The sequence below is a fragment of the Trichoplusia ni genome, chromosome 22 (assembly GCF_003590095.1).
Source record: "Trichoplusia ni isolate ovarian cell line Hi5 chromosome 22, tn1, whole genome shotgun sequence".
NCBI lineage: Eukaryota > Metazoa > Arthropoda > Insecta > Lepidoptera > Noctuidae > Trichoplusia > Trichoplusia ni.
Genome location: NC_039499.1, coordinates 4,168,520 through 4,300,841, shown reverse-complemented (window position 1 = coordinate 4,300,841; position 132,322 = coordinate 4,168,520). Strand labels below are relative to the sequence as shown.

The following is a 132,322-nucleotide window of genomic DNA, read 5'->3' as shown; positions in this document are numbered from 1 at the left end:
TACTAACTAATATCCTCATGATTATAGACCTCATGGTTCAAGCTTGGTTCTGGGGAATCCTACATTTATTTACTAAAAACAAATATTGCGCTCAAGCATATTGCATTTCAGGATATTTACATTTTAAGTAGTTGTTCGTGCTTATCTAGCCCCATTTAATGAATACAGCGGAATTTTAACAGGTCTAATCCCATAATGGCTGTTCCGATTGTAATGGGACTTTTACCGGCCGTTGGCAGTGATTATGGTGCGTAAAATATCTACGTACGTAACATGCTAGGGACAGCTAATGTACAATAAAGTTATCAAGACGTGAACTGTGACGATGTAGGGAATTCTTTATCAATTGAAAGTTTATTTATTTGCCAGTGTTACCTATAAGATGTATATATATTTAACTTAAAAAACGTGTATGCTAAGTATTATATACCTAAGCTTGTAGTACATGTACGTAGACGGTGTTACCTGGTGAGTTATATTTAAGTAAGATTACTACTCCGCCGGTCGACCTTTGCAGTTTGCGTAATCGATCAGAGGGGTGCAGCCGAGTTCTTGAGTGCCTTGAAATTAGTTTATCTTACAGTGAAAGATTGAATGGAGCTTCGAGTCTTGCTCTTATAGTAACTACTTTTAAATCGTTTCATGTTTTTTTTTATTGTATGGGTTATTAAAAACGTTCGACTTTTCGAGTCGCGACTGCACCACGTCAGCTCATGATGAAGGACTCCGGTTGGTTCTGATCCCGATAAATACGCGTGAGAAAAACCGTTGCATCGTTTAATATTAGATAAAGGATCTTGGAGGAGACATATGTCCAGTAATGAACCTCGATAAGCTAAATTAATTTAGTATTAGGTAACATCATACTTCATTCAAACTGGAGACCCAAATTTATAAGTTAGTGTACTTCCCTCAGATTAGCCTAACTTTCACTCTGTCTTTGTCCCTTGGGTAGTCATTAGTTATGAGTTTGTGTCACTACCCCTCTACTCTACATAGAAAATAAAATAGTATGCACCAATCTACACACAGTAAAGTTGAGTGTAATAGTAAGTTGTAGGGTGTTGTAAGTATATTCTGATTGAACTACGACTCATGCTTACTTATTTAATTAAAAACAAAAAGTTTTTACTTCAAGTAGACCTTTTTCAGGCACTCTTCGTTAATATTCATGACTCTGTTGGATGACATGTCTGGATTCAAAAAGCCTTATGCAGAAGAACGAAAAAAGAACTCCAGATTTTAACTAAGAAGCAAGTAAGCGAAAACTAGAAGTGGCCATATAATGTAGATAAATCAAAGAGGATTATTTTATTACCTGTCAAAAACAATTAAATGGTAGTTATAAAGAAGTCATTGAAAATTGAAATCATTACAATCAATGAACACTATTCCCGTATGCCAGGTTTTACACCGTAATGTTAACCCAAGTTAACCTACCGACGTTTTTCTTTGTGCAAAGTTATTAATGTAACAATCGTAAGTACTACCTACATAGTCATTACAGTTGTCATGAGCGTATCATCTAGATATTTCTTAGTCTGAGTCACCGCACACTCTAACATAGTCACTCTATTTCCTAACTCTCGCAATTAATTGAGTGGTAATGATAAAATTTTGCTAAACACGGTTTGTATCACATACACACATAATAATCACACTCCGTGAGCAACGTAACGTAGACATAGTTACACGTCTTCATTTACTTCATGCTGATGTATCTATATTTATGAACTTTGTTTTATTATAATGGTTAATTAACGTAAAAGAACTTATTTCTGTAAAGGCACGTGCACGCATCTCTCCGACTTTGCAACATATTTCATTACTGATCGGCTGCCATTAATCATAAGGTGATTGTATATATCCAACAGCTTTTCTCAATAACTGGACTAAATAAAAAACAAAGAGATGGCTTTAATGAACGTGTGGAGCTTAATGATAATTTTATTAATTGTTCAATTTAACATTTCAATTACTGTAGCAAAGAAATTACTGGCTTTTCTCAACGCTCTGGGCCGATAGGATGGGACTAGGATCAAATTAGTTTTTTAGACGAATTCTTTTTCGATAGTCTCATAGGCAGTATTAACAAGATACCTGTACACTTTGTTTATATATTAGCACGCTTTCAGCATAGACAATATTTTGATGTTATTTTCCTCCTGAATTATCTAGAACTTGATAAGGAATACACTGGTTCAAGTGGTGACGCATAAATTAAATTAATAATAATCGGTAAAAGTGACTTTGTTTAAAGCCTATTGCCAGTCATTGTATACGTGTTCTCTGTGGGTAAACTATACGCGGATGACGTATAACGCCCTGCGTGTACAATACAACAATACATTTAGGACGCTGCTCAGGTTGCCGCGGTTCTGCAGTGCCTCGGGCATGTTTGCTGACGCGCACACTGATGTTTTATGCCATCATCAGAAAACGCAGTGCTTCACTTCTTCACCGAGTGCGGACTAGCACCAATAGCGTCCTAAACGTATTGACTGATAGGTGGGACTCTCAGTTGCTAAGACACTGGTTAAGCCTTCACACTGTGTTGTAATTTGTATTTTATTTTATTTCTTTGATGTTTTGTGTTACTCTTTTTATATGGACCTGGTCTGAAATAAGATTTATTATTATTATTATTATTATTATTATAAAGGACTGACTCACTGAACGTATCCTCGATACTTTGTTTACACTGACATACTATACACCCACAAAACACCGTACAGTCGGTATATCTGTGCATGTGCGCATACTAAACTTTAATAACCTCTGAAGTGCGAGTCCGACTCGTGAAACCATGACTTACATACAATTATGGTACAGAAAAACAAACACGTTGGGTGATACCACGAATTTATTTGGCGCCCAACAAATATATGGTTGCAACAAGCATTGCTTAATTTAGATCTTCAGTAGGGGCAACAGAACAGACATTATACGTGAAAATTTTAACTGGTGCTTGTCTGGTGACTAAAGGAAAGAACAAACAGCGGTGCCTGAGTATTAATGTCCTATTTCATCTTTTGGGTGTGGAATTTTGTCTGTATATTTCAGGAAGCCTACCAGCACCTTTAAACAAAAGCCTTTTGTGAAAACGCAGCTTTACCACGTCAGAGTAAACTGTCTGGCTTCAACAACTGAAAAAAAATTGTCTGATCTCATAACACCTCATCAAGATTATATCAGACTACTATCACCCAATAGGTATTTTATGTCAGTGTAAATAACAAATAACATTTGTTTTTATTTCATTAAAGCATGTCTATCTATCGGTCATTGGCCGTATTGCAAAAAGAATGTAGCGATAAATGGAATCCTTTCACGTTAAGGATGGTGGGGCGCCTCGTGTAACGCATACAATGTATATTACTTACGTATTACGTAATAGACAAGAAATTTATCCGATAAAAGAGTAATCTATGGAGTATTTCGCCTGTTTTGATTTTATTTAGCGATATTTAAATGTCGTTTTGAAATCGCACAACTAGTCACTGGATTTGAACGATTCAAATCGTTTTATTTGGTAGGAACATCAGAGTCGAGTTTTATATATTGACTGTAGTCTTGTCAAACAATAAGGTCCTCATTTACATCAAGTATGCAGCTTATCTTTTGTTTCCTACGGTGAATCTTTTCTACTACTTAAAAATAATTTATGAATAAAGAAATAATCCAAATTTCTTAGGTCAGTTACACACTTACGTGTTTCTAGTTGTAGTGTTTATAATATTAAGTATATCTTCATACATATGGGTACGTTTAACAAAAGGGGTAAGGGACTTTGCTTTCTGAAGCATGAAGTATTTATTGAGCAACAAACAACCCTCGCAACCTTGGACATGAGACCAGGTAAAGCAGATTAAAGCTTCTGCCTAATTAAGTTGCCATTTTAAAAGCTCTCTAAACCTAAAATTAATATATGTATAATGTTAACTGTCAATTTATAGTAAAATTGTATTAAGCTCCTCCTTAAGATAAAAAAAAACATCCGATTTAAAAGATGACCGAATTAAATATATCGGTTACCTATCGATGAAACGATTACTTACTTCTTTTGATAACTTAATTCATTTTATCGAAGTAGGTTTTCAGTATTACAAATAAAGGAAAAAATATCAAATATTTCCTAGCAATTCACCTGAAAGACACTTGCGTCCGAAACTAGTCGGGCAATCCCGTTAACTAATAAACCTTTACATCTTTGAAATACATTTAAGCTAAATAATAGGTCGTCTCCTTAGTACAACAGACAAAGTAAATACAAACAAGCAGTTTGTTCCACGTGTAATATTACGTAACTAGACTAATCAGTGAAGCGTGCACGGTGCAGCCAGTTTGCTTTCGTACTTCGTTGCCAAGTTTTCTGTTTGTGACATCGAGACAGTTCAAAGGAGTAAGGAGTGTCAGATAATATGGTTTATTAGTAGATTAATATTTTATTTAGGTACTTGCTGACCCGTGTAGAATTTGTCGAGTACTTTTGTGTTTAATCTAAAGCCATACACTATTTTGTTACTAGTCTATGGCATATAATAGACACAAATAACATGGTTTTCTATTGATAAAAGGAATTTCTAAAATGGGTTGAGTCGATAATAAGATTGTGTCACAAACCATAATATGTATTACTAAATCACTTATTAAAATGAATATAAAAGTATAAACGGAGATAATTATGATGAGTAAAAATTAACAGTTTCTTTGTACAAGTTAGCTATTATATCATTAAAATTAGCAAAACTTATTACATGTTCGCTCCATATTTCAGTACTGTAATAGTTAGATTTTGTAACGTTTGTAAACAGTTTTACGTTATTATTATGTTAATTACTCAATTTGTTTCTAGTCTATTCAACACATTATAAATATTAATAAGTTTCGTTCAAAAGTTTAATATTTAATAGTTATTTGTAAAACTAAACAGTTTACTTAAAAAATACTTTTTGATATTTTTATTCGAATTATTTTTCAGGTTATTCCTTATTTAGTCTCGACTCGCACAGAATAATATAAAAAAAAATATTTATTTTTATCACTTGAAAGTAAAATCTGAAGCATTAGTCATAGTATATTAAATAGATAGCACTGATATAAAAGTAGAAATGATTTCTTTGTAATTGCACTAACAATGCGACAGGAAATATTAACTGGGCTCTGTAACAGCGGTGAACAGTAATTACTTTATCTGGATATCACGTCCGTAATATTAAATTGGTTTAATTGGACAATGTGACATTCATACGTTTCTCTGCACTGAGGTTATAAATAGCTTTAACACAGGTTACTTTCGATTTTTATTTGTTTGTTGTGAAATAAAACAACATTAAAGCCTTCTATTTATATGCATTTCAGTTCAGTCAAGTTCTCTTTAGTAATTGATCTCTTATGAGTTACGAAGTCTCTTTTTCTCTCTTGAACCAGCAACGTGATTTTACAAAGTAACCGTTTAATTTTAGGATAACGAGTCGAAACAGCAGGTCAAGAAGACGCGCAAAATATCTATTACTCAGTACATATTGAAATTAAAACAATGTGTAATCAGTTATACAAAAAATCTAAAAACAAACAATGAGTTTTGACCACTTACTTTTGAATTTTAATATATATACTTAATAACCAAGGAGTTTTACATAGTCAGCCACAGCCTGACCGTAGCAAATCATCAAGCTATTAAAATACCTTTCCACGCATGTCTGCATTATTTACCGTATACGTAATATTATAGAAACACGACACTTCTAGATACAACCTTTCAAAACAGTGTCTAAAAGTCATTAGTATTTTGCCACAGGATAAATACTTGTGTTACTCGAGGCAACACATAAGGCAGGTCGGGTAATAGGATCAACTAGATAAACTCGGGCATTGTGGATCGTCGGCCGTTCCTTTAGACCACTTAGTTGGTACTTGTAATGCCTTTGTGGTTTTGTTGTTGTTGCTCGCTCGATAGGAGAATAACGCAGTAGTAACATAGGTCAGGAATGTATTTAAATGTCTGATAAGCTTGTATTTTTAAGGGCACATGTTTTATTCATGCAATTATCATTGTCATTATACCAATTCGTTCTAAATATTCTATACTAGCCATCGCTTGAGACTTGGCTCGCGTAGATTTTAATAATAATAAGTACTTATGTCACTTCCTAGGATTACACGTAATTATCTGATAAGTTTCATTAAAAGCAATTAAGCTTATTTAGACAATATTGTTTAAAATGTTTATCTTCCACAGTTATAATATTGTATCATTTGCCATTTCTTGTGTGCAAAAATTGTTACAAAATAAATTCGTTTTTCTCGTTATAAGACAACCATAACTAATAATTATTAGTAGGACATTGCATCGGTCAATTGCACGAGATGAAGTCAACCTGCGACCTTTGGCTCGTAACGTCTCATGCAGTTAAATGGGCACATCCTTTCCTACTTAACACCGGCCATTATAGCCGTGCTCCTAATAGAAGATTTTCAACAACTGCTAAAGTTGACAGCACCGTGTTTATAATTTGTATAAAAGCAGTCGTGACCGAAAAGATGACCGAGTTTTGAGTCGCAGCGACTTCGCAACTATTTACGACAAATATTGATCATACTTAACAGAACTAGGTGTATAGACTAAAATAAACTTAAAAAAAAACCTATTAATTTATTATATTAGAATGTAATTATAGTTTAATGAGAAAGGAACTTCCGCCTATCTATGAAAAAACAAGACTAATTTTAATCACATTTGCTGTAAAATAACCTTGGACTCTAAGAAAGGATATAACTACCAATTCTAGTTTTTAAATATGTGCATTTTAAGCGTGAGAAAAAATATAAAGATAATTCTATTTTTCAAGACCAATGTGTGATCCGCTGATCAGCCATGCACAGCTGAACCGATTTTGCTTTTCAGATAGCTTCAACCCTACAAAAGAGGTAAAAGAACGTAATATTCGCGCCGACGATTTTTCGCGCAAAAGTTGTTATCAAAGAACTAAAGTATGATGAATCATAATTTATTATTCTAATACAAATACGTAAATTAAAATTGATTTATCGCTTATTAGTCCAGTGTAATAAATATTTGTCTTGCATGATAAAATCGCAAAAAGTAATTGATATTAAGATAGTATGACTCAACTCGTGTTATCAATTCGAGGGCTACCTTTGTTGTCTGTCTTCCTCTGTCTAAGCGAGACAGTGTTATCGACAGCGTAGTGTCGTCTTGCTCCTACAACGGTAGTGTTAAACGATCGTAGAACAAGTAATTTTAACTGTCAGGAACTTGTTGTCATTGTCGCGAGCCAGACTCGCATTTAACGGTTTTTTTTTTCTAAATATAGTATGTAATTATTCGAGCTGATGAGGTTTTGAGGAGCTCGTGGCTAAGCTATAACCGCATAAGTGAATCGATCACAGGTTAAGCTATGCTTGACGCGGTTGGTCCGTAGATGGGTGACCATCTTTGTCATAACAAGTTGCTCCGTGTTTCGGAAGGCACGTTAAATTGTGGATCCCGGCTGTTATTCCAACATCTTTGACAGTCGTTACAGGTAGTCAGAAGCTTGAAAAAGTCTGAAAACCAGTCTAACCAAGGGGTATCGTGTTGCCCAGGTAACTGGGTTGAGGAGGTCAGATAGGCAGTCTCTCCTTGTAAAACACTGGTACTTAGCTGAAAACTGTTAGACTGGTAGCCGACCCCAACATAGTTGGGAAAAGGCTAGGCCAATGATGAGTACGTAATTATTCGACAAACGACAAAGACAAGAATAAAATAATGAGTATGTCGACAACGCAAGCAAATGGTTCTGACTAAAGTATAAAGCACTTTCCTTTACTTGCTTATGTTATATCGTAATTTTAAGATACGTTAGTAATGTAGGTAGGTATCTACATTAATTAATTTTGCTGGAGAAGGTACAACTTGAACGCAGTAGCCTCATCTATCTCTCTCAACTCCGAACGAGGTGTAGACCATTTATCTTCTTAAAGAAATGATATTATACCGCAAGTGTCAAGTTTCTACACCTCCAAGTAGGCTGAGTTTAACTGTACAATAATTATGGACACAACATTGTACGTATTTACTTTCAGATATGTTCTTAACTTTCTCTGTTGACATGGGCACTAAAACGAATGCTAAAATTTACTCAGACCTACATTAGTTTACATGATTTTCCTTTTCTGCAAGATAACTGACCGCATTGATGTTAAAAAAATGGACCGTCCAACCTCTACATGTCATTCACCTGATTTTTTGAACAGGAATAAAAGGCCCCAAAGCGATTCATAAGTCAGAGTGTTTTTATTATTTCCTAATTAATTCCCTACGACTAACGATGACCAGTTTTGATTGGTCAATGAATCGCAATGCATTCGTTGAATAGTTAATTACTCATTGCATGTACTCAATTTAAACTAATAGATATTGGCAATTGCGACCTGTATTTTAATAGGCTTGTATGTTACTAAGTACATAACCAATTGCGAAGATTTGAAAGTTTTTTCATCGAAGCATATTATTATTTGATGTTAATAAAAGATAGACATGGTTGTAATATAATTAGTTCTTATATAACTTAACATGTATCCTAGCATTGGAACGGAAAAACAAACTTCTTTTTACACTTATACATTATGTCTGCGGGTTTTCCCTCAAAAAAGACGGTAATTACTGCAAAAAGACTGCCTATACTTAATAAAAGATTTCGGGTATGTACATGCCAAATTATTGTCAAGGTTTATGCATTTATGCGTTAAGAAGTAACAAAGACACGCACAGAAATTTCTCAGGTATACATACAGGGTTATTCTTTATTTGTTTAATGTAAGTGTGAATAAAAGAATGTGTTGAGTAAGGCTTCCTGTGACAAACGTTGCAAGTCTAAAAGACTGGGCGTTGTATCAAACAATGTTCCGTTGTGCTAATGTATTCAGCAAAGAAATGCGGGCTTAGGCGCAAGTAAATAGCTTGATTAATATACAGGGAACGAACACGAATCGTGAAGAAACTGTTAAAGAGGCTACAGTAATTTAAGACTCTTTGAAACACTGGCCAAGTTAGTTAGGATAAAACATTATGGTACATTTTCACAATGTTCATCTTTATTTCAGTAAGTTACCGAGTATGTACTTATTAATAGTTTGCAATAACATTTAGACACGTTAAACGGTGTAAGAAATAATATAGCTATGAGGAAAAACCTAAACGTAACATATTTAATGCCTGGTAAAAGTTTTGTATGGATAGAAAAGTGGATTGAAGCAAAAAAACTTGATAATCGTAAGCAACATTTTTACACTTACTACATAAATACTAACAAGCTTAAAAGCTATAAAAAAGGAAACCTTCTTTTAAATGCCAATTGAAATCGTTTTAATCGCTGGCCGGTGCTAAACGTACGAATTAATGCAAGTACGTGGAGTAATCTCAGGTTTAAATGCCGCGAGGGCTGCGATGCAACGCCTGACGCCGATAATTAAAGTCCGTCTTGTTCGTACGTATACTGTAGGACAAGATAGCATGACCTCGCAACAAGGCAAATGCAACGAGTGAGCGGTACCAGGGAGTACAAGTATCAACTTCACCAGTTGAGTAAGCGAGACGCCGCTCTATAGCATATTGTATGCCGTCTTGCTTCCACAACTGCAAGTCTAAAAGTGAGAGGCGACGGTATTCTTACAGGTACTGGCAAACATCTGACATTTTGATTCTTGGAATCGGACGAAAAATGACGGACGACGGACGCGATTATACTTTGTTTTGAATAGGCAGATAACGATAACACTGATTTGCATAATTGGATGGGATGTCTGAAGAGGAAAATAGCATCCGAATTGAGTGTTATAAATATGTATAACAGCGTTGCACAGACTTGTACGGGTTTTTTCTTGACTTGTCATATTATGACCAACATACTTATTGATTCAGCGTTCAGCTGCTCAAAAAGGTTAATGACACATAATCCGGTTTAAGTAGGAAGTTCCTAAGTCTCGTCACTTTTGGCCCTTTATTGGAGATTCTCTTCAAGATACAGGTAGGGCATCAGTTGAATGGTGCATTGTATTAAAGGGACACACAAGTGGTCAACTTCCGGAATTAGTATTCGCGTCAGCACTTTGTCAAGCATTCGTCACGACACCATCGATCGATGACAAAAATTGTTTATTATGGCAATATGATCTAAGTACATATTAAAATGAATTACCTCTGTATTTTGAATGCAAAAATTCCAAAACTACCTTTAAAAGATTGTAAAAACGTCAGTTTTTTTTTAAGATCTTAGTGTCAAATACAGACAAAACTCACACATTCAAGTAAGATTGGCTACTTTATAGAAAAAAAAAACATAATTCATTTATTCAAATAAGGCTATTAAATAGCATATTTTGAACGTCAAATTACAATAGACAGTCTTCCAAAGTGCTTATTCTGTCGCGCTTCTTAAGACTATGTTAAAAGACTAGCTTTGGCTAAAAACGTGCTACTTCAGCTCATCGTCTACTTATGCATAAGTTTAACTTCAATAACCACTGGCATTTCGCCATAAAAATGCTTAGCTATCTATAAAACGGTCTAATCGATACATCTATGTAATTTATGCTTAACTAAAGGTCATCGAAAACATTCAGGAAATAGATTACCACCTACATGTAAATTTTGAACTAATGTGTCGTGAGATAAAAGATCGTATCACAAAAAAAAATAGTTATCTTTAGGGACTAAAATTATTGATATTTAAAAAAGCCGGTTATTTAGATTTTACACTGTTTATTGTATTCGTGACGTCAATTCTTTGTTCTATAGTTAGTGTTAGATTCATTTGTGACGATGTGCCGATTACCTACATTGATAGGTAGGTATGTAGATTCGTTATGATAGTAATATTTACATATCTGTATAAATATAAAGCATGCGTGTGTAGTAGAATAAATAAATTTTGCTAACATATGCATAAATAAATCATGTCAATTTTCGTGAGTTTGTTAAGGGCATTCAAAGACTAACTTCATGATTATTTATCAATATTTTAAGAAATAGCTTTTAAAACAATTGTGTACTGAACATGAGTTTTCAGCAATTGATTAATTAAATTTATTGTAGTTATCTGACTAATGCTGTTTTTGAAAACCCTCAACCCTCTATTCTGTTCTCAGTCATTGTTTTCATTACTGAAAGTTGTACCCAGTAGAAGTACCTAACCCATTAAACTTTTCATCCAGAATAACTGTACTAAACATTGTCTCATTATTGTATATTTCTACTACAGGTTCAAATGTATGTTAAATTGAATTGCACAGTTTTCTTAGTACAACTTAACTGAAAAAAGAAACTGACCCCAACATAGTTGGGGAAAGGCTAGGCCGCTGATGGGTCATCAGCTAAATAAATTATTAAACTAGTTGAATAAATAAAAAAGCAGACTCACAGTGACAATCATGCAGTGGTTCTCTCTAACAGCTCCGCAGCAACCGAAGAAGGCAACTATGAACACAATGACTCCAACAATGATCAGGACAATAGGTCCTGAAGTGTAGAAGTTCTCATCAGTCAGGTCAATGTATGGTGAAGAGTTGATCTCAGCTTTGATACCCACAATCAGGATTATCAACCCAGTGATCTGAAACAGTAATGCATTGTAAGTATAAGGAGGATCTAAGCAGTGGCTGAATGAAGCAATGTTGTTGCATATACATTGAAAAAAAAAACAATATTTAAGTTGAACAACATAAGAAACAAGAAAGGGTAATAAGGGTAATAATAAAATAAGATTGTGTATGAAGGACATTTGATTACTAAAATTTATTTTTTTACAATATAACTATTTTATACAATGCACCTATGTATACAAGTATGGTTAAGTTCAAGAGGCCTTCTTTACTTTTTGTTGCCCATTGGGGTCATTTAGAGTTAAGAAAATAAGTATATTATTATTTTTAAAATAGAAGGTAGTCTGATCTTTTACAGTAGTAATAAGAGATATGAACAAATCTAAATGCCCCAAACTATTCTGTTCAGTTTATTAAAAAGGAAAAAGTCAGAAATAGGTCAATTTAATAGTTAAGTATCAATATTGTATTGTTTCACAAAAAAAAATCGGCTTGTTAGCATATTTACAATTTTGACATCACCGAAAACGTGTTCAATATCAATATCGTCAAATGTCGATTGATATAAAATTTATGTATAATTCATTAGCATTACTAAATGTTAAAAACTCTTATAAAGCTATTACTTTACTAAACAAATACTGGAATTGTGCAATCGCTCCCTAATGAGTCATATTAATTCATATCAACTGAGAAGTTTAGTTAGCGATTCATGTGTAGGTAACGGTATACACAATTAATTACTTCATCTGAGAAATATCCTTTAAAATCTTATAAATATTTCAACAGACCTCCTATTACAAAATAGTCAACTTTGGAAATATATAGGGGATTTCAAGTGCCCCAGCTTGTAAAAAAATCGAAGGTGAACAACAAACAGTGCAAGCTTCTCAGAAAAAAAAAATGCTTACCGCGAACAATAGATTGAAGCAAAACAGCAGATATTTCACACAAGACATTCCTGCACCGATAGCCATTTTTAAATCTTGTCTTCTGATCTAATTATTGAAACTTAGATCTGGAACAAAAACACCGATATTTTATAAAAACCTTTCACCACATTATGCGCGCGAGGTAAACATCGATTGGTGTTGTTTCTTGTTGACACGGACAGGTGGACACGCACTCTTTGTTTAAATTTTCGGTTCTTATTTTTAGTAATCGTGACGCATAATTACATTTGATTATTTTTAAACCATCTACAAAACAGCTTACCGCCAAAATTTATAATATGCGATAAAACACTAAGCGTGAACAACGTCCAATACGCGCTCGATGCAGTGAAAATAGCAGACGTCTGTGTTGCTATTCGCATAATTTCTTTTCGTACCGTTGACGTTGCTTTGGGTTGCTATTATTATTTCAATGCATTTCAAATAGGTAGTTTTCTGTTGTCTTAAGAGTAACAAGAAAATAACAGAATTATTTTGGTTATAACGAATTAAAGACCATAAATGTAATATGTACATACGATGCATTTTTCATGCATGTTATTTGGTGAGCACGATCGTGATCAAATTGTGAATAATTTTAAGAATAAGATAATATTTTTTAGAAGAATGTAGAAATAAGCACATGGATTTCATAATTAGTTAGTCGTATAAATGAATTAAAGGGCAAATTTAGGTACAGAAGAAAAGACGCCTTTTACTTTTAAATATCATACATAGTTTATTTACCACAATATTATGAAACGGGGTGTGGAATCCGTACAAACAGAATCACCAGTACATCTCTTAAAGATTTATTTTTAATAATTTTTATTTTTAATTCATTAGATTAATTTATTAAATATCTATTTCGATTTGAAATACCTATGCATTTGCGCTGTATTTTTATCTGCTTAAATAAGTACCTACAGTTAAATTACTTTTAACTGTTAGCAATGATTTGTCCTTCGTGTAATCTGCTCTACAATTTATATTGAACCTCAAATGTTAAGTGTTTCGGGTTCTATATTCGGAGATTAGATGGATATGTCGAGATAATAAAGATATTGACTCATGTACCTGCGATTGATAAGAATTCATCTTATTTTTCAGTAAAGTTATCATATTCGGTGGGTGCATATATCATTTATGTTTTATATTTAGTTTAGTAAAATGGCTTTTAATTTTAAGTGCAAAGTTCCTAAGGTTCTTAAATCTGTGAGGTATTCATTGGCGGCTGTGAATGGAGCATTTTTGGTAAGTTTTAAACGGTAGTTTATTTATTATTTCGCTACAACAGTTTTCAACCAGATTATCGATATCTGCCATTTACGGAACTGGTTTTTTCAGTCTCGTGATTAAAATTCGCCTTCAGACCCACTTTATACTAATTTCAAAATAACTACTTACTTCCCTTCCCTTTTTGCCAATGAGGATGACATCGAATGAGGTAACCAAAGGCAGTGTTTGACTTGATAATAAGATTATGTCATGGATAAACAAAGTTATCATATTTTAGTGGCTCTTTGGGACTTTAATATTAAAATATGCGGTAACTTATACCGCAACCAATACTATCTATAAATATGAGATTTACAAGGGTTTTTAGGGGGTTTGAGGGTTTTCCCAAAAAGAAAACCGCATTTTAGCATCCATAGACCGATCCTCAGGTTGAGCTGAAGCTACATAGTTAGATGCCGACTGAATTATGTTTTAGTTGTCCTTTTGCACTGTGTATACATTGTTCTATAGTATTTTTATTATTTTAATAATTAGGTATATAGGTTTATGTAAAATCCTACTAATATAATAAAAGCGAAAGTTTGTGTGTATGGATGTTTGACCCTCTCCGTTCCTACACCTACCCTACACAGATAGTTAATAACCAGGATTAACGCAGGTGTCTTTATCTCGATTATATGTTCCGTGGGTTTATATTTGTAGCGGGCGGGCCTGCGGGCAACGGCTAGTATTGGTATAAAACTAAGTTGCACAGGTGTTTATGCCTAATACTACCTACAGATAGAAGCTGTGACGATGACTGTGTGACTCACAACTTTGATGATACGCTATTGATTAAAGATAGAAAGGATTTCGAAAGCTTATTTGGATTACGTGGACTAATGTACATATAATATTTATTGTTGCCTTGATGTATCCAAGTTGGCAAAGAGTCTCATTGTTTTTATTGGTTTTTTTATTCTGGTCCCCTAAAAAGTCTTAAAGTTGACTTTCGCAGTTTTGGAACGATTTGGCACTCTGTACGGATAAGTGCCTCATCTTGGGCCCACAACTGCAATTACTCTTAATTGTGACATTAAAATAATGAATTGTGAGTAACATAGTGACAATTGGACCAGATGATTCGTGATAAACTTTAAATTACTAGTAGCAAATTTGGCATTCATTGTTTTACCCAAGAAATAAGTATTTCGAGAGTCCTTTCCGTCTCGTCACTGCAGTAGTTACAATTGTTTCTTCCCTTGTGTAATGGGCCAGGCACTCCTATGGTTTCAGTCCATAATTTGGGGTATGGACGAGTAGATATTATTAACATAAAATAAAATCCTTCAAAAGAATTTAGAACTAGGACGTCACTTAATATAATAGTGTCTACACTTCATCTCTACATCTCATCTATCTATCCTTTACAGTTGTGTACAATTTCAGTTGCTTTAAAAAAGGTTTTACTTCCAGCTAACAGGACTTCTATTATTCTTCGTCGGCATCGCCGTGCTGGTGGAGTACAAGAACTGGGAGGTGCTGATCACCGGGCGGTTCTTCGCTCTGTCTAAATTCGTAGTGGCGACCGGAGCTATCATATTGTTTGGTTCCGTGCTCGGGTTCTACGCAGCTATATCACAACACTTCTATTTTGTTGCTGGGGTGAGTGTTTTTGCTAGTATTTCTATTTAGTCTTAACCCTTTTTCTAATTATTTCGGTGGAACTCTGTGCACTCTGAGAAGTGAGAACTCTGTGAACTCTCTGATTAGGTTTGTACAGGTTTGAAAATCTAGGTGTCCGGTCAAGACCGGGCTAACCGGTCTTCATTCATAATGTACTTTCTATTAAATATAAATTGGAACTCTATGTACTGACAACATTTAAGTTTACGTCTTATACGCATTTAGCCTTTTCACAAGTATAGGAATCTGGATTTGAAATCGGAATAACTTGTAACGGAGTAAAAGCCCTCAAAAAATTATAAGTCCAGTCAATATTTCAGTATGTGGTGCTGCTTCTGGTGACGTTGGTCTTCGAGATCGCGATAGCCATAGCCGCCTTCTCGCTGAGCAACGATGCTGTCAAGGAGATCAGGCCATCGATGGTGGCCAGCCTCAACCTGTACAACGAGAGGCTCGATATCACGAAACTGTGGGACGATATGCAGATGGAAGTAAGCCTTAATGACCTTTCAAAATAGATTCTACCAAAATGGTAGCTTTTTTATTCAATTAGTTTTAGGAAATTCAACCTCGTAAACTGTACATTCAGTAAACTCTCTTAAATTGCCTCAATTTTTTTTTCAACTGGTTCCTTACAATTTAAACCACAATTCTTTACTTGCTTTTAATAATTTTAGGGCTATTGTGAGTATGGTAAATAAATTATTTAGTACCAGCCCCAAGTAAGCAAGGAGATCAATGCCCAGGCCTTTCCCACATGGAAAAAGGTCGGTGCCCAGCCCAGTGGGGCGTAAAAAGGGTCGTTTCTATTTTCCAAAGTTACATTTTGACTTCTTAAAAACCGTAACGTATTTTTTTACGTCAATTCGTCCAGTACGAATGCTGCGGCGTGGTGGGCCGTCCTGACTGGGTCATGGATAAGCTACCAGTGAGCTGCTGCCACATGGACTACGGGACTTTATCCCCCTTCACCTGTGAGATCGGCAACGCTTACGTCACAGGCTGCGCTAGCGTACTAGGCGAGTGGCTCGCATACAACGCCCATGTTCTAGGTGTCGTCGCCATTGTCGCCACTTGTGTGCAGGTCAGTTATGTTAGTACCTCTGCTGTTTTAAGATGCGTCACTTACCATGATGTTGTCATCATGGTAAGCAATGACAAGAAAAAATAGTCTTCACTGTCGTTGAAGGGAAGAACTGACATTAGTACGAAGGAGTTCAGGACTATCCATCGATCATGAGTCAGTATCAATGATAAATTTGATAAAATTAAAATTAGATAATAACACTTCATACAGTTTATACTACCGAATTTTTAGAAATATACAGGCCAAAAAGCAATCAGGCAGTGAAAAAGCTAAGATTGATAATTTATCCCAGTAATACACGCGTAGTCCGAGTACCACTTCCTTCCATTTATTTATTTATTTATTTTATTTATTTAATAATCACACTAATCTACCATTACAGGTTACTTAACCTAATGCGGTAGCTAGGACTTAACAAAGGTTTTTATTAAAGGGTATTTATGTGAACTAGGGTTTCAAAGATTGAATTATTATGCACATAGTTGCAGGTCTAGATTCCAGCGACTGTTTTAATATGTAATCTTCTGATAATTCTGATATGCATAGGCAATAAGTTAGCCTGATACACATGTAATGTAACATATAAGGGTTCATCTTTTGCGGGTGCCAAAGCGGCAAGCGCTTTTGCTGATTTTTTCGCGTCTGTTTTTCTGTCTGATGATCCGCAACTTAATGCTGATCATGTTGGTATATCTGACCGTTCCTCTAACAGCAATTACATTAACATACCCCCATTGTGCCCTGCAGACATTATTAAAGGCATAAACAAGCTTAAATCCAACAGTTCTACTGGCCCGGACAACATCCCTCCCTTTATAGTTAAAGACCTAAAATATATTTTGAGTGATCCTCTTTGCCACATTTTTAATTTAGCCTTACAGACTGGTACATATCCCTCTGAATGGAAAGTCTCTAGAGTAACACCTATCCCTAAAACCAAAAACAAAAGTTGCGTCGAAGAATACCGCCCAATCGCTATTTTATCCTCCCCAGCCAAGGTCTTCGAAAACATCCTCCACAATGGCATATACGAACAAATGAATAAGTATCTTTGTAACGAGCAGCATGGTTTCAGAAGTAAAAGGTCTGTTGACACAAATCTTCTGACACTTGTTGACTATATCTCGTCTAGTTTAGATCGCGGACGTCAAGTAGACGTACTGTACTTCGACTTCCGGAAGGCATTTGATAGGGTTAACAATGACGCGCTACTAAGGAAGCTTAGCAAAATAGGTTTTTCACCATCTCTCCTCCGCCTGTTTGCAGATTATTTACGTGATCGACAACAGTTTGTTAGGCTAGGTGCGTACGTGTCAGACACCTATAACACACGTTCCGGTGTGAGTCAAGGTTCCATCCTGGGGCCTCTTTTATTTCTTATTATGATCAACGATCTGCCCCAAGTCCTGGTTCATGCAAGATGCCTCTTATACGCTGATGACTTGAAACTGTACTTGGAAATTAAATCAGAACGCGATAGTTTCGCACTACAGCAAGATATCGATGCAATTTACAAGTGGAGCGTTGACAACGAGATGGAGTTTAATCCTTCCAAATGCTTCGCTATGACATTCGGGCGAATAAGGCACCCAGTTAACTTTGAATATCATTTAAACAATACTGCTATCACGAAGTCTACAGCCATGAAAGACCTGGGAGTCACATTTGATCGAAAGCTTACCTTCCACGATCATATGGTCTCGGTAGCTAAACAATCCTACCAAAGGTTAGGCTTTGTTCTTCGCAACTGCCGTGATTTTCGTACTGATCATTCTAAGAAAATAGTTTTCAATGCACTCGTACGCAGTAAGCTGGAAACCAGCTCGTGTGTGTGGAATCCACATGAAAGTACCTATGCACTTTTATTAGAAAAAGTCCAAAAGGCCTTCCTTAGGCACCTATATAAGCAAGAATACGGGTACTATCCATATCTCTATCCGACTAAATTCCTACTGGGCTGCCTCGGTTATAACTCGCTGAACGTAAGGCGAGCACGAGATCAGCTTGCAATAGCTTGTAAGACACTCCGTGGTACTATCGATGCTCCTGATCTGCTAAAGGAGCTGGCGCGCTTTTATGTCCCAGATAAATACTGCAGGGGCAAAAAGCACAGACTCTTTGCCGTGCCTGCATGTCGTACGGTGGCACGTGCTAAGTCGCCAATCCCACGCACTCTAGCTGTGCTTAATAATCTCTTGGATCTTAATCCAACAGCTGATCTGTTTGCGGATGTATGGCCGAAGATTTTGTCGGTATGCCTGAAGTACTGTGAGATAAATTTATGAAAGTGTTTTGTTTTTATGTTTTTTTTATTTATATTCTAATTTGTTTAATGTTTAAATTTGTATAATGTATATTTTTTAATTGCTGTAATTGGTTTTTCACCGTTGTAATTGATTAAAATAAATAAATAAATAAATGCCCATCATTGCTCCTCCTGGAATTGCTTGTTGCTTCATCCACTTTTCTCCTAGATATGAAATCCTTACTATTTACGATTCCCATGTTTAAAATTTCTGTCATTCCGCGAGTTCTTGGAGTTCTCTGAATAAATTGTGTCTTTATGTAAAGAATGAATGATACGAAGATTGTTACTAAGTCGCTTTAATCATGAATAGTTCGCCGTTTAGTAGACCAAGACCCAAGAGCTGACAGTGGCCAAACCTAACTACTTATTCCTTACATTAGAACACAAGGAATTTTAAAATTTGTTGGTCAAAGTGTGCATTGACTAGTCTTAAAACCAGGATCAAATAAATGAAAGGAATTAAATAAGGATTGGAGTATTTAGTGTTTGAAATTTGTTTTTCGACATAAGATTCTTTGTATTGCACGCGTCATATAGCGTCAATATAAAATTGAGTTAATTGGCGTCGCGACACCTGACCATTGGCCGTGACCCTTCATACATTGTGTCGTCACGTCTACTGACAAAAATAAACATAAAGAAACTCCATGTTTTGTGTTTGCAATTCACTTGGGCTGTATTTAAACTTTGCCGACTGTCTGGCTAAAACTCTGAGAACTTAGCTCTAGCTTCCAAAAAAATGGTGTCGCGTGAAAGCAGCCCTTTAGCATTAACACGATCTTATATATAACAAGGATAGTTCCAACACGTTTTCAAAATATGATTGTAGTTAGTTAAGCGGAGCAGCACACTTCTTCTCTGCAACTCTTCCATAACTGCAATCATTCCACACTACTTCAACTGACTGACTGATCTAAGTCACTCAAATATACATGTTTAATCATTGATATATTAAAAACCCCTAATATATCAATGTGTTTAATGTAAGTGCGCAAGATTGGATGCGAGCAGCCGAAGATAGCTCTCGATGGCGTGCAATTGGGGACGCCCATGTCTAGCAGTGGATGAATATGGGCTAATAATGTTGACGAATACAACGTTTTACTTATTTTTTCAGATACTCTTGACGTCAATGGGAGGATACTTGGCGTATCGCGCCAAGTTCTCAGAAGTGGAGCTGGAGTCCTAAATAACCCACCGATATCATACATTGTTGTTTAATTTGTTGTTAATTGTTAGCAATCGTACTATAAGTAAAGTGTTGTGAACAATTGTTTGTTTATTTTTCTCCAATTGTGTTGGTTGTCTTAACCTTTAACATCTGCTTTGATATGAAAGTAAAATGATATAGTTTTGCAATACTAAGAATTGGTCCTATTCACTGTTTAAGTATATAGTTAAAAAATAAAAACAAAACTTTATTTTCAAGGCATTAGTGGAATTAACGTATTAGCAATAAATGAATGTCTTCATCCAAAGGTTAGGTCACCAGAAGAAATTTACAGCCCCTTCAGTTTAACTACGTCATCGTTTAAACCTCGCAGAACTCACGTCACAACAATTTTCCACTGACTGAGTTCAACATAACAGTACAACCTCCTACCGCCATCTACAGACACTTTCATGAATAACATTCAGATTATAATGGAAATTAAATTGTAAAATGCTGCATGTGTTTTCTTATCACCACCTGTAAGTACCAACTTTGCAGTTTCAAGTATAACTACGAACGCAGGTTAAAATTAACACATTTTGTCATATCGCCTCTATATTCCACGCGAAGCTATTGTGTCCGCTCTGTTCCAAAAAAATATATCAAAATATAGAGTGTAAAATTAGGTGTATTAAAAAGTGAATGACGGAGATTTAAATAAGAGTATATTATTATCGTGCATGAGAGCAAACGTTCGCCTTCGATGAGATAAATGCGCTTGTTTTCCTTATCAAGATTAATACCTACCTACAGTGATAAAAATATCTGTTGCCAGTTAAATCTACAACGGTGGAAGTTGTCACGCGAGCGCCCGTGGAGCGTCACGAATATATTATAGCAAAATGTGGTCCAAACTGTTTACAACTGTGAAATATATATTAGTGACAGTCAATTTTCTTTTTCTGGTAAGTAGTGTGTAATATGTAGTGTGTATCTTTACTTCTTGCCTGTCACAGTATCATGCTCAGTTGTGTAATGTTTACAGATCACTGGTATTATAATTCTGTCGGTCGGTGGGTCAGTCCAGTCCGCTTACAATGGATACCACCCGTTCCTATCGGACAGATTTTTCTCTCTGCCAGCCTTCTGCATCGCGACTGGTGTTATTATATTCCTGATATCATTCTTCGGGTTCTATGGAGCCTTCATGGAGAATTACATGATGAACATGGTGGTAAGTAGCCCTTTATATAAGTTATTATGTATTGTGACCCTGAGTCTGTTATCATTGATCTTGTGCGCGTATTGTTCTGATGTAATGAGTTCCGATTCACTGATGTTAATTGGAGCCATTAATTAATAACTCATGTAGGAAGATTGTAAGTTCTATCAATATCAAGGCAATGACTAATAACCATTTGATAAAGTATAATATAACTATATTGTTTACTTTAGTTTCATGCAAGTGAAGTAAGTGCATACTTAATAATTTATTAGTCCTTTTATGGAACGTAAATGGTCTAATATACGACGATATTTATTTTCTCCATATACTTATAAAAATAAAATTCCCGAGTCAAACAAAACTAACAAGTTACAGCTATTAATTAGTTTATTTATTCCTTTCTACATAACAAAACGAATACTTGTCTTCTATTCTTTATCACTGTAGTGCTAATATCTAACATGCAAAGACGTCACTAGAATGTAAACAATTATCATGGCGTCGCTTCTTGAGGCAAATTACATCACTGTTCGACGTTACAAGTCGTTATAAGACCATTTTAGACGTTAAATATCCGTCGCAGGCCTGGACGAACAGAATTAGATCACATAGTTTTGTCAGTACCGGGTTACGTAGTAACCGTTTAGTAATCTGTGCCGGTGCCCTGAATACGAGCTAAGAAACTATAATGCCAGAATGTCAGTCAGTTATAGATTACAGCTCTTCATCTTCAGAGATAGCGAATGTTTATAGTCTGATTAGTTTTGTAATTTGAGGTTTCATTAATTGCTTTAAGAGAATTTGGTTTTTGGTATGAGGAAGTAAATTACAAGGTTGGTCTTCGATGTTATTATCTCATTCATTTCCGAGACCGATCAGCGTTGTTTTTTTAATGTTGGGATGCAATTTAACTTGCTTAGTTAAAAAGCTGTGTAAAAATGTAATGAAAAAACACATATCTTGACTCAAGTATTTCTTTTCGTTTCTAACATAAAAATAATCGAAACTTAAACCTATTGATACAACTATAAACTGCATATTGCTATTTTGTGATAGACCAATAATTTTTCATTCCAGTTGGATAGTTAAAACCAAAACATGTAGGGACTTTTTACAAAAAACGAGGTTTGTAATCTCTTATCAGGTCTTGAATCATCAGCATATTTATCTAGATTATCTTTGTTTACTTACAATCGCAGGGCATGTCTGACAGTTGTAGATATAGTGACCTATTCTACGATACCTTAACGTAGAATAGGTCACTATACCGCTCCGAGAATTTTGTAAAGACAGGATTAGAATAGGTGGCTTATACTACTTTTTTGATAGTATAAATATATATATATATATACTTAACTAGCGGACTCCACAAACGATGGTCTGCGTAATATTTCAATTAATTAAATGTAAAACACACTTAATAAGAAAAACAAATAATGTAATAATCTTATTTAAACGCCAAAACGACTTTTGCACAGTCATATTAAAGATCTTTTGGGTGACAAGTTTAAATAGTCATTATACGTAAAAAAATGGCTACTGTCACGTTAATTAAATCTAAAGACAATATTGTTGTAATTATTTTTGGTAAATCATCAGTCTTAGCCATCTTTGATTCGACTAGTATCTTAACTGTTGTGCCTGAGAGGAATACCCAGACTTTCATTATCAGTATTCACACATGCTGTATATTCAAGTCATATATGAGTCGTCCAATGTCAAATATAATCCATTTACGATTGATTGATAGATGATTCAGAGATAACACTAAAAGTTACATGTGTTACTTATGAGATATTTCAAGTAGATTCCACAATTTATTATATTATATGAGACGCAGTACTTAAACTAAAACTTCCATTTACGAGTACTTGGTATTTGCTAACGACGCATATTGTAATGTAGCTCGTAGGAGTCTTGCCATAAATATCCTCCTCGGAGGGCGTGGATGTCAATGAGGACCCCGCGTCTTACCAAAAAAAAAAGAAAAAAGAGGAGTCTTGTTATAAACAAGTCAGAAAGCTCTGTGGAGCCAATTAAAGCTGATGGCTGCCGGGCCAGCAGGATTGTCCAAGAGTGCTATCGCGGCCCGGTGGAACATGCGTAGGATCTGGTCAGTAATAATCAGCCAGTACAACAGTAGCCTGACACTCCCTTCTGCATAAATTAAACTGGGAGGAATCAATCATTTAATTTGCCGTGTATGTTTCTGTCAATTGGAAATATTCAAATAGACATTATTGTACGTAAAATACAAGTAGCTGAGCGTCATTCATACAGATTGTAGTTGGCATTACAGATTTATTTCACAATTTTCTCTTATCATCCTTTCTGTCATTGTCAAAAGGAAATAGACAAATACATTTAACTACGTCACTTAGTTAAGTATTTCCCACTTCTGTTAAATAAGTTCTTAACAGGTTTGTTTCACAATTTTTCGCAAGAGAGAGAAGTATCATTCTGTTTGTGTAGTCTTATCTTTTCATTAAACCTTACACAGAACCTTCATCTTAAGCAAAACGTTTTCAGCTGTTTACACTGGTGACGTTGTAGTGTATCATAGTGACAGAACATTAAACGTCTGCTATTATTAGTTCAGTTGTTTCAAACATTTAAATTCAACGTTATCATCTGATATTGTCGTATCACTCAAGGGCGCAGTTTCTCATATTTGTCTGCACGCGTTTATTAAAATAATTATGAGACTATAAGAAGTCGGAGGATGGTTATTTAGATACGTAAGAATTTAAATAGAAATAAGTATAGTATAACGGATTATATCGAATTAACCGGGATATGACTGAATGTCGGTACAGTAATGGGTGAATAATATCTCATCTATGTGGTTGCAAATCTGAAGCAGTTAGAGCCTCATGAGTTTGAAAGGGCAGTCGAAGAATAACTCTGCAATAGTTTCTACATTTATCCTCAAGAAATATATGAACTTTAAAAGACAAAGGGAAAGGAATGTCGACTCTAGCGTTTTCAAAATTCTCATGTCAAATATTATATCCTACTTTCAGGAAAAAAAATTTCTTTTTATCGAAAGATCTCAATGTGTAAGGAATGGTGGACCAAAATTAACGGGAAAAGAGGGCCTGTAACGTGCACTTTAACACATAGCAATCATACATAGTTATTATTAACTTCTAACAAACGTATGCAAATTTTCTATTGAGTTGTCCAACGGTTTTTATATTGATAATGTTACTGGTTGCAAAGAGCAATAGTGAACTGAAAAGGCGTTTCTGTAACAAGCGCGAACACCTTGTTATAATATATTCACGGTCACCGCATTGAATTTATTTGCAATGCTTCAACGGTACTTTGATAAATAATTGTATAAATATTTGTAGTGTCATATTTGTGTAAGAAAGCAAGTGTATTTGTGGATGAGTAATCAAAAAGTTTTGATTTAAAACTCTACTAAGTATTATAAGAGAATAACTCACTTCACAAGTACAAGTATCTCCAAGTATAATTGCCGGCTAACAACAAATTATAAAGTCTAACCCAGAATAAATGAACATCGGAACTCATCTTGTAGAATAAAATCCTTGTTCCCGTAAAATATTTTATAATTATCTACCGCGGCTTTACTCACATGAATGTCTGTTGGTTATAGCTGCATAAATATAACCCTGCTTAAAGCAGTCGGGTAAGAAGTGGCCTTTGTGTCAATCAACGGTGAACTCAGCACACAATGTCATTAAAATTGATCTAGCCGTTTGTTTGTGAAGCGGTAACATGCACTTTACAGCTGACCTTCACCTTCGCCTATGGTTTAGTTTTTGCACACGTATGGGATTTAGATGTATTCAACATGGTAGCAAATAATAGTAAAGTTGTTTCTTCTATTTTCTTATCGCAAGAATTAAAAGCATCTTTCGCTTTTCGAAAAATGTCGGCTTCGCCCGCGTCGATGTCGGTTATATCGCGTTTCCAAGAGAACTCTTCAAAAGTCCGGGATAAATACTATCAAGGTGTGTTCTTTCTCAAGGTCAACTCTATATCTGTACCAAAATTTCATTAAAATCAGTTCAGTGATTTAGACGTGATAACAGACAGACAGAGTTACTTTCGCATTTATAATATTAGTAGGGATATATCACTGTGGTTATATTTTAACACAAAGAAAAGTGATGATATCCAAGCAAATATTATTGATGAATAAAACCTGGTCATGCAATACAAGAGAGCCCCCTTTATTCTTCTGTCACAAACTAAAGAAAAACATCAAATAACATGCTATCATGTTGTATCGTTTAATTAACTCGTCTATTGCACGTTGTTAGATTGTTATCTTTGTCATGTCGTAAACTGCTGTCCTATATTGCATGAGTTGCCTAAAATAGGAATTGTTATTTAACGTTTAGTCATCGTTAAGTGATATTTATAAATGCTTTTAACATTTTACTGAAAACTATGTGGTATGTTGAAATTACGAATGTATGCGTTTGGAGAGCATCAAATCTTCCAACACCTTTAAGAGATACTAAACCTGATTATTATTCATTACAAAAGAACTACGCACTGTTGAATCACTTTTTTAATTATTCCTAAATATCTAAAATACCAAAATTCAATTTGAAAAGAATCCAAAAACTTCATTTAATTTAATTAGTTACGTTTCAAACCTTTTTCTTCTACTTATAATATAAATTTCTATTTTCCAGTTTGCCGGAGCTATGGTCCTGATCTTCATCTTCCAGCTGTCCGCCTGTATAGCTGGGTATGCTCTAAGGGGTAACACCGTGGCGTTGGTTCAGAAACAGCTGACCTCCACCATGGTGCTGTACGGACCTGACAAGAGCATCGAAATCACCAAGCTTTGGGATCAAGTGCAAGAAGATGTAAGTGTTTTGGGCTTTAAAGTGGTAACATAGCATGTTACTGTACTCTTTGTTGCATGTAGACCACACAGGTGTAGGGTAACGTTTGAAACGGGAATTCGATGATAGAAGAGGCAGTATAGGTAGGATAAGTGCAGGTTTGGAATAACATGGAAGAAGGTATAATGAAAGACTTAGGACATCTTCTACCAACAGGAGCATTGAATTTGGCTTAGGCAAAAGGCTTCTGTAATTTCTTGCCCTGTTATTATAATAAGAGCACTCTTAAAACGACTTCCTCAACATTCCTGGACGATACTAAAATGTCCGATATATTGAGACGATTGACTTTTTGAAGGCTCGTCATTTTAAAAGTTTGGAAGTTTCTTAATGACAATTAACTTACAATAAATGAAGACTTAGTTAATGTTGCACAAGAATTAAATTACTAAACAAACATTATCATCAAAAGAATTTCTGCTAATTGAAACTTGACAATCTAAAAATAGCCTATTTGTTTAGACAGTTTAGCTAACTTTACTAGATGAGACCATTTGAAGATAAAGGTCGTGACAAGAGACAATTGCAGTCCATTCGTGATAACTTCCATGATTAGTTACTGGGGAACTACCTATTACCGAATGGATCCAATTGTGACTGTTTATCTTGTATGGCTCATATTTGTTATCTGAAGTATGAATATTTTTATGGGCATATGAGTAATAAAATTTTCCTGTTGCCATGCTTAGGACTTTGAAGAAGGTTTTTGTAAACTGATTTATTAGATTGAAGAGTACCTACTCCCTCATTAATGTTATATCAATCCTTGTGTCAAGTCAAATACACCTAGACTCAGAACAAGCGTTCGTGGATCACACGTGCTGGTGCTCAATGCAAATGCCTGTCCTACATTGGGATTGAACCCGCGACACGTTGCGCACAGTGGGTTTGGGGTGGTGATTATACCACTCGGCTATCGGACTTTCTCTACGTCTATATATCCAATTTTTTATTTTCTGTTTCCCTCTTAAAATTCTCACAACATCGGGGTTCTAGCTAATCTGTCATGTTTTAACGATCGAGGCTGAAAAGGGCGTGTTTGTCTTCAAATAAGATAACCATAGTTAGCAGTGGAACACTCAATGTGTCTACAGCCAAGCCTTCACTTAGTAAACTCTAATAACTACATGGCTAAGTGCTATCTCATCACTCATGACCCTCAAAGCACGCAACATGAGTTATTTCATTGCCATTTATCTACGCACGCAATTTTATTTTAATGACATGGTTTACTTAATATTGTTTTTCGGATTACGTTATACCTAACTCATTTTTTAGGACCTAAAATGTTAAAATCACTTTATACTTTTTTTCTATCTTCTAATGTATCATTTTGAAATGTCACAAAGTTTTTTTTCTAAAGCTGGATGAAACCCGATAGACCTTTGATTTTATTTTTTGATTACCAGTCGTTGACTTTATGATTTTTAGGGTGCGATTATTGTGTCCAGAGAATTCATATGTTTTGCTCAGCCATTCTCTTCTCTGACACATTGAGGTCGACGCCCAGTCTTAACGGACACACCTGAATCGTATGTTGCGCAAAACGTCGGCTTTTTGATACTGAATACACTACATATTTAATCTACGTAAAACTCCCATCCCTTTTCCAGTTTGAATGTTGTGGTGTGGTGAATGCCAGCGAATGGCTGCAACCCCTCAACACGGAGACTTCCAAGGGTTTGCCTGTCAGCTGCTGCAGCCACGTGTACGGAACCGTGACTACCTTCAACTGCACCGTGACTACAGCTTACCCCACTGGCTGTGCAGAGTCCTTCGGCAACTGGGTTAGGAAACACGCTTCTGGGATCGGCGTCGCTGGTATCTTCTTAGTTTTAATGCAGGTGAGAAAACAGTACAATTGAATGTTAGTATCTTTATAATCATATATTGGCTTGGAGTCATTCGTTGTAGAAGTGTTTAGATTCCTCTTTTCTCCACCACTAATTCTCTACATGTTTAAAACAAACCCTACCTATTTTATCCACACCGCTTTTGTGCTTTAAGGTAACTTCCCGATTATACCCATAGTTTACATGTATTTACAAAATTATCATAAGCGAGAACGTTTCTTAGTTTTTAACTCTTATTATAACATTATAATATTCCACAAGTTTCGCACAGCGCCATCTAGTCTCAAACTAAGCAAAGCTAAGATTATGACTGATAGATAAAGGATAAACATAAGTACTTATATATTTCGACTTTTACAGCAGTGTGAACCACTAATCACTAGACCAACAGGCCAGTCAAATAGAGATAGGTTTTTTTGGATACAATAACCGCGTGCCTCGAAATTATTATCAATAAGTTAATGCGTATAACAATTAAAATTCATTATATAAGTGAGCTGTGCCTATTCAGGAGCAATAAAATGTTACATTGATATCATTGTAATTACAAATGTACTTATAGAGCTTGATTGCTCGAGTCATTAAAGCAAAACACGTGACCAAGGTTAATTAGGAAGTTACTTTTTACAAAGATAAAAGGTTCGTATTTTTTTAGGTTTCCTAGGCAAAGGGTAAAACCGGAAACCTATTACCTGTCCGTCACCAGGCTATATCGCATCAGCCATGATTCCAGGGCCTCAATTCTGCTATTTTCAATGAATGGTAATTGGATTAAATTGCCACTATTCGTATTTAAAATGAATTTAATTAAATAAAATGAATTTCCATTTATTGTGTTGGCAAATTCTTAAAAGAATATTAAAAGTTTCAAATTTAATCAAATTGCCATTCATTCATCGGCCATTGTAAATAGCAAAATTAGAGATTACAAGAGCCCTGGACTTTTGTTTTTTTCACAGATTATAGACATTTCTGTTGCCGCTATAACAACGAAATCTAAAAAATACAAGACATGCCAAAGTTATTCCGATTACAAATCAGTTAGTAAAATTCAGTGTTGCGTGCCCGACTAGCACTTGACAGTTTAAAAAAAATTGTGCTTACTTTATTATACATCCATGTTCTTTTTTTCAGGGTTTGGCGGTGGCCGGAGCCTTATGGATGGCAAAAATATCCAGAGACGAGCGTGGTGCTTATCCTTAAGACACAATTTATTCCTAATTTAAAATAATTCTTGTAAGCTGTGGTATGTGCAATATACGAGATTTTGAGAGAACAAAATAAGATATTAAAATCGTATTTATTATTTTATTCTTTAAACTTTTATGTACGCATTTATAGAAATTGAAGTGTGTTTTATTTTCTTTCGTTTTATTATAGCAGACATTTTTTTAAAATTATATATAGAGATTCGTTTATAATTGGATACAATGAATTTGGCCCTGTTATAGACAAAATTAAATTGCAAATAAAAATTAGAATAATAATCTATATTCTAAAATATTCAAAATCCTAAACACTTTTACTTCCTTACATTATTGCTGTTTGCCAAAAAAATATGTTGCCATTAGTATTAGTTGATAATATAGTAAATTATTATTCAATATTGCTTTGTTAAATCTTAATACTTATTCCTGTGTTGTCTCGTCACTAAAGTATGAATGTTTATTACTAGAAACCTTATTTCCACTTAATTATTAATATGAGTTATTGTAAATACAAATAAGTCATTAATATAAATAAGTAGGTATTTTTACTACTTTAAGTAGTACTGTATTTTAAAGCATTTGTTTTTTTTTTCTGATAGCTCAAAGAACGTCAACGAGATATCTGCATTTTTTAACTTAATATTATATTGCCTATTATAGTAACATTGAGTAACTATATTACAGGGCCCCAATTCTGCTGTTTACAGGGCCGATGAATGAATGAAATTTGGCTTAAAATGACAATTTTCGTATTCTATTGAGCTTTTTTCTACACAATAATTGTAAATTCAGTGCGGGACGGTACACTCAAGGTCAATACAATTAACTTTTAATTATTGTTTTGGCAAAATTCTTAAGAGAATAGGAATAATTTCAAATTTAATCCAATTGTCATTCATTCATCGGACATTGTAAAATAGCAGAATCGGGGCCCTGGATGATTATCATCGCTGTTTTTTTTACAACCGAGAAAGCCAAGACACAAGCTTTTGCATCTTGTTTATTAAAATATGAATTATGACTTTATTTACGACCATATTGGAGAATTCTTTGTAAAGTGACTTTTTTGTCTCTACATTCTATTTAACAGTGCTAGAGAAACTTTATACTCAGTGTCATAATGTCGCGAAAATTTTTATTTGAATTTGGAATATTGTTGTTGTTCTTTGCTACTCATTTAATTTTGTTAAATCCCCTGTTGTCACCTATTTATTTTATTTAGTTAAGCTTCTTGTTTGTGGTAATAAATAAACATTTTAAAGTAATTAACGTGAAGTGTTTTCAGTTTCAAAGGTTTGGAGCCTAGTCCTAAGATTAAGGTTTCTTCTGAAGTGGAAAAATAAATAACGAATAAGATATTGAAATGAAACTACTTTTACCCGTTTGCCCGTGACCATGACACCTTTGCAGGTATCATGGTCACGGGCAGACTGAGATGGTGTTCGTCTTGACAGGAGATGTTGCTCGTTCTACCTTCATATTTTAATTAATTATTTGTGGTCCGGCCTACGCACTATGAGCTCACTGTGTCGTGATGTCTTGCAGCGCTGCTCTTGGGTTTAGCTTTGAGTTTTTGTATTATTGGGTCCCAAGTAGGTGATATCTTCCAGCCATCTTCTCTATTGAAATTAGGGTGTTTTTTAATCTCAATAGCCTCGCGAAACATCCTAGGTAGGAATTTGGATTCTTTAGCGAGGATCTGTGGTTGATCAAATCTAATATAATGGTTGGAGCCTTCAGCATGTTCGGCGACTGCAGACTTCGTTGAGCGGCGGTGTTTGACGTCAGCTATGTGTTCTTTTACGCGGGTCCCTATGCTTCGTTTAGTTTGACCGATATAAGAGAGGCCGCAGTCACAATCTAGTTTGTATACTCCTGCATCTTGTAGAGGTATGTGACACTTGACAGTTGGTAAGGACTTAGAAGGACGAAGATTTAGTCAAATTCTCTCTCTCAAATCTTGAAGAGGTTCAGTTTTTAAAATTGTGAATTTGTAGCATGAAACAAGAGAGATTTTTCTATGGTGCTTTTGGTTCTAGATACCACTATATTTGAATCTAAAGTTTGCCGGGATCTAAAAGGCAGACGAAAATTTAAATCTTATCACTCTTGCTTAGACCGATTAAAACTACAAAATCAAAACTTAAAATAATGCGTAGGAATATTACTAGATGGCGCTAGTAGTTCACTGAAAGCAAATCTTTTAGAGCGCTTAATATAAAAGTCACTCAGTTATTGTTGTTTTTATTTCAACTCATAATAGTAAAATATCCAAGGCATATTTAAATCGTAACAATAAAAAGATTTATAAAGAAGGCGTAAGTTCCATCTAAATGAAAATTAACATCAAAACTAAGAGTATTTCCAAAATTCCAAAAGCCACTACTGCCTACTGGATTGTTAACTTTACTTTTGCCTCTTATTTTTTTCTTATGAAAATATATTCTATTGACCTGCTACCTTGTGGTGTTAAGAGGAGAGAAGTAAAGCCGATTAAAATATAAATAATAATATCATTAACTATTAGAAGACACCTTCTAAACAAATTCGAACAAAACATAACAAGCTTACATCGTAAACATTAGTATCATAAGAATATTCCTAATCCTATAAAGTCTTAAAAGCCACATTACGTGACCTTGAGAATTAACAAGAAGGACACATTATAAAACAGTATTCCTCGCCTTCCGAACATAGTTTAAACTAACTTCAAACCACAAACAGTACCATATTACCCACTATGACGTTATATTTGCCACAACGAAGCAGAGGAGTGTAGATGGAAGTGCTACTCAGGGTACTCGGGAGTGTTATAGTTATGCGATAACGATCAACTTAACCGTAAATTTTGAAACAAGATATACTTTATAGCTTTTTCTAGCCAAATCAAATCCAGCAAATTTTTTGAAGCAATTTTTTAAACTTTACGGAACCAAAAATTAAAATATTAGTCAGTGTTTTTTTTTAAATCCTACTAAACAACTGATATTTGTTTTCATGACAATTGTTTGTGTTGCGATACAGGCGGCAATGTGTGAAAATTATTCTTAATTTAACTATCTACAATTTTATTTGATTAAATTTTGTAACGGCTCACTCTTGTGACTAGTTACTTACATAATTTCGAAGAATGACAAAAAGCGACGAGTAAGGCAAATAAGTTTGGCAATTATAATGCTAGATCCAGTACCAACACAATATAGTACCACTTCCTTTATTTCCCATGTTCCACGACCATGACATTACCTTTTATACAGCGTAAGCTAATTGGCTGAAAGAAAAACGTCGCATTACCGCCGGCTTCCAACAGTCAGTCTCGCGCGGACCGCACGCCGCTTATCAATTGATAACAAGTGAAAATTTTCAGTCCTATACCGATAGTCGTATAGCGAACACCGAGGAGTAAACAGTGTTTCGAAAATGACACGGAACAATCTAGAAGTCGGAATGAAGTGTATAAAATATATGCTGTTGTGCATAACAGCTATATTTGTGGTGAGTAGAATATTAACAGTGATATACTTTGTTTTATTGATTTTAGTACGTTTTTATTGCGACATATTTGCGTAGGTCTTATCTCTCTATTGGCCCATCGAATGTTAGATAGATATAAAACTTTGTTGTTGGTTTTATTAAAAACGTAGTAAACGTAGAATATGAAATATTTTTTGCAATCAGAAATGTGATTAAAGTTTTGTCTCTACAATAGATTTATTTGGTCCCTGGTAGAGATGATAACGTTGTTTTTGTTAATTGATTTTTTTGCTAAAATTGATTTTTAGTTGATAAAGCGAAATGTTCAATATCTTATAGAAATAATTAATTTTAAAAAATTGCACAGAAACCATAGCTCTTTAATTAGGTAAAGTCATAAGGAGATTGAGCAGAAAGAACATCTATAAATAAATGTATGTATATATACATGGTAATAGGAAACATTGTCTGTATATTCGAACGTCCTAATTCATGATATCACACGAAAGTCGAGTAATTAACAGCCAAATGATAACAACGAAGGCTAATTAACATTTGTACCTGTAAACGTTGCGAACGTTAGTCACAGCGATAACGTTCCTATCTAAAAAATACATACACTTATAAATAAGCGGCTTATCTGTTTGAAGGCTGGCAACATTTATATGGTATCCGTTGTTTTAAGTTTGAATTTTATATATCGATTTTGTGTTTGCTTTGATACCTGAAGGCATATGTATGTATAGTTTCATTCATAATTGATTGGCAACACATGCCATAAACATATAAGTACAAGGCTTACATGACAGCATTAATAACATAGATAGGTGGGTGTATTTACCTAAATGGGCCTCCTGGGGAATACCAACTCTGTTTAATGTATCAGTGTAGTCGTTGTGCGAAAGAGACGTGTATGCGACGTGTAGAACGTTGTCTCATTTTCGACATTGCCAAATTTTTGCTTTTAGAAGAAGTGGTAGGGATATTGAATGAAATCGTTGTTTTTTCATTTACGAGAACCTTAAATTTGTTGGAATATAGATAGTTAATTATTGTATAGTTTGAGTACTTTGGTTCTATTCTATCAATGTTATTACTATCACTTTATTAGGTATATAATGCTGTATCACACTGTATAATACTATAAAGTATGCGAGTATGCCTGGTAAAACGATGCCTCAAATTTGGTATGAAGGTAGCTGGCGCCTTGCATTAATTAACACACAATACTTTACAGCAGCAATATTTTTTGCAGCTTTAATAGACATCTGAGCGGGCAAAGTCGTGAGCGACACCTAGTACACATATACATTTTTTTTATTACTTATTTCAAATTAAGAATTCCGTTTCAATTTGGTCTATTCTCTATTACACAGTGTATTGTTTTTAGTCACGCGTACAGCTGAACTTATTACAGTTGGGCCATAATACGCGGGACTAAAATATCATATGTATTTAGTTAAATGTTATTTATATTTTTGACAATAAACATTTAAGTATCCTTCATCTTCATTTGCTCAAAATCAAAGCAAGGAAGAGCGTAGTAAAACCTCTTTGTACTTATTGTTCCTATTTTAAAAACGTATAAAACATCGCGATCGGTAGGTAAGCAACAATATCAGAAAAGTAATAATTTAAGTAAATTTGCTTTGACAACAGTATGTTTTAGGTAAATACAGACGTTGTAGGTAGCCTACAGGCTTGATAACGTAATGTTTTACGGGCTACTCGTTTGACCCAACAGTTGATCTTTTGATAGGTAAAACTAAACGCGAAACAATGGAAAAAAGAAGTTTCTAATCAAATAAAAAAATAAACAAAAGAAGTAGGTACCTATATTTCGAATGCTATCTTTATAATTATAATGGTAGTGATAAGTTGCCACTAGAGAGACAAGGAAATTTGTGGAGCGAATGTGAAATAAATGTGAATGGTATTAGTGTAATTGAAATGAAACTACTTTTACGGATTTTATCGCGGTTTAATGTTTGATTTTAGTTCCCGACGTTTCGACACCTTTGCAGGTATCATGGTCACGTGCAGACTGTAAGAGTAGTTTCATTTCAATGTCTAACATTCGCGTAAACCTAAGAAACCACTAGGTATTAGTGTAATTTTTACAAAAACCATTTATTCTATTTAGAAATAGATTCTCAATTTGTCTGTTTATGTTTGTTACCTCAAAAGTTTAGACTGGATGAACCGATTACGTAGGTAGATATAAAAGAAAATAGCAGAGCTACATAGCTACATAATACTCGTGAAACTCGATAAAAGACTTAAAAGTAAAAAGAAAATAGGGATGACGACATAAAAAGAAAAAAATCTCATTAGCCCCTCAGTTAGAGAATTGAAAAGTATTAGACACGTATTTTTTCCTTACTAAGATTTACTGTTTTAAAGTTTAGGAGAGGGGGCTTGTGACGTAACGATATGGTAAAATTTATACACAATCGTGACGTCACGCGTAAGTTTTATTCACTGTAATTTGGTCAATTTATGTTTGCGTGACAAACTAAAAAATACGTATCCATTATTATACAAAAAAAATGATCATCCCTATTTTAAGAAGTACTTTTTCAACATTACTCCGAAATTAGCTCGCTAGTCGCTAATTAAAATTAGCGTAATTTTAACATTACAAGGACGTCGATTGGACCAAAAAATGATGTAGTTTTGTTCTGATTAATTGACCGTTAAAACAACATATCAAAAAGTTATGTAAGTTGTATCACTTTTCACTGAACGTACAGAAATTTGGGTGTTATTGTTTACACACACATTAATGTTATTGCGAGAGGTTAAAGTTAAATGTATGCGGTTGCCTCAAGCCCCAAGGTCATTGTCTGACCCTGGTAAACAGACGGTTTGATAAAGGCATTTTAGAGCCTATCAATTTCAGTAAACCTCTTGTTGAGTAGTTTCCTTAATATAGAGTATACTAACTGTAATAATTTGTAAGTAAGTATTTCGGTAAATTGAATATTAACTCTAGCCAAATGATATTTAAAGATAATATTCAGCGTTGATAGTTGATAGGTGATGACAGGTCACAGTCACGTGACTTATCGATAGGAAAATGTCCTATATAAGCCTCGTAAGGAAAAATCGATTAATTATGTTTTTGGAAAGGAAATCATGGAGTCATTTTGATAAGGTTAAGTTTACATATAATAAACACTATCTTTGAATTGATTTGCGGATTATGAAGACCTGAGTCTGTTGTGAAACAAACAATGTTCTGCCCGTAGTAGACCGTATATTAATTTTCCTCAAAAAAAATTGTGCTATGTACTTAACATAGCTTCTAGAATAGGGCATAAGTATAATAATTATAATATGTGTAAATAAATATGTTCTTTTTTAAAGACTATGCCCAAAATGTAATATTCCAGGTATTTCTTATTAAAAAAAAACAGAACTTCTAACGAATCGCTATTAAATTGGAATTAAAAAAACCACACCCATTTCCATAAAATTTCATCATTCGAAACTCGATTCATGAAACTCTTGGTTAGTCATAATAAGCTTTGTAGAAAATCCTTATCAATCAATCCGTTTGATTACTCAAATAATCGTGTAGGTACATAAAAATGTTCTAACGTACTTTGAATTTTATGTCTCTGTCGCTACATTATCAACTGTAGAATACACGTCACAATAATCAAAATACAGTTTGTGCTTATTATCAATATAAGTAGGTACCTACCTACTAAAGTTGCTATTAAAATTGATAGGTTTATTTTTTTATTTGACATTTGAGAAAATAAGAAAATCTCAAAACGAGTCAACGGAAAACGGAAATAAAAAGTTTCGTTTTTAGACATTTGTTGTATCTATGCCTTTATCTTGGCTCATTGACTGACGTTTTATTATTCAGCCCTCTACCGTGAACTAAAGGCTGCTAAAGCAAGATGTGGAAAAGAGATAGGGCTCTACGCAGTGATGTGCTTTGTCTTGCTTGCACAGATCCCTCTTCTAATTTTAGAAGGTGACAGGTCAAAGACGGCAATAAAAGAAACTGCAAAGTTGCAGACATATTAGCTTGTGTCGAAACAATAAATAGTAATAAGTCTGTCTCAAACTGATAAATTACTGCATTAACTATAATTATTTTAATGCAAGTGGGAAGTTATTGTGAACAAAACAATAATATTTACAATTTGAGATAATTTTAACAACAAATATTTTTTTCCTGATAGTTATTAGTAATCATACATACTTACATATAATTTATTATTTTAATAGCCAATTTAACCTATAAAACAACAAGGTACTTTATATACTAACATCAAATCATCTCTTTGTACTACTAGTTGGCTGAATAGAGGTTTACCTTTGCCTGACCACATCAGATAAGAATTATGACGTCAACGTTTCCAAAACACAACAAAATTATTTCTGCCGGTGATTAAAATCGGAACTAAAATTTCTCCGAACAAATTTGTTGGTATTCAAAGTTTTAAATGCGATACTAGCGCCACTTTTCCCGGCATACATAAAATTGTAATGTTATACACCATCCATTTGTAGGATTAAGCGGATTCACATTATCTATGACTGTCTAACATCCGATAGTATAGACGACTAACTAGAGTATTAATCTATACTTTATTTAGAACGATTATCTATCCATCAAAGTTAATAGGCTATTCGCTAAAAGTATTACTATTTGATTGCTCATGTCAGGGTTAGCAAATATACTTTTGTAAGGGAAATTGAGTTAAAATGGATATTTGCTTAGTTGATTGAGTATAATGTGGTATTTGACTTAAAAATGAAAAAAAAAACTAAATGCGGAGTATATTAACAACGCTGGTTTCGTTTTCAATCCAGTGACGCCTTGGCTAAGTGCATAGAATTGTAAAAATTACAGATCATGGAATAGGATCACAACGATTTGATACTATTATTCTTTGAGCGTTGATCAATACAGTTCTAAAAACAATATATCTATTTACCATAACTACAAAAGCAAACACCACTAACAGCCGCGAAGTAAGTTAATTACATATTCAAGTACCAAGGGCATTCGGTCGCACTACGCTAATATCGAGAGGAGTTATATAAGCAATACCCCGCCATTATACCTCTGAGACCATGTTTACATTGCAATCGACGTGCAATAGGAACAATGAATCGTGTGGATATTTGTAAATCTTTTCCTCGTGACTGCAGTTTTTATTAGGGTTGCGTACTCAAAGGGTCAAATGGAAACCCTATTATTGAGGCGCCGCACGCCGCCGGCGCCGCGCGCCGTCCGTGCGTAGGTATATTCATCCGCGAGTCCGTCACTGGACTGTATTTCAAGAAATGTGATAGCTAGAAAGTTGATATTTTCGAATATAATGTATTTCTGTTGCCGCTTTACTTACTTAACAATAAATACTAAAAATAGAGATCAAGTTTAAGCAACGATTCTTACTGCCATAAACCCACAAAGTTATTTGCAACCACCCTAAGCTATAAAAAATAATAATCATACAATTTAATTGTTTTTCTTTAGCCTATTTGTACGGAACCCTCAAAGTCTCGAGTCTCACTCGCACTTTACTAGTTTTCTATACCTGCACTGTGTACTATGAACTCTGAAAGTTAAATTGTTATTGTTGTGGGTGCGAGCTCTTGGTCTCGTAGTGTTAGTCTCTTTGTGTGTAGAGTCGTCTCTTTCACAGCGGTAACATTATTTCTGTACGAGGTTGTAATGAGCGCACTATTTAGTAGGTACTTCTGTTGATTAGATCATGTAGTTGAGTTGAATTTGATTTTATAAATGTTATCATTTCTTTTTAAATCCTTCCTTCTTCCCTCCTTCTTTATTGTTAACTGGTAATATTATAATGTCGTTAATAATGTAACGAAAAGTAGAATACTCTAAACTACTCTAAACTTTATTCAGGATTTTTTTTTATTAAAAACGTGTATTTGTCAAACGCATTGGCCAGTGCAGTAAATAATTGTTCGAAATCCTTAATAAACCTATTTTAACCTAAGCGCCTACAACTGCCTCAAAAGGAAATACTCGTATTATTTGTACGCCCCCACAACTAGGTTTTCGGCCTTAATTAATACACTCTTTCATCGCGTTAACAAAAAACTTAGATGATACAATATTTTAAAATCTCGTGTGACATCACTTATCACTTTTTACCGACAAGTGACGTTATGAGCCAACTTTGATACGATTTACCATCTTTTTATTTTATTGATTTAATATAAAAAAACGTTAACTACCTTTAGGACTTATTATAATATTATAGTTAAATTATGTCATCATATCATGCCAGTCAAGTCAAAACTCAACAGCAAATCGCACTATGAGTTTCAGTGGTAGGTCCCATGATTGTGGTGTAGTCAAATGAGTGTGCGTCAAAGCCAATTTTGTTCCCAAGACAAGACAGTCAATTCACACTAATACTAATGATAATAGTCATACCGACATTACTGGCTAACTCTACGTCACCAACGTTCTGATAACAAACGGCTACATGCGTCATATTCACTTGTTTTTTTTTTTATTTTCTTTGTTTTTAATGATAAGTGATGTGTGTGTGAGAACGATTGGTAGACGGACGGCTAGTACTGATTGTAGTCACACTTTTTTTGTTATTTTCTGTACGTGGCACTCAGATAAGAAATCGTTTGAGTTGATTTTCTGTTTTATTGATTGATTGATTTGAATAATCTGTATCCAGAAAGAAGCTTGTGCTTGAAAGCCTTTGTGTAATTATTTAAAGGCTGGTAATATACATCAGAATACGTTACACGTTCTGAAGAATAGTGAGAAAGTAGAGTTATTAATTTTTTCGTCAGCTAAGACTATTTTTTTGTATTTATTTTATCTACAGTCAACAAAATATAGTGAAACGTTCACAAGCGAATATTACTACACTTAGAACAGTATAATTTAAATTTTTCTGTTAAGTATTTATTTTTAATTTTTGTATTTTTACAAAGTTTTATATTGGTGTTGACTGAAAATGCAACTTAATATTACTAGGCAAAAAAAAATTACCTACTCTGGAAGTGCTACGAGAAATTTTTAAAAGCTGAAACTCTATTAATGTAATTAAAAGCAAAAGACTCAAGTATCCATATGACTACGAGATTCTATTCGAGCATTTATCACTATTATTGATTTAAAGATACGGAAAATATACCAACTGATGAATACTCGGATTACGTACACACTAATATGGACTTCGCGCCGTTACAATTAAGTTGAAAATTAATTGGACGCTGTAATTACACGCTCGTCTTGTGGACCGCACAATGGTTGAGTAGTTAAAGTCGTTTAAGGTGTATAATGAGTTTCGAGTTCACTTGTTTTGTCACGTTTTAAGACTATTCGAGTAGAACAAGATTTAGTTAAGAGTTTTTTCATGTACACTTATTGTTTATTTCACGTAATTCGGGAAGTTTTTTTTTGGTTGGGTAGCCACAAACTTATTTAATACCAAATTGATTTATTTTCCTTTGGCCTATTTGTACTGAACTCTCAGTAGGCTGACTCTCAATTTACTGGTTTTATAAACTACGGTAGGTTTCGTAATATCATTTAACAACCTATCTACTCCATAAGAGTCTGTCGTTGCGTTTTCACCAGAGATGTGCGAGGATGCGTAGCGAGGAATATGTTTGTAAAGAAGTAATAGAATCGCTTCTTTAACTTTGCCTCGGTCAGCACAGCTCTGGTGGAAACGGCACAGCGGACATCCGCACACGACCCATTTTCATCGCAATTCATCATCGGCCTTGCCTTTTCCCAACTATGTTTGGGTCGGCTTCCAGTCCAACCGGATCCAGAGTTTTACAATGAGCGACTGCCTGTCTGACCTCCCCAACCCAGTTAAATGGGCAACACGCACATTTTCATAGCAATTCTCTGAAGGAAACCTAGCCTAAACTTCCTTTACCAACATCTTTTTCTAATTCAAACCTTAGCTGGTACATAGTTGTACGTTTCAACCATCTGAAAAGCAAATAAAACTTGGTCAGCGCTATCGATCTTAAACCAACAGAAGTCAAGGTCGTGGTCACTTGCCCGGCTGGCGCGATGGCGTGCTCGCCGTACAATTAAATCGATATACACACCTCTTATTATGCCGTTATAAGGATGTTTTGTAAACATTACTGTGAGAAGGCCTCACATGATAATTATGATGTTAGTTTCAATAATATAGGAATAACCTACTGTTCTACAATACTCTGAAAATTGATAAAGAAAATGGATGTAAACCATCTGATATGATGATATTCGTTCTGCCGCCACCAAAAAATATTGAAATCTGTCCAGCTGTTTAGGAGGAATTTTATGGCGCACGAATATACCTTACCATATATATTTTAACTATAAAAATATATAAAAGCCAATTATCAAATTATTTTTTTAAAGTTGCCAGTACAGCCGTACCTAACGGCAGATTAGTTATCTACTATGAACCTTTACAATAGCAAATGTTTAAAAGTGCCTGAATCTTAACCTGCATTTAGGTGCATTCTCAGTAAAAGTGAAAAAACTATACATGCAAGTCTATATCAGAACGTAATATAATTAATTTAGACAGAATAAGGTAGTACAATTGGTTAGGCAGTCGGATGAAGCCTGTGCTAAGGTTAACTTGAGAGCTAAAGTGGTCAATAAGTTTATGTCTACAACGAAATTCAAACAAACTCACTACTTGAAACTGTACTTTTGAAACAGTCTCGACATACATATCTTTATCACTGATATCTGCTTTAGATACTACCAGTCCATTACATCCATCCAATGTGATAAATCATATCAAGTCACTTGGTCAAACTAAATCTAAACTCTATATTCGAATTCATGTGTTTAGCATCCATTGCTATTGCTTAAAACCCGTTAAAAAGTATCTGGAGAAAACAACTCTTTAAGCCAAGTGATATTACAAGAAAGGTCTCAAATGTAGGTATAGAGATGGCAGATATTAGTCTCGTGGCCAAGACCGAGACGAGCTCGACGATCTGTGCATTCGTTCTTATGAGGAGCGAAAGGTGGGCTCTTTAAACCCATCGATCAAATAGGAATCTTAAGGAATAGGGTCACTTGGCAAACTTTTCTTAGCTATGTTCTTTAATCTCGTCTGACAGGTGAATCAGGTCGTAAATATAGCGCAGAATAAGAAGAAGGAGATATAAGAGAGTTATAGGTCACATACTTGTGGCTTTGATAGCCTAGTAATAAGACCGCAGGACTGCCAAGTCAAAGGTCTCGGAGTTTGATCCCAAGAACGCACATAGACTTATATACTCGAATGTTGTGTGCGTTTTAGAAATAGACATCATAGCTTCCGTGTTTGGGGAAACACGTAAAAATTTGGTTCGCTTGATTTCTCTCCAGCCGTGTCGGATTGCCGACCCATTGTACTATGAGAGTAAGGGAACGGAGAGTGCACCTGCGTACCTAACACACTGGCACAAACGCTTGTAAATTAAAATATATCCCGCCCACTGTCGCCTACACTTACCGCCATGATCGACGTATCGATCAAGACATAATTATATACTTAGTGTTTGTTCGTTTGTTCCAGCTCACCTCCGCGTTAATAATCTCAGTGGGTACAACGATCTACGCCATCTACCACGATGTCTCCTTCTTCCTGGAGGACCACTTCTTCTCGCCGGCCACCTTCGTCATCGTCATTGGTGTCATCATGCTGTTCGTCTCTCTATTTGGATGCATCGGAGCCCTGAAGGAGAGCACCTGCTTGGTCAACATTGTAAGTGTGATTACGTTGTTGAGTAATAGAATTAAGTTTCAAGAATTGGGACAAATAAGGAAGAAGAAAATTTGGGGCAATCTACGTTATACTACCGTTTGTACGCAGTTGAAACTCTACATCTGGCCCATTTTATATTCGATATTTTTGTGGATTCTCTGATAAAACTATCAGGTTTGATAGTTCCAATTGCACAGCAAAAACCAATTCTTATGCATCGCCAGGCAAAGAAAACTACCTCATTTTCCTTCAATCCTGATGATTCCAGGATCATATTGTAGTTGTTGTTTTTACTTAAATGCATTTTTATCATGCTTTAATTATTGCGATATTACAAAAAAATATGAAGAGTAGTTTTTTATGTAGCGTTTGTTTAAACTTTTTAGCATTTTAGCAGTAATCAAGAACATATTAAAAGTCTGTCTACCTAGTAGCAATTTTATGAGACAGAATCCTTGGTGCAAATGATTTTATCATTCGATTACTTAAATTTAATTTCTTTAAAAGTACTAAAATTATTATCACATGCAGACAACATGTCAGTTACGTATAAGGTACATTGCTAAAAAACTTGTTTGTTATCAGTAAGACATTGACACGATTAGCTAAATTTTCATAGTAATTTCACACATTCTAATTGGTACAAACTCTCAAAATTAAGAACTAAGAATTTAATTTAAACCCAACGAAATCTAACAATATTGCACAGATAGCACAAACATTCCATTGTTGCTACCACAATCCTTTAGCCCAAGTCCGTATAGTAATTGTATATGATTTTTACCATTATTATCATGTCAGCATAGAATAAGGGCCTATTTAGACGATGCGAGAAATGTCGTACAAGTTGTAATAGACTGCTCCCGATCATCTATCACGTTTGGTATCCGAGCTGCGCGGCAACACAATAAATCCTAAGAACATTTCTCTCCCAGTTTGCAGTCATCCTCAGTCTGGTGTTCGTCCTGGAGATAGCAGCCGCCATCGCAGCGTACAGCCTCCGCGGTCAGGTTACAGACATGCTGGACGAGAAGCTGAGGGTCACACTGCCCTTCTACTACGAGAACGACGAGGTCCACGACGCCTTCGACTTCATCCAGAGCAGGGTAAGCAGAAATTTTATATAAGATTACGTTACGAAGGCGTTATTCCAAATAAATAAAATAAGAATAAAGAATACTGCTGTTAGTAAGTTTCGCTATAAGTTCGCTTGGGCAAATTTGGCTGATTTTGGTGTCGAAACTTATGTGGCAGCCGAAAGAGCTTTACGAGAAATGGAGGAAATAGCTGGTATTTTTTATGAAAATTTGGTAAGTGCATTATAGCCTGAAGCCACAAAGTACTTGTACCAAAGTGAATTTGTATTGATAATGATAATTATTACTTGCTCCCATAAACAAACACGATTGAAACAAGTTATCTATGAATCTCAACTATATTGTAGCTGTTATTTATTTATCACCCATATTTTATTGTAACAGTCCTTATTATTGTAATCAGTCAACCGTGTTAAATAAAGCAGGAAAATGCAACAAAATCTGATTAACTATTGTTTTTGTTTTTTTATTCGGTTTAAATCGCTACGCAGTAACATTTTCCTGTATCGTGACGAGATTTAAAATGGCTATACACTTGGAACATTTGTTTTTATGAGTTATACAATATTACAACAAAATAAATGTTTATTTTGCTTAGAAGCCCTTGGCCTTCAATTTAAGCGATCATAATTCTCGATTTTCTTCCATTGTTTGACTAAAAATACAAAGAAATATATAAGATAATATGCATAGGTACCTACTTGACCTTCCTCTAAAAGTTTTCCTTAAAATACAACTACGCCTTCACAGATTCGGATTTTCCTTAACAATTATGAATTACATTTAAGTCAATCGGTAATTTAAGTAAACCGGTGTGATGGTATGTTTTAAGGGTTTTGTAGCCAAAGGGTAAAAATGGAATACTATTACTGATACAGCGATATTTATCTGTCTGTATCTCAGAATACCTACTTAACATAAAAAACGAAGTAAAAGAAAAGGTGGATGACTCTTCATTGAACCGTCAGAGTCGCGAGTTCTTCCGCGCTTGACCAGTATTTATATATTTTTAAGTTAGTAGAAGTTATCATGTTTCTTTTTCGCATCTTCAGCTGAACTGCTGTGGCGTGGACAGTTACATGGACTGGAGCGTGGTGCCCCCTCCCCCTGGCGTCTCCGGCATCTCCATCAGCAACATCACCGTCCCCAACTCCTGCTGCGCTGAATCCCGTTACAACACCATCGGCGATGTCGAGATCGATGAATGTACTAAGTTGTACGCTAACGGCTGTCTCCCAAGAGTCTACTACTTGGTGTACCAGAGTGCTGGTCTCCTCGGCGCTGGAGCCATGACCATTGCTTTCATTCAGGTTAGTAGATGGAGGATTTAGATTGGATACTTTTATTTTAAAGTGGTTTTGAGACAGGAGAATGTGTAGTAAAGGTTCTGTCCAGAGTGATGCAAAATGGACTCAAACATTCAGATAATAAGAGATAAAAATTAAAGGCTAAAAAAATACTTACATACATTTAATGTTTAGAGTGCAGAAATAGCGACAATCTAGACAACCCAGACATCCTGTAAATATATTAACGAGCATTTGTCATGTACGTATGTACTTCGAGTACTATTCAATTTGGATGATGTCACCCTTGATTACTTTGTTTGTTCAACGTATTTAATATAACGACAAAGACGTTTATTTAACTAAAATATATAACATTAATAGAACGTTCAGTATTAATTAGTTTTTATTAAAGAATAAATAATGATTATTTTAATGGCAACTTGGCTTGTAATATCGAGGCAAAACATTTTTACCATCGCGTCGACTAAAATGGAACAGCACTTATCAGATAACATAAATATTCAAAATAATCTTATCTTTTTTCAGATAATTGGCATTGTGTTTTCATTCTCGCTGGCCAGTTCAATCCGTAAGGCCAAGTCTGAGCGCGAACGCAGGCGGTGGGAGATCCAGGAACGCATGATCAATGCCTACACGTCCCTCAACCCGAACCAAGAGAAACAAGCCCCAGTTGTCTATGTCCCCTTCCACGGACAAACCACAGCATAGGGCTGAATGGCCAATGCCTTGGCCCTGCAAATGTCAAACGAAATTTTTCTACATGTAATGACAGGTTATAAACAATTTCAATAACATATCAATTTTAGACAGAAATACGTTACATTTGCAGGATCAGGATTAAATTTCGTTGTTTCTAGGAATTTATCGTAAGAATTTTAACCAAAAACTCTTTTGGGATAACAATGCCTTCATGAGCGCCATTTTTATTTTTAGCGCCAAAAATATCGATTTATGATTAAGGATAGATAGTGTCAACCGATTATAAAATAAGTTTTCTTAAAGAATAATTGATTGCCTTTGTAATATATATTTTTACTTGCGTCCTTTCACTTGTTCGGCGAATTTCCTTGTTACCTGTCCAAAAGTTGTTAATGTTTTTTTCCTTCTTTTTTATCAAGCATAAGTCTAGCGTACTTAAATATTACGAAATTAATGAAATCTTTAAAATTACTTCATGTATTTGTTATAATTTTAAACGATAAGTATTATAATGAGTATTTTAAAGAAATATTTTTATTTATACAATATTTTGTCATTTTATTTTTACCTATCCGTTCCTAGTATTAGCTTGTGAATCTAGTGATACACTTGCTCTAATGTACATAAACTTATAATAAACACTACTACTAATTTAGCTTAGAGAATGTTCACCCTGCATTCGAGATAGTGTTTTAAAGAAAAACATGGAGAGGAACCCAGCATAGTGATTTTTTCAAGGGCGATTTAAAACCACGTCAGAGGCTTGCATAAGGCTGTATAACAACCATACGAAATAAGAAGCTCATGAAAATATGAAACAAACTCTGGTAGGTTTCGTTCTTCAGCGTCCGTTAAATGATCAGTGTATTTAACCCTTTGCCAGTTCTGTTATTAAATAATTTGTGTATGTCTCTTTCTGCTCAAAGAATTAGCATTAGCACATAGTATTAACATGCAAAATTAGATTTAGTTTTCAGTGAATATTTTTTTCGAAATGTTCTTCGAGTCTAATGGTCTGAGCCCGTGGTAGTTAGTACCGTTTACCTGCCAAAGCCACCATGACCCAAATCTCCACTACGACCATTGCTCTTACCAAAGTTGGGAGACACAGTTTCAGCCTTTATAAAATAACGTAGGCCTGGAGTCCACGGGCTCTTACTCTATAAAATAGAGTACAAGTAAGCATTTAGCCAATTTAGCATATTGATTATATTTTTCGTAAAGCGCATTTAGAATTATTCTTAAGGGTTGGCGTTAGATCATGGTTTATAGTCTTACAATTGACATAAACGAGGAATTTTAAATAAGACCTGCAGTAAAACTGGTTCATACTAAGCTCTAATAGGATAAAGCTGAAGACAGTGCTGGTTGAATGCCTTTGGGGAAGTTCTACATTCAGCTATGGACGAGGCTAATTATGTAGAATAAAGTTCTAAAGGCAGAACGAAATATATTGAGGAACGTGTTTGAGCATCTTCCATCGTTTCCTGGAGCATCACCGGCTCTACGAAGCGGGTTCCGTACCCACAGGGTAAAAAAGGAACCCGATAACTAAAGCTCCTGTAGCAAAAATATAAATAATACTCAACTGTAAGTAAACGCTCGCGAAGGAAGCAGGCTAAGGAGACGGTGGATTGTCGACATCTTACAAATACAAATATTCTTTAGTGTTGTGTTAAAAGTCTTCAAAAATCTTCATCCTTGTTATCCAAAGGCGAAAAGGTGCCCAGAAGCTTTCAACAATGCTCTGTTTCTTGGCAGATCTAATTATTGCTAGAGTTACAAACCAGCATTCTTAGCAAGGTTGGAATCGACCAAGCTGTGCAAGTTCTTTAGCTTCCAATGAGCATATTATTTTTATCCTTTTAAGGGTTTCCCCAGCTTTAGCTTTAGCGCCGGGCGAGACTACCGAACTTGGGCATGGGATGGCGTAAAGGTAAAATATTATACAGATTAAGAGCATTGCACCAATGTTTCTTGGAGGTGGAATATTAACCCTTTATGTGGCGAACAGTCGAGATGAATTGTTCCGTTTGTGACCAATTGGGTCGCCTCATGAAGGACCTGACGCCTTGTGAAGGGCTTATGATGTTAGAGTGTTAGTTATACTTCCTTTTTTGTACCATGTTTAGCTTTTCAAAAGTAAAGTTTTAAACACAAGTTTATTTCATTAAGAATTTGAACAGTAAGAATATAATACGCGAAGTAAATCACAGTCTGTCAGAACACTGTGCTAGAGAATTACTTAAAGTGAAGCAATCTTTTTTGCGTTTCAATAATAAAATTAGGTGAGTTTATAATCGATAGTTCCTTGAGACAGTTCTAGAGAAGTAAATTGCTGATAAAGAAAAGATAAGCAATGATAATAAAGATTACATAGAAAGGTTTTGTCAATAACAATAATTTACATTATTTATAATTACTTAGAGTGTATTTATTGTAGTTTGTAGCACTTTTCAACGTGAAGTTGAACACGACTCACGAGTGACGAGCTGTCGAGGTTTTGTATGTGATAAGTGCCCGTGTAATATATATCGTTGGAAACCGTTGAGTTGTGTGTAAAACAATCGTTATCAGATTCCCCAGTTATCAACGAGATATCCGCGGCTAAACGTTGACAAAGGCACTGTTGAGTCGCATGTGTTATTTTTAAATATGGCTGGCGACGCTGCTGTTGTGAATGTACCGAAAATGACGTTTATGAAGACGGAATCCGAATACAACATGAAATCTATTAGATTTCTGTTGCTGACCATCACTACGATGTTTATTGTGAGTACATTTTATCGTATAGAAAGAAGGTTGCATATAACGTACCTACTTAACTTGTAAGATCATTATGTTTTGTCTTTGACACCGTTGCGCAATGATCTTTCTAGACAGATACACGTAGGAGCTCATTAGTATTATGACTAACGGTAAAAATAGTGAATAGGACTGGTAGTATAAATCGAAATGGATTTTGTAACAGTTTTAAAAAATTTCCCGAATAAACGAATAGATTATGATAACTGTCGCTTGACTGGATAATAAATTCGGCAAGACGGAAGTTAGTATGTAATTCCTTTACAAAATCCGTCTTTACTTATCCCGCTAGTCCAAATAACCCCATTTCACCGTTCTTAAGATTTGCCAGCGATGGAATTTGTTAACTATTTATCAAAATTATTGATAAATAGTTAACAGGCCACTGCCAACCGCTCTTGTATTGAAAACTGCTAGACTATGCATTTTTTTTTCTCTAGCCCACTGTGTCCCACTTCCCATCAAATCCTTCCACGAATCTCTATTCTGACTATGTATATTCGATTAAAAATATATTGGTAATTTAAAGACAAAGCGAGGAGCAACATTAACATTAACGCCTTTTTCTGGAACTCTGAACTCTTGTGTCATTTTAATTGTTTTTGTAGATAGAAATAAACAATAATGTAATCACAAACAAACATACTCTGTTTACAAACGTTAAAGTACTATTGACGTCACCAAATTAAGACTTTAAAAAAATGAAGACCATACCTAATCATATGGTACTTAATGTTTTTTTTTTAATAATTACCCATTTTCCGTGTCAAAAAACAAAATGCTAAAATAAACAGCTTTGTTATGAAGTTAACATAACAATTAGATCGACTGCACGGATAGTCGAGTGGTTGAGGTCACCACACTAAGCCCACTCTGCGCGACGGGTCGCGGGTTCGATCCCCGCGTAGGACAAGAATTTCTTCTGAGTCTGGGTATCTTTCTGCATGTGAGTTGTATGTTTGTAAAACCCCCCGCGACACAAGGATTAAATTCCTTAATGCGGGATTACTTTAAAATAATAACTTTTATGAGGCGGATTTATAATTTTATTATTCGGCTCGCGACCTAGCCGCGGCAGCACATGATTAAGGACTCCGGTTGGGTCCGAAACTAGTCGTGCAATCCCCATAAAGTAGAGAGTGAATAAATAAATAATAACATAGTTTTTTTATCATTCTTTATATATGTAATGTCCTCATTACATATTTGCTTTGCTTATAAAAAATGTAAATATTTGTGGATTTGCAATATTATGTTTATTCAAAAAAATGCACGTTAATGTAGGATAACCAAACAAAGGATTCGCATGAAATAGTCTCGTTGTAAAATCATTGACAGTATCTTGAGATAAACAAACAAGATTTAATTTAATGTCTAAAGCCTTAGGTAACTATAATAAGAAACACGTGTCCTAGAGAAACGGAAAGTAATGGTTACAGATAGATATATAACAGACGCAAATACAATACAATATAGTCGTTTTGAAATGTTGGTTAGAAATGTTGGTTTTGAAATATTATTATCCCTACATTTCACGACACAATTTACTGCGTTTTAATGCATACAGACAATTATAGACAGACACTGTAACATAGCCTATTTATATTATACTACTGTATGTGTGTTTGTCACCAAACTCCTCGTAAACTTCTGGACTGATTTGAATGAATTCGTATTGTATGAATGAAAACGAGGCCTATCGAATCAGTATTTTATGATGTTTTATAATTGATTGTTACTTAATTAAATTATTACCGATTTAAATCGACGTCAATATCAGTAAGAAAGCCAATTTTAGGATGAATTAAGGTCTGAAAAAACATTCAGTCTGATAGGGATAACTGATGTCTAACTCAATAACCATAATGTTTTTTTAATAGGACTTGTGATGTCATTTCTTATGCTATGGTACCATCCTAAGGCCACAATGATGCCTTTTTAAACGTTTCAGGAATCTTACAAAGTATAATTTACTCGTATGAACTTGTTTTGTGGTTCGATAACTTCTACGTATCACTCAAAGTTGATAAAATTATGTTTTATCATAATGGTTTTAGTCACTCATCACAATATCACGCTAAAATTATGATGTCACTTCACACGGATGTCCTTTAAAGGCTTAAAGTGTTCTTTGTACATTTGTTACCGCTTTACGATTAAACGGCTGTAACAATTATGGTGATCTTTTAGAAATTACTTATATGGAACGAGGCCTGGGCACTGTTTTTGCTCTTTACAATGGCCGATGAATGAATGACAATTGGATAAAATTTGAAATTATTCCTATTCTCTTAAGCATTTTGCCAATGCAAAAATTTAAAGTCGATTGTATTGACCTTGAAAATAACAGTAACCCGTCCTGCACTGAATTTCCCATTTATTGTTTAGAAAAATGCTTAAGAAAATACGAAAATTTACACTTAAAGCCAAATTTCATTCATTTATCGGCCATTGTAAATAGCAGAATATGGGCCCTTTGCTCTGCAGTGGGACATTCTAGGCTATAACTTAGTTATAGGTAAATGTTTCTGCACCTATAAACCAGATCCATGCGAGTGCAGCCGTGGGAGGAGGCTAGTTGATTCAGTAATATTTTTTTTTGAACAAAAAGTACTAAGACACTGAGATTTTAAAAATAATAGTTATATTACAATGGCCTTGTATAGTTACATGTTTTAAGTCAATTTATTTTTTTGCGATTTTTATCATTATTTTGATCTTATGAACTTTTTGAAATGGAAAGATTTGGATTTTTTTGCATGAATACAAAACATGCTAAATTCATGCCAAGAAATGTATAATTTAGGTACCTATTACATTGGATCAAAAAAAGTTTATATAATTTGATCATTAGAGGCATGATGAAAACCGTGACAAATATAAAATTTATTTTTCCTCAACTACTTCTAGATTTAAAAAATGTAAATAGTTATGTTAAAACTTGAGAAACAGACACCTTATTGTCATATACGCATGCACTGTAAAATATAGTCTGCCCGTGACCATGATACCTCCAAGGGTTTCGAAACGTCGGGAACTAAAATCTAAAAATAAACCGCGATAAAATCCGTAAAAGTAGTTTCATTTCAATGTCTTACATTCGCGTAAACCTAAGAAACCACTATGTAAAATTTATTTTTAGGGCAAAGCATCAAGCACAAGCAAGCAATGTGTAAACAATGGAACTGTAATGATATCCGCAAATAATTCATTTTCGGAGTGCGCAGATTTTTAGGGTTACCGTAGCCAAAGGGTAAAACGGTATTACTAAAAGCTATCTCATGAACTTTGTTAGCACGACAGTTAGGTGATAAAAGATAAATGTTTGCTCTCGTAACTGACATAGATTTTCAATTTTTAGCAATTAACAAATAGTACGCTATCAACGAATAAACAGGAAAGTTCTTTGAGTATACCAATGTAAACAATTTATCATTATGATAAATGATACTTTCGCTGTCACAGATAAAAAGTAGGTAATCTTAACAGTGAATTTGGGAAAAGTTGATTTTGGGATTACGTGCTGTAAGCCTGCGATAATATTTTTGGATCGAATGTATGAATGAATGATTTGATATTTGCAAATGCAAATTGCACGTATCTTTACACAGCTTGTTTTTGTTCCCTCTGCTGGGTAAAGGCCTCCCCCTTTCTCTTCCTGAACTCTCTATCTTTTGCCACTTTAGATCATGGTCAGGCGGCATTCGCGCGACGTGACTAGCCCACTCCCACTTAATTTGGCTTTTTTTTCTCCGACACCGATTAAAGCTCCCACACCGACAATTTTTGGATTGTTAAAATTACACTTTACCAGGGAGGCTGGCTTTCTCACTATGTTTTCTAAACCTGTTAAATTCCTTCCAGGTCATAGCAGGGCTCATGATAGTGCTGGGCAACTCAGTGTACTGCCACTACCATGACTTCACGTTCTTCTACGAGAGCGCCAAGGTGGGCCGCTTCATGACCCCCTCCATTTTGTGCGTCTTCCTCGGCTTGGCGCTCATGCTGATCTCCATCTTCGGATTCTTCGGCAGTCTGAAGCAGAGCACCTGCATGGTCAATATGGTAAGAAGTGTAGTGTACCATCTATTTGAGTACCTACTATTGAGAGATGGGTGGAGGCGAACGGCCTAGACCGCTATGCACATCGATTTTTCGTTAATGTACCTACCAAAAACTCCTTTAAAATACTGGTAACAGTCCAAAGCACCGTTTAATCGATGACTAAATATGATCAGTATTTTTATAGAATGGAATATTTCTACCGACATTCAGTGCGACAAATAAAGACATGCATTGCAAATTTAAAAAATAAAACTATTTTTATCTAAAAGCATTGTTCTTATCCTCGTGCTTTTAGCTCCTTAATACTTACTTATTAGACTAATTATTATTCTTCCAGTATGCAGCTATTTTGATATTGGTGTTCATCTTCAAACTGGTGATAGTGATTCTGGCCTTCACGATGGACACTGACAAAATACTGAGATACGTTGATGTACCTGTCTGGAACTATAACGACCCAGAAATTCAAGCTGAAGTCGACTTTCTGCAAGGTTCTGTAAGTACTCACACTCATAATATTTTAGTTTATTGAAAAAGCTGAAAATGTTTACTGCATGTTATGCACAAACATACAAAAAGTAAACACAATGGATACAAAGGTACAGTTGTTTAAGGACAGGAATATTTAAGTGTCATCAGTAATAACTACTTATTCATTTACTTTAGTATCCTTATTTAACATACCAGTACCACAAAAGGGAATGAAAAGGAGAAGCCACCCTTCCTCTCTACTGTAGGATTAAGCTGTCTTAGCTAGGAAGAATGCCACTAGAGAATAAAGAGCTAAGTTCAAACGTACTATTTAAAGTTACATGCCGCGTATCCCCAGTCGGGGACGTTCAATGCGACTTATAGCCCCTTTTTGTATGCACCCCAATACACTCCACATCCCTAATAAGTATGAGAAGAATATTAACCGACGTCAGTGTATTGATTTTGAATAGCAAAGTTATACCAAAATAATTGCAATAACCAAGAGCCAAGAGCAATTTTCCAAAATTCTTAGGAAATAAAGATCGAAAACGCCGGAAGCATTTTCATGTTCCGTAAGTCTTACACCTTGGCTGATCTGTTAAATTTATACTACAAGGAACACTAGAAAAAGACAATGCCCTACTCGCGGATAACTTTTAACTGACAACAATTACTTAACCAAAAGAATGTATTTACCTAGACCACAGACTATAAGGTGTTGCGCTGCAACTTGGGCGAAACCTATGTCCAGCAGTTGATTGATTAAGAGACATGACTCATTGAACTTTTTGTCTTCTAGCTTGGCTGCTGTGGAAGCGACTCCTACTTGGACTACATCGGCATGGAATACAAAAACAACCAATCGACTGTTGTCGTCACAAAACAATTGGACAACGACATCGTGTCCATCGTGTTGCCCGCGACGTGTTGCGTGAACACTGCTGAGGAGTTCTGCTCGAGGATGTGGTCGGCTGGTTGTAAAAACGCATTGGTTAACGCGATAGTCCAAAATGCCACTGTCATTGGAGTTCTCGGAGTCTCAGTGATGTTTATTAACGTAAGTTTTAAGTTTTTAAGTGTTGAAGCTCTGATCACTTTCTAGATCTTGCTGAATACTGTTATCGAGCAGTTAGTTTTCTGGATTAACGGTAATGATACGCCTGTATCATACGTCACAAAGAACAAGCCATAACCCTAAATTTGAATAACTTATTAAGAAATATTACAAAAAAATACTTCTATATGAAGGTGACCGATATTAATGATATTTGCACCTAATCTGTTGAAAAGAACCCCGATAATAAAGCATTATTTACACGACACGACACAATTAGCTTTATCTAACACCAAATTCGTGTTGCGATTCTTATCTTGCTCTAGATTTTAGATTTATATTGTTGTGATACAAATGAGGTTCCGTTACCTAGTTGGTATATCTCTATTTCTGTTTATTTTATATTTAAAAGATTTAATGTCCCTGAGGACCACAGCCCACAAAGACGTATTTGGTTTGAGTCTATTAAATACTAGGCTATTCCCAATTTTGCCGGGTCTCAGCCAAATGCCTCAAGTAGGTATTAAGTTCGCCATAAAAATAATATGCTGCGAACACAAAGGAAGACAAACGGAGTCACTTATTGTCAAGTACCTACCTAGTTTTGTTACCATTCCTTTTGTTTCAATTTTGTGTTGATCTCGAGGAAGTTCCTGGACCCATTTTAAATGCCAGCATATCAACACATGAAAAATTAATTCCATTATCAGTTAATCGCGTCTTGATATCAATCTGTACTTTCGTAGATTCAAAATATCGCTTCATTTTACTGTTGCAGTTACTCGGCATAATCTTCGCTCTTCTTTTGGCTCGATGCATCAGAAAGATGAAGAGTGTTAAGGCTCTTATGCTGTGGAAGATCAAAGAGAACATGATCATGGAACGCCAAGCCGAGGAAATGCACAAAAAGGAACAGGAAACCGTTTATATCGAACCCCAAGTCTCTAGCACAGCTTAATGGAGTAAAATGTTAGGTTGTAGAAGAGATTAACTCCTGGATTCTGAAAGACTGTGGACCTTCTATCTCCTCATGAAAGAAGACTCGCAGGTGTGAAAAAGAGATAGCGTTCTACACAGTTCCTATAGGGCGGCATCTCTTTTTTACAACTGTAACGTCACTGCTTTAATTGGTGACCAACACAAAATTTAAAAAAAAAACAACGTTTATTGATCACCTGTCAAACGTCACGGCACGCGCTGCGATTGATTGTTTGTCTTTTGATCAACTTAATTACCTTCATTTATTTGAATAGTTTTTCAGAAGCCGGTGGTTAGGATTCGATTTAAGTAATTATATTATGTAGACTACAGGAAGCAAGCTATTTCGGGTTACCATAGATTTATAGCCGAATTAAACTTAGCCGTGGCGTACATAAATATTTTAATTATCACTTTCTTTGTTTTTTGTCAATTTTAATTGACTTTGTACCAGTTAAAATGCAATTTTCACTATAAGATAATTGAAATTAATATCCTTGTGCTTTTACAGTATGGTCATATGGCATGCATGAAATAAATATGGCACCTTGTCAATGTATAGAAAGGCCACAAGTAGGTGCCTATTGTATAATATTGCTTTAACTTTTAAGTAATTATTAATAAGAGAAAACTAATTTTTGAAATAGTATCTTTTTTAGATTGTTTTTACTTTACTGTTTGACCTATACATCGTCATATACTACAAGTGTACTTACATTATAATATACAATGTAAATAATATTTTGTAAATAAAAAATACCTATATCACTTAATTTTTTTTATCTTCATCCAACGTATAAATATCCGTTTAAAGTACAGTGTGTTTTGCGGATTTACAGCAAAATTATTTAGGTATCTTATCAAATTATTATCAGGTTGAGTCATTAAGTATTACCTATAACACAGTCATATCTACTTATTCATAAAAACATGTTACATTGAATAAAAAAGGTATTCATTGAATTAGAAATACCTTCGTCATGAAGTTATAAACCTATTTTATTTTCTTAATGAGTTTATTATTGACCTTGTAAGATGTGCCAAAATATCTAACTACTTATAGATAATCTGATATTATAACTAATCCTCTTATTTACAACGAAATCAAAGCATTCTGTCTCCTTCTTTAATACGACAGGAGAAAGAGTCCGCGAAACTTACTATAGTAATAAGAAATAAAACGAAAATAGAGGGCGACTCGCGACACCGCCCGGTGTCAATATTAAGGACTCTGGTCCTTCCAGCCGAATCCAGCTTTGGAGTTTTGGTGTCTGGAATATTGGTATTGCCTGACTTGTTCCAGGAACTATCCAGGAAGAGTATAGAATCCCAATAAAAAAGCATAAGAAAGTTGTTCTGCATCTTTTAGAAATAAATACAAAGGTATTCAGTTTTACGCTTAGATAACAATGATGAAATGGTTTTAGTATACAACCTGTCCGACGATCAGATCAGCCCTCATATCAGGTCCAGTTAGACTTATTGTAGTGGATGATTTAAAATTAAATCTAGAAGTGGAACATTAAACGCACGTGACGTGGCTTAAAACACGGTTGAAAAGTTGTCAGGTGTGCTGGTTTTCTCACGATGTTTTTCTTTACCATATTCAGTACTAATAATGCCTTGTACACATGATATCAAAAAGGAATTCAAGCGTGTCGAACTTCTACAAGTACAAACAATAGACCAAAATTGAATGATAATAATTTATTTCCTCATAAACCATCCCTATTACAATAGAAGAAAATTGGTATTTGGTTTTATAAATGTACAGCTAAAGAATTCTGTCAGAAAATTACATAAGTCACCAGCTCATGTATGGACAAAACATTTTAAAGTCACCTTATTTATAAGTAAAATAATACATTGAAATAATTACAAGCAATGTGCATTATAAATTAGAAATAAAACGAAAAAATTGTAAATAACACAAAATGAAATAATGCACGCATTAGGCGTATCTATTATTATTAAATATTTTAAACGATGGAGGAGAGATCGCGAACGTCTTGATCGGCGCCGGCGTTAGGGCAAGTTACGTTCTTGATAAGAGTAGCGTGGCGCCCTCTGGAGGAAATGAGTATTATGAAATAATGCGGCTCATCAGATATATCATCCAGCAGTTACCATAAGTAATGACGTGGACAAGGAAAAGCTTGGTTTTTCCTGAAGTAAAATCCCGAGCTAACGAAGTGGAAGTACAAAAATTACCACTTTTTTTTCTTAACTTTACATTGTAGCTGTACAGCTATATAATTGTAGACCTAGAGTGATCGAGGATCGCAATATACATAAATTTACTTATGACATAAGTACTTATACATACTTTCTTAACACGAAAGACAGAAAACGCCTAGCTATGAGCTACCCAAAGCCACCCTGGACCACCTCTAACACCGGCACCGAGTATAATCCTCAATTGCATTATTTACAATCACATCAGTCTTAAATTTAAAACATTAATAAATATAAATAGCCATAAAATTGTAATACTACATGTAATCAAAATCTTATAATTTAGTACCGTATGTATTTAGTGGCTTGACTAAGCAATCAACACTGATTTATCTTAATAAGTACTTAATACAACTAAATATGATATATTATAAGGGAGTTTTTATGATAGGTTCACGTTTTTTCTAATTTTTTTGGTAGTCTTTTTAGTTTGGTCTGTACTTCTGCCAGGGATGCGTAACAGAGGATATGATTAAAGAACCAATAGAATTATTTCATCAACAAGGCTAGAAAAATCAATTAATATTTATATATTAACTTTCGTGAGGTTTTACTACGCGTATTTATCAGAATTTTCGGCGGGCACGCCGCCTCCGCGTCATTTCATGATTGAGGACTCGTTTGGATCCGAAACGAGTCCGGCACCAATATCGATACAAGTAAATAAACCATTGCATCTTTTGAGCATAAACGAAGTCATGATGTTGGTTCTTAAAAATACATATAGTACGACACATCCTAACAGGAAACGCAACCGAATTAAAAAAAGTACTCTACAAAAGGAGAATATTTGTAATACAATGTTTGTACCTTAAAAAAATAACACCAGTAGTGTTAAAATTATTCGAGTCGAGCTTTTTTTTTAATTAAAACACTGGGCTAGTATTGGTATAAACAGTGGGCTATGGACTAATGAACTGTTACAGAGGGCTTACCACATCGACCTTTAGTAACATTTTATTAGATGTGGAAAACATTACTATAGACTATTGCAGTTGGCCCCGATGACTGATTAAAAATAAAACTTTGTTTCTACGTCAAAACATTACTACAGATAATTTAAATAATTATTCACAGCTATTGGGACATGTACTATCCTGGTTACAACCTTAATAAACTAATAGGTAACTGACTACTCTCGGTGATTTTTTTTAATTATCTTAATAGCCTTCTATGGTATTATAGTTCTTAGCTCTATGGTCCCAGAATACTTTGGCAATGTTCCTGATGGTGTTGCCTATGTCTTGATGGTCGCCGTGCAAGTATGGCGGCGTGAATTCTCTGTACGCTATGCAGACTCTTCTTGAAGTAATGTCTTCTCGTAGTACACAATGCTCCCAGTGGTATCTTGGCTCTCCGTATATCACCAGCAGAGATCTCCTGGAATTATTACAGGAAATGGTTACTTATGTGTTTATTTTTGGCATTTACAAGTTTCCTATCAGTTACAGTCATCATTTACAGTCTGGTAAGTGAATAAATTTAATAAAACCTATTCACACAGTATCAAGGAAATCTGTTTTTATCTTTTTGAATAAATTGAGATAAAACTGTATGTATTTGCAACTTGATGTGATTGTTTTAACATTAACTTTATAGTTGCCACTTTAATTGGATGTTTCAAAAAAATTTAAATAAATAATAATAGCAAGTCATTTATTTAGGTCTGAAGGTCAGAGGTTCAATACATGTATAATTGATGTCTATTTTTATCTCTATTGCTATCTGCAAATTAGTATGACCTTTAACTCACCTGATGTTAACAAACGGTCAAAGATAAGGACAATAAAAATAAAATAACGAATTTTTTGGTTGATAGTATTTAAAAATAATTTTACTTTAGATATAATTATTGTAATCAATAATTTGCATTTATGGATTCGGTGTAACCCATAGAATGTTGGCTTTATTCCCAGCAAGGTGAATATCACCTCAGTCATCTAGTCATGACACATTTAAAATAGGGATTTATAAAAAATATTGGATAAACAAAAATTTAAGGGGATACAGGGAAATAAAATCTTATGTGACTTTCTCACTTACCAGTACGCTTCTTACTAGCAAGTGATGTTACTAGCCCCCGCTGCGATACATTTCATCATAATAAGTGCTTTTGATCTTCCTAACTTTTTAATAATGGGATAAAATAAAAAGTATGTATTTGATATCTTTGGGAAACCGGTCTGATGAACTACTTACTTTTTTTTTCAAATACCCTATTGAGAAATATGCTGCAATAGAAACTATTTTGAAATATTTTAATTTCAATGTCACATTAAGTAGACTTCAGCAAATATACTACAATCTATTTACTACTTGTTGATAAAGAATTTATCAGATATGTTATTATAATACTTTACTATGTATATCACTATCTCATGAAACAGATATTTACATAGTAAGAAAATGTTGAAACAATTGTCTACAAGATTTTTAATTATTGTGCAATCATTATTGCACAACCATTATATTACTGTAATATAAATAAACTAATTACACTTATGAAGATATCGAAAATTAATCTAGCAAGTACTAATTAAAACCTTATTGGTTGAGTAAAAACTTCTAACACATGTGCGAAACACTTGTGCCTACAACTTTTGTCAGAGACTATAAGAAAATGTATAAAGTTTGTACATCAATTTACCTTGGCATTGGTATCCTTATAATCAAATCATCACTCAGTACCGATTTGGAGGCGTCATAGGCTGTTTGTTCAACACCTTTGCCTAATGTCACTTTCGACTCAGGACTGACAGCAGGACCATACTCTTGGGCACAGAAAAGGTTATATTTCTTAATATCATCTTTGAATGAGGTCATAGTAAGGACGGAGTCAGACAAACAATTGACTGTGACTATTCTCTCTCCCCAGACCCAACAATCGTCTATATGAGGGTCGATAGACGCTCCTTTACTCGGATCGTATTCTAAAGAGCATTGTTCGATGACATCGTAACTTTTCAACAAGTCTATAGTATCAAACCTCTCTTGTAGATATTTCGAAAACTCAGGAAAACCGTCGAATTTACCCACAGCAATTTTTTTCTTCTTGAAATTTGTCTTTGGGCCAAAATTCTGCTTTCTTCTGCCACTTTGTGATATATCCCATGGCATTTCATCGATGTTCTTCATTAAGTCCCGTTCTTCTTCCTCCGATATGAAATCTGGTTGTATAAATATACCAGGGTAATCTATAGGGTCTCCTTCATGGTTTGGATGCTGTTTGTATGAGTCTGCATCCCAGCCTGGCCAGGCTTTGTTGCAAAACGGACAATAAACATAACCTTTACTTTTGTCGAATTTCAGCTGTAGTTTTAAGTTTTCAGCGCCATATTGAGTCTCGCAAACTAAACATGTTCTACAACCTTTGCAGCCACATGGTCGGGGCTTAGTCATTGTTTCACAATAGTATTATGTTTGTTGAATCATCCAAAGATGATATTTTGTACAACGCCGCCGCACCGGTAAGTGTGATAAGCGAAACTGTAACTTGACAGAATTGTGACGGACAATAGACATACGTCATGTTGAAGCGTAATTTGACCGCTGTCATTCAACTTTTTAAAAGTTTGAAAACGGTAATATTGGCCCTTACATTTTAAGTTAACATTTTTGTTAAATAAAACAATGTTTAATCAACCAAGATTAATTTATTGACCTATCAATTATCATGTATATAAAACCGACAAGAGTATATAGCGAAACATTGTGACACCAAAAGTATTGGAAAAACAATAATTAGTTCATATTTACACACATAGACATATTATTATATTTTAATTTCGTAATGTTTTGCAACGTATAGATAAACTTTTAACAAAAATATAATATTGGGATACGTAATGGTAAAATTATGCTACGCATACAACTTAAATTAAAATGGCAAAAAATACAATTAAAAACAATCATATGAATAGACTTTACGTCTTTTAAATATTATGTCAATAATTTATTGAAAGCTATAACTATGTATAGTGATTGTGAATGACGGCATTGTTTGTGAAATGTGAATTTATTTGTAAGAGCTTAATTGACTAGATATTTCATTTTTATAGTCTATGAATAGATAAAGATTCGTGATTTTCTATCGATAGAGTCGCACAATTTACAAAATGTTTAACCGATAGACCGGTGTTCAAAAAAGTACGGTTCCGGTGTCATTTTAAAAAAGTTCTATTGTACACTGCGGGTAAATCAGCCTATCGCGGTCCAAGATCACGAAAGATTAACACGATAAAGAAACACATCATCATTTTACAAAATTGAAGAACATTATAAAGATATCAGATGTATGTTCGTTATTTAAACGAAAATCGTGTAACTCTATCAGGATCAGAGATATTCTTACAAAAAAGTTTTTGTTTTGTATACATAATACTGCATAAAGTCTGAGTTTTTTTTAGTAACTTCAAATATTTTCTCAAGTCATAACACAATGGCCCACGGCCCAAGATTTGTTTTGGATAATTTGTGTAAAAATGAGTAGTATACAAATTTATGAGTGTGGCCTGCCACATTTTGGAAGTCCTCAAATTATCTACTATTATAATATAAGTTTTTATGTTTTTTTTTTTAATTTTCCATATTATAATTATTTTCTAAAATGTGCTCTCGACAACTAGGTATATTAAACACTTAAGCTACTGTTTCTTGATTAATATACGGTGTTAAAATAAGCTTTAATTATTTGATAAAATTCAGTGAATTTCCGATTCAGTAACTTGGGAACATTGATGAAATTACTTTAATACTTCTCTAATCTATCAGCACCAACCGGTAACCAATGTGAAACGCTTGCAAAGATTTCAATAAAATGTTTCACATTTCATTCAAAGGTGCAAAATTGTATAATACCTAGTTTCCAATACGACAACTTATCTCAGCGTGATTATTACTACGCGTCTATAATAATAATTGTATGCAACTTGAAATGGCAGTGTCATGTATAATCTACTTAACTAAATAATAAAAGATAAATTCTCGTTCAACAGTTGATATGTAAAGTGATAGAAAGTGTTCGTGTCGTGTCTTGTAATGCATGTCATTTCAATTTCTGGAATATTTGGTTCGTCTATGTATTGCTTAGATACAATAACCTGTCACTACCTTGTAAGGATATGTTGGATAAATGTTGTCAACGATTCATCCATATAATTCAGTTAAGAGCCCACAATGTTCAACAATTTTTCAATCAAGTTCATCAAAATCCAGCACTTTGAAAGTGGGATGGGATATGAGCGCGTGGGGCGGCGGCGAGGGCGTAGGTGGTGCTACCACTACCGCAGGCGGCCGCAGTCCCGGCGCTACTTGATGCTATTCATCCACCAGGTCCCACAGCATGAGAGCGGCGTCGGTTCCACCGGCGCTGATCATGCAACGGTCGTTGAACAAGAAACGAGCGCTGTATATTGCACCACTGTATACTTTCATTTCATTGTATTCTGCTTTAGGACTTGCGCATGGATACCTATGGAAGAAATATATTATATTGGTTATCCATTCAGTCAGTAAGTAAAAAAAGAAGGGCTAAGATGAAGACGTACCTAAACAGGCGCACATAGCCGTCCAAGTCACCACTCACGAGAAGATCGTGAGCTGCTGATCGACTTGCGGTTGATATGAGGGTAGTCATCGGATAGAACCGATTATTCCACATTCCTAAAAATATAAATGTTTAAGTCTTGGAACAATCAAGTCGAATAATGTTTTTTTTTATTTCAACAAGAATTTCACACAAACCTGATACAAGGAATCCAACTGTTGAGTTGTATGTAGACCATTTCACGTCTTTCATCGCTATCGGACTCTTTTCAGGCGACAAAGACTTAATATCCCCTAAAAAAACAGAAAATACGAAATATTAAGTAATCAATTTAAAATAAAAATATATTTGCCGCTGAAAATTCTTACAGAAGGCTAGATCGTAGTCGGCAGTGACGGTCTGTAGGTAGTTCCCATCGAGACTCCAATCAAGTTGCATCAGAGGTTGCGCACCTCTGATTTTGTTAGACTTCTTGTACGAAAACCCATCACGGGATACCCGGAATAGATAAATACTGCCGTTCTGTGACCCGATGGCCAGAGTATCACCAGCTGTAATGCAAATAAAGTTAGCTTAGGTTACTGTTTTAATTAAAAAAACGTTTTCAGATACCGAAGAAATGAACAAACTAAAGTTCACGCTAATTTTATATAAAAATTAAGTAAGTACGTAAGTTTTTACCAGAATTATACGCTAAACAGCTTAGTGGTGAGCCACAAACTCTAAGAGTGGCGACATGGGCACCAGCATCAGCATTGAGTACCACGAGATGGCCCTCAGTGCTGCCAGCGGCTAACGCACCACCACTCGGGTGCCACGCAAGAGATACACACTCGTATCCAACCTGGAAAGAAATTCCAATGAAATTTCTAATTGAGAACCTACTTATATTAAGCCTGATGAAATAATATTCAAGAAAAGTAGCATTTCTAAAAAGTTCAACTCATAGCCAAAGGGTTCGAAACAAAGCAGATCGAGCTTCAGATTAGTAACAGTTGTTTGGTTCTAGATTTTCAGAGTCCAGTTTTTTTTTACTTTGAAAGTATACTTTACCTGTGTAGCAAATACGAGTTTATGTCCTTTCCAAAGAGCAATATTTTTATCATGTCCCGCTGTGGCGAACATTTCGTCATCAGGATGTACAGCCAAACCCATGAGTTGCTTGTGATGGCCAAATACAACCTGAGAGGGTTAATTAAATAGTTTTAATGAAAATAGGAAAAGAGTTGGCGGATTGTCCACCTGTGCGATATTAAAGACCGGTGGCAGTTTTTTAATTTTCAATTTATTTCTTTAGTTTAAAGTACCTGATTAAATCTCCTTTGAAGGGACCCTTCCATAATATTGTTCCGAGTAGTACCGACGTAAATGTTACCATCGTTCCTGCCTGGCCTCTGAGGGTAAATACTACGAACCCCGCCAGCGGACTCTGGTAGCTGAAGTAGTACAATAATAATGAGATCATTTTTAATATTACCTAGATTCATTTGAATTTTAAAGAAATACGATACTGAACCTTGGTTTCGGTGATCCTCTTATAATTCTGTAAGGAATCCCACGCGGCAATTTTCCTATCCTTCTCGCCTCCCGATATCAATGTTCCTTCAGAAAGCATTATTAAGGAACTGATGCCTTTAATATGAGCCTAAAAAAGAGAAATGAGATTTTTTCATATATGTTATACATAATGAACCTTATCTTGGCATTGGTCTTACCTCAAACTCCATTCGTACGAAATAAGCTCCATCGCTATCGACGCTGTATATTGTAATAAAACCGTCACTATCGGCTGTCACTACGTCACCATCTTGCTCAAATTGCAAAGCTGTCACGTGTGTGCGAGAAGGCTGGAGAAAAAAAATAATTATTTAAAAAGTTACGGTTTTTGAAGAGTTAATCTTCCTCTATGACAGAAACATGCGCGGGAAACTAAGTGTCAAATTAAAATCATTTTTCTAACGTTTACCTACGTTGAAGATTCTAATTTTTTCTATAGGTACGCAATAATATTTTGTATCGAATTTCATGTTTATTAAAATTATTAATAATGTTACCGGCTTAATAATGTCAGTTCGTTCAAAGAATCCATCTTTTCTGCGGTTCCAGAACGCGAGATGCCCTTTTCCATGTGTGATGAGAAGGTTGTCGTCAAGTGGGTGGAATGCGGCGCCGGTAAGTTCTTCTTGCAAGGTCTAGAAAATTTAAAGAATTTAGACCACGAAATTAAAATATTTGGGTAGGTAAGGTCAGTAACGAAAGTCGTCGAACAAAACAGAAACGAAAACTTAAAACGTGTATTATATCTGTACGTATTTAACAAAATTTAAGTGAAAATTCGCTATTAGAGTTTTTTTTCCCTAATCCTAAACTTAAAATATCAGAAGCCTTATAGGCGTAAGTACTTGTTCACGGTAGATTTTTGTTTTTATAAATGTGCGAAAAGTTAACCTTAGATATATTACGTATTATAGTTTTAAGTACGGGCTATATTGTACACACTACGTAATGAGAAAGTACGTCATACCTAAAGTAGTGTCCTGGAGTGGCCAGAGTGGGCCATTGGGACTGTGAGGTAAAAGGAGGCCCCACAACGGATTCTTTCTATTTAACAGTTTAGAAATGTGCCAAAGTTGACACTTATTTCATTGATACCTATTACCTAACTAATAGGTATCAAACGTTGTACCTACATAATATAATCTGTTATAATATAGGTCTTAGTCCAACACGCGCTGGATTTTTTTCTTCTTGCTCGTAAGCAAGTAATATTAAACAACGCAAAGGAGGTCGCGTGACGCGATTAGATGTAACTTGACAATATTATGAAGAATTACTCCTTGGCTACCGAGAAAAATGTTTCCTTGCTATAAAATAGGTGTTAGTTAGGATCAATAAAGGTACTTTAAAATGATTGAGTGTGATTTAGCATGGTTTTATGTACTTAAGAATTACTTAAATAAAAGTGCGTTAAAACTTCGTATATTAAATAGTATGAATAATGTAATAAAATATATTCATATTTATAGTAACGATTCCAGCACTAAGGAATTTAATCCTTGTGTCTCGGGAAGCTTCACAAACATTTAAATCATATGCACAAAGACCCCACACTCAGAGCAAGCATTAGTGAACCGCATACGGCGCTCAAATGGGTTTGACATGATGACCTATACTACTCCGCTATCCGTCCTTTTTATTACAATGACATTATTGTAATAAAATATTATATTATATAATTAGTGAAGTTTAATTAGGCATATTATTGTTATCAATTGTGGACAAAGGTCAGGGAATCTTACACGCGTATAAAATTGGCAATAAAAATCGAAGCGTGATTTACGTCTTGTCAAAGCATTGTTGCGTGTAACAAATAATGAGATAGGTAGATACTGTCGTTTATTCTAATTCAAATGGTAAAACAATCTTGGAAACGTACAATTTACAAAGAGTGAATGAGCGAATGATTACCTAATTAATTTTTCTTACTGAACTTTTTTCGAACATAAGTCGAATGTAGGTAATTCTAAAACCTAGGTAGGTAATTCGTATTTCAGTATTTGTATCGGGGCGTGCCTACCATCAAGAGTGTTGAACTTGCGACCAACGAACGCCGCGAACTGATTTATGTTTTCGTAGCCTGCATTTGTAAAGCTTATCGTAATCTATGGAGCTTTCGGTTTTATGCACAAAAATTCTAGCGAGCGTTTCTTTTTTGCTTGAAGATTATTCAATGAATGTAGAGAATAAAAGCCATTTCGTAGTAGTACTAAAGATTACCTACGTAGTGTGATAGATATTAAAAAAGGTTTTGAAACAAATCTGCATAAATTAAGGGATAATTTAAATGTAATGCATTCTTTACAGTAAATATATTAAGGATCATATTATTATCACCGTAACACGCGATGATGCCATGCAAACATTTTTAACGCCATAAAAGCCAAACTACCTAATAACAAAACACAATGCATTCCATTTTCAAACATATCAGTCTACGGTATCTAACACCGTATCTTTTTAAATTAAAAAGCAAGAGACATTCTAAGTTGTGAACGCGTCACGAACCGTGGGTTGGGTCGCGTTCCAGCGATGTTAGGTGACAAACTTTATGGTCAGTTATCGGTGCAAAAATCTCGACTACCATCTTAATGTGTGGCCCACAACCTTGGTTAACACAAGGTTGCAGACGGTACGTCATACTTTATGCATATTGTACACTGTTGAAGTTTATCTTGATTTTATTAAATTTATCGTAATGTTAAGTTTTCAAATAACTGAATGTGCCTACATTCCGTTTATTTATACGGCATATCTTAAATGTGAGGGTTAAATTTAGGAATTTGTAATTCGGCATTCATGCAGGTGTCTCGCGGTTTGCGCATAGCAGTTTTTTCGATTCAATGCTGAACTATAGGACCGCGCGCTTTTAAATAAGGTCTTAGAACGTGTTGACACTTGCCAGAGGTTTTACTTTTGTGACAATAAAATAAAAGTAGTTTGTACTTACAGCAACTTTTCCTAATAGATGGCCCCACTGCCATTGCCAGACAGAGAGAATGCTTTCCCGACCTGCATCCACAGCCAATACGTAGCTACCACCATTCTAATGAACAAAACGGACAAATGACTGGAACATTCAAATAAACATGCAACTTACTACATACTATTCGGTATTCATTTTTCAGTCGGGGTACTTTGCTCTAGTTAGCCTAGGAATAGGATTATGATTGTATAAATGACGTTTGTATTTAAAAGAGTAATGTAAAAATAATATACTCCCTTACAAAGGTTTTTCAAACAGAAACAAATTCTTTAGGTAGGTATATGGGTTTAGAGAATACTTACTAGTTGAGAGAAAGCAACAGCTGAGACTCCCGCCTCGAACTCTGCCATGCCAAACACATGTAGAGTCTGTAACGTATCCGTGCTCCATATACGGACATGCGCCTGCGCACGTCGCCCGCGTCCAGCGCGCTGACCACTCGCGACCAGCTCCCGGGATGGATGTAGCTCCATGCTGATAAAATAGGTCAGGTTTTGTACGGGCTTGTGAATGCCCCAATGTTGAATAAAGGCATAGAAGAAACAGTAATTCAAAACAAATTCTGCACATTTGATTGCTAGAACTAATAATTTGAAGCTTCTTCTATGGTGCTTCGTTCTATTTTGTTCGAACAAAATACTTAGTATTTTTTCGCATTTCGCAAAAACTGTTCTTAAAACTGTGTCTATCAAGTATCATGTTGAAATTGCAATGAGCCATTTACAAAGCTTGATCACCATTCAATGACCAAAAAACTTAAAAAAATATAAATACATTCTATGTTTTTCTTCCAGATCAGCATAATATTATTACTTATCACGTAACAGGTATCAAAACCATAGCTCGATCAAATTCGACGCCAACGCCATCTAGGTAACAAAACAGTAAACTCACCACTGAATGTCTTCAGTATGGCCAGTGTAATGTCGTTGGGACTCTTCATCTCTGTCATACATGATAGCGACTGCAGCCACATAATATAATAGCTCTCCTGTCGGTAATACCCATAAGTTGCGGCGAGTATCAGAGCCGCGGTAGCCGTAACTGTAAATTTTAGGAAAATGTTAGGTGTCTTGCATTCTAGACGTTCAAGAACGTTGTTAGATTTAAGATAAGTTCCTACGATGTTTTATTGAATTCTGAAGTTATAAGTCCACACTTCTCTTATCACACGAAGCTAAACAAAATGGCTCTACCTTTAACGAAAGATCTTGCTTGTTTGTACAGCTGTTAGAATATTGACATTTGTTTTTTTCGACAGGTTTCTTTTTTGGTACCGTAATTAAGTTACTATTTCATAACTGTTAATGCTTTTATTTTATTGATTTAAAAAAGAGTATTATGTACAAAATTTGACTTCACGGATAGCTGAGTGGTTAACGTCACCACGCCAAAACCACTGGACGCGTCGTATCGCGGGTTCAACTCCTCCGTGTAGGACAAGCATTTGTGTAAACTTCGAATGCTTTTCTGAGTATGTTTGTGAAAACCCTCACGATAAAAGGATTAAATTACGGCGGGAGTCGTTTTCCTAAAAAAAGTTATTTTAACTTACACCCAGTCCAGCTGCAGTTTCTTGTCAGGCGGTGTGTTGTCGATGGGCGCGTGATGTATAGGGGGATAAAATGTGCGCCTGAGGCCCCTTATCGTGACACGGATAGGTTCTTCTTTGAGCACTTCCAGCAATGTGTAATCTAAAGAAAATTATAAAATAATTATTATTTTAAACGATTATAATAATATTATTATATAGATTTCTTGAGAGATGATCCGCGAGCCGAAGACATAAAGGCACATCCATATTATTTGGGAACTGCATGCTAAAGTCTGTTTTAGCTGCTGCTTTAGTTTGGTCTGCTTACGACCACGTTGTTAATTATTACCTGAATTACGCACGATCTCTCCTTCTGGAGCATAAAGCACGCGAGGCCTGCTCTTGCTCCGAGCGCGTCTCCCGCGCATATCCTCAGATATGGGTGCAGCTGCCACGTTACCTCTTGATCGAGATCTAAAACTCAAAGCACTTTTAGTATCATATAATTCAATTCTGTATTTAAAGATATACTACAAAAAACAACTCAACTTCATACGAAACTATTTTTTGAATCACTTAAATGTGTTTTTACGAGTTATATTATTTTTCAGTAAGTAGTTTCTTTTGGGGAAATATTAATTTAAAAATAATTTAATGAGTGAGCTAGATCCCTTGGGATTATTAAATTTTGTTCTAATTAAAACAGGCAGTATACTAACCTTCTGATCGGCGACTCAATTGGTAAAGGAGCACTAACTCCTGGACTCAAGGCAGGCGCGACCATCAATGAGCCCAAATAAAAGGTCTCTACATCAGCAAACTCGTTCCGTAGCTGTGAGAAACTTCTCACCTAAAATATTTACTTATTTAAATACCATGTTACATCCAAATGAATCCTAAAGCAGCTTACCAAAATGTAAATTTAAGGAAAGATTATAAGCGTTTTTGAAACTTCGAGGATTTAAAACATAGATGTAATGGGCTATGGAATCAAGTGTTTATTTACTAGTTAGGGAATAATTGGCAAAAAAACACTATTTCTTAAAACTCTGTCCAGCTATCAAGAGTTTTGTATGACAGCTAAACGCGCAGAATCATAATGCAAAATTATATACAGCTTGGATCTGTGTTAAAACTATAACGGTCAATGTTTACCTCTTGTCCAGTTATCGTGTACATTCTTTTAGCTCCACTCATCTTTAAAACTTGTCCTAAGTCTTCTAAAACTTCTTCAAACGGTTGTGTTGTTCTCAAGTTTAATAAGACACGACACTGCGAACAATCAGCTCTAGTTAGTAACATTCATTGGTTAACAAAATAAATTTGCACCGTTACTGTCATGCTTACAGTTGAAGTGAATATCATCAAAATATGCTAGCCTCCATACGAGTAAATATTCAAATATATAATTCAAACATATGCTAAGCTATGATTGCACTGCCGTAAATTGAGCTATCTAGAAAATTCATATTATGGACGTAATTGGCTAGTAGAGGTCACGTGACAAGGCCTGTTTGCTCATCGCAGTGAATATTGGAACAATCTTGGAGGCCCTTAGCTATCGGTGTTTAAACATGGTAAGTAACTACCGTCAATATGCTATACAGCCAAAGCATACAAATCTAAAGGTAAAATCGGCAGTCATAGCGAACGTTGACGTCACAAACATTTAAAAAATGTTTTGTTTCGTGTGAATACGCATGCATTTTTATGAAGCTATACTTCGGTTTATTCCAGGATGGTGGTTACGTATACGTTTCCACATGTAAGTAACCTTTCGCAATTTCCTTTGGATTAAATTTGTGCTGAACTGCTATTAGCAAACTACCTGCCTAGTGTAATACGAATATGGGCACTTATGAATCGACCTCGACTGAAAATTTGCAAAGCTTTCAAACAATCACCAGTGTTTACAAAACCAAGGCCTTGCACCGAAAGCGTCTTATTACACTTCGAAAGGTTGCCGCGAATTCGTATTTTGTGATTGCCATAATCTATGATGTTACATTTGCAAGAATGAAAAATTTCTACTGTAAAGCCAGTTTAATTAGGCTAGCCTAGTTTCATATAATAACTGAAGTATGAAAGACTTATGATAAATGGTATTTGAATATAATTTACATATGTAATTATAATTTTTCCTTTTTCCTTAACAAAAGAAACTCTGGCCCACATTTTTTTTTTGTTGAATTTGTAACTAGTTATGTGTGTACATATAAATTGTAGTATGTAGTGGGTTTCTAACTTACTAAGTGTCACATACTTTTAGATATAAACTAAGTACTAATACCGTGAATTTCTAATTTGTCTCTCGATTGTCGTGAACCCATTATCGTGACATAACAACATAAAATTCTAAATACTTTTTATGGGACTGTATTCAATATGATCTGCTAATGAGGGGTTTAAGTAATTTTTGTTAATGATAGGGTTCTGATGTCAAACCAATTAAAAAAACATACCTGTATAGAATGGTCCATATTGTTGATAATCCTAATGACGCGGCCGCTGGCTGGCTTGCCGCCGCCCGGGGGTGGCGCATCAGACTCTGCTACCGACTGCTTACGAGTCCCAGCGCGAGACCACGCGCTGGTCCCTGTGGCGGTGCCCCCATACCACATGCCGTTCTTCTTTCCGTACGACGCCGCCTGTATTCATCAACATTCATTTATCACTTGAACCAATTAATTCTCCCTTTCACGAAAAAAGTTTAAAAGGAATAATGCACCATGACATTCATGTCGAGACGATAAGTCACTGGAATGAAAAAGTTGACAACTGGCAACATTATGTTCAAGTCAGGTATAACATATTTTTAAGCCAGCAGAGATCTTAAAGTAAGCAAGTAACAGGAGGATACCTTCAAGATGATCTCCTATGGATAACGTGCATATAGAAAGTAGGCTAAATTGAGCAAAGTGGACAGTACTCACAATAGAAGCACAGCCTGGCAGAGAAATAACGCAGAAAGAAGAAGTAACCTACATAGCCTGTGTCTTGAATGACTAGTGCGACTTGGAAGAAGGATAATGATTTAAAGTCGGTGTCTCGTCATGGTTAACACACGTGCTATATATCAATGACTGATTAGCTACGTCCTAGTGAGACGAATCCATGCTTCAGCTCAATTCATTACCTTATGCATTGGTTTCTTTTCACTCGGTACCGACGCGATGGCAAGGTAAGAATTTTTCTGTTGTGAAAAAGAAGTTCTTTAAGACAATCGAAGTTAAAATAGCCCAACTATTAATAAATGTTGAATCATTGTTTAATGAAATGAATGGGTCATTATAAGTAATTTACTCAATGGTCAGGCATACCTAGCATAGGAGTACCGAAATAAATGCCGAAGAATTATTGAAACAATTCAGGTCAATGGGAGACCGAGTTTCGTTAAAAATAGAAGAAAGTTACAGCATTCCTTTGAATTCGGTCGTTAAGGACTTTTATTGGGCTTTCATTGCGTCATAATAAGTGTATATAATGTACATAAGTTTTGTATATAAGCTTAAAGTCGACCTAAAACGGTGGGGCCTCGCGCCCCTGACACGGATACGTTGTTTGATGTAAGTACAAACTAACAACGGACGAATTTTCACTGACATGCATTCGTAAAGAACTGCATACGTTATGATTTAAACACATGTCATGTAATTTTAATGCCGAATATTTTTATGTCTTGCTGAATAAACAAGACTGAAAATGTAATATCAAAAATTTTCACTTGAAAGCTTAGCGCATTAAAACTCTCCAAAAGAAAAATTATGATAACAGGTTTCCTCAGAGTAGAGAATCTTTGGGTGAAATGATCTAAAATAACTTTTTCTATATATTTTTTTCCAATTCTTTGATTGCCCAAGAATACATACAGACATTTAATGTTCCTTATAAAATACATATTAACATTGTTCAATTCGTAGATTTTTAAAATGATTAAGCAATATGGTAGGAATATAGCAACTGAACCTAGTTCTAGTGACATGAAATATGAAAACTGATGACTATTTAAATTCCTTATATAAAACTTCGTTGCATATTCCACACCAACGTTTTTGAGCCAAATGTGGGGTATTTTTCAACGAAAGTGGATTTATTCAGAATTTTATGGTTCTTTGGTGAATTCCCTTGCTTCCGCGACGTCCACGTTAGCCGTTATTTTTTTTAACTTCCCGCGAATACTGCTTTAACCTAGTTTTGTAATGCGACTCGTATGTTAGACGTTTCATAATTATTTTGAGTTAAATATTCAATATAAAATTTTAAGTTTAGGTATTAGTTATTAGCATATTTTAAGTATTTTTGTAGTATAGTTTAAAATACCAGAGTTTTATAAATTGAAAGACAAATTTTCAGTTACAGGTAAAAATAAAATGAAAAGAAATAATTTTCTTTATAACAAATAATTATAGTATGGTAATGATTATTGAAACATAACCATTGCCAAACTACTATTATATTTGTACTTCTTGCTTACTTAAAAATGAAGTGAAAAGTTCATAATTTGCAAATTGAAACCGTTTACGAAAACCTTAGTAAATGATGCATGATTGTAAGTAAAAAGATGAATAGGAATTAAATCGAGCGATATAAATTGAAAGCCATAGCTCACCATGACCGCTATATTCAAATCCTCGTCGCTTCTCCCGTAATAGTGAATCTTTAGCCGCGGTATTTTGCCTCGTCTGGCGCCTGGCCACAGTTGACAGCCACCACCGGCGTCCGACCGACCACTGACCGTGTAAACAAAAACCCTGCTTCATCTAAATTATTCCGACGTCCTTGGCCGGTGGTACTGACCGTCTTCCAAGGACGCTCTTATCGCGAGTCTGTGCGTGCAATTAGAATAACGTACCAGTCCGATTGACCTCCCCGCCCCCTCGCAAAAGTTTTGCATTCACACGCGAATTCGAGCCATAAGTGATGGTTTGGGGGTCTACTTATTATGGTCTGTACTCACGTCTCGTCCACCACGTGTGGGCAATACATTCGACCGAGGTCACGTCTCAAATTGCTGCATAACTAGTGGACTGCGGTGTTTGAAATTAATATGTCTGAAAATGTTAGTCATTTTGTCGTTTACGTAGAAAATTGTATTTCGTGTCCATAAGGAAGTTGATTAGAAGGGTTCGCGAACGTTATATGGTGATTAAAAAATGTTATGTTTTGTATTATCGCATAAATTGCGTCCTTAAGTGTTTTAATGATATGCCATTAAGACTTATATTTTTTTTATACTTATAAATTACAATATTGTTAATTACTAGTCTTGAAATTGTGTACCTAGTACTACTTCTATTAGAGTCTATAGTGGGTGTGTTGTTCGACTTTAAAAAATAGCCTACATTGATACCTACATGATGTGATCAAGAAAAAGTTTTGTGAGGCAATATTTTTTTGGAAATATGTGGGCTTGCAATGAATAGCACAACACTGATCATTCCTTCCCACATTTAAATTCCTTTATTTTAAGATGAAGATTAATAAATCGGTAACACGATCCACAAATTTCGTATTCAAAATATTATTTGCACAAGAATTCTTTTACCATGAACTTAATTACTACAATTAGCAACAACAAACACTAGAAATTATTTAAATAGTACGCATTCATTAAGGCATTTGTGACATAACCTCTCTTGACGTAACGCTGCCACAATTGGGGCCGAATCACGCAATACATTTGAATATTCAAGGAAAACACAGGATTATGTTATTGATAAGGCGCCATTAGCTATTCCATTTCCTCGCAAATGGATATTGTAGGTTTTTTGTAATGATCCTGTGAATATAATCACAGATTTTTAAGAAGTGACTTGAGGTTTGAAGTCTTTGACCTAAATACATAGTAAAACTTTTATTTATTTCCACCTCTACATTTCTGTAAAACTGTAGAGCAAGATGTACCAAGTGTGTTTTTTTTTAATTTATACTGATAAACAAAATTGTACGTGCAAAGTGACCGCATACATTTATCTATTTTGGCTCAGTAGGGGAAAATTTGGAGAGTGATTTATGGTCACTGTGGTTCTATTTAGTGTGTAGGTACCTATCTATGAATGTTCAAATTAAAAGCCGAGTATTTTTTGGTTCTAGACCTTATCTATGTAGTATTTATGTCTGCGTTAGAATGTATGTGCGTGTTTAAGAAATTCGGTGGTAATGGCCAACGCAGTTAAGTTACATAACATTGTAATGACCGTAGTTAATATAACAACAGTTATGAATGGGCCGAGATCTATAATGTACAGATTGCGTATTTAACTGCTTCTTTTTACGTTTTGTGTATATTAATTATGTGTGATTCGTGATAATCTGTCATATTTTTTGGCCTTGTTCATATTAGGTCTATGAATATAATTTGCATAAGTAAAACTATTAAAATACTAATGAACTCAAAGGGGCTTTCAAATTATATAGTTTGAAATGAAAACATGCTAACTTTGTTAGGAACAAGATACAAATGAATAAATAACATAAAAGAAGTAGATTTACACAGCAAACCGCAGTTCAAATTAATTATTACTCTTAAATTCAACTTCAACTTTTTTAGTATCGAATCGAATGCAAGCGTATAACTATTCACTACACGTCTACACATACCTAAAGATCTCAAGTATTGCTAAAATACCTAGTTACACATGCAGTTACAAGCTACACTAGTTGTACTAAGCATGCTTAGAGCCTGAAGCACTCCACGCCGCGCGCCGCACTGAAAGACACAGATTATGTAACGAATGGAACTCACAAACGGTTCTGTGGAATACACAGGCAGAGATATGACGACGAACGGAGATTCCTCGTCGCTTTCGAGCATTGAGCTGTCAGCAGCCTGCAGCCACCGGTACCGGCTTGGGCGCCACACCTTTGTAGCTTTTAGTACTAGTCACTCAAACACTCCCCAACTACCAGTTCTCAGAGCAAAAACACGCGAACACCAATTAATTTCACTGACATTACTGTTCGGACTTTATGACGTAATAAACTTTTATAATCTGTGGCAATCTAACGTATTATGTAAAGGGAAATAAAGTGAAACTTTTCACGATTGGGCGGATTGAGTAAGGTAAATTATAAAGTAACCACTGACATTAAATTTAGCTTTGTAACTTGAATTTTGTTTTGATTTTTGTCTTGATTACACTACAAACAAATCGACGCTATTTACGTATGGAAATTGGCCTAATAAAACAATTCATGTTCTTGGTATGCTTGATTCATTCATGAGCGAGCCTCGTGAGGAGTCAAAGACTTCATTATAGGTCTGTAAATGTCACTTGCGTTCAACACCTCGAGTCAAGTTCAAGTACCTAAGTAAGGGTGCACGCGTCTTCGTGTCACCTCGCAGTAAAGTTTTGCATACAGTGATAGCCGTAACGTATAGTGGGTGACGTCTGTCCGGTCCTGCGGTCATACATTTGCATAAACTTACATTAAAGAGGTACGATTTGCACGTTTGAAGTTATTCGCTGTTAGCTCTACGTCTTGTTCTGTAAATTGATGTCGATTTACACTCAAGATAACTCTGACATTATTATCAAGAGCATAACTTAATTTGGACTTAAAAAACACAGCAACAGCATTATATTGCTAAGACACAAGTAGGTATCATTAGGTACACTCGCGCAGTAAACAAAAAATAATCTAAAATATTTTACCTTAGTCAAAGTAGACTTGAAAGCTTCAATAAGCAACACATGTAACACTGTACACGTCTGTACTCGGTTTACAAGAGACGTTGAACACAAATGCACGGCCTATTTAATAAACAATGTTCACGGTAATAAATTTAAATAAGAACTTTTTTATAGGTTATGTGGGCCACGGCATTCTCGCTCTGTCAACGGAGATCGAATCTCATGCACGCGACTCCTTGCGCTTACACGACTAGAAGAAAAATACAACGTTTATGCCAGTGTAGCGTGATCTCAATACTTAATAACCTACAGCAGTATAAGTAACATTATTTAAGTATTTATTTTCTGATTATATAGGACTTTATAGAGCGGAGGTAAAGGCTTTATATCCGCTATTGCATGAGTTGTTTTCTTGCAAGTGTTTATGCTAAAAGTGTCTGGAGTGTACGTAATTATTTTATGTGCATATATTTGAATTCCATTTGTTTTTATAACTTGATATTGTTACTTGGATTGTGGTCCAACATAAATATTTTACTGGAAGTTTTTAAAATTGGCTTGAATTTTATAAAGATAATTTTTGACACAGCCGTTTACGCACAGATAACCAAATTATGACAACATTCGTTTGGAAGTAACAACTACCACGAGTGCTAAGATCATGAAATTATCTCATTTTGTTTACTAAACCTTAAAACATGAAGTGTTTATTTAGGCAACTTCACTTAGATGTCCTAGGCTCATATGGAACAACTCAATCTTGATCAACACAGTTAAACTTCGAATTCGCGATATGAGAGAACACGTCGTTATTCTCAGGCACCACGTATGGTACTAGGCCCACTTGCAACAGCTGACTAATTTGCAGTACCAACATAACAATAGCCCTTCACAACACCGGAATGGCGTAAGAAACGCGATGCGCACGCGAGATGAAGCCCTAAGTCCGAGCAATAAGGTTTCGTATTAAACCGAATGCTGGAGGTACGTTTACGACGGTTGGATGAAGCAGACTATTCGAAAATTTTATTCGACGGCGAGGGTTCGAGCTCGGCGGGGGGTGCCAAGGTCACTCTCAGTAGAATCCACGCAATGTAACTACAGTACAGTCAGATATGCATCAGCAGAGACGTGGTTTAAGGCACTTTTATGTTCACGTGAAGCAATTATTAGCTGTTATGCCCACTGGTGGTCGATCAGGCGACCCTAGCACGCGAACCGATAAGAATTTTGGCCCACTCATTAAATTAAACGTAAACAAGAAGGGTCCAATATGCCAACCTTGATCTAATTTTACGTAATTTTTACTTACATAAGAATTAATAGAAAGCCAAGAATTATTGCTAAATACTATGCGAAAAATATTATAAAAACTTAATGAAATAAACAGTTTGTTATGAGAGTACTAGTATTTTTTATAGTTTATTAAATAAGTTCTCGGTACGAGACTGCTTTAAGCGAACTTTTTGCTCAGGAAGAAATTATTGTTTTATACATGCAAACATTTTTTTATGATGTTTAGTTTACGTATCGTTTTAAACATGCAAATACTAGATTTGATACATTGTAGATGGAAAGAACTAGGTGAACGATGAAATTAATCAAAAGTTTACTTTAATTTTACCATTAAAATAAAACTTTTTAATTGCCTGTTAATTATGTTTTACTGAGTACCTACAGAAACGTAGGTACTTATCAAGTCACGTGCTTGATGAAGTTCAACTTAATGAAGCTGCATTTACACTTGTATTATGTGTAAATGTACTTTATTACACTGTATTTACACTTATATACACTATAATATATGTATGTAGTTGAAAGTTGCAATAATTACTTTTTACTGCACCATTCTTAGATTGAGATGAATCTTGATTGACCCTTATTCCGCGTCCCATTAGAGTTTTGGGCTTAAGATTAACAGAATATAGAAAACATTAACCGAGGAGAGACATCACAGGCAGGCAATTATTTTTGTATTTAATTAGCTACCGTTCCTGCTGCCTTCCCGGAATACTAATTTTCAATTCGATTAAAATCACTACAGAAAAACCTTCTCTTTACGAGTACCTTAATAGAATATTACGGATAATCAAAGAATGAGCCGGCACGATAGCTCGGACGCACAAGGTAAGGTACGCCATTAAGTGAGCAAAGTATGCTGACCCATATCCCCAATTTGGTGTAGGTTCGATACGATACTGTATAGTATAGTATAGTGAAATCACGAACGACGTTCAACGGAAGAAAAGTGCAATTTGTACATTTCCTACATCGCCCGGTACTTGTATAACGGTAACTGTTAAAGTATGGTGATTTTTTTAACTTTTTCAGCCAGCTTATTACTGCTACGATACTAAGGAAAACTAAGTTTAAAAATTTCAAATATCTTACAAGCTATGAAAAAATTTGTAAGAAAATTATAATAGACTAGCTTTTCGGCCGCGTCGACGTCGTTTATATCTCGTTTCCAAGAGAACTCTTCAAAAGTCCGGGATAATAACTACCCTATGTTCTTTCTCAAGGTCAACTCTATCTTTGTACCAAATTTCATCAAAATCGGTTCAGTGGTTTAGATGTGAAAGCGTAACAGACAGACAGACAGAGTTCCTCTCGCACTTATAATATTGGTAAGGATTTCAAAAAATTAACACTTAACTTCTTTTTTCCAATAATTTTGTTAAAATAACTGGTTCCTTAACTTAATGTTATAAACTTATGTACGTTTGGAGTTAAACAGTAGTTTAATACCGACCTCTGAACATGGCTACAACTGCATTTCGAATAATAAATACAAAACAATAATAATGTCGTAGCAAACGAAACAATAGAAAGCAAAATCCATCAATTACGTTTTAATTTACTGTGATTACAAAATAGTCATTAAATACAACTCTTTTATAATTTATGTATGCGACTGTACAGTAATTTGCAGCGTGACTGTACAAACCGCGCCCCAGTCGTTAGGGACTCCGCAGTATTGTATTAGTTGTATGAAACGTTGTTCTAATCAGAAACACTTGAAGTAATTAGCCTTATTATACTTTAAGTAAAGCTTATTTAATTACTTACCTACTTGAAAAGCTGTTAGTGCTAATATGTACTTTAAAGCTATCTTAATTAACTATGTATAAGTACAGGGACTTTTTCGTAGCAAAACACTGATGAAGATCAAAGTCGTAGCTTGTAGCAATGAAGAAGCTACGCGAGTGCTACGAAAGATACGCATGACTGCAACCGTGGCTACGTAGTACGTTTCATTTGCGATTTTTAATTAGTAAGACCACAATGTCAAGGCATTCAATGATTTTGTTTATGACAAACTAAGAGTATTTATTAAACACAGAATGTTTATCTGGAATAAATCTGACCTACACTACATCCGACCAAAACCTCACATTTATTTTTTGTATTAACTCTCTGCTTCTACCGCCCATAAATAAATCAGAGAGCATAATCTGACGTAATCAGCAACAAAATCTACGAGAAATCTCCCTAAAACCATAATAATTCAAGCTTATATAACAGCGCTAGTTGTAAAACATAATAAATTGAATTATTTACGCCACGTTTCGCGATAATCATCGTAGAAAAATCGCACAAAGGAGTTGGCTAATCGCGTGAGGTTATATACTGAACCCTTTCTTCCATACATAATGTAGGTCTACAATGACTGACGATAACTCTATTTACTTATTATTCATTTATTCAAGCCTTATCGATAGTGTTGATGACAGTTTTGTTTTTAGGGCTCGCTGTTCAGACAGGTGAAATGTGCGAATCTAGGTTAGGTTACGAGTGTGTTTATGTAAAACTGACTGTTTAGTAAAACAAAGGAATCGCAAATTTTGCTAATAATTTTGATGAATTAAATATAATAATGTTCTTTATTTATCTGAGACTTTATGTTCCAACAATACGACGAAAATTTCTGTTTGTTTTTTCTTAGCTTGTAGTTACTGTTAGCTTTTAGGTTTTGTCTACTAGTATTGTAAATACATTTATACTCAGCAAAAATAAAAACATTATATTAGATACATCGCGAGTAATAAATGAGTGGATGTAAATCATGTAAATAGTGACATGGAGAAAATATATTATGGAACCATATTTCAAAATTAAATATGCATTAAAGTATAATATGCATAATACTGTGAGGGAAATTAACGATGAGGAAAATGTAATGGGGCTAGAATGTTACTAACATATTTCCTGATATTTCAAAATGGTCTTATATTTCAAGTATATAGAAACATTTGAAACGTTTTAAAAAATACCAGAGTGTATTTTTGCTCTACTTTAAGCGTGGTTCTGGAATTGTTCTAGCTTGGAAATTTATTATTTAGAGTGGCGGATAGAGGAGAGGAAGAATCCTCTATATCAGCTAATAGCGGTTGCCCGCGACTTCGTCCACGTGGTTAGAATTTTCCCCGCTTTTTCTACATGTTCCATTGTATCTTCGCTCCTATCATTCGCAGCGTGATGTTATATAGCCTATAGCCTTCCGTGATAAATGGTCTATTCAACACAAAATGCATTTTTTAAATCGAACCAGTAGTTCCTGAGATTAGCGCGTTTAAACAAACAAACAAACTCTTCAGCTTTATATATTAGTATAGATATAGATTTTATAAGTTAAATTACGCACTTCGAGAAGCAAAGTAACAGCAAAATGCAAAGCAATGGTTTTGATGAAGTAAGAAATCGCTATAAGCAATAAGACCGCCGATGTACCCTTACAATTAAGTAAAATTGTAAGTTTTTATACATTTTGGTGTTCAATAAAAATATTTCATTCCACACAACTTAAAGATTCTGTTTCTCGTTTCAAAGACCACCAACTGTACTTAGTTTATGGAATGCATTAACTTATTGAGTAAGTCAATTAGGTCAATACGAAATATGCTCAAGGTTGCAACTCAAGTCTAGGCAAATAACAGAAACTTTCTCAATGTCGTACGGGCTTAGTACTTCCAAACTAATTTGGAACTTTGCCTAATAAATAATGGCGCCTACTAATAAATCTAAACCATGGTCATAGTCTTGCTTTCTTCTTTGTATTGTGGTCTTAAGAAAATGTCTATTTCATGGCCTACAAGGATTAGTGTATCTCAATGTTTCTGATGCATTCATCTTGATATTTTGAGTGTTCGGTTAGCGGAGTGGTTCGATCACCACGCAAAAACGCTGACGTGTCGCGGGTTCGATCCCCACGTAGGACAAATATTTATGTGATTCACGAGTACTTGATCTGACTCTGGGTGGTTTTGTGCATTTGAAAATGTTTGTGAAACTCCCGCGACACAAGAATTAAATTCCTTAATGCGTAAGTCGTTTAAAACAACATATATTATATCGCTAAGAAGAGATAACTATTTAATTTCTAAGAAGAGTAAGTTAAACCAAATTAGATTTTTTAAACCAAAAATTTGTAAAAATTAACGAATTAGGCGCAGCTTAGTCTAGATCTTTACTTTTAGTACGTATTTATTATTTTAGCGGTAATAGAAATAAGGTTCCGTTTTAACCTTTTGGGGTAAGGATTCCTAATAAATATTATATATAAGTTATTGCCAAATAGAAAAAAGTTAAAAAGTATTGTCGACTAAGTACTAATAAAGATTGACCAATGTGTAAACCTTAAAAACAACTTCAAAAAATATTTCAGTAATTCCAGTATCAATAGATATGTATGGGTTTCAAAAGACATATCATTTTACCTCAATACTTATTTTGCCTAAGTGAAATATTTTCAAAGGACTATGTTAATGTTACGATATGATACAAAGAAAGATAGATAACGTCAACTCGCACGGACGCATTGAATAATAAACAGCGCAATGTATGGCCGACGTCCTTGATATTAGACAAGTATTAAATAGAGGGCAATACACAGCACATGTAATGTGTGTAAGTGTGTAAATATGTAAATATTATCCTCGTTTTGCTAAATAGATGCTTCAGTTATATGACACCTTTGCTATCGTCTTTTTATAACAATTCTAGCTGTTGGCTGAGGGCCGAAAAAATTGAAAATGATCTCACGAGAACATAAAATCGAGATAAAAACTACTCTGTGTTAATCCAGGTTATAAACTATCCGTACACCGACACATATTGATACAAAAGATGTACATAACTTAAAAAACTAATTTTAATTATGTGCAAATGACAGAAATCGTCAAAAATAGATCATCTTTTATTATTTTTCTGACTACAGAAAAGAGAACCAGGAAGAGAACCTTTTTTACCAATGGATTATTAGCTAGAGCGTCTGTGAATATGGCGCGAAGTTTACATGATACGCATTGCAGATTTTTGTTTAAGTATAAGATGTGGTTAATGGTTTAGGTAAAGCATGTAACAGATCGAACTTTTCTGGTATTTTACTCACTTAAAAATCTTTTAAATGGTAAAGACGAATTAAAAGTTATAAAATAAGTATATTACTCAAAATAGTACACTTTTGGTAGCCCATAGCCGAGAATCGTTGAAAAAGCCTACAAATACAGTGGCAGACTTACACCAAGCCCTAAAACTCATATAAAACATGTGTTTTAATACTAAAGTAAAGATAACACGTCCAGTATCGCCAACAGCCGGCGTAGTAATCGCTGTGTCGCTAATCCACGCGTTGCCTTGATGCATATTAAGTGCAAGGTGGTGCATTGCCCTGTAGATGTCGTTGCCAGCGTCCAGCGGTCGTAGGCTTTGCGCGAGCAGTAAAACTATAATCCACGTTTATGGAGAGTACTTCATGTTAAAGCTTATACAATGACATGTATGGTTTAAAGTATAACAATGATTTAAACCAATTTTCTTTTTTAACTGCGTTCTGATGTTTTACTCGGTTAGTGCTCTTTCATGGCCTATGTACTGAAGTTTAAGAACGATTAAATGCGTGAATGCGGTACAAAAGATCACGTATTCATATACATAATGTTAGTTGGGTTAATTCATTATATATTTGTCATTTAAGGTAAAAATAAGATTGATTATTAAAACATTTTGACGTGTTATTTAAGTCTTAGGATTTTGTAATTATTTTGAAATTAGTATCGACCACTACCTATGTCAAAGTTCAATATTCTTTGTATTTTTGTCTTGTCTTTGTAATTTAAGTCAGTAATAATCTTTCAATAAATTAAGATAATCTCTAGCCGTGGACATTTAATTGCTTAAATAGTAAGTACTTTCGTTATCTACAGTGTTAAACTAAAACTGTCTCTCTGAGCTGTCTGGTTCACAACGCCGAAGACAAGTTGCCTGCTAACTGCATATCTTTGTGTTTTGCTAACGTTTTTACTTTATATCATTTGCCTTTGTTGTTTAACTTATGTATGTAATCATTACATTATATTTTACAAATAAAGGGTTGCTTTAGAATCGCATTTGTCCACCTCAACTATCTTCTATTGCAACTATAATAATTGAATAAGGCGAATGGAAGTTATACTTATTTGATTTGATGATACCTACCTGTTTTTTTTTTCAATTCTAAAAACGAAAATAATTCAGTAGAATCGTCAAATTAATGAAAATTGTAGTTTATAGAAGGTACTATAAAACGTTAAAGTAAATCGTAGTAAAATTACGCAACCTAACCGAATTACAAAAAAAAATTAGCAAACACGCAAATCAAGACTTACTCCATAAGAAAATCATTCGAATTTCCAACAATTTCCTAACCCTAAATTAATAGTGTTTAGCCCAAACGCAATTTACTTGCAATTAAAGGCTTATCGAAACAAAACAAAGTTTTTGTGTATAATCAAAATGCAAATAAGAGGTTTTGGTGCGTGGCCCTTATCCTATGACCCACATCTTCAAGGCCGAGCGACATTTGGCGTTCACGAAACTTACGGTAATTGTTTCATAAATGAAATTTTTGTAATTGTTATTTTTGCGGCAGGAATTGGGGCAGGCATGTATTGTGTATTGCGGACTCCAATTCTAGATTTACTTTGAGCTAAGCTATACAGTTTGAACGTAATGATGGCAGTATTTTAGGCACTGTAACTCTGTTAAACGCAAAATAACGATTGTTTCATGAAGGTAAGATAAGTAATCTTTCTGATAGATACAGTTACTTACAGATACAGTTGCAGTACAAATGAAGATGTTACTATTTTCGCACTATGAAACCAATGAACCATTAGTATGTCATGTATACCTATGTAGAATCAGAAGACCTCATTGAGACGTCATTGTAAGTGACAACAAGTGAAAAGATATCACATGGACCATACCCCAAAGAGCATCACCGATATTTTCTTGACCTGACTGTTTAAATTTAAACTTATAACTTTTCAGAACTGATTTAGGAACTGATGACACGTGTAACATGTGTAGCATATGTAAATAATAAGAACTAACCTTAAAAGTTTTGTACGAAGAGACGACATACGAGGCTCCGTCCTCCAGCTCCTCGAGCCTGTACTTCCTGTCTCCATCCATGCCAAAGATGAACCGTGCCCCACGCGGCAGCTCCAACCTTTCTGACAGCCTGTCCAGGAGGGCGTCCATAGACGCCAGGTCTCGACCAGGTTTGAACCGGAACTCGACTCCGGGATGGAAAGGATCTCCATTTCGGTAAAAGGTGACACGTCTGGCCTTCCAATAGTTGAGATTCGCGTAACGGCTTGCTGGTTCAGTCCTAGTTGGTCGAGCGGTCGCCTCGGAACCTTCAGAGATGTCGTCGGTTCGTTGCGGCGGTGTCGACGGGCGGGAGGGGCGCCAGTCGCCGGGCTCCCGCTCATCCTCGGAGTGCTGGTCGGGCTGCTGCGGCGGCGGGTCGGGCGCGGGCGCGGGCTCCGGCGCGGCCTGCCGGCAGGGACGCGACAGTAGGCGCGGCCGGGGGTGCGGGCGACGCGACATCGCTCGGTCCGGCCCGCCCGCGGACTGCCGCGCGCCCCCGACCACCCACCTACTTCCAATCAACTGATACCACTGTCTATGTTCATTCATGAACTGACGATTCATGCAGACCACGTGGCTGATTGATTGGTAGTAAGCGGTACACACTTATGACTACATATACACCTACTGAAAACAATGTGGCTGTATACGTACCTACCTACATCCTTTCGGGTATATCACATCACATAAGTCTAAAACAAGATTTTGCTTAAATCTAAAACATACTTTTGTCTATGTAATTAAAGTAAATTTCGTAGAATATATTTTGCCTGCATAGTTTTACGCATAATGGCTTGCAGTAATAATGCAACCGATTTCCTGTGCACAGTCGTCACTGCGCACTCGTCACCTAATGACCATTGCATTTTAATAGAGTCATTCCATTGCAGAATTTGTAAAATTACTTAATAACTAACTTGCGAGGTTTAATAAAGGATTTGAATAAAATTACCTACCTATATGTACTTAAGAGACCATATAAGAATGAAAAATATGTGTAATTTTGATAAATTTATAATGCTTTTTCCCGATATTATTTTGATAATCAATGAATAGGCTAAGTTGCACAGCGACTTTACCCATTCCCTTATATTTAATTTTAAAAGCCCATTACCACATTTTCCATAGTTCGTGTCTAGGACACTCAGATACGATAATCAAGATAGGTTTTTTTTATTTCTTTACCTCGTGATGAGTGGAAAGCCTCCCCACCTACTTGAAAAGTTGATAAGGTCTTTCACTATACCATAGAACATTTATCAATGCTACCTCAAAAAACGACTCTATGCTACTAGCATTAAGTCCTAATTATTTTAATCACAAATATCAATATATTATATCAACGACTCTTCCTATAGCGGGTCTGCTGGTAGAGATTTCTTAAGAAATACTTAAGCACCACCTTTGTACATCTTATTTTGTAGTGTTGTGGTATTTTTTAATAATTTGTGTGTACATAATTAAATAAATAAATAAAATATTTTCAACACTCACATTCAACTCCAAGACCGAAATCATTTCACAACCGCACCACAAAAGCCGTTCTCAACTAATGATTTGTTAAAGTTTAACCTAGGTATAACTATCGTTAGATATTCCTTAAGATAAGGGTTAACGAGTCAGCCCTTACCGCGTGACTAAGTAACTCTAGGCACGATCGAACACGGCTTAAGTTATAAGTTGCGGAATGATTCACATTGTAAAAAGTAATAAGTTAGCTACAAAGACCACAAAAACAATGTAGATAGAGCATGCACATAAGTATTTAACATGCGACAGCCATCACTTTGCGATATCGCAGTCTTTGTGCAAATGTTTTGACAGCGATATAGCGTATTTATTGCTGACGAGACGATTTAACATAATACCGTAGACAAAAGAGACTCACAAAAAGGTTGCGTCTTGTAAATCACATTTTCAGCAATTTTTAGTTTTAAGGAATTAAATCAACCTTTTTTTCTGATTTCTTTTCAATACTAAGGATTTCGAAAGCTTTGAACTCTACAAACTGTACATATCTACAATTCCATTCCCTTTTTTTCATTTAAAGAGGGCTTTCCTTTTTTTATTTGGTCTGTAGTATTGCAAATGTAGTGAAATGATTCAGTCTATAAAGTAATAAGTTAGTCACACAATAATGGTTGTTATGATGGCATCATGAACTTAATTGCGACTTTGACTTCGGCTTCAAAGAACGCAAGGTTCGTGGAACTCGGCGAGATAATTGAACTAAAGAAATCGTAGCAGCCATGTTTTATAACAAAGGAATGTGATAACTATTTGTACCTAATAATGTTTTGTAATATTTACTTACTTAAAGAATATGGATAATTGTTTTTCATTGATATTCAAATGCACTAGATTGATTTAAAGTACATACAACATAACTACATAATGTTTTTAATTGCTAATAATTTCTGAAGACTTAAAATAGTACCAACATAACTCACTTGCCAATAAATAAGCTACATTAAAAAATAAATTATTTTACATCGCGTAGAGGGTTTATTTTAAACGTCATATGAAACCAAAGTCTTGAGTGAACACAAGAATGTTTACGCTACAAATAAACTGTTAACCACAATTTGGTGTACTAGCCGCATGGCTTCCTAAATGCTATTTATATTTAACTAGATGACACCTCTATTAAAAACATTAATCAACAGGTAACTAATACTATATACTGAAATAATGAACAACTATCTAAACACACATTAAAGCAAAGTTACTTCAGTAAGAATATCTGCAGAATCAATAAAATATTTCAAACATCTAAATTATCTTACCGCAGAAGCAGGCATGACTTCTTCACTCGCCATTATCAATTAAGAACAAAACACAATCACAGACAAACACTCAATTAAATGTTCATTTAAATTTCTAATGACAATGCGCGAGCTTTAAACCTTAGCTTAATACGTATCTTCCGGGTGAAACATTCTTATTTTAAATAGATGAGAATAGGTAAAAATATTCACGATACTTTTTAAACACTTAATCAATTGGTTGGTGTATTTTTTTTTTAATTGAAGGTTTTAAAGCTTTGGTGTTAAAATGTTTTTGTTGTGAATGTGGTAGGTAGTCACTAGTCGTCCGGTTATGTTTTGTTAACGGAACCGAGTGACGGCTGTTCGAATGGGCGGCAACGCCGTCGGCTAGCGGCCAGCGCACCCGTGTGCGCCAGCATGGTGGGAACACTTTATCGCTTGATCGATATTTAATTTAGGACACTCATTTCGTGGTTTTTAACTAAGTTTTCTCACGATAGAATTAAGTCAATTAACCTAGTAGGAAAAAAATAAGAAACATATGCCATGACAGGAAAATTTGAGAAAGCCATGAAATTAATACCTAATAACACATTTTTTAACGGTCAATTTATACATTATCTTTCTATTTGACTTAAACATTGGTTCCTTAAAAGTCTTTTTAGAATTATATCATTTTCTAAAAAGTTATTGATATTTTACCTGAATGCTGTTTGGTATATGCTATTTGTAATAACAAATAGAAAAGGTTTAATTTGGAAGCTAGGTAATCTGAAGATATTACGTACTCATAATTCTTTAGCGGCAGGACGTACATAAGGTGGTATAAGATAGTCTTAAGTTTCTTTCGAATTCATTAATAAAAACTTTCGAGTCCAAGCAAGTGGTCTTTCCATCTTGTCGCCCACGAGTCGGCCGCCGGTCAACGTAGCATATTGTAGCAACGTCTTTATGTAGGTTAAGACTATATTTTCACCTCTCTCAGTTTGAGGAATGTTTCGCGTTTTTGTGAGACCCAATTACGTTATATAATTAATTATATTTATGATTTTAAGCACACGAATTTTGTATTTTTCTAGATTAAAACTTTTTGCTCTAGTTTAGCTGAAACGAATAGCTACAACCTAATGTATGACCTAACGACATTATAATATCTGACCTGAATCAATCTTAGGATAAGACACTTGTATTTTGTGTACTTATGCGATTTGTTATTTTTTTTTACTGAATACAACATAACAGTCCTTTTGCGTGCTACCTTGAGACGATTCAAATTCAAATTTCAACGCAATATATTTAACCATAAATAGGTAAATCTGTTATTATAACCAAAATAGTACGGGCCACTGTTATAACCACACGATCATAATACTTTTAAAGGAGAATTAATTGCAATGCTCATTTTTTTGGCTTTGTTATAAATATGCTATCAAAATAAGTGCAATCTATGTAACTTTCGAAAAGTGATTGACAAATGTATTTAATTAATACTGGTGAGTACATTATATCATCACCCTTAACTTTAACACCGTAATACATGCTTCTTGATATAGGACTTCTATTTTTATCCCATATCCAAAGGTAAACAAAACCGAAACTGAGGCACTGCTGTTTGTTTGTCCGTCTGCTGACATCTACTTCATGTGATACAGGCTGTATCTCATGAAGCGTGATAGTTAAACAGTTGAAATATTTACAGATGCATTATTTTTGTTGCCGCTGTAACAAAAAATACTGAAAATAAAAAACAAAGATCGAGTTCTTTTAAGAGTCGCGAGTCCGACTTGCATTTGACCTTTTTTGATAACCTTCTGTTCTATCATTTATCTGATTTGTTAAGAAAGATACAGGCCTCCTTCATCTTGTTCCAGTTGTCTCTTTTAGCAAGACAAGTGAATTTAAAAAACAATTATATACATATATCTGTAGGTTTAAAACTATATGCTTCTAAACTTATATAAATACATACATTATATTTTTACATAACGTGTTAGTTTGCCTACTAAGAAAGCAATTAGTTTATTCTAGTTCATTGAATTACCTGGCGCTAGTAATTACTTTCGTACTATACTTATATATGTATGTATAGTGATTAATTATTTTTTTTCTAGGTCTTAGATGTAACATACGAGTAAAGTCATGAAGTGAACCTACTTCTTGTCTAAATAATAATACAAGAGCAAATAACTCAAACTATTATAAAAACCACTATCTGACCGAAAATACGAAAGTTAGTAATGGTGCACTTAATTACTCGCCACCTTTTTTTTTAGCCGTTACTGTCCCACTGCAGGGCAAAGGCCTCCCTTAGATTCTTCCACTCTATCCGGTCTATTGCTTTTGCCATCCATTGTTTGTGGTACACATCCAGTTCGTCGTTCGATCTCATTCGAGGCCGTCCTCGTCGCCGTTTTGTGTTAAATAAAGATAAAAATACGTAATAATCAGTGCCGGCGTTAGGGGGGGGGGCGATGGCCCAGGGCGACAAATTCTGGGGGGCGCCAAGGTCTGAAGTTGGAGTCTCTTGCCTCTCCTGGCGCAAACCCTCAGAACTGTGCTCTACGCTAGAGGTGGAATACTTCCACCGCCAAACGTAACGCTAAAGGAAAGATGAAATTCTTAATATAATTTTACTTGGGATCAGCAAAAAACTAGCACTTGATATTGCTTCCTTCAAGTGTGCGCCACAATATTTTCGCCCGGGGTGTCAGTGGCCCTTACGCTGACACTGGTAATAATCCTCACATCAAAATCATTTTAGTGGGATAAAAATCGGTTTAGTTTAAACGTTATGGTGGGATAAGGGTCCTCACATCTAATAAAAAAAATACAAGTATGTACAACACTACAACAAACATTACAACATAACAGTAAGTATCTCTACTTTTATGAACAATCGTACGAAAATGATACGTAGTTAAAGTAAATTCAAAGTTGATAACACCTTTTGATTTTGAAACTTTTTGATTTTGAAAATTATGAAATAAAGTCTGGTAGCGGACGCACACGCAAACAAACAGACAGCTGTGCCTCAGTCTAAGTTTTTGCCCTTTGACGACGGAACGCTTAGCCTTATATATAAATGAAATTCGAAACTGGTTAGCGACTAACAAATCAAGTCTTAATGTAAACACTAGTTTTAAGGAACCTAGGAAAGGGACAATTCCCTATTACTTTAGTCGTCTTCAAAAAAATAGCCACATGGAAACTATAACCCCTCAACTGGAAGTAAAGAGTCCAAAAGGGACCATACCCTATTACTTTCCTGTTATAAACAAGAATAAATCATTTTTTCGAGCCCAAAGTAAATAAGGAGCAAAATTTTAGAATACTCCATCAAAATATTGCTAGTATCCTATCAAAGAAAGAACTATTAGAAATAACGATTCAAGAATTAAAAGAAGTAAATAATGATCCGGATGTTATATGTCTATCTGAAACATTTATAAAAAAAGGTAACGAAAATTACGTCAAAATATATAACTATACAATGGCTTCTAATTTCTCAAGAGAAAAACAAAGAGGTGGTACTTGTATATTAATTAAAAAGGGTTTGAATTATAAAGAGTTAACATTTGTAAAAGGTCATGCAATACAAAACACTTTTGAAGCCTGCGGTGTAGAGATAGTTTGTAATAAATTAGTAATTATATCTGTTTATAGAACACCTCAATCAGATCCAAATCAGTTTTTAACAAAACTAAATTGTCTTTTACATGATCTGCTGAGAAAATATAGATCTAAATTAAATTTAGTAATAGCCGGTGATTTCAATATAAATATTCTAAGAAAAAACAACATAACTAATGAATTACATAGCCTGGCAAATAATTATAACTTGACAATACACATTAAGGTACCAACACGTAAATTGACCTGTATTGACCATATCCTAAGCAACATCTCAAATGCCACCTCAACCGTGCTACCTCTACATCTTTCAGATCATGATACAGCACAAATGTTGAGCTTCCCTACTAAAAATAAACCGTTAAAATTAGCAGCATACTATATTTTCAAAAAAGACTACAGCATAGAAATATCCGAAAATTTAAGGAATGCTTGCAAAGCTTGACTTGGGCTAATATTCATCTAAATACCGATTCAAATTCCGCATTTAATGAATTTCATGATTTGTTGTGTTTATTTTACAATCTTTGTTTTCCAAACGTAAGAGTTAAGGTTAATACTAATAACAAAAATGCACAAAAATGGATAAGCAAAGGTCTTAGACAATGTTGTAAACTAAAAGAAAACTACGTTATCAGTATTATAAAAATAAAAATTCAACTAATAAAGCCAAATATAAAAATTATTCTTATCTACTAAATAAATGTGTATATAGCTCAAAAAAGAACATAAATATTAAATATATTAATGCACATGATAACAAATGTAAAGCAACATGGACTGTAATAAAAAATGAAATTAACGCTACTAATTCCAAAGAGAATATAGAAAGCATAAAGCTAAAGGACACAGTTATTACAGACCCTTTGAAAATAGCCTCTATGTTCAATAATCATTACACTAACTTAACTTCTATTCCAAATCAACAAAGTGCTGACCGAAACTCTAGAAGAAATAAATATTACAACTCAATGTTTCTGAAGCCATTGCTAGAAAATGAGGTGCTACAAGAAATAATGTCTTTACGCAATACCAGATCTGAGGGATATGACGAAATTAGCACTAAAATAATAAAAACCTGCTGTAACGAGCTAAGTAAGATCTTAACTCACTTAATTAATATATCATTTTTAAATGGAATTTTTCCTGAGAAATTGAAGTTGTCCATAATAAAGCCATTGTTCAAAAAGGGAGATAAGGATAATATAAATAATTATCGACCAATAACTTTAATACCGATTTTATCTAAAATTTATGAAAGGTGTATGTATAGAAGACTGATTGATTTTTGCAATAAATTCAGAATTATAAGTGACGAACAATTTGGATTCCAAAAAAGTAAATCTACAACTTTAGCTACATTCTCTCTTATGAAAGCAATACTTTCCAATGTAAACAACAATCAAATGACCACTGGACTATTTTTTGATTTATCAAAGGCCTTCGACCTGGTATCACATGACATATTGCTAGAAAAGTTGGAAGCTATTGGAATAAGGGGACCCGCTCTACAGTGGATTATGTCCTATTTGAGTAATAGGAAACAATGCGTTAGTATCAATAAAATTAACAAAAATAGAGTCATGACATCCTACTGTTCAGAATATAGACATAATAAATACGGCGTGCCACAAGGAAGTGTGCTTGGCCCAGTATTATCTATACTAATATATAAAGCTGAAGAGTTTGTTTGTTTGTTTGTTTGTTTGTTTGTTTGAACGCGCTAATCTCAGGAACTACTGGTTCGATTTGAAAAATTCTTTTTGTGTTAAATAGACCATATATCAAGGAAGGCTATAGGCTATATAACATCACGTTGCGACTAATAGGAGCGAAGATACAATGGAAAATGTGGAAAAAACGGGGAAAATTCTAACCACGTGGACGAAGTCGCGGGCAACAGCTAGTTCCTTATATACATAAATGACATTACAGAAATAACCAAACACAAATGCATCCTCTTTGCTGATGACATATCTATTGTAGTAGCAACTGATAAAAAACAAAATACCATTACAGATCATGAGCGTGAAATTAATAATACTATCAATAAATTAATACATTGGCTTGACGTTAACCGTTTAAAAATAAACCTAAACAAATCCGTCTATATCCAATTCAATAATACAAATAATAATAAAAATAACATTAAACTTAATATAAATAAACTCAATGAGGTAACGCATACAAAGTTCTTAGGTATAATAATAGATAAAGATATTAATTGGAAATTACATGTAGATAATATTAGCACTAAAATTAATAAATTCGTATACGCACTCAAGCAAGTTAAAAATGTTACCAATATGAAGACTGCCTTTATATCATATCACGCCTATGTTGAATCGATATTACGATACGGTGTTATAATGTGGGGCAATAGCACCGATATGACCAGAGCATTCATTGCTCAAAAAAAGTGCATACGATCAATTTGTGGACTAAAACCCGACGAATCATGTCGACCACTGTTTAAAAGACTTGGCTTGTTACCGCTCCCGTGTATCTACATTTACGAAATATGCGTATTCGTAGTTAAGCATATACAGCTGTTTAAAACTGCAAATGAAATATGTCCACGCAACAGACGAGATCCTTTTAGATTAGCACAGAGTGATCTACCAAGACTGACCAAATATAATAAAAATTGTCTTGCAACATGTGTGCGGATATATAACAAGATGCCAAGTAAATTCAAAGTATTAAATATAAGATTATTAAAGATTGCATTATATAAATGGTTAAGTGATTGTAATTTTTATAGTTTAAAAGAATTTATGGATTACAAATGTTAATGTATAAATAGTTTAGTTTCCTAAAAAATTTGCGTGCTATGTTCATCTTAGCTAAACATGCTTGTACCTACTATATACCTATTTAACACCTTTGTATACCATGTTTAATGCAAATAAACGATTTATTATTATTATTATTATTTATATAAGCTTCAAAATAATGTATTTATTATCATTCCGTTATCAATAAAGATTGTAGAGTTCTAAAAGTGCTTAGGGTGACAAATCGAAACCTAAGGTTTCCTTTATTTCTTAATCAGGTCGGAGTTTCACGACAATTTAGTAATATACGTGTTATTATATAAATACTATAATTCTTGTTCATTTACTCTATGACATTTGCAAGCTCACTGAATTTAAATAAACAATAGAAAGTTAAATATTACTATTTCGCGTGATTCGACTATTTTGTACGTTTCGCAAACAAAGTCATCAAATGGAATAGTTTTATTCGTATTCATTAATATATTTATATATTCAGTCTTTTAATTTAAGTTAATTACTTTTTTCTATTGGAGATGTGTTGTCGTTATTTAACGAATGATGGTATGAGTAACAGGCTTGGTGTATAAAACTTCGTAGGTTGTATATACAAGCTGTGTGTGGGTAACCCTTTATTTTTAAATATTCACAAATAGATGTGACTGTCGTTTGCGTAACTTTCTAGATGGTATGGAGTACCATCTAATAAAATACTATTTTTTATCAATTCTCTTAATCTATATACTATATTTATTTTATATACTTGTTGAATTATATCTATGGTCTCTACGTAAGGCTTTATTAAATGATGTAACAGTTTACTCACGCGTATTTATCGGGGGTGCCCGAATAGTTTCGGACCCATCCGGAATCCTTAATCATGAGCTAACGCGACGGGATCACGATTCGAACTGTAAAAGATTGATTGTTAAAGAATAAACTTTTTGATTTTGCTGTTAGTACATAATCTCCATGTGTGGCAAGTCCTGTCGTGTCGGCACCTCAGAAATGCTTATTTTTTCATCCGTATGCACATTATTGAGGAACAAACAAGAGCTTGTTAAGTCTAATTACGATTAAAATGCTCGCTCCGTACTTGACCTGGTTCTATTATAGCTGTTTGTCACAAAAAAGCTGTAATCTGAGGCATTTCCTCCTACTTAAAGCTACTACGACACGTAGGCGGCTACAGCAAGTAGCTGGTCTACGACGTAGCAGATCGGCGTAACCGTTTTCCTGAGTGATTTAATTTAAACAATACTATTGAAAAAATTTAAGATTACACTAATTTCGTAACATTTATAGACCTATCGCACCAAGATTTGGTAATGGTACAGGTAGCACAGAAGCCACTACTGTATAAAATCATAGCATAAAAGAAATACATTCCTTTTATTTGCTGATATTTTCATTGTGTGCGGATTTTCTATTCTCTTTACTTCTGCTAGGTATAAGTTTCTATCGCTACTATTTACAAGTGGTATTTTTCATAACCTCCTTGGTCTTCGTACTCCATTTTAATACAAGAAAATTATTATAGCAATTCAATTTGCTTACTCAAGCGATCATAACTTGAAATTGATTCAAAATTACTTTTTGTTGTTTATTACAATAAACGAAACTGTGACTTTGAAACTTTTGATATAGAAGTGCAAATAAGATGTTATTAAGTAATAATAATAATAAACAATATACATATCTTGGTAGATTGTTTGACGATAACACATTTTTATTGAGGTTAACACGCACTGACATCAGTCGGTTATATTATTTCCTTATTACATATGCATACTTTTTAGTTAATAAGTTGTTATGTATAACTTATGTAATTTTGTATTCGAAGAGTTTATACTCCAGTTCTGTAGGTAGGTCCTACATAAGGGTTAACAATCTTGAAGTGTAGGTATTTTTGTCAAGAACTCTGTTTAGAAAATAACCGCGATTGAAATTGGAATAAATACTAAATTGTTGGCTTTATTCTTGTCCTTTACATACCTTTAATAATCTATTACATCCATGTACTATTTCATACAAATATTCATTGATTTATAATGTCCCATTCGATATGCGGTCATGTAGGGTAAATGACCCTAGCTCGAGATATTTGACCTCAATACTATGTAATATGCCTTTACAATGTATGTAACGAATTCTTAAAGTCAGTTGTACAAGCACGACTTACATAAATCAATATAAACTTACCTCATTTGTTTTACCATAATTGGTACTTATTTACCTAACTTTCTATGTAATTGTGACATCAATCCAATCCCCATAGCCAATGACGGTAGCTCAACTATTTTACACACTACAACCTGAAAACAACTCTATTCTTTAACGTATAAAGTCATGATTTGTTTAGAGGTTTAAGTGATAGGCACTGAGTGACACCGTTGTCATAATATTGGGCATCCGGTCTCTGATTGGTTGGAGATATAGGCCCGCCTATGTTCACGCCCAATACACATAGAGAGATACAACTTAGGTTGCTAAGCAACGTAATTGTTATTTATGAAGGATAGCGGTAAATAAATACAGAGGATCTTTCACTTTTATGTGGGCACTTAAGCTGCATAAATAATTACAGAAAGAGGAGAGAGGGTTTTTTGTTAATTAACTAACTATTAAATTAAATAAAAAATAACGATAAGCGTTCTCATTGAATAAGTGTATTTTAATGAACACCGCTTTAAAATTTTATGATTAAGGACTCCGGTTGTGTCCAAGACTAGTCTAAGAGAAATTAGCAAAAATTAAACTGTTACATCATTAAAATAAAATTGTACTTATATTTTTTTAGAATAACACAACAATCTCCAGACCCGATACAAGGTGTAGTGAAAGGCCTTGAAGACTTAATTAAAACAAAGCAACGTAATGCAGGCTATTCTAATTATTCTTGTAAAACAGTCGAATCATTGTATTCAATCGATTTCATAAACACGCCTTATTACCTCTACTATGAAGGCACCAAGTAAGGCCAATACAGTTGTAAGAGCGAGAGGCCACTACATCATGTAGAGTGCCATCTCGCTTCCTCGACTACAATACTTATACTTTAAAGAACAGTGGTAGAACCAGTATTGTTTGAAAGTATTACAGGTAAATTTACCAATTAGCTCAAGGGTAAAATATGCGATAAGGAAAAAAACGTTAACGCACAATGCTTGACCCACAAAACGCTTAAAAAGTACTAGTAAAGGAAATTATTGAGTTTGTTTCTGGTCCTACATTTTAATGGTTTACGACTTCCGTTTACCTAATTCGGTGAGGCTAACGTTTAAATTGAAATGCGTATGTGACCTATGGTAGGTGATCGTAATAACGTTGCTAGTCACTAGTCAGTATTTTTTACTAATTACTAGTTAGGCTTTCACAACAATTTGCGAGAATAAACCCTGTCTACGACAAGCATTTGTGTGATCCACGAACGCTTGTTTTAGTCTCTCTTAGTTTATATGACTTGAATCTAAGCAAAACCCTTCGCAAAACAACGATTAAGATCTTTACTGCGAGAGACGTTTATAAAAAAAATGTAGTTAATGCACAACTGAAAAAGTGAAGTGAATACCTAATAATTCTGTAACAGATACAGCACTTTTTTAACATATCATAAACAAAATTGTATAATAGGGTTTATTACCTGCGCCATGCTTTCTGTAAAACGATTAAGCGCACGAAAAAGTTACACGTGTAACATTTGTTTCAGCTTAATACTTGACTTTTGGAGAGACCTTAAAGAATTTTAATTCGGCTGTGACGAGTAGAAACGGAAAAACTGGAAATAATTTTTGTTAGATGAACTAACAAATACTATGTCCGTATGGATTGAGGAGCCACTTTCGATTTAAAAAGGAAGCTCGCCCCCTTATTTAGTAGGAAAGTAAATAATTTTGTAGACCGAATCCTGAAATTTGTAGTATAATATGTCTAAAGTTATGTAACTGTGAATGTGGCTCCTCAATCCAAACATCTGAATTGAGGAGCCACCTGAAACACGGAAAGTATTCCATGTATATTTTTGAAAATTTTGTATCATTTAGTAGCAATTGTGTATAGTGTCTACTAAAAATTTGAGCCCAGTACTGTTTATATTCAAGAATATACAATACTTTTAATGTGGCTCCTCGATCTATACACAAGAGCATGAATTGCCATGAAAGTTATTGGTCAATTTATATTCCACTCTAAAGACATTTAGTAGTAAGTGTGTTCGAATTTGTAGTATATGGACAAAGTAGTAGACTGAGCGAATTTAATAAATAAATGCATTTCATTTGGCTCCTCAATCGTGACGTCTGCATAATAAATAATTGACTGTACCTACTTTTTATTATTACCTGTATATGTTCGGTATCTGAAAAACATATACAATGTTGATCTGTGCATATGTATTTAGTAGACCGTTTATACTAAATGTTAGTGTCTCTGGTATTTTATTCCGTTTTGATCTCAGGTAGGTACAGTCAATTATTTATTATGCAGACGTCACGATTGAGGAGCCAAATGAAATGCATTTATTTATTAAATTCGCTCAGTCTACTACTTTGTCCATATGCTACAAATTCGAACACACTTACTACTAAATGTCTTTAGAGTGGAATATAAATTGACCAATAACTTTCATGGCAATTCATGCTCTTGTGTATAGATCGAGGAGCCACATTAAAAGTATTGTATATTCTTGAATATAAACAGTACTGGGCTCAAATTTTTAGTAGACACTATACACAATTGCTACTAAATGATACAAAATTTTCAAAAATATACATGGAATACTTTCCGTGTTTCAGGTGGCTCCTCAATTCAGATGTTTGGATTGAGGAGCCACATTCACAGTTACATAACTTTAGACATATACTACAAATTTCAGGATTCGGTCTACAAAATTATTTACTTTCCTACTAAATAAGGGGGCGAGCTTCCTTTTTAAATCGAAAGTGGCTCCTCAATCCATACGGACATCAAATACTTACTCGTCTTCCTATACATCAATCACAAGTATCAGTGATATAATACATACTAGGTTACTATATAGAAATCGTAATTTTCAACAACCCGCCAAATATGCAAAGAAAATAAGGGCGCACGACACATTCGTGACACCAAAACAGCATAGCGTGTATTTACATCTGATACCGCAGCACAGTAAACTAACACCTCGGACTATAACCATAAAGCTCAAATTAAAATGAAGTAAGAAAAAAATAGTGTAACTAAGTACTTGTATTTCTTAGAAACGATGGCTAGACGAAATAAACGCCGCTTATGACATTTGCCCTACTTAATGTCGACAATTTATCGAATGAAGAGAAGTGATTTTTTGTAAAGAAATAAGTGTTTTCTTGGTAATTGCGAGTCTAGACGATGAAATCGTTTTTAACGTGCAAATTTTAATGCTAGTCCCCCAATAGTTGCATATCTGTTCATCTTTGTATCATAGTACAGGACAACTACATTCAAATCAAAATTGTTGTCACATTTTAGCATTTGCAAGTCACGTGTAGATTTTTGATTCATAAGATTCAATAACATTTCATAGCTGATACTGTTTTTTCCTGCTTGGTAGTACCAAATGCTACGATAGAAATGTTTTTTTTCAAATTTTATTGTTTTTGGTTTGGCAATTCCTTCTTTTCATGGACTTAGTAATTGACTGAAATAAAAGAAGCCAAAATGATTCTTATACTCATTTATTAACATGTAAAAAAAACTTCGGTACACATGATGTAACCAATTTACAATTTACTATTCACCTTTATTTTTCTTCTTTTTCTTTTTTGGTGCTTCGCTGACTTCACTCGTATCTCCAGTGTTTACGCTTTCGGATAATTCATGATCATCCTTTTTGGATTTCTTCTTCTTGACTTGATTTTCAGTAAGTTCCGTTTCCTCACCAATAGTCTTATCTAAGTCCTTTTTCCGCTTTTTCTTCTTTTTAGGTACTTCTGAATCTTCTTCAATATTATTTCCAACAAGAGATTCAGTGTTTTCCTCTTCTCTTTTCTTATCTTTCTTCTTTTTTTTCTTTGGGGCTTCATCTTCTACAGCTAATTCGTTTAATTCTTCTATAATTTGAGTTACTGGTTGAGGTTCATCATGTTTGCGTTTCTTTTTCTTTTTAGTTGACGTTTCTGTAGAATATTCTGTGTCTACATTAGTAGAATCAGGTTCTGTATTTTCGTTTGCCTCTTTATCTTTCTTCTTCTTTTTCTTAGGCTTAGTTTCCTCAACCTCCATGTCATTTTGAACTCCATTGACTTCTTCACCTACGTCCCTTGTCTTTTTACTAGATAATTCACTATCACTGCTTCCATTTTCAACCTTATATTTCTTCTCTTTCTTGCCTGCTTTTTCACCATCTAAACTCTTCTGTAAATCTTTTGGATCTCTATCAAGGACGGCTAAGAAGAATCCTGTTGTGAAATCTGAATCAGGTTTTGCATACATGCATCTTGCTCCCATACTCCCGTACATACCAGATCCAACATTATTCCACTGTCCTTTTAACAGCTCTTTGACATCTTGGACTCTCCATTTAGTTCTAGAAGTTTTAACTACATTAGTGATCACGCGTTCATTTTCTTCAGGGAATAGAGAACAGGTGCTGTAAACTATTCTTTTAACTTTGGGAAAAGCATTCATAGCGTGTTTCAGGAATTTCTCTTGGAGTGATGTGAGCTTCGCTAGTCGTGTGCTTTCTATGTAGTTGTGCACGCAGAAGTCCATGCCTACAAAATGATCAAGATATTAATATCATTAGAAAAAGGTTTTTTTCTTATGTAGAATTTGATTTTCTCACTTATTACTCATACTCTTATAACATTAACTATTACTCATATTAAAGCTTTACTTTTTAATAAAAAAATGTCTTTTATTCTTATTCCGCGACTTTTAACATAGCACAGTTGTCGTAAGACTTGAATTGTCATTTATCATCTTGATATACAGAATGTATACTATATGATTTTCTACTCATCAAAAATTAAAAATAAACACGATATTATACAAAGTACCTGATCCAGAACAACTGGGGTCCAGCAGTATATATTCAACATCATCCATGTCACCTCTCTTGATCTCCAAAGAGTCTTTATGAAACGTCTCTACGCAGGTCGATCCAGTCCTTACTACGAACTCACTTAGCGTTTGATACCTTTTTTCATTCCTCTCGACGGCAAATATGCGACCCTGTATAAAAAAACTACGATTACTTTTGCCTTGGCATATGACTAAGTTATTAATTAATTTCAGTTTTATGTGTTTTTTTTTTGTATTTTATTAGTCTACATTTGCTTTAATTATGCCCTCGTTTGAAGCCTTTATTACTGTGACATTACTGGGAATGTGTTTAACATACATTTTGAGAATAATCAAATGTTACGAGGAAGCATTTTAATAAAACGATTTCTGTAGAAAGTATTACTAATACTTGTATGCACTTGTATTCAAATTATTTTTGAAGTTCGATATATTATAAGTTGTGTTATTAACATACATTGTTCCTCATATAAGCAGCCAGCTGAGTGGTCTTCATGCCAGGGGCGGCACACATGTCCAACACGACACTCCCTGGCGGCGGCGCCAGCAGGTGGACAGCCATCGCTGTGGCCTGGAGAATAGAAGCGAGGTTATTATAAAAAAGGTAAGTTGGGATTTATTACTCAATCATTCAATGTTTCAAAAGTTGATGCTTTTCTGTTTATAATATGTTGAAAGCATTAGAAAAAGTATTATTTTTCTAAAGCTTTTTAAATTTCACAATCACCTGTGAAAGTTGTTACTATTTAATTCACAAATTGAATTTAATTTGAAATCCAATTGAGTTAAAATTGTATTCATCGTATTCTCGAGCTGTATTCTCGAATACAACGGGACAAAAGCGTTTCACCTTCATTTTTTCACACTAAATAGCTTTTATGTGCCAGTTTTTTTTAATAACTTATATAATAACGCACCTTATCTTGAAGAATAATTTTATTCTCCAAGTACAATTCATGTTCATGTAACTTCGTGCCCGCTGCAAACACGAATATGGTCTTGATGTGATAGTCCTGTGTAAAGTCATACTCTGTGAGTTTCTGTATCTGTTCTAGGTAGTCGGCATAGGACCCTGACGTGCAGCGAATGAACTTGTAGCCTTCATCTTGGAATGCTCTGATTGCGTCCGATGTTGTAAGGAGATTGGTGTTGATTCGGACATAACGTGGTCGTGGCGCAACTAGATCGTAAGAAAAAAAGAGGAAAAAATACATTATAGATCGTGTGGCAAATAGTTTTTTTTATTTATTTTAGAACTTAAAACTGGAGGTTTAATCTCAGAACTGGTTGGCTGCTAGTATTGGTTTTCGATTCGGTCCTGAAATGGTACTTACAAACTAAACCAGTAATCAGTAGCGATCAAGTGCTATGAGCATTTTCAACCTTTAATTAAGGTTCTAACTTCTGTCACTACACAAATTAGCGCTAGTGTCGAGTCCAAGACCAACACAATATTAACTCCATTGAAATAGAACCCTATTTTCTATCTTAACTCAACTCAGTTGTGAGTAAGACTTATGTGCATGTGAGTGGAATCATTATGAAACAAGGATTCAATTAATTGGAGTGGGAGTTATTTTTATAATGAAAAAAAAAGTCTTCTAATTAACTGCAGTATTAAATGGTATCCAGTAAGTATTAAATTGAGTCCATAGTGCAAGTAGCATGTTGCCAGTGCTTTTATTACCATCTGAACATAAAAAAATAATTTACAAACTAATCCACATCCTATTAAGTTAAAATTGCTCTCCATTTCCATTTAAAATGGTACTTCAGTTCCTTAATATTGGGTTGTGAATTACACAATATGTTTACATGTTCCATGGCTTCACAGAAATGTTTAAATAAAACAAAGACATTTAATCAGTTATATTTTAATATCTATCTATAGAATTTCTAGGTGTAAATCACACAGAAAATTAAGAGTGAAGTTTTTCATCAATATAAGTAAGTAATAGATACATCATATTAGTCACATTGCTTGATACATTCACATTATATCCTTAAAATAAGCTAGCAATGTAATACTGTATAGAAATTTGGAATGTTTGTAAATGCATCAATCTTGCTTTAAGTTCAAACTGCTCTTTTCAGTTGGTTCTGGTGCACTCGGGTATGCATGCTGGTCTACCTCATTCCCATCATCATCATACTCTTTCTCATGATATGCTTTATAAGCATACACAAATATAATAATGTTCACTACCACTACAGCAGAGACAACTGACCACACATTCACCAAAAATGTGCCTACTGGGTAATATTCTGTTAGAATATGACGGACCCCGAAAAAGGCGACAAAAGGTAAAGTAAACATAGCGACACTGTACATAAACAGATTTGCCAACACTAAGACAGTCTGTTGAGTGTTCTTAGATAGCAATGGACCTTTGTCTGCGTCGGCCATTGTGCTTAGTCTACGGAGGTCTTAGATCTGAAAAAAGAATAAAAAACAATTACCTTCAGTCTTCAAGTCATCTTGATGGTCAGAAATATATTTCTCAAACTGGTCTTTGTATGAAAGGACTGTTTGCTCCGGCTTGCTTTTGCCAGGTAAAGCCTTTTTGCCGAACAGGAGTTCTGCGGTGAGAATTTTGGCTAGCCATGGGTCTAAACGTGTCTCGTTTTCTAATATTTTACTGTTCTCAAATATTTTGTCTATGTCACCCGCATGTTTGATTGTTTCTGTTATAAGTGCGAAAAGCACATTCGTCCTCTGTAAATATGACAAACTAATAATAGTCAAAGGGGACAATATCAAGGCAAAATAAATGTATGTAAGTAAATACTCACAAAATGCCGAAGTTTGTCGTCGTATAACAAAGACTTAACGCTTCCACCTTCTGTAGAGACTTTCTTAAAGATATTTGCAGCGATTTTGTAATGTCTTGGTACTTTGACTGAATGTTCAAACATTGTATTTAGTCAATACATTCATAAAAAGCATTATAGCTAAATATTTCCCAATAATGTCACGAGACAAACGTCAAGTTCTGGAGGTAGGTTAAACTGCGTTCGAGAAATAGTGCATTCACGAAATCAAGATTATTATCGTTCTCTTTTATCTATACTAATTTAATGTTGATGGTAAGCTTGGAGTACTGCAACAAAAGGATTCCAATAGTTTGTATTGTGTTTTATTGCAAACCCTAAGTCACTAATTTTTTAATTATAAAATCCATAAAAATAATATTAATTTCACTTAAGATTCTGCATCTGTCTGGTTGAAAATACTGTCCTTTAACAACTGATTATTGTGATGCAGATATCCCAAGCGATAATATTAGGAGATAAATATTTGTTTGTTTAATCTTACTTATCCTCTTTTTACTTTGATCTTTACACTATAAATAGTATTAGCTGGAAATCGGCTTAATAGTTTCAGATTGCACGCATCTTCTCCCCGTTTTCGGTAGTACATTTTACTCATATTGAGACACACAGAGGCCTAATAAAGGCCCAGTTAGCTTTTGTTTGTACCTCCGTTAGGGAAAGTGAGGAACATTTGGCTCCCCTTTCGTTGCTCATAACTCATAAGACACCCGAAGAAATAAATCAACTGTAAATCATGCTTCAGTGAGGCCTCAAAAGTTTGGCAATGATCATGACCATGAGTTCTTTTTCGCAAACTTTGTAGATCTAAAAATACTTGCAAAGACTCCGTTCACAATGGCTGTATTAAAGGTAGATTAAAAAAATCTAGATACTCATTTATAAAAATTGAAAACTTTGAAGTTTATCAATTTCATTCCGTCTAAAAAGATAAGTAATCAAATCTAAAAACCTATATTTTTAAGAAAAACAAAGAACCCATAAACAATTTACTTTGCTCGTAGTTTGTTGCACGTAATCTTTATTTACAATTTCACAAAAACATATTTCAGTAACTTTATTTCGTACGTTCAATATTTTATGAAGTATGTAAACGTTTCATGAAAAGGTAATCTAAGAAAAAGTGTTCTCAACACTTGTTGTGATGTTGTTTGTGTAATATTATCGTTGACAGTTTCATTTCGAATGGCGATATGCCTGTCGTAAAATACCAGGAAATGCTATGATTCAACATCGCTGTGGTTTCAACAACAGTGACCAATGAGTTATGTCTTGTGTGTATTATTTTCAGTTGTTAGTAGCGACCGAGTCGCTGCAGACGTAAGTTATCAGTGAAAGTTAGTAAAATGTCGCGGGGGTAATTCGAGCAACCTGGGAAAATAATACCAAAACAATGGTTCCTGCGCCGAGTTGTCCGTTTACGTGGGACTACTGGACGTCCTCGCCGTCGGACGTCGTAGAGCTCACGTGCCTGCTGCCGAACTCTGTTTACATTCCTCTGAAGATTAGTTGGGATGCTACTCTTCAGGATGTCAAAGAGGTTAGTGACAGGAAAGGAACACCCTCGCGTGACTCACACCTCTCGCCGACTATATTTTGATTGCATTTTTGGAAAGTGGGTCAAAGTATTGAGTAACATGTTTACAGATACATTTGTTAGGTACATTTAGAAAGTAGTTTGCATTGTTTACAGTACAATACATATTTTTTATCATGTAGGTGGTTTGATATTTTGTTCTCAATAATAAAACCGGCAGTTTCCTGTTAAAGAATTGGTCCTATAGTAAAAAAAACAATAATGATGTTGTTATTTTTAATTTGACATGAATTAGATTCTGAATTGTACACACTTGCCTTACTTGCTTTTCTTTTATTTTATCATGTTGTGAGATAAATGTTCGAAATTATTTTTATGATTATGACCTGAATAATACTGAATATACATTTGATCTTCATTTTGATAAATAAATGTTTACTTTCCCGAATTGATCCAAACTGTTTAGTAGAAATAATTCTGTGGGATTATCACCATAATGAACTATACTTTTGAAATTAAAAGTTTTTCGAGATGTTTTTTTTACCACTTTTTTTTTGTAAAATCATTTAATTTTATGTTAGCCCCATGTTCTTTCTACCCGTAGTCCAGTTGTTACAACTACATACTCTTTGCAGGACATTTGGTACCGGGCGGCCAACTATCCCCTATTTGGGATGTTGCATGAGATGTCCAGCTATGTTTTCCAATTCGTCAACTCTCTTGCGGTACCGGAGGAGGTTGACGATGAGAACAAGCGCATCCGTGACATCAAACCAGTATGCGGTGTTCTTATGATTGTGAAGAGGTCGTTTGAAAGACCTGGAGAGCAATTACTAAACACTCATATAAGTCATTTAATTGGAAAACGTGAGTACTGTACTATGTGAAAATAGTAAAATGTTATTGAGTTTTGGATGTACTTCCTTGTTTATGAAAGTTGTTATAGATGGTGATGTTCATTTCCTCAAAATTTGGGGAAAATTCCTACATGACATACCATTACAATTAATCAATGTAAATTATAATTTAGATCTTGTAATGTCATGATCACTGTTTTATGTAAATTCTGGTGAACGTATTATTGGTGCATACCTTACCAATAAGGTAATGTCTAATAATACTATAATTAAGATTTAACTACACGGTAGTGATTGTTGAACGATGATAAATAATTAAAAAGAATTCTTAAAATTCTGAAATATAGATTTTTCCAGGCCCAATTTGAAAAAATACTCATATGTGAAGGTCAAAGTGATTATTTTTCAAGAAATTTTAAAATTCGACTTCTAATTTCATCTAAGTTTCGAATATAACTAAACTTATCAATATTAATATGTAACATTACGTTTTATGAATGAACAATGAACCCATCAGGTTATCGACCTCTTGAATACATATGTATTTCATTTCGGTTATGTTTTGTGCCCTAAACCACTGATTATACAATTGTTTATTGTACTTTGAATTGATAAGACCAATTGTTACATCACTAAATTCATTCATTTACTGATTTGTTCGTTCGGAAACAATGTATCGCAAATTGGTTTAGCGAAATACAAATGTTAGCAACAATGAGAAAGTGAATAGAAGATATCGAATTTAGGATACGCTATAAAATCTAATTAAGTTTCTGATAATACACTGTTTAAATCATTACAAACTATCTTATTGAGTTGCCTCTTTTTTCGTCCATATTCTGAAAACGGTGAAATCATTTTTCTGTTTAACATTTCCACATTTAAATTTATTGTATTTTCTCTAGGTCTAAATGAATTCGACAACATTCGAAGTTCGGAGGTCAACGACTTTCGGGTGCGAATGCGTTACCTAGCCGAGGAGAGTCTTATAAAGCGAGCACAGAGCAACTGGCTGGAGCGGTTGCGGTATCAGTGCCCACCGAGGCTGGCGGACCAGCCGGATATACCGACCACGCTGAAGAGCCACCTCAACCAACACTGCTTCATACTTGTCACCAAATTCGCGAACACTGAGGTAAGAGATATTACTTACATTGTGACTCTTGAACATCTTTGACAGTTGTTACAGGTAGTCAGAAGCTAGAAAGTCGGACAACAACTCTGACTAAAAGATATCATGTTAGAAAGTCTGATTTAGGGTATCATACAGCCCAGGTAACTCAGTTGAGGAGGTCACACAAGCACCGGCTAGGTAAAACACTGATACTCAACTGCATCCTGTTAGACTGGAGGCAGATACATCGTATCAGATGACAAGGCAAGAGCTTTAAAAACAGACTTAAATCTCTATTTGAAGTAAAAAGTAATGTATAATGGGATGTTTTAATTCATGTAGCTGGGTCTACTTTGGGAAGTATGTTGCCATTCAGTATTCGAAAAATTATTAATATTCACTGCAATCTCAATGATCGACATGAATGACCCATAGGAACCAACATTATTTGTTATTGAAGTTTGCATTGCCTCGTGTATGAAAGCTCTCAGACCTACTTAGAAATATCCATGTTATTACGAACGGTACATAATCCAGGAATGTCATTAAATCGAAAGAATGTTGTGACTATACCAGACACTCGCATTTTCCACGTGTTTATGTAATTTGAAGTTACAAGGTGTATGCAATACGAGAACGATTGCGAAATGTTTACGATACATCAGACACAGTTGTATGGTATTGCTAACTTGTCCATTGCTAGTGATATTTCATACGTATTTTCTTGCACGCGATTCGCTCGCTGAGGGGAGTAGTAGTCTCTTCATACTTACTAACTTGAGTATAACTAACTTTACAGCTCTAGACAGAGAGAGATGGAGGAAGGGTAGAGTGGCCTTAACCCTTCTGTGGGACAGATACATCTAGAAATAAAAGGAAAACACTTAATACGAATGTTTCCTACACCACAGTAATAAAAATGAGCCTATCATTAATAAATTTTGTTTCTTGTAACTCGTTGTGCATATTTTGAATGTTTTATCTGCATAAATCTAAAGGTTTTATGGTACAGTTGGGTGGTCTTTGTCACATTAATTCAATGATAAATTTGCGATTGGCGCCACACATCCACATTAATTGGGAATCTATTTTTTGCGTCAGTCTTTAGAGTAATGATGTTTTTGATCAGTACCTTTTTTCCTTCCCTGCGGGGATAAAGACTAAAAAAACTACATGTTTCGCAAAATCTATGTTAATTTGACAGACATATTGATTTAAAGAAATTTATAGCACTTAAAATAGCAGACTAAACCCGGAAATATCTTAAAAACAAAACACAAGAATACTATGTAATGTGAATTTATTATTTAAACACACAAACACATTGACCTAAAAATCCGATATCAACCGAGAATTCGTTCTGAAAAACTAGATTCGGCGGAAGAAACTGATCAGCTGTGGTCCTATAAATACACTAGACTAGTCTAGACATGATAACTGTCGCCGCCTTGTGTAACTGCCAATGACAATGAAATTTACTGGTGTTTTCACATTTCCTACCGCACATTTTTATATTTTATTTCCCTTGACAAAAACTATATCATAAATTTAATGGACCAGTCGCACATTTGACAGTTTTATTAGATGAAATCTTAAGGTATAATTTGTCTGTATAACATTCCGTCTAGCAATTTGAAAAGAAAGAATGTTTCGTTTCGTTTGTGTTTTTGAGTTGAATATTCATTCAATCATTTTTATGAACGAGTAGATTAGTAAACAAGAACGCTGAGCTAAATAAAACTTATCTAGGATTATGTATTGAAACAAATTTTACGAAAAGGTCAATAAATGAAAGCCACAGTATCTTTTTTAATACATACTATAATGTTATAGAAACATAAAACTATTAAAACATAAACCTTTTAAAACATAAATAATAATAAATGTGCGTTGAGAATTCTATGGTAAACTTAATTATCCTACTAAGCAAAGACCGACTGACACACATTTTATTAATAACTAACAAAATAATGTAAATTAACTCTAAGATGTAACTAAACGTCTATCTAAAAGTGTGTGCCTCTTAAAATCAAGCTTCATGAACTGTAGTTGGTGACACTGACATGGAGTCACATGTCCTTGAACAGTCAGCTTTCGGCCACTTACAGTAATATCCTATTCGTTGAAAGTTAAAGGCCAGCGTCAACACCCACTATAAGGTTGAAATAATTGCGTGCTCTTATACTAAGCTCTTAAAACAGGGTTGTTTAAATTGTGGGAGAGCGAGACAGACGACTGCACTTCGCATAGCTACGTCTCGCTTCAACAACAGCTCATTAAGTCCACATTTAAGCAGTTAATCTTCATGGACTGTTTCCTCTTCATGTTCTTCCTCAATCTCTTCCTCATCCTTTTCTCCCTCTTCGATCCATTGCGTCATCATTTCCTTAGCTTCATCTCTGAAATATGAAACAAATTAAGCAGTAACATCTATGTTAAAAAAGACATACGAAGATTTAGATTCTCTATTATTAGATTATTTACGTTTCTACAAGAGAACTAGGAATAAATATGATGTTTTGTATATTAATCGACCAAAATATTGTTGATATGGGTCAGGCTATAGGTTGCTATAGCTACGCGACATTTTGTTACCGTTTCGCTTACCTATTACTTTTTGTGGTCTATTCTAATTTTCAACAATATAATTGCGATATTTCACTATATTAGTTACCTTTCTTCCGGGGATACAGGATCCTTATTAATCCGCTTAAGACGAGGTAAGGCTGCCAGCGTCTCTATCCTTATATCAGGGTCTTCTTCTTCATCAGCGCCGTCCGCACCTTCCTCGCCCGGACCCCCCATATACGGACACCCTCTCATATTCAGAGTCTCTAACGCGGGTAGAACCTTGTAAAAAGTCATGGTTATTTAAACATCATTTTGCTTAAGCGATGAATAAAACGGGAACTTACCCTCAATTTCTTGACCTGTTTTAGTGTTGTCACCTTACAATTGCGCAGGTTAATATACGTCAGCTTTTTAAGCCCTTCATCAAAACCGTTCAGCAGTTTTATAGGATTGTTTCGCACATGAAGAATTCTCAAGTTTACTAATTTCTCTAAGCCGACCAAACTTGTTATTTTGTTTCCAGCTAGGTATAAACTGTCCAAATTGGGAAGATCGAAACCAGTGATTTCTGTTATTTCATTGTATCGGAGATCTATAACTTTCAATTGAAACAGGCCGTACGGAAAGGCGACTTTTTGTATTTTGTTGTAACCAATTTCTATAGTACTAATTTGATCTTGATATATATCAGAAACCGAGCTTATTTGATTATGGTTCATTACGATCACTTGGAGGTACTTCATTCTTTTCAATGCTGCTGAAGTAATTCTGTTTTTGTCTGCTTGTAAAAATATTAAACATGGTAGCTCACTGACGGCTTGCAAGGCCTTATTATCTAAATAGTTTTCGGATACATCTAAGAACATAAGATGTGTGAAGAATTTGACGCTGACAATGTCTGTTAGTTTCATTGCCGTTAGGGTCGCCTTCAGATATGTATATCTGTAAAATTATGAAACTATTTCAAAATTCGGCGTAATATATTTCTGTTTCCCGATCAGATATTAAAAAAACTCGTTAATTTTTCTTTAAATGGGGTTTTATGATATTTTAAGGTGTATCTTGTTGTTATTTAGACTGTTAGTCATAGTTGTATCATCGAGGTGTATTTGTATAGCGTATAGCGTAAGGCCTGCCTTACCCGTCTCCTTCTGCCGTTTTCCCGAGCATACTGAGCCGGACGCTGATCTCCGACCTCTTGAGAACCCTTTCAGGAATAACTTCACTTTCCGGTGCCTCCTCAGCTTCCTGCTCATGTTCCTCCTCAGCTTTAGGCTCTTCATCGTCATAAACTAGATTGAAATGAGATTTCAACATATTGAAGCTCTATTTAAAACATTCGAAAAATTAATGACTATAATACGTCCAAACGTCACATTGACAAAATATAATGTTTTAATTTTTTGTTCAGATGAAATCGGTTTCGAAATGAGGTTTTGTTAACAAGTTTTTCGGACGTCATAGTGTATACGTGTGGGTTTAATGATGGTTAATAACCGCGGAAAATTATAACTATTAAAATGATAAATTATTATTAATCTCTTTTACTTTATTATATGAATCACCTAGTTATAAAAATAGCTTCTATTTAATCAATCGCTAATATTTCAACAACACGTTGAAATACTAAGAATAATCAGTTTAGATTCAGAAAATTGTAGGATTTCAAGACAAAGCGTAACTTATAAAGAGAGAGAGAAAAAATAAAAATGAAAGTTAAAATTTTCTTATCCCATTACCTTCTTTAGAATAACGCAAACATAATATTCAGTTAGAAAGTTTTATAGACTTTATAGAAAAATAAAATTCCAGTTAGAGCTTAGTAACTTAAGACACATTTGTCAAAAAACAATTAACAAAAATTTTAAAATTTGTTCCCCAGGTATCATTCTCATCAAGCGTCCCGGCAACACGGACGCCGCTACAGCACATCGAAGTAATACTGCTAAAGCTTGCAAACTCCTTGAATATGCGAGGGGAGCACGCTCAGAACTACGTCCTGAAGGTATGCGGCCGCGAGGAGTACCTGTTCGGCGACTACCCGCTGATACAGTTCCTGTACATCCAAGAGATGCTGTCCACGGACGGTGTGCCGCAAGTCATGACTGTCAGCATGGATAAACTGCCGCTGACGCGTGAGTTGGTGTTCTGTATTGAATTTTTTTCCTTGTCTTTCGAGTTTGCGTGCGCTATTGTAGAGAAGGCCTACCACTTGTGTGTTGGCCTACCAATGGGGAAGAGCGATGTAGCTATGTCGTGTAAAACGCTGTCTCGTTTTCACTAGTGGGTCAGTTAGCTTTCTTTATGAAAAAAATTTACTGATGTCCGGTGAATTTTGAAGAAAGTCCCTCCGTGCTCCTAAATATTTTCCAAATTAATTAACATATTAACAAACACACAGTGAGCCGAGACCTACCCTACTACCCTTACTGCCTGCCGGAGCGTAGACGCCTCACCTCGGAGCACTCCAACACGATGCGCCGCAAGAAGAACGAGTCCTCGTGGAACATACAGAAGGACTACTCGTGCGTCGTGCAGAGCGTCAGCAAGCTGAACGTCGACCCCGGGAATGTTGTTTCGGTGAGTGAAGTGCTGACTGTCAGTAAGTGACTTTATCATACTCTTATTTATTACTTCAATGACAGATGATTTAAACAAGAGTTGTAGATTGGATTATTTAAATTGGAGTGTCATTGGTGTTGTATTTAAACAGGCCTTGGTGATTTTTGATATACTACGTTTGGATGCGGAAATTAACAAATACGTTCAACAATAGCGATCGATTCTAAAATGTAAAAGGCTCAAAAAAACATGTCATCAGCTAAATTATTATTCAGAAATTTCTTATTGTTTTTCTTGGAACATAACTTTCAATCAATAAAATTGACAAATTGTACCAGGTTGTATGTCAAGCCGGTATCTTCCACGGCGGCAAGCCGCTCTGCGAGACGCAGAAGACTCGCGCGGCCGTGATCTCTAAGGACGGCGTGGCGCAGTGGGACCAGGAACTCACCTTCCCCATCCAGGTCTGCAACCTGCCGCGCATGGCCAGGGTCTGCTTCGGCGTCTACGAGATCACCAAGAGCAAGAGCAAGAGGAGAGGGAAAGACTCAAATAAGGTAAACTTTCATAACATAGGAGGTTCGACAATCTGTATTTTTTTTAAATGTAACATGTCGTTTTTGATCGAAGGTTACCAGTGTGGTGACATAAATAGATTTGTCAGCTCTAAGTTCTTTCCTGCCGGGGTAGCGGGATTGTCCGAAAGAGTTACCGTGGTCCCCGGTACATGAAAGCAAAGGTTGGAACATGGGTGGACTTTGCCGGTAGAATCTGACATTCCCCTCCGCTCAAGCCAAAGCGATAGAAGTCATTTAATGACTTCCCATCCGGGAAAAAAAAGCTTCAAGCTCAAGTTCTCTCACAACTCTCAGAAGTATAATAATATTCCGTGTAATAACTGTGTGTACGATGGCAGGAGGGTGTAAACAGACTGACGTGGGCGAACACGATGATCTTCGACTACAAGGAGCAGCTGCGCACGGACGGCGTGACGCTGTCGATGTGGACGCACGTGGCGGACGACACGCAGGGGGACGACCTCGTGCTGCACCCGCTCGGGACCGTCGTGTCCAACCCCAACACCGACTCCTGCGCCGCGCTGCAGGTCAAGTTTTCCAAGTGAGTAGCAGACCACGCACTAACGATTGCAAAAAGGAGGAGGTTCCAATTCGTCTGAATATTTTTTTTGTTTGTTATCCGAGCACTGGATGATTCGATTCTGTTGATTCTTTCTTCATTTAACTTGAAATACCTGTTATTCGGGCCCATAAATGTTGGTTTATTTTTTTATTTTTTCTTTGTAGTCAGATGTGTGTATTTGTTGTTAAAACCATGTTATGTTACACAATCATGATGGCCTTACAATAAAACAGTCGTTCGACTGGCCACCTCAGATGGTCTGACGGTCACGAAACACCATCATATTAAATAAGGTAGCAAAAGTTAAAGGTTGATTACCGAGATTAAGAATTTTAGCTAAAACGTAATGTTTAGGAATTTTTCAGTATGATGGCTCGGAGCTGTTTCAAAACTCGGTATTATCTTGCGCTAATAATATTTCTAACGTATGTTTTAATTTCCAGCTACGATTGCCAATACCCAGTGCTATTTCCAAAAGACGAGACAATAAAAGACTACTCGGATAACATTGAAAACGTGTCGCCCGACGTGATGGAGAGGCTAAGCAGAGACTACGAGAGACTGAGGGCTACTGCGGAGAAGGATCCTATGTATGAAATGCACGAACAGGAGAAGAAAGATATTTGGGCTTCGAGGTAATGACGTTGATTTATTTACTTTCGAATAGAATATGATCATTTTAAGAGTTGTGTTATAAGTTGTGTTAAGTTCTTAAATTTTTGTATTATCAAGAATGAACAAACAAGCTTTAGATTTTTACACATTTTGTGTTAATTTAAAGATAGCTTGGAATTTATTTTAAATAATCTAACTTAAAAGACATGTGAAAACCAGGAAGTTTAGATTTAAATACTTTTGAAATAAATACTTTTTGATTGTTGGTTTTAAAATAAGGCTGTGAATCTTGACCATTCCATTGTTATAAGCTCTTTCTGAGATTCAAACTCCTATTTCATACTCAATAATATCTTAGTGTGATGGAAGAGCTCGATTCTATCAAAGAGCAATAATTGTGTATGTGGTCCCCGCTAAGCAGCAGAGTGTTACAGAGAGCGGTTCCGCCTGGAGGCGCCCGAGCTGCTGCCGAAGCTGCTGTCGTGCGTGGAGTGGGGCGAGCGCGGCGAGGCGGCCGGCGTGCGGCGGCTGCTGGCCGCCTGGCCGCTGCTGCGCGTCGAGAGCGCGCTCGAGCTGCTGGACTACGCCTACACAGACTCCGCCGTCAGGAGCTTCGCCGTCAAGTGCCTCGGCAAGATCAGGTGGGCTTCATGCGACGAACTTGGTGTGATGACAAATCGCAAAAGATAAAGAGGTCCGAAAGGGAGAGGCCTTTGCCCATGAGATCAAAACAGGAAATATAAAAAGAAATGGCAAGCTATAAACCTGCCATGTTGCTTTCATTGAATTAACAACGCATAAAATATTTGAACTCCGCCGTAATGGATCAGTGGAAAAATGATAATATGCTATGGTTTTACGCACTCCTATTCTTGAAATGAATTTTTTTATATGAAAACGTACAATAAATAATTGTCAATGAAATATTTACAGTGACAACGATCTCTTACTCTACTTACTACAACTGGTTCAAGCTTTGAAACACGAATCGTATCTCATGTGCGACCTCTCAGTGTTCCTACTAAAGAGAGCCTTCAAGAACATGACCATCGGACACAATCTATTTTGGCATTTGAGGTAAGTGTTAATACAAGTTTCAAGTTCTATCGTAACTATAAAATTAAAGTTTTGTACCCGTAACAGAAGAAGGAAACCAGCGTTAATTTATTTTAGATATTTCGTTAATGTTTATAGCATTACTTGGAAGTGTTTGTTATCAACCTAGTACCTAGTCCTTAGTTTAGAAAACTTCGCCACTTAGAATTAAATCCTTGTGCGGCCGAGATTTTCACAAACCCTCAAGTCACGCACAAAGACACTCCTTACAAATGAGTTATCCGGCAGGTCTGAGATGCACGTCCCGTCGGTGTCGGTCCGCTTCGGGCTGCTGCTGGAGGCCTACTGCCGCGGCTGCCAGGATCACATCAACAGCCTCACCAGGCAGATCACCTGTCTCGACAAACTTAAATGTAAGTACCACTTGTAAAAGTGTAAAGTAAAATGAGTGAAATTACTGAAGTTACAGCACTTGTGAAATTTATTGGAAGGATAGGAAGTGATTATTGAGTTTTATACATCGTTGAAGGAAAAGAAATAAGAATAAAATCATTTGAATTTTACTTCCAATATTCTTTTCATTTTTATTTAATTTATTTACAGATATTTAAGGGGGAGGGGAGGGGGTAAAATATAAAAATGCCCTTACTATTGGTTATTTTTTATTCCCCAATTTAATACTAATTATTTTGTCGTAGGGGCCAGCCAATGTGTCCGGAAGAAGAAAGAAATAAAACAAGCTCGAGCCGCTCTCATCCAACATCTACAAGAGCAGCACTGTGTTGAGACGCTGTGCGACTTTGTGTCGCCGCTAAATCCTAGCTTTGTTTGCAAGAGGATCAAGTGAGTTACCACTAAGATGATATTATGTGCTATGAAAAGAAATGACCTTAACTTTTAGTTAATTTTACATTTCATTTTTTTCTGTATAACATCATCATCAGCCCATATTCATCCACTGCTTAGACATAGGCCTCCCCAATTCCGTATATAAATTCAGAAAATGTGTCAATTCATTTTAGACAATGAACATTTTTGTTGTATGCAATCTTCGTCTCTTTTTAGACACTTGTCACTTGTCGTATTGTGTATAATTTTTAAATTTAAAATACATAGGAAAAACTCCCAATAACAGTGACTTGGAATCAAACTTAATTTAGCAGATTGTATTTTTCTTAACTAATTTCGTTATCTAACCATCTTCTTCTTCACAGACCGGACGCCTGCCGCGTGATGGACAGCAAGATGCGTCCCCTGATGCTGGACTTCGAGAACGTGGACCCGACCGGCTCCGACATCCGCATCATACTGAAGATCGGCGACGATCTACGCCAGGACATGTTCACGCTGCAGATGTTGAGGATCATGGACAGGCTGTGGAAGAAACATGGATATGACTTTAGGTATGTATTAACTACTCGTGTACTTTCTCAATCGATTGACATTTGAAAGTAAACTTCTGTTAGATCGTTTTGTGTAAGAAAGTATTGTCTCAATAAATATCATTATAAAATACTGCAAAGGGTTTACTCATGCGTATTTATCGGGATTGCCCGACTAGTTTTGGACCCAACCGAGTCTTTAATCTTGAGCTGACGCGGTTAATATCACTTAATTTTTCCTTTTTTTATCCTAGAAGGATATATATTAGGTTTATATTTTAGTTTTTGCTTTGGGAAACACGCTTTGATTGCGCCGGTATTAACTGTCCCATATTGGCCGTTGTTGTTTTCCAAACAGGTTTTTTGTCGTATCTTCATTAAATATGTAAGTTTTATAACTGCACTAACTATAACATAGCAACAAATCATTTCTTGCCAATTTTGTTTGTTCATCAAATGAAAATATTTCACTTTCCAGATTGAACCCGTATAACTGCATATCAATGGAGTACGCGGTGGGCATGATCGAGGTGGTGGAGGACGCGGAGACAGTCGCCAACATACAGAAGCAGAGCGCGCTCTTCAACGCGGCCTCCACCATCAACAAGTCTACGTTATTACGTGAGTATTGAACGCATGGTATGAAATTAATAGATTAGCTCTTTTCTGGGGCCGGTAAAATGTTGATATTATCGACTCGGTGATAAGTTCATTGAGGAAGTAAGACGCCGCTACGCACAGTGTTTTGTTACGTCTCGCTTCCTCTGTATCAATAGTGAAGTCAATAAGTCTTTGCGTAAATATATAAATAGTAAATAATTTGTATTTCCTTTTTATTATTGTGAAGTGTGGGTTTTGTTGCCATCCGATGTATAAAAATCTCGCGTTACAGTTTTTGTTATGGTGCCCTTTGATATTTTGATAACTCTAAAATAGCCTATGCTACGGTTTACATCCCTGAGTGATAAACTGGCTCTTTCAAAAACTTTCAAAACCTCACAACAAAACCGTCGTTACTTGCTTTTTATCCATGAACATTCTAAAAAACAACATTACGAAACACAGAATGGCTACGCAAGAACACAGAAAACAACGAGGCGGCGTTCAACAAGGCCATCGACGAGTTCACGATGAGCTGCGCGGGATACTGCGTCGCTACGTACGTGCTCGGGATCGCGGACAGACATCCCGACAATATCATGGTGAAGAAGAGCGGACAGGTGAGATATAACCTACAAATTGTTTATTTATTTATTTGGGAAATCAAACGTCTTGATAGTATTTTAGATTCTTTGATTTCCGTAAATTAATTATAACACTGTTTCTTTAATTATTCATGCGTCGTCTTTCTGATCGTCTTCCGCCGTTCCTTCTTTACCCTTCTCTCTCACACTATCCCGCTCTCACTCAGTTTACCACCTTGATACCTAGTCCTTTCATCTCCTACACTTATTTGTTATACCAACAGCATAACATACATTAAGTACAAATCAAAACAGGAATAACATCATATCTCGTACGCATGCCTATTATAGGTACACACAGCATTCGCAATATAGGTTGTTGAATTTTTAATATCATTAGCATCATAAGAGCTATGTAAATACGTGTGATCACTTTTTTTGTTTTGTTTATCGTGTTGAGGAAAGTCTTAGTTCTTAGTTGAGTCTTGGACTCATAAAGTTATATCGCGAGATTTTGTATTCAACCGACTTCAATATGCAGAATGGTTTGTGGGCATTTTTTAATAAATTTTTTACCTTTTATCTTCGGACTGTATGACAGTTTTTATAGCTGTTATTCAGTCACATAAAGAAATCAAGTTTAGGTTTTTTTTTATTTGAGGTTGTTTTGTTGTTCAAACAATGTTATAAAGCTCCATTTACTATTCAATTTACAATAAAGATAAAACTCCTCTGAAATTTCATTTTAGTCTTAAGGAGTTTATGAAAATAATGAATATAATATTATTTTAAAATCCAATCGAAAGCCCTATATTAAGCTAAGCTACACTACATTCATCCTTTTTTTCTCACAGCTATTCCACATAGACTTCGGTCACTTCTTGGGCCACTTCAAGCAGAAGTACGGGTTCAAGCGCGAGCGCGTGCCCTTCGTGTTGACGCACGACTTCATACACGTCATCAACAAGGGCCAGAAGGGATCCGGAGAGAACCTACCTATAGACTTCAAAATATTCAGAGAGCACTGTGAAACCGTAAGTAGACTGCATCATACTCTATTTACGTTGTATATGGTCGTTTGATATATTTTCTATACGAAAGCTGTCAAAACGTCAAACATATTCGTCAGATAAAAGTTATCTGGTGAAAAATCGGCCCTTAAAAACAAAAATCTTTGACCACTTTCCTAGAAATTAACAACGACACCGTTTAACAATTAAAATAACAATTGAGTTTATTGATGCTCCCTCCCTCATAGAACTTTATTCAAAAGTACTTATTTATTTTATAACTGATACAACCGTCTTTACATACCACAGGCTTTCAAGATCCTCCGCAAGCACGGCCACCTGATCCTGTCACTATTCTCCATGATGATCTCAACTGGTCTGCCCGAGCTCAGCTCCGAGAAGGATCTGCAGTATCTACGTGAAACATTGGTAAGGACAAACTGGCTGTCTGATAATATATATCAGACAGCCAGTTTGATATATATCAGTAGCAACTGAGGAAAATATCAATTTCTGTGGTCAGTAGCTGCTAGCTGCGCTGCTATGCAAGTATATATATCTATGTACATATAAAAAAAAAATGGAATGGACAGCGAGCGCCATCTATCGTATTTTTATGTTTTATGGAACCTTACACGAAGAAAAAAGTCCTTTGAGCGGGAAATGTAATGAAATACCTAATTTATTCTGCTTGCAGGGTATATCATCTTAAAATGCGAGTAATGTGTATTGTATAATCTAATGCAGATTAGTTCATTGGAATCGATAATGCAGTTAGCATAAGGTTTAAACTCACAAAAAAAAAACATTGAAAAAATATAAAAAACAAATCAGTTGCATATTTAATTAAATAATAGGGAGTCGTCTTAATAGGAAAACTAAGTGATTTAGTCTAACCATGCCACTTTTTATAGGTAATGGATTTAAGCGAAGAGAAAGCAATGGAGCACTTCCGTCAGAAGTTCACAGAAGCTATGAAGAACTCGTGGACGACGTCATTCAACTGGGCCTTCCACAACTTCGACAAGAACAACTGACAGTGACCCGTGAGCCGGCGGCTCAAGCGACAGCCGTCCAAGCACACGCCGCAGACGTTGTAGGTACCACACACTTTACCGCTACAACAGTCATTACTCGCCCATGTGTAAATAAGGCGGTAATATCTAAGTAAAGTCTTTTCAGTGGTTATCAATGTCTCAAGTGACGAGTAACCAAATACTTCGCAATTTAGTTCTAAGACGCGCTTAACTCATACCTCTCCTCAAGGATACATTTAAGCACGTCTTACAGTTAAGTTGCGTATCAGTATTTAGGCGTAAGTTCACTAATTAATTATAAGGTCTATTATAGAACGTCATGGCGTACGTAAGTTGCGAAGCTTTGCGGTTTGCTTGACATAAAAAAAATGTCGATCATACAAGGCCATCAAAAAGTCATTACACAGTATAATCAGTTCATTTTACCATTAATTAGTGTACATTTTTTGAGGTTTTTAATGAACAGATTGTGCTATCGATTTATTAATTACAGTTGTTAATGAACATTAGTCATGCCTTATTGATCAGTAGTATAATATTATAAAATGTTATACAATTTTATATCAAGACGATTCGATATTACGTTATCCGAGATATGGGTTTGTAATAATAACCAATACCTTGTATACCGAGCGAGTGACAATCTACTTATATAGGGTTTGATTGAATACTTAACTCAATTTTGTGATGCTCTTAACTCTATATTAATTCATTCAGATATCATGTGAATAAATAGACTTAAGAACATCTTGGAATTAAGTTTTGTTTTGTATAGCGTTAATATAAATTCGCCAGAGAGTTGAAAAATACTGCTGATATTGCCTTGATACAAAAACATGTAATACCTCAGTTCTTTAGATTGTAAGCGTTTACGTCTCAGGGTCTAGTTTCCTGATTGATTATAATCATATAATATTATAATTACATTATAATTATATGTAAATCTTCCGCAGTCAAATAGTCATGTCTTCCCGATTGTAGCTTAGTTTTACGATATATTATAATAAATGTATACAGGGTGACTGGTTAAACAAGGGTTGTATTTTAATTACATAATTTAAATTAAAGATTAATATAAAAAACGAGGAGAAATGGGAGGGTTGAATAATAGGATCTCCATTTTCATAAAAATACATCAAGACGACAACGTCATTGTTAAAGCGCCCTAAAAATATATATTTAGTGTGATATAGATCCTTTTTTGTAATCGGACAAGGACAGGACGTTTTTTCCGTCATTTTATGAACCAATAGATGGAAAATGAAGAATTAAATAAACTTTGGATTGGTGTCCCTTGTTCAACCAATCGCCTTCCAGTCACTCGCTCCTCATAATGTCTACAGTGAACCTGCTTCTTACTGACACCAACGTACGTTCGAAACGGCCATCGCTCGCAATCATCGCGCACTCTGTACGTAGGAACGGATTTAGTATCGGGTTGGTCCCGTTCACATGGGTTATGTTGCGAAATAAGAAACCAAATGCATTTGTTGATGTAGATAAACCTGCCTTTGTCTATAAAACTAGAGGAAAATAAAAGATATGGTCTTTTAACTACTACAACAGCCCATCAGACAAAATCTTAAATATTCTCAGCGCGGCTAAATTTTTTATGCTAGCCCATTATTATTTGTGCTAAAAAGAACAAACTTATGATTTGTGTAAGCTACACTTGAATTTTAGGGAAATTGGCATATATTATTCGAAAAAAGATTGTATTTATGGTGATACCTTGCCTGTTGGTGTAAAGCTAAAAGCTTGAAAGCGATATGATCCACCAGAGCTAGGCGCTACCGCCGGGCAAAACAAGCGCAAAAGAGGTTTTATGAACTGATAGAATCATATCATCCTTATGAACGAATTGCGAATTGTCAGTCACTTCAAGATACTTAGGTCTCATGCTAGTTTTGTCACAATCAACTGAAATGTAGAGACAAATACACCTAAACATCACTCAACAAAGTGACATTCTTGAATACGCCTGATAGAAGTTTGAAAAATCAGCTGGTTTCAAGTCACATGTGAACGGGACGTGGTTGTCCAAAGACTGATAGTGTTTATGTAGAGTGGTGTACAGTACGCGAGCTTACGCGATGGCCACTGCCTAGTATAGTTATGCGATACCTTTAGACCATGATATTGTGTCGACACGTCTAGAACCCTTAGCACATTTTAATGTACAGTTGTCAATACAATGTTGTGACTAACACGGATAATAACATAAAAATTGCAGTTTTTTAAGGTGTTGCAATAACCAAGCGACAGCAATTGACATCACTTATTGCTATCAAATTGCTAATTTGTTATATGCTATCGAAAAACGCGTTAGCGATTTGACAGCAATATTTTTTCGAATGTTGTTATTGCTTTGATCTAGCAAAACACGAAATAATGCCCACGGTAATAAAATCTACTCGGAATGTCGTTTTAACGATGACTCAACTACAAATCACTTTAATTACAATATTACGACGGTATATATGAAAAAAGCGAAACTCAACCTTACTGCTCTAACATTAAAGGTTTAAATTAATTGGATGTAACAGTCAACTAGGGTCACAGGAAAGAAAACAGGGGTGTGGTTAAGTAGACAAATTATGACTTCTAGACGATTCGAAGAACACCTGCAACTTGTAAGACACAATGCATTTCTAAAATGTATCGGTTTGACTTAGACTTGTGCCGAGACATATGATGACGTCACACAATATACGTATGTTATCATTAATGAGAAAGTTAGACTTAAAACAAAAAAAAAACATTAGAATTACTTTATGTGTGACGTCATTACGTCTACGGCCCCAGACGGTTTTAAGGTGTGCGGCGGCGGATTTGGCTGTGATATAACCGCGCTGCGTATGCGCATATAGGTAAAGAAATTGCTTTTATTATTATTTTTGAAAGTTAATATAAGACGATATGAATTACTTAAACGTCAAACTAGGCATTTATGTTTGATAGTTAAGGTAGGGTTACATAACGATGTTATTCTAACTTATTCTTTGAATAGTATTCGGGAGGGTTGATAGCTGCTCACTTAGCATTATTGGCTTTATTTAAATTTCTATATAACTTATAATCTTTGTATAGAACGGATATATCTGCCTATAAAAAAAACTAGAATAAATCATTTAGATGTTAATAACATTTGTATTTACTATTTAGTTTTGTTAGTTGTTAGAATTCGGATCAAAATTGTTTTACTCTTTAGGCTAAGGCATGCGTATACTAGATAATTGTAAAGGTGTATGAAGGGCAGGAGAGAGTAGGACACGCCGCCGCATCCCTACAACCCTCTGTAACACACACATAGGCACTTTTATAATGCACGGTATTCTAGAAGCTAATGTAGGGCTATTGGAAGTGAGACCAAATGTAGGTATCCACCAGATCTGGAAACCGCACCCAGAAAACATGAGTTTCACTTTCAGAAACAATTGTATGAAATTTCGGATGTGTGCGGTTTTCTGGTAGGACGAATTAAGGTAATGGGGTGTGAATAGAGAGAGGTAATAGTGAGTGAAAAGGACGGAGTGGTTTGGAATAGTTAAATGAGTTTAGGGAATAATTGTATACAATATACAGCCGATACTAAAGTAGATAAGGTCATGTGCATGTTGGTTTTGTATTGTACTTGGAGAAAGGAAAATATCGTGCATTTACAAAGTGGACACATCATAATGTTAGGCGAATTGCTCTCACTCTAAGCATAGATGTAATTAGTAAAACATAAACATAGACCCACATCAAAGCGATCATACTCTTTTTACCGAGTTCTAATCGAGTAAAATTTAAATCGATTATCGATATCGAACCCCGAAAAGAGTGTCGTCGCTACTCGAAAATAGTTTAAATCATAGGCTTAGCAGTATTATATTGTTCATATTCGTAATCAGAATAAATTGCTTTTAAGTTTTTTGTATAACTTCGCGCTACCTCAAGCTGTGTGTTGAACAGTTGCCTCGTTAAAATCATAAAACCATCGGAATACTCTAGGTACTAGTTGAGTGTGTGCGCAAAAAATAGAGAACATGGTCATGGTGACATTGTCTAGAGAATATGGGCCTGTAAGCACAAGTATCGAAAAATTATTTGTTGAAGTTCCGTCACTTGATTTTACAGTTGGCTTATAAACTAATTCGGTTGACAAATAACGATGAACCCTAGATCATTGGTTGAATAGTACTGTTCATGGATCTAGATGTCTGCAATGTATGCGTTTTCACATTAAATATCGTCAACCTTGAATGAACAACCGAGTTACGAAAAAGTCCGATGGTAGGTTTGAAAACAATTGGCACTTGAAAAGTTCTAGTGAAATATACACGATCGAAGTCGATTGATGGAATGAATATGCCTTATCAATGTAGTTAAGTTGCTGTTGTGAACGGTTTTAGCGAATTTCGAGAAATGTAACTACCGCTAGATTGATTAAAATAAAAATGTGTAAGTCGTAAAAATATCATCTGATTACAAGCATAGGATATCAATGTATTACAGAAACATACTAAAAACATGACTCAGAAAAGTAAACATTATAGAACGGTAATACGAAAATAGTTCAACATATAAAATCTTCCGTACTGACATGTCAGGTCATGCATTTCAGTCAAAACCATATTTACGAAAATGGTTTTAATTTCTAATTTTCTGTAGCATGCTAAAGCTTATTGGCATGGTAACTCGTTTATCCTGAATCAATAGTGATAACATCTTTGGCATTTAATATTTAATTCCATCTAGCATATCAGAATTTTAAAGTGGTATAATCGATATTATCTATACATACATAATGTTCATGTAATTAGGCAGATCAAGAATATCTAAACTTACTTGGAAAAAAATATATAATACACCATCAAATAACATCTATATCCGTAGTTCAATACATAACCACAAAAACAAATTAATATCAAAAATATAATATGTATTCACTAGAATAAAATTACGAATTGAAGTCTAGCACACAGTTTTATGATATACGGAATTCTTAATCAATACATTTTAATATTCACGATGCAATATAGACTGGTCTTGGTCATAAAAATATTACCGTTTATGGTTATCTCATAATTATGAAAGACGTAAAAGCGAATGATTATATACCGGCTTGTACAATGAACTCTTAAGATAGGTCTGTGGGAATTGTGAGTGTGAGACAGCGCTATATACTGTATATAGCGGCGTCTTGCTTCCACCACGCTCACATTTCTATTTGCAGAGCCCGATGTTGAAAATCAAAGTTAGTATCAATTTAAATCTTACCTAGTTCAAGTCGTTAAAATTTGTTCGTTGATATTAACTTAATAGGCAGATACCCGCTGTTACGCATATAAAATAGATTTAAATCAAAATGTTATCAAATATAATCGAACATTAGATACCAATACATTCTTAGTCTATAATGTTATACATGTCAGTGGTAATCAAATATACATAGTCTTAACATTTAGTCTACAGTGCAGTCACAGCTCTTGAAGTAGGTCTGTCGCTATTGTGAAAGAGATAGCGCTCTACACAGCGACTATCGGCATCTCGCTTTCACAACGCCAACAGTCCTGTTTAGAGCTAACAGACGCGCAGATAAGTCATTTCATAGGTTTATAATAAGGAATAGGAAATAAACGCTCTTGAATCGCTGACAATATGAAACGAAAGTATCGAGCAAATAGTCGATTTGTACAATATTCCTTTTCAAGGTATCCCTCCATTTGGTGGTTTTAGATATCTCTGTATTTAGTTTCATTTCTAGCAAGTATTAGGAACTATTTGTTTCCTGGATAATATTTTTGTTTATCACTTATCAACCCATAACTTCTTTCTGGGTTTCGAACCATCGGTTATCTTAGTAACAACTACTTTTTGCCAGTTTCCTCTGCATCTAAGGTACATGTTGATTGAGGTATATTATGGAAAATGTACGGTTCCAACACTTACAGACACTTACTTGGAACAATGTTTAATGAATTGAAATTACAATTTCACATGCTCGTTCCATAATTTTTTATAATTAAAAGTCGATACAATAATTATATGCCTTGCTACTAGGGAAGAATAAAGCACTTAGCTATATTGTCAATTAATCTCTCAGTGATAGCGTGATCAGATTCACGAACTGCCTTCGAAAATCCAGATTAACTCTCTTTATCTAGCATGAAATACCGCCGTTGCCTTTTTAGTACAATTTGCTACATACATATAAGGGTCTAACATTCTGACCCCGAATTTCTCATACTGCAAAGTCAAATACTGAAAAAAATGCCAAGCTATGCTTAAATTCAGCTTGTAATAAGCCTCAATCGAATGGAGGATTTCAATGGAAATCTTATCTTCGTAAAAAACAAAAGACAAATTTAATTACTGTTGCCTTTTAAATACTAGACATATCGTAATTGAGCCATTCAATAGTTTTAGATAGCCGAGTAATAATAAAATTATGCCGTGAACGTTCGAACGACGTATTTTGTTACATACACCATGCTTTGACCATGAACTGTCAATTGGATATAATTCGCCGTGATATCTCATGTCACTTAAACGGATAAGCTAACTTGCGTTTGAATTAACGTTTACGCAAAATACATTCGAAGTTCATAGGTTAATACCAAAATAAATAATATTTGCGTGGCTTTTGCTGCAACGATTGTTACGTGATGATATTGTACTAGACACAGTTGTTGCCATTTAGTTCAGGTCTGCCACTGCCTTCTAAAGTATGGTTGTTGCAGATGTTGAAGCGAGACGGCGTTCTACACAGTGTAAGCTATCTTGCTCCCACAACTACAAGTCTTTATGAGGTGGTCTAGGGCTCCAGATCTGTATAATCCGTGATCCGTGACGCGCGAGGAGAAACTCGATGTATCGCGGTTGTGACACCGATCTCCAGAATCGAATGAACGAATCATTTTATTATTAGGTCAATTTGACGCGATGAAACTCATTGTCCTCAAATGTTGTATTTGTCCATCTGGGTTTAAACATGCAAAATATGGTTTTACAGAAGTACTGTCAAAGACAAAGTTAGTTTCATTTGTGGTCTTTCTTCTTTACGTACGTGAATTAAATATTAGTCAAAGTGCTTAATGAATACTTTTTTATTAATTAAGCGAAATTAAATAATCACAATAATACTAGTATTTTGGTTAATATAAGTACTTTCGGACTAATCATCGTCATAATAATTAAACATCACTTTAATTATCCAACTTCTGCTACTAAGTAATTGTGGTTTCTTAGGTTTACGCGAATGTTAGACATTGAAATGAAACTACTTTTACGGATTTTATCGCGTACTATGTAATTGTCTCGAAATTACTAGATGGTTAACGACTGTGTCTACAACAAAGAAAAATACAAATGGTTTTTGAAATGTTGATCGATACACAATTACTCACACTTAAAGCTTATGTGTAATTAAAAACTCCAATTACAGCAAATATATGCATAAAGGCCAAAATAAATCCATCTGTCTGTCTGCCACAGTTTTAGCTTACATTAACTAAAAGAAATGTCACATACATTTGTACATTAGTACAATAATGGTATTGTGTATATGAACCAACATTCACGCCAGTAAAACCACAAGCGAAATCTAGTAACATAAAACCAACTGTTCCAATTACTTATACATGTATGCGTGTATCGATCAGCCCAATTAGGAACAGCGTCTATGTATAAGAACGGTAATCCATACACTGCCAATAAGTGAACAGTAGACTGATCGCCTTCTCATTAGTTAGCAATAGTTTATACGAATGTATCGCGTATATAAGATACACGAACTCTGTTATTATTGCTAGGAGAGATAGTATTGTTTATGTAAAGTTTGGATGAGGAAATTGTATCATGTTGGGGTATGGAGTAACTTTGCTTGCGATGCGTAAGGCAATTTCTCGATTTGGCTGACTCTTTTCACAAGATTTGATGAGGGCGGTCTTAGGGGATTCTTCTGTATACCCAGGGCCGAATCAACCATCTCGGGGCCCCTAGGCATGATGCTGGCTCTTGCCCATCTGATCGCCACAACCGTTTTGGGTAACACAATATCCAATAGTTAGACTGGTTGTCGGGCAACTGATAAACATAAGACGCTTTGTGTAGATAACTGCCAGCAACTTTTAGTATTTCGGGCAATATTGGAATTCTTCCGAATTTTCCTGTTTAAACAAGTCATATCAATATCTAAAAAGTATCATTGTGTGGCCATAACACGACACTGACAGAAATTGCTGAAAAACACCAGCAGATTGCCTTTAAAAAAACTATCAATATTAAACCTTTAAACAGTTTTTGGGAGCTAAATGTATATACTTAGTTTAATTATTAAACTTTTCACCCAGTGAAATATCCATTTGATACGATGATGCAGTTTCCTCATGTATAAAGTATAGTTCCATAAGCTAATTGCCATGAAAGTGCTTAATATAAAGCCTTTCGTTAGAAACAGTAGCTTCCCATGCCGAGTGTGAACGTTATCGTGTTATAATAATGGTTTCTTAGATGTAATAGTCACAGTAATTATATAATGGACATTATCAAAGATGGGGACTAGAATATCTCTTGACTTTTGGGCCGTTGATGCATGGGATATGACATGGTCCAGTTACCCTGGACTTTATGGACACGCAAGTTGGTTCCGTCGAGTTCAATGCGTGAACAAAAGCAAGTATGGTTAGGAGTGGTGTGTAGACGAAGATCTGTCTCGTGTGTGACTGGTCTTACATCTAAAACTTCGGAAGATGTTTTCAGCATGCTATAGTCTTTGTTAAATATTAGTATAGTTGAGAATAAATTGTATTTGTTATCGAATTGGTTTAATATTTACAGGCAATCGTTATGTCCCCATCTATCCGTACCGGGATAATAAGACAGAAAATGCAGTTTTGCGTTAACAACCAGGATATTTGAATAACTAAGTTTTTTGTTTGATTATTCCGGTCAATACACACCTACATAATATTGTATTTAGGATAAACAAATAATAGACTAATTATAAACGCAGCTGATAATAAATAGAGATTTCTCTGATTATAATTTATTATATACTAGATTAATACTTCAGAAATAAATTAATAACAATATAATTTATTTCATGAAAGACAAGCAAACTCACTTTGGATATATTCTTGCTCTGTATGAAGCGGTTTGTGTCATCGTCATCCCATATAAAATATGTATGATAACTATGTATGGCCCATGGTATACCGTGTATGTTAATGCTTCCTATGTAGTGCTAAATATCAACTAGGTTTAATTAATTGTAAAGGTATCGTTGCGCGAGGGGCAAAATTCTATACAATGTATAATTACTACTTAGAAATTGTATTTTTTAGTTTTAAGTTTTAAAAGCTTATTTTGTAATAAGCAGAATGAGAATATCAAAGCAGTGAAAATATGATGTTCGTCTTTAAGTTCGAGTGTTGACATTTAGTTGTCAGCGGCCAGCAGTCGCCTCGCATCGCGCAACGTCACAATACATTTTTAATTTACACAAGTTCCGTTTGTGCAATGTAAATAATAACGTCTTATTTATGAGTGATAATGAGGACATTGTCAGGAGCGCTGTAGTATGTGTAAAGCGTAAATGAATGTTTGAATTATGTTTTTATTGTATTATGCACGATGGAGATGTGTTCGGTCGTTGTGATACTGATGCCGCCCGCCCCGCGGGAGCCACCAGTATAGAGTTATCACCAAATATTATTGAAGGAATAAGTGTTAGAGGATCGTCATCGAGTTTAATATTAAATAATACAAACATTAATTAGCCATATTCCTAATTGTTATAGTTAAGTATCACGATACATCTCAAGTCTACATACAATAGTTCCTTTGTCATGTGTCATTTTGTAATCGTACTACTAACGAAATGTGTAATAGATTCGTTTATTGTATAAAGTAATTTACTGAAAAAAATATTTGCATCTATCTCAAATGTCATTTTATAGAATAAATTAAAATTATTATATTACGCTTATCTGTTTGTGTTATTTATCTCTTTGTTTGTTTTGCTGGAGGTTAAGAAAAGCTCGGACGCGCCTAAAGTATGGTAAGTTTTACTTTTGCATATTATTATATTTCTATTCCAGTAATAGTACTAGCTAGGCCTTTGTGATTTAGTTTAAACCAAATAAAAGCGGTACATTGCCAGGCCCGTACATTTACTCTACATTATGACAGGTCGAAGTATGTTAAAACGTCTTATTGTTACATTACGATGTAATAATGAAGATGTGTCAGGCTAGCATTACGTGCAAGGAAACCGGTTCAAGTAAAAAATTAGACCCTGACCTATGCTGTTTAAAAATGTGTAGGTACCTGTAGATAGACAATTCTTAGTTTGTCAAGGTGCTTATAAAACTAAAAGAAGTTCTTATTTACCAAATAACATTGTATTTTATTTACTTTTACTTTCCTCCGTATCTTTACGAGAACTCCGTAGGTTCAGATCAACAAACGTGTAATGGTTACGTGTAAATAAACGTAGTTATCATTATGTTAATAAGATTGCACGTGTTGACGAAAATTCAAGTCTTGAAGGATGCACAGACCCGAGATAGACAGGCCAAACAGTCTTAATGTCCGCGAGACATGATTAGTCAATAGAGCGGTCTTCAGTTAGTTGTCTGCCCGTGCTGGCGCGTTCACACCGCTACACTGCTCGTCCGGACGCTCACCACTAGTACACTTCCCGCCAAAAAGTGACGTAACAAAATACGATTCGTGATCTGTGCTATTATGACAGTGATTTTTTAATTTTTATTTTTTTTATTGTGCTGTTGATTTTGGAATAAAAATGACGGCTGGAAACGAAGAGCATGAGCCCTTAATTACGTCCTCTGTTGATAACCAACGAGTCGCGTATAGCAACACGCCGCCAGTTAGTACTGTAAGTAAACTTTCTTCTTTTTTACAAAAAAATGTAAATTAGAAAAATAAAATTTACGTCTCCTATATGAAAAAAAAATGTCGTAGCGACTAAAATTGCTAAAGCTAATATGTACATACTTGATGGTTTTCACTTGTTTTATATTATAATCTATTATTTAAGTGCTATTGCACATCATTAATAACATAAAATATGTAAATGTGACGTTAAAATGACAGTAGGTCCACTCCCCATGTAGTTATATCTAGAGGTTCCTAGTAACCACTTAACCATTCGTAGCCATTCAGTCAATTTAGACTTCAGATTAACAGCAGAAGGTGTTTTAATCTAAACATTGTGAAATTACACTTGAAATATATTTAATCTAGCAGCGTCTTTTAGCTGTTTATAGCAATTGGTTCCCCAAGCGATAAGATAAATAACAGGAAAACTTTTAATTTGGGAAAATGTAGACCTTGTCATATTGGTTTTCGATTTCAAATATGATAATTAACATAAGAACGTTCCTTAAGGTATCTTTGTCTATAGGTATGTGCTACTTAACAGTGACAGAGGCAGAAAACTATTTTTTCACTAAGGTGAATTTTGTGAATTCAGCCAGAACAGCATATACATAGGTATTCCATTTGTTTAGGTACTTCGCTTGTTACCTATTCTTTTCGTCAAATCATCCTCAAAACACGTGTTTCCATAACCGTTTCTGTTGTAGGTACTTATCCACATAAAATATTCATGAATATTATTTTATACATTTTAATTACTAGGCCATTCAATCAATTAAATGAAATGAATAGACTGTATGTATTAAAGCCAAGAACGACAAAAATTCCGTAGCTTCATAAATATATTAATAATTTCAAATGAAAAGAAAAACAAACCGGACCGCTTGAATGTTACCAAGGCTGTATACGTATGATCGTGGCCTAGCGGATGAACTTTAAAAAACAAAAACTGGTTTCTAAATTCTAATGCACCGGTTATCACAAACTTACATCAGCCCAAATTGAGTTAAAGTTTTCCATTCCGTTTACGGTTTTTGACATCTCTAGTTTTGTGGTACTTGCGGTTAACTCGTTATTTTAATATTGCGACATATTTTAAATTGCTATTCTCATCAGAGAAATGGATAGATCAATATTTCGGTATGTCGATTATGTCCGAGTTATTTATTAAATTAAGTTGTTACTTATGTTGCGCAACCATTCTTTGTAAGTGAGTTGTAAGACACAGAAGCTTGCTATGTTAGTGACAAAAAATGAATGGGGAACCGCACATTTTTTGTGAATCTCATTAGCTGTTCGTTAAGAATGAATTAGGTATGCGACTGCTCGGATAGCCGATTGGTATTGGTCAGCACGCCAAACGCGTTCGATCGCCGCGTGGGACAAGCATTTGTGTGGCCAACGTATACTTGTTCTGAATTTTGGTGACTTTTTGCATGTGACTAAGATGTTTGTTTAACCCCTAAAAGGATAGAAAATTAAACTCCCGAAAACGATTTTTTCTATAATATGAAACAAAATAATCTTTCTCTTGTGCAGATAATCGTT

General features: G+C 35.0%; 11 protein-coding genes across 16 annotated transcripts; 5 read left to right on the top strand and 6 right to left on the bottom strand.

Annotated features, from left to right (window-relative positions):
• Positions 1–10,810: 10,810 nt before the first annotated feature.
• Positions 10,811–12,601, bottom strand: LOC113504573 (23 kDa integral membrane protein-like). Its single transcript, XM_026886942.1, has 2 exons — positions 12,516–12,601; positions 10,811–11,615 (listed from the first exon to the last, which is right to left on the bottom strand). Exons 1-2 carry the CDS (start codon positions 12,579–12,581, stop codon positions 11,394–11,396), a joined length of 288 nt encoding a protein of 95 aa, XP_026742743.1. The 5' UTR covers positions 12,582–12,601; the 3' UTR covers positions 10,811–11,393.
• A 1,042-nt stretch (positions 12,602–13,643) lies between these two features.
• On the top strand, positions 13,644–20,106 carry LOC113504488 (tetraspanin-9-like). Of its 4 annotated transcripts, none has more exons than XM_026886794.1 (5): positions 13,644–13,790; positions 15,231–15,419; positions 15,749–15,931; positions 16,315–16,533; positions 19,953–20,106. In XM_026886794.1, exons 1-5 carry the CDS (start codon positions 13,707–13,709, stop codon positions 20,022–20,024), a joined length of 747 nt encoding a protein of 248 aa, XP_026742595.1. In that variant the 5' UTR covers positions 13,644–13,706; the 3' UTR covers positions 20,025–20,106. The 4 variants fall into 4 exon arrangements, with proteins under 4 accessions (XP_026742595.1, XP_026742598.1, XP_026742597.1 ...); XM_026886797.1 differs by having other exon boundaries at positions 13,646–13,790; positions 15,761–15,931; XM_026886796.1 differs by having other exon boundaries at positions 13,646–13,790; positions 16,315–16,524.
• Positions 20,107–20,448: 342 nt separating this feature from the next.
• On the top strand, positions 20,449–29,303 carry LOC113504489 (CD63 antigen-like). Of its 2 annotated transcripts, XM_026886801.1 has the most exons (6): positions 20,449–20,527; positions 20,824–20,953; positions 21,034–21,222; positions 25,890–26,066; positions 27,719–27,949; positions 29,093–29,303. In XM_026886801.1, exons 2-6 carry the CDS (start codon positions 20,891–20,893, stop codon positions 29,159–29,161), a joined length of 729 nt encoding a protein of 242 aa, XP_026742602.1. In that variant the 5' UTR covers positions 20,449–20,527; positions 20,824–20,890; the 3' UTR covers positions 29,162–29,303. The 2 variants fall into 2 exon arrangements, with proteins under 2 accessions (XP_026742602.1, XP_026742600.1); XM_026886799.1 differs by lacking the exon at positions 20,449–20,527 and having other exon boundaries at positions 20,608–20,953.
• A 3,157-nt stretch (positions 29,304–32,460) lies between these two features.
• On the top strand, positions 32,461–45,939 carry LOC113504478 (CD63 antigen-like). Its single transcript, XM_026886779.1, has 5 exons — positions 32,461–32,661; positions 42,195–42,383; positions 43,319–43,489; positions 44,533–44,790; positions 45,316–45,939. The coding sequence occupies exons 1-5, from the start codon at positions 32,587–32,589 to the stop codon at positions 45,496–45,498; spliced, it is 876 nt and encodes a 291-aa protein (XP_026742580.1). The 5' UTR covers positions 32,461–32,586; the 3' UTR covers positions 45,499–45,939.
• Positions 45,940–47,939: 2,000 nt separating this feature from the next.
• LOC113504476 (tetraspanin-14-like) lies at positions 47,940–55,422 on the top strand. Its single transcript, XM_026886778.1, has 5 exons — positions 47,940–48,261; positions 52,159–52,359; positions 52,697–52,855; positions 53,633–53,890; positions 54,666–55,422. Exons 1-5 carry the CDS (start codon positions 48,145–48,147, stop codon positions 54,843–54,845), a joined length of 915 nt encoding a protein of 304 aa, XP_026742579.1. The 5' UTR covers positions 47,940–48,144; the 3' UTR covers positions 54,846–55,422.
• Positions 55,423–56,849: 1,427 nt separating this feature from the next.
• LOC113504475 (alpha-ketoglutarate-dependent dioxygenase alkB homolog 4) lies at positions 56,850–60,600 on the bottom strand. Its single transcript, XM_026886777.1, has 2 exons — positions 59,748–60,600; positions 56,850–58,480 (listed from the first exon to the last, which is right to left on the bottom strand). The coding sequence occupies exons 1-2, from the start codon at positions 60,497–60,499 to the stop codon at positions 58,261–58,263; spliced, it is 972 nt and encodes a 323-aa protein (XP_026742578.1). The 5' UTR covers positions 60,500–60,600; the 3' UTR covers positions 56,850–58,260.
• A 1,257-nt stretch (positions 60,601–61,857) lies between these two features.
• Positions 61,858–76,315, bottom strand: LOC113504474 (echinoderm microtubule-associated protein-like CG42247). Its single transcript, XM_026886776.1, has 19 exons — positions 75,468–76,315; positions 71,185–71,370; positions 69,878–69,994; positions 69,442–69,572; positions 69,072–69,196; positions 68,744–68,882; positions 68,083–68,232; positions 67,491–67,662; positions 67,153–67,248; positions 64,700–64,837; positions 64,361–64,492; positions 64,162–64,290; positions 63,953–64,081; positions 63,699–63,827; positions 63,327–63,489; positions 63,014–63,196; positions 62,843–62,938; positions 62,647–62,761; positions 61,858–62,570 (listed from the first exon to the last, which is right to left on the bottom strand). Exons 1-19 carry the CDS (start codon positions 75,534–75,536, stop codon positions 62,417–62,419), a joined length of 2,553 nt encoding a protein of 850 aa, XP_026742577.1. The 5' UTR covers positions 75,537–76,315; the 3' UTR covers positions 61,858–62,416.
• A 7,718-nt stretch (positions 76,316–84,033) lies between these two features.
• LOC113504668 lies at positions 84,034–85,335 on the bottom strand. Its single transcript, XM_026887087.1, has one exon. The coding sequence runs from the start codon at positions 85,333–85,335 to the stop codon at positions 84,547–84,549; it is 789 nt and encodes a 262-aa protein (XP_026742888.1). The 3' UTR covers positions 84,034–84,546.
• A 14,288-nt stretch (positions 85,336–99,623) lies between these two features.
• On the bottom strand, positions 99,624–104,015 carry LOC113504472 (probable 28S rRNA (cytosine-C(5))-methyltransferase). 2 transcript variants are annotated; one of them, XM_026886774.1, is made up of 6 exons: positions 103,781–104,015; positions 103,448–103,703; positions 101,905–102,167; positions 101,445–101,558; positions 100,963–101,137; positions 99,624–100,677 (listed from the first exon to the last, which is right to left on the bottom strand). In XM_026886774.1, exons 1-6 carry the CDS (start codon positions 103,901–103,903, stop codon positions 99,695–99,697), a joined length of 1,914 nt encoding a protein of 637 aa, XP_026742575.1. In that variant the 5' UTR covers positions 103,904–104,015; the 3' UTR covers positions 99,624–99,694. The 2 variants fall into 2 exon arrangements, 1 of the variants encoding a protein (XP_026742575.1); XR_003401571.1 differs by lacking the exons at positions 99,624–100,677; positions 100,963–101,137; positions 101,445–101,558; positions 101,905–102,167; positions 103,448–103,703 and adding an exon at positions 102,846–103,421 and having other exon boundaries at positions 103,781–103,985.
• A 765-nt stretch (positions 104,016–104,780) lies between these two features.
• Positions 104,781–129,860, top strand: LOC113504471 (phosphatidylinositol 4,5-bisphosphate 3-kinase catalytic subunit delta isoform). The gene is made up of 19 exons (XM_026886773.1): positions 104,781–104,927; positions 105,111–105,359; positions 105,992–106,223; positions 107,119–107,348; positions 111,781–112,033; positions 112,300–112,478; positions 112,799–113,017; positions 113,377–113,579; positions 114,044–114,235; positions 114,650–114,856; positions 115,149–115,292; positions 115,560–115,684; positions 115,970–116,114; positions 116,486–116,674; positions 117,132–117,274; positions 117,719–117,873; positions 118,692–118,871; positions 119,157–119,276; positions 119,762–129,860. Exons 2-19 carry the CDS (start codon positions 105,213–105,215, stop codon positions 119,882–119,884), a joined length of 3,186 nt encoding a protein of 1,061 aa, XP_026742574.1. The 5' UTR covers positions 104,781–104,927; positions 105,111–105,212; the 3' UTR covers positions 119,885–129,860.
• On the bottom strand, positions 109,547–111,751 carry LOC113504473 (leucine-rich repeat-containing protein 23-like). Its single transcript, XM_026886775.1, has 4 exons — positions 111,040–111,751; positions 110,243–110,840; positions 110,002–110,177; positions 109,547–109,726 (listed from the first exon to the last, which is right to left on the bottom strand). Exons 1-4 carry the CDS (start codon positions 111,213–111,215, stop codon positions 109,624–109,626), a joined length of 1,053 nt encoding a protein of 350 aa, XP_026742576.1. The 5' UTR covers positions 111,216–111,751; the 3' UTR covers positions 109,547–109,623.
• Positions 129,861–132,322: the final 2,462 nt, after the last annotated feature.

Excerpts from the sequence above, each read along its gene's own strand:
- LOC113504474 (XM_026886776.1), bottom strand. The coding sequence starts at position 75,536 with ATGCTCGAAAGCGACGAGGAATCTCCGTTCGTCGTCATATCTCTGCCT. Across the intron at positions 71,371-75,467 it reads TGTATTCCACAGAACCGTTT|GCGGCGTCGTACGGAAAGAA; the intron begins GTGAGTTCCATT and ends TGATGAATACAG. Across the intron at positions 69,573-69,877 it reads ACACGATAACTGGACAAGAG|GTGAGAAGTTTCTCACAGCT; the intron begins GTAAACATTGAC and ends TAAATATTTTAG.
- LOC113504472 (XM_026886774.1), bottom strand. The coding sequence starts at position 103,903 with ATGTTTGAACATTCAGTCAAAGTACCAAGACATTACAAAATCGCTGCA. Across the intron at positions 101,559-101,904 it reads AAATTATTCTTCAAGATAAG|GCCACAGCGATGGCTGTCCA; the intron begins GTGCGTTATTAT and ends TCTATTCTCCAG. Across the intron at positions 101,138-101,444 it reads CTGCTTATATGAGGAACAAT|GGTCGCATATTTGCCGTCGA; the intron begins GTATGTTAATAA and ends TTTTTTATACAG.
- LOC113504471 (XM_026886773.1), top strand. The coding sequence starts at position 105,213 with ATGGTTCCTGCGCCGAGTTGTCCGTTTACGTGGGACTACTGGACGTCC. Across the intron at positions 113,580-114,043 it reads CTGCAGGTCAAGTTTTCCAA|CTACGATTGCCAATACCCAG; the intron begins GTGAGTAGCAGA and ends TTTAATTTCCAG. Across the intron at positions 115,293-115,559 it reads AATCTATTTTGGCATTTGAG|GTCTGAGATGCACGTCCCGT; the intron begins GTAAGTGTTAAT and ends GTTATCCGGCAG.
- LOC113504573 (XM_026886942.1), bottom strand. The coding sequence starts at position 12,581 with ATGGCTATCGGTGCAGGAATGTCTTGTGTGAAATATCTGCTGTTTTGC. Across the intron at positions 11,616-12,515 it reads GCTTCAATCTATTGTTCGCG|ATCACTGGGTTGATAATCCT; the intron begins GTAAGCATTTTT and ends TTACTGTTTCAG.
- LOC113504489 (XM_026886801.1), top strand. The coding sequence starts at position 20,891 with ATGTGGTCCAAACTGTTTACAACTGTGAAATATATATTAGTGACAGTC. Across the intron at positions 26,067-27,718 it reads GGGATCAAGTGCAAGAAGAT|TTTGAATGTTGTGGTGTGGT; the intron begins GTAAGTGTTTTG and ends TCCCTTTTCCAG. Across the intron at positions 27,950-29,092 it reads TCTTCTTAGTTTTAATGCAG|GGTTTGGCGGTGGCCGGAGC; the intron begins GTGAGAAAACAG and ends TCTTTTTTTCAG.
- LOC113504668 (XM_026887087.1), bottom strand. The coding sequence starts at position 85,335 with ATGAATCGTCAGTTCATGAATGAACATAGACAGTGGTATCAGTTGATT.
- LOC113504475 (XM_026886777.1), bottom strand. The coding sequence starts at position 60,499 with ATGACTAAGCCCCGACCATGTGGCTGCAAAGGTTGTAGAACATGTTTA. Across the intron at positions 58,481-59,747 it reads ATAAGGATACCAATGCCAAG|GAGATCTCTGCTGGTGATAT; the intron begins GTAAATTGATGT and ends TAATAATTCCAG.
- LOC113504473 (XM_026886775.1), bottom strand. The coding sequence starts at position 111,215 with ATGTTGAAATCTCATTTCAATCTAGTTTATGACGATGAAGAGCCTAAA. Across the intron at positions 110,178-110,242 it reads AACAGGTCAAGAAATTGAGG|GTTCTACCCGCGTTAGAGAC; the intron begins GTAAGTTCCCGT and ends ACTTTTTACAAG. Across the intron at positions 109,727-110,001 it reads CCTGTATCCCCGGAAGAAAG|AGATGAAGCTAAGGAAATGA; the intron begins GTAACTAATATA and ends TTCATATTTCAG.
- LOC113504476 (XM_026886778.1), top strand. The coding sequence starts at position 48,145 with ATGGCTGGCGACGCTGCTGTTGTGAATGTACCGAAAATGACGTTTATG. Across the intron at positions 52,856-53,632 it reads TCGACTTTCTGCAAGGTTCT|CTTGGCTGCTGTGGAAGCGA; the intron begins GTAAGTACTCAC and ends TTTGTCTTCTAG. Across the intron at positions 53,891-54,665 it reads TCTCAGTGATGTTTATTAAC|TTACTCGGCATAATCTTCGC; the intron begins GTAAGTTTTAAG and ends TTACTGTTGCAG.
- LOC113504488 (XM_026886794.1), top strand. The coding sequence starts at position 13,707 with ATGGCTTTTAATTTTAAGTGCAAAGTTCCTAAGGTTCTTAAATCTGTG. Across the intron at positions 13,791-15,230 it reads CTGTGAATGGAGCATTTTTG|CTAACAGGACTTCTATTATT; the intron begins GTAAGTTTTAAA and ends TTTTACTTCCAG. Across the intron at positions 16,534-19,952 it reads CTTGTGTGCAGGTCAGTTAT|ATACTCTTGACGTCAATGGG; the intron begins GTTAGTACCTCT and ends TTATTTTTTCAG.
- LOC113504478 (XM_026886779.1), top strand. The coding sequence starts at position 32,587 with ATGACACGGAACAATCTAGAAGTCGGAATGAAGTGTATAAAATATATG. Across the intron at positions 32,662-42,194 it reads GCATAACAGCTATATTTGTG|CTCACCTCCGCGTTAATAAT; the intron begins GTGAGTAGAATA and ends CGTTTGTTCCAG. Across the intron at positions 44,791-45,315 it reads TGACCATTGCTTTCATTCAG|ATAATTGGCATTGTGTTTTC; the intron begins GTTAGTAGATGG and ends ATCTTTTTTCAG.